The sequence below is a fragment of the Rosa rugosa genome, chromosome 3, assembly GCF_958449725.1.
Source record: "Rosa rugosa chromosome 3, drRosRugo1.1, whole genome shotgun sequence".
Lineage (NCBI taxonomy): Eukaryota > Viridiplantae > Streptophyta > Magnoliopsida > Rosales > Rosaceae > Rosa > Rosa rugosa.
The window spans coordinates 7312907-7419139 of NC_084822.1; the positions used below are offsets into that span (position 1 = coordinate 7312907).

A 106233-nucleotide genomic window follows, 5' to 3' on the forward strand; every position below is an offset into this window, starting at 1 on the left:
CGTAACCACCGGCCCGGCGCGAGAGCGTGGTTCACGATTTAATACTATTAGTAACCACCGACTCGGTACAAGAGCGTGATTCACTAATAGATGTCATGGTCACTCCTGTGACCTATTAATCTCCACAGATCAATACATCTCCACAGATCAACAGCTTATTGTTTCTCAACAATTAAACTCAACACCTCATATATTTTAACAACAATAAAATATTTATATAGGCATTCGCACTGGAATTATTAATATCAGCTATCAGCTAAAAGTATCAAAAATTAAATATAAATATTTAGAACTTTGGTTCGTGAATGAACCATGTGCGGTTTACTCACCTCTAATCCCGCTGCGTCTTCTTACAACTCGAATAAGAATCACAATCCGTCCGCCAAATCAAACCGTCAAACACCTAATCATAAGTGACTTGAATTTAGCCAACAACTTATAAAATAAAATAAAATAAATGACGATCTGACGGTCAGATCGAATTTATACGACGATCCAACGGTCAGATCGAATTTATGCGATGATCCAACGGTCAGATCGACTTTATACGATGATCCAACGGTCGGATCCTCACGGATCGCCCTTTGGATTATCCTCCCGAAATTATCACAAAGATCCAACGGCTGGATCTTCCTGAATCGCCTTTATTAACATCTCCTCAGATTTATATGAAAATCCGACGGTTGGATTCTCACGAATCGCCTTCCAAAACACTAATTCACAATTATACAAAGATCCAACGATCGGATCTTCGCCCATGACAACACAAAGTCATCGGGACAGTCATACGATCAACATATAAAAACTACAAGTCCATCGGACGGTCCGATCTTCACAGATCATGAATCGAACGATCGAAATCGATCGAAACGTAAAAATTCATAACTTAATCATACGATATCCAAAAATTGCGTATAATATACCAGAATGATCGTATTGAAATATGGAATCTAAAAATGTACAGAACCCATATTATTGACCCCCGGAGGTGGCCGGAAAGGGCCGCCGGAGTTAGTGGCAGAGCCGCCGCCGACCACCGCCAATGGTGTCGGGGCCGGGCTGCCCTTCTTCATCTCATCAAGCTTAACAACTTTTCTAACTATCATGTAAGCTGGAAATGACCGGAAGGGGTCGAAATTACCTAGAACAGTCGAGGTGGCTGGAATTTTTCCAGAATCCGGCAGGTGCTCCGATCGACGTAAAAACCTCCACCACTCGCTTCGATCCTTTCTGGAGACTTCTTCAGAAACTCAAGGCGAGTTCACGGGTTCAAGAATCAATCAAAACAAAGCTCTACAGATCGAGATATCCTGATCGAAAGTTTCGGTGGCCGGAAAAATTCCAGAATCCGGCGAGCTTGAGTTTCAACGTAAAAACTTCAACCTCAGGCCTCGATCCCTTCTGGAAAGTTGTTCAGCTCCTCACTCTGAGTTCACCAGTCCAAGAAACACTCAAAACGACGTCCTGTAGCTCGAGATATTTGGATCCTTTGCTCCGTTTCGATCCGATCGGGGTTGAGCTCCAGCCGCCTATAGAGACAGCGCCGCCGTGCAAGGGTGCTTCTGGGAGTTTCAGATGGTTGAAGCGAACCTGTGGATGGAGTTTAAGAAGGTTTCGTGATCGGTTGCTCGAGCTACCATGCTTGGAACCAAATCGGGGTTAAACGAAACTGGGCTCTTCGCCGCCGCTTCCGGCCGTGCCGCGACCCAAGACTGCCACAGACAGCTGCGCAAGGCCGAGACGAAGCCAATGGAAGTTGTCCGGTGTCGATTGGTGGCCGGTGGAGGAAGGGAAAGAACGGAGAGCGTTTGCTCTGTTTTTGTGTTTTCGGACGAGAGAGAGAGCCTTTGCTCTGTTTTTGTTTCTAGTGTCGGTCGATCGAGGGTGTCGGCCGATGATTAAACAATCTCAAGCAGCCCTACTAATTAAACATAATCATGAAAGGTAAAGCAGTGCAATCATGAAAAGTAAAGCAATGCCATAATTATGTTTTTGCTTTGATTAAGGAAAACAACCGGGTATTACATAATAAGATATATGCAACGCTTAAGACATTCCTGTATGCAGAAAGCCAACGGAATTATGGTTTTCAATGTCAATTACAGTTACACAAACGAAACTGAAAAATTTGCAGCATTGTCATCTATATATCCAGAAAAAGAAAAAGAAAAAAAAAACTCACGAGTCATTCTTTATTGCTCTGCGTCCCTCATGCGTCGGGGTTCATTGATACTTCGACACCTCCACCACCGTCGATTACGATGACTACTCCTACGACTGCTGTTGATGGGCTCGCCTCTTGTGTTCATCGTCAGATCTAAATGAAACCCCAATCGACCCAGAATGGGATTTGATTCCCCGAATCGAAACACACTCCAACTGAAGTCCCACTAAAGCTAAGAACAATCAAGATTGATCAAAATAAAACCTCAAATATAGGTACATACGGTCAAACAAGAAGTCAAACCAACAAACTAGGCAAACCAAGCAGACAAGAAACCTTCCCACAATTGAAAAACCCTAAATAGATCAAGCAGAAGATGAAAACTGAAACAATAAGTGAAAAAATTGTACCTTGATTTGGCCAGAGAAAAAAACCAATGAGCAAGACAAGGCCAAAGTTCTCAACTTTCTCCAAAAGGGTTTCAGAAACTTCAAGACCTTGAAACCGGTGGCCCCAATCTCCGAGAGCGGCAACCACTTCAATGTTCTTTAATTCGTTGCTCAATCGATCCACGACATCTCGATGAGAAGAGCAGAGAACGTGGTGGTGGTGGGAGATACGCGGCCGGCGACTCGGCGGTAGAGCAAATCCAGTGAACGGCGACTTGGCGGTGGGAAGAGACGTGGAAGGAAGAGATGGCAAAAATTAAGATCTGTGTCAGGGAGAGAGAAAAGTTTTTGTGTTATGAAATGAAAAAAAAAAAATGAAATGTGTAGAGGGAAAAGATGGAGGGAAATAAAACTTTTGGTGAAAACTTTTGCGCCTTTTACTTTTACGGCACACATCAATGCATGCCATAAAAGACCAAATGAAAAATGACATTAACGGCGTGCATCGCATTAGATGCACGCCGTAAAAGACTATATCAGAAAGGGTATTAATGGCATGCATGAAAATGCGCCGTAAATGTGTGCCTATTACGGCACGCATTAGATGCACGCCGTAAAAGACCATATCAGAAAGGGTATTAACGGCCTGCGTGAAAATGCGCCGTAAATGTGTGCCTATTACGGCACGCATTAATGCACGCCGTAAAATGTGCGCGGTAAAAGAGTCATTTTCTTGTAGTGATCGACCATCTTGTAAAAACAAAAGAGTAGTTTGGTACAAACTAAAGTTCCTCAAGCACTAAACCAGCTTATTTAAGTAAAAAGAATTTACGCTAAGGTTTTGGGGTATTACATTTACATCACAAGTTTCCATCATGGTGCAGCAGTACAGTTTTTATACGCTCTAAAAGTGGTTCAATGTTCGATTCTCTCTACCGTCAATATTTATTTTTGTTTTAATTGTTTAAGGTTAGTGACTTAGTTAGTTGGTCTATAGTTTTTGGTGTATGTTGTATTTTTGAAATTATCAATGAATTAATTAGTTAATTATAAAAGATCTTCTTTATTTAATACATATAACAAAAAAATAAAATCTTGTTGCGAGTTGATACTTCTTGGTGTTTGATTTCATCTATTGAGAAAGATATTTTACTAGTATAAATAAGGAGACTGTTTTGAAACGATTTTAAAATATGAAATCTTGTAGAGAACAATCCCTAAATGGAAATTTCATTTACAGTTTTTTATAGATTTTGATATTATCTATTTATGCCCCAGTAAGTTTAGAATTCTGGCTGCAAGACTTGCTAGAACATTGGGAGCATGAATTGAAGATAAGGTATCTGACGAGCAGTTACCTCTACTGCTTTCCAAGCTATGACATATACGGACAGAACCAAAATTTGGTGATAGGAGTTGAAGAGGGTGTACAAGAGCAGGTCACAATTCAACTTGTTCTACATGAACTGCTAGCATGATGTGAAATTCAAGATTGCAACTGTAGGAAATACAGATGTACGTACTGTATCCTATATGGTTATAGAGATCACTCAGCATAAAATAAACATATTCTTTGGTCGAAAGATTAGAACCTCTACAAGCATTATCTGAAATATGGTTTTGTTTTAAACTTTTAATGAAAGTTATGTTACAGAAGCCTTTACTTTGTTTTACCTTCTCTATTTTCTGGTTTTTGCGCTTTTTCCAAGTTGCCTGAATTGGTCTTTCAGTTATATAATTTTGCCTGAATCTAAATTGACAGCCGCACTTGACAGTAACAGTGCAATTCTTGAACTTCCTCATTTCCTCTGTATACAATTATTTATACCGATACTTGAGTTGAAAACTGGTTTAGCTATGAATCTATGATTCATATTGTTCCTGAAGCACATGGCGTCAGGTGCATCTGATAAGATCTTTTTGGAAGCTAGCTAGGGCTAAATAATTATGATCATCCTTTTACTGTGTCATATAGCACATGTTTTACTGTGTCATATAGCCATGTAAAAAGAAGGAAGCTGATAGAGAGTGAAAAACTAAAGCTCTGTGTGTGTGTCCCCTAAAAGGAAGATCCTTTGACGTGGATCAAAAAACGCTTCAGCAATCTTTCACAGTTTCACAACACTAGGTTCCACACAAAACAAAACCAATTCCATTCAAATCCTCAACAGCAAGGTCTGTAATTACTACGACAGTACTACAAGCAAACAATTACAACAGCAGCAACAGCAAAACCAGAGAAACAAGCAAAATGAAGGACAAAAAACTTGGTCGCAACCACATCAAGGAACAATTCTAAAAGACTTCATCTTGTCAATCCAAGAAACAAAGGAAGTTTTCGAGTTCCTAAAGCCAACAAAACCATGCTCTTTGCTCTTGTTCATACTGTCCACAGTTGAATCAACCTGAAACATAATGTCCAGAAACCACCAGTTCCCTACCTCTTCCAATTTGGTAGGCACCAAACCATGCTCTCTTACAATTTCATCCCACACTGGCCCTTTATCTTTCATCATCTCCTCAAAACTCAACTCCTCCTGAAGTCCAGCAGGCACTAGCTCGAACTGCTCGGCCAGAATCCCCCACAAATGCTTCCACTTGAACACATCCCCGTTGCTACAATTAAAAGCTTCATTCTTGGCATAAGGCTCCACAGCTGCCCATATCTGATGTTCAGCAATCATATCCGCATCAGACACGTCCCAGAACCCTTCCCAAGTTCCTTTACTCCCCGGAAACCTCAACGGCTGCCCTTCATGCTTACAAATCGCAGCGTAAACACACAAACTCCCAATCATATTCATCAAGCTATACGGTGAGAACCCGAATATGAGTCCCGGCCTGTGCACAGACCATGTCAGCCCCTCCTTCTTCTTCACCTCCTCAAACAGAATATCCTCCATCACATAGTAAAAATTGGGGGCATTAAGCCTCGGCAGGTCTTCGTGATATGGAGGTTCATGGGGTTGGACTTTCCCCAACATGTCAAACGAACCTAAGTAGTGCTTCCGACCCGTCTGCATACATATATGCTGCAAATTCGGCGCGTTTGGGATCACTGCATTCAACACATTGCTTAACATCTTGCCATTAGCCTCACAGTTCTCAGCTTCAGTTGGCTTGCTCGCCCATGTGACATAAAAAATGTGAGTGACATCAGTGAGCTGGGAGAGCTCTGCCTCTGTCTGTTTGGAGTCTAAGAGGTCACACTGGATGTACTGAATCGGGTGGTCAGCGTTCCACTGTGGCCGGGGCCGCCGGGCCACTCCGTAGACCTTCCACGGCCCGCCGGGAGTGTCGGGCAGTGGAAGAATCTCGGCGAGGCTGTTTCCGACGAGTCCGGTGACCCCAAGTACGAGGGCCACGCTCTGGTACTTGGCAGGTGCATCGTCTGGATCAAACTTTTTCTGATAATGGATGCGAGTCAAATATCAAAAATATGAATGAATCGAAGAAATAAACGATGGGTTTGTGGAGGATGACTTACCTTTGCAGCTCCTATGGCTCCTGCCCACCACCAACTCATTCTGCGCTGTCTGAAATTCCTGGTTCTCTTTTCTTTTCTTTTCTTTTCTGAAGAGGTCTATACGTGTTTATGTTGAAGTTTTATAGACTAAATTTTTCCTTTTCTTTGGTATTAATAATTGTTCTAGGTTATTCAAAAAAAAATAATTGTTCTAGATTTTATGTATGCGGGTCCTATCCAGAAATTTTGGTGAATGATAACTGCATGCAATTCATGCTTGGGTGGTTTCGTTTTGCTTCGCTGGCGTTTGGACTTAGTGGACAATTGGCACGTTTTGCATGCGTTGACGTTGGGTTGTCCAGACTTGTGGTTGATGAGGTAAGAACGTGATGAGTCATGACTTGCGGTTAAGGAGAACAAGGGGAACAATTTTATGTGACAAGACTTCAAAATTGGCATAGTATGATTGCTCTGTGTGACAGGAGAGCAATTTTATCTGGTATTATTAAAATAAAATTGTGCTGATAGATAAGGATGCCGATATCTTACACAATCCGAACCCGAAATGATACGAATCTGATACGACGGATAATGGAGTTGTTACATAAAGTCATAAACGTTGCAAGAATGTGTCGTACACTAGTTGAGAAAGGTTTTGACAGGCATTGTATTTGGATTAGTAATTTATCCCGCAAAGACAACTCAAATTATGCCTTACATTTGATCTGGTGAAGAAGACATTTCTTTACCAGCAAAATTCAAAGTTAGAATTCTCCCTCCCCTTGATATTAAAAAAATAAATAAATAAATAGTGATTGAATATTGATTCATTTCATGGTTCTTCCTTTCATAATATGAAGTCGACTCTTATCAAAAACTACATGCATCAGCATTTCACCAGGTGAAGCAAGTTTGCTTTGTATTGCGTGTGTGTATTCTCTTTGTTACGTGACCAAGATATGCATAAGTTTTAGTTACGTGGCCAAGATATGCATAAGTTTTTCTCCAATAGCAATATGCCAAATTACTTGCAATTATGCAAATGACGGAGATGAATGCATATGATTATCTATTTAAGCCACCATATATAGTTCTTCTCACAACCATCGGTCTAACTCATCAGACAAAAGAGCAAATAGATTTGTTAAAAAACTTCTCTTATATAAGGGTCATGCAATGATTTCATTGATTTGTTACATTGATCAGATACTGCAGCACAATATAACTATCAAATATCAATATAAACAAGCTACATCCTACAGCAACCACAGGTAAACTGCAGAAATTGGCAATCTAAGATTGATGAAGAGTCAATTGTACATACCTTGAAGTAGTTATTCAGCATCCCACTACTTCTTCTCAGCTGATCTATACAGCAGCTGCAGCAGACCGTATATATTGAACAAAATCGTATACAACAACATATTCACAATATCCTTTGACGTGGAAAGAGACATGCAAGGAACAATATAATGCTGCAAATTAACAACAGTAAAATCTCTAGTTGCTCTTAAAAAATTTGAAATTATTTTTACACCAAACTTATAGCCTATAATGTAAAAGGCTCATGAAGTATTGTAGTTGCTCTGCTTCATCCTGATCAAAACTTGTTGAAAGATGTAGTAGGATTTTGAGAAAGTCAGGGTTAATAAGATGCACTTTCAAAAAATGCTTCAGCAATCTTTCACAGTTTCACAACACTAGGTTCCACACAAAACAAAACCAATTCCATTCAAATGCTCAACAGCAAGGTCTAATTACTACGACAGTACTACAAGCAAACAATTACAAAAGCAGCAACAGCAAAACCAGAGAAACAAGCAAAATGAAGGACAAAAACTTGGTCGCAACCACATCAAGGAACAATTCTAAAAGACTTCATCTTGTCAATCCAAGAAACAAAGGAAGTTTTCGAGTTCCTAAAGCCAACAAAACCATGCTCTTTGCTCTTGTTCATACTGTCCACAGTTGAATCATCCTGAAATATAATGTCCAGAAACAACCAGTTCCCTACGTCTTCCAATTTGGTAGGCACCAAACCATGCTCTCTTACAATTTCATTCCACACTGGCCCTTTATCTTTCATCATCTCCTCAAAACTCAACTCCTCGTGAACTCCAGCAGGCACTACCTCAAACTGCTCAGCCAAAAGCCCCCACAGATGCTTCCACTTGAATACATCCCCATTGCTGCAATTAAAAGCTTCTTTCTTGGCATAAGGCTCCACAGCTGCCCATATCTGATGTTCAGCAATCATATCCGCATCAGACACGTCCCAGAACCCTTCCCAAGTTCCTTTACTCCCCGGAAACCTCAACGGCTGCCCTTCATGCTTACAAATCGCAGCGTAAACACACAAACTCCCAATCGCATTCATCAAGCTATAAGGTGAGAACCCGAATATGACTCCCGGCCTGTGTACAGACCATGTCAGCCCCTCCTTCTTCTTCACCTCATCAAACAGAATATCCTCCATCACATAGTAAAAATTGGGGGCATTAAGCCTCGGCAGGTCTTCGTGATATGGAGGTTCATGGGGTTGGACTTTCCCCAACATCTCAACCGAACCTAAGTAGTGCTTCCGACCCGTCTGCATACATATGTGCTGCAAATTCGGCGCGTTTGGGATCACAGCATTCAACACATTGCTTAACATCTTGCCATTAGCCTCACAGTTCTCACTTCTCAGCTTCAGTTGCCTTGCTCGCCCATGTGACATAAAAAATGTGAGTGACATCAGTGAGCTGGGAGAGCTCTGCCTCTGTCTGTTTGGAGTCTAAGAGGTCACACTAGATGTACTGAATCGGGTGGTCAGCGTTCCACTGCGGCCGGGGCCGCCGGGCCACTCCGTAGACCTTCCACGGCCCGCCAGGAGTGTCGGATAGTGGAAGAATCTCAGCAAGGCTGTTTCCGACGATTCCTGTGACCCCAAGTACCAGGGCCACGCTCTGGTACTTGGCAGGTGCATCGTCTGGATCAATCTTTTTCTGATAATGGATGCGAGTCAAATATCAAAAATATGAATGAATCGAAGAAATAAACGATGGGTTTGTGGAGGATGACTTACCTTTGCAGCTCCTATGGAGATTTTGGTGAATGATTATCTTTTTTCTGCGTGCAATTCATGCTTGGGTGGTTCCGTTTTGCTTCGCTGGCGTTTGGATTTGGATTTAGTGGACGTTGGGTTGTCCAGACTGGTGGTTGATGAGGTAAGAACGTGATGAGTCATGACTTGCAGTTAAGGAAATGTGATCCGTAATACGGAGAACAAGGGGAGAAAATATCAAAGAGTTCAAACTCAATTTAGATGTGACTTCAGAATTGGCGTAGTATGATTTCTCTGTGTGACAAGAGAGCAATTTTATATGGTATTATTGAAAGAAAATTGTGCTGATAGATGAGGATGCCGATATCTTACACAATCCCCAGCAAAATTCAAAGTAAGAATCCCCCTCCCCTTGATGTTAAGAAACTTGATATTAAAAAATAAATAAATAAATAGTGATTGAATATTGATTCATTTCATGGTTCTTCTTTCCATAATATAATATGAAGTCGACTCTTATCAGAAACTACATACATCAGCATTCACCTGGTCAAGCAAGTTTGCTTTGAATTGCGTGTTTGTATTCTCTTTGTTACGTGACCAAGATATGCATAAGTTTTAGTTTTTTTTTGATGAAATGCATAAGTTTTAGTTACGTGGCCAAGATATGCATAAGTTTTTCATCGATAGCAATATGCCAAATTACTTGCAATTATGCAAATGATGGAGATGAATGCTTATGATTATCTAGTTAAGCCACCATACTTCTTCTCACAACCATCGGTCAAACTCATCAGACAAGAGCAAATAGAAATGTTAAAAAACTTCTCTTATATAAGGGTCATGCAATGATTTCATTGATTTGTTACATTGATCAGATACTGCAGCACAATATAACTATCAGATACCAATATAAACAAGCTACATCCTACAGCAACCACAGGTAAACTGCAGATATTGGCAATCTAAGATTGATGAAGAGAATTGTACATACCTTGAAGTAGTTATTCAGCATCCCACTACTTCATCTCAGCTGATCTATACAGCATCTGCCGCAGACTTTATATATTGAACAAAATCGTATACAACAACATATTCACAATATCCTGCAGCTACTGCCTTCCAGAGAACAATAACATTTCACATGACCTATTCTCGTCTCCATGCCCAAACAGGATACAACATGAGCATAAAAGGAGGTGCGGAAGGACTTGATGTATGGAAGTATCTATGGCTAAAAACATGCCAACCCATTCATGGAGGAAACTTAACTATGACCATTTATTTCTAATACGGTCTAATAATCTGCATTCCTCCCCCTTAGCAATATGTGGATCAAGATTGCGAAGGTTGTCAACAAACTTCTTTCCCTCGTCTTGTCGATTGTGCTTGCAGTACCAATCTACAATGGAGTTGTATGTGTTCTGGTTGGGTTTACATCCATGCTTGATCATGTACCGGACCACATCAATGGCTTCGACAAACAATGAATCGGCTGCATAACTTGCCACAAAGGTGTTGTAAGTGATTACATCTGGAGCAATCCCGGAAGCACTCATCTCTGAGAATATCCGGGAAGCGTCTCTCATACGACCATTTCTACAATAAGCATAGATAACAGTATTGTAGGAAATTATATCCGGCTTTATTCCCTTCTCCATAATCTCCCTTAGAAAAGTTTCCGATTTCTCAAAATCTTCAGAGCGACTGTACATGTACATCACACTATTGTAAGTTGTCAAGCTAGGAGTGTAGCCCATCTCATTCATGAATCTCAAGATCTCACTTGCTTTTGAAACCATCTGCCTCCGACCATATATTGATAACATGGCATTCAGCGTAGTTATGTCAGGTGAAAACCCTTTCTTTCTCAGTTCCAAGAAGGCATGTTCTGTTTCCAACAAGAGGTCGCTTTTACTAAAAACTAGAACAAGTGTCTTTAAGACCACAGCATGGGGTTCAATTACAGCAGAGTATATTTCTTCAGCCAGAATATGCATGCGTTCCATTTCTTTCCCATTGGCATAAGCATGGAGAAGAGAACTATACGTAAGCTCATTGGGTTTGCAACGACCATTCTTCATTTCAGCAAGTATTTTCTCAGACTGTTCCCAAAGCCCACCTCGAGCCAATGCTGCTAAAACAGCATTATATGAGGAAAGGTCTGGAGTAATTCCCGCTTCTTGCATACTCTTATACACCTCCACAGCTTGGTCAAAAGAACCACATCGGCTGTATGCACTGATTAGAGTGTTAAAAGTATCCCTCTCAGGAACAAATCCTGCCCTCTTCATCTCTCTGAACACTCCCGACACTTCTGAGTCCATCCCGTTTTGGCCAAACACTGCCAAAAGTGTATTCCAAGTAACAATATCCGGGCTGCACTTACATGTGTTGATCTCTTCAAGAACATTCATCATTTCTGTGAACTTTCCCCTGTTACCGTGCATCTTAATAAGGGCATTAAAGGTACAAATGTTTGGCTTGCAGCCAGAACCTTTCATCTCGTCAAAAACCCTCATTGCAGCCTCATCCTTCCCAGCCTTCTCATATCCCGAGAAAAGGGTGGTGTAGGTAAAAACATCAGGTTTAATCCCCCTTTCCACCATCTGGGTTTTCAGGGCCATTGCTTCCTCCAATAAACCATCTCTTGCATAAGCTGATATCAACGAATTGTAAGACACAATGCTTGGAGAAAACCCATTAAGCTCCATATCTTTCAACACCTCCATTGCTTCCTTAGTCCGCCGAGACTTCCCATAAACATCCAACAACGCATTATACGTAACCTTATCAGGTGCAAACCCCGCTGCTTTCATCTCCTCAAAAACCTCAGCCGCCTCTACATACAAAGACCCCCGCCGACAACAAGTTATCAGCGTGTTATAAGTATAAGAATCCGGGGCAATCCCGGCACTCTTCATACCCTCAACAATAGCTTTAATCTTATGCCAAGGAGTGCCCATTTTCCCATACACATTCAAAACCACATTGTAAGTTATCAAAGTGGGCTTGCAACCCTCTTCCTCCATTTTCTTAAAAACCGAAACAGCCTCCCTATACCTCCCATTACTAGCACAAGCAGTAATCAAAGAAGTGTAAGCATAAACATCAAGAGCAAACCCATCCTTATGTAAACTTCTAAACAAAGAAGCAGCACTCGAAACCCGGCCCATCTTACCAAGAATGCTAATAACCACAGAAACAACAGAACCACTCAAAATGGACTCACAGTCATCACGTTTCTTAAACCACTCAAACACACTCACAGCCAACTCAAATTTCTTGTGAAAGGCTAAGCCTTTGACAATACCCAGAACATCCAAAGACAAAGAGTCCGTGTTAGACCCAAACTCAACTCTATGCAACTCAACTAGACTGTGAAGCTGTTCATCTAGCTTAGAGGAGTCAAAGGGTGAGTTGATTAAGGAGTCTAGGATGTGCTGACCTTGGGAGGAGAGGCGGTGGTGGGACCAGGGCTTGCCGCGGTTGGAGTCACGCGAGCGGCCGATGCGCGTGCGGGTTCTGCGACAAGAAGGGTGTTGGGATTGAGGGGTTGAGGGGTTTGGGTGGAGGAGGAGCTCTTGGAGAATTGGGGTGATGGGTGGTGGTGGAGGTGGTGGTAATGGTGGTGGCTGAGAGGGGTTTTGGGTTTGGTGGTGGTTGGGGAAGAAGGGTTTAGAGGAGGAGGGAGGTGGGTTAGGGAGGAGAAGAGGGAGAGCCATTTTATCAGCCATTAAAATGGAACTGCGAAGGTTTTGGGTTTAGTGGCTGGGGGTAAAGATAAATGGAAGGTTTTTTTTGTTTTTTGGTTTTGAGTTGTGAAAATATCTCCTCTTGTGGGAGGTACAGAGGTCCTAGTTGGAGGAGATGCTGCACAACTGAGCGTAACCTTTGTGAAGACTTTTTTTTTTTTTTTCTGTCGTCAATTGTGAAGCAAAATCTATCCATATTCAAATCAAACAAATACAACGAAATTACGAACATAGTGAAATATTGAATTTTTTTTTTTAAGTAAAATAGTCAAATTACCGCGACTTTTTTCATACATGCTGATTTACTTCCTGATACTTTAATTTTGATTATTTACACCATCACTTTTTTTATTGTTTTCGATTTACACTCTACCGTTAACTTTTAGATTTTTCATCAAATTTTTCCATTAACTTGATTAGCACATGAAGGGCATTTTTATCTTTTTAATTATTAGCAAAAAAAAAAATAAACAAACCAACACTTCAAAAATTAGAACAAAAGTGGAGCTAATTAAGATATAAATATAAATAGGATGCGGTTATTACTATCATATTAACTACTTTTTTTTTTAGGGGAAATTATCAACTCTTTATTCAAGACTTGAGCGAAATTACAATCAGAGAAAAGTACATTAAGAATAAAATTTGGGGGAATGTTTTCCCAAACTAAAAAAGATCTAGACATAGAAGCAAAAGAAGCTAAACTGTGAGCCACACAATTAGCTTGACGATAAGCATGCTTCAACATAGAACCTGGAATGAAATTCAACCCTTCTATGATCTCATCATACACACGGCCTAATGGGGAAGTATGGGGAATGACAGCCTGCTTAGTAGCATTAGTAAGAGTTAAAGAATTTGTCTCAAATACTACCGGAAAGAACCTTTTATCTCGTACAAACTTCACAGCTGCTCTACTAGCAAGAGCCTCCACATGTTCTGCAGAATAAACATTGATAGGAGCATTTTATGCGACGTTTTAATAATTATTTCCTCATATTTTTCTTAGTTATTTCCTTTACTTAATCATTTTTAATTTAGTTTCTATTTTATAGGTACATTGGAATAAATGACAAGGAAATGAGCTTAAAGACACATGAAGGATGTGAGACATTGGAGATGACAAAGGCAAGGCACAAGGGATGCAGAAATGAGCTGAAATGAAGAGTCCTGGAGGTACTAGGAGACCACATGGCTTGCAGATGACACATGGAGGCCCAATAATCTTCTGGATTAATTTGGATTTTCGGCAAATGGGAAAGAGCCCAATTGATTTAGGGTTTTTGGACGTAAAAGAGATATTTTTGGGGAGAATATATATTTTGCCTTGAAAAATGGATGGAAATCATGGAGTTAATGTCAAAAATCAAGAGAGGATCAAGGATAATGACACTATGGAGAGATTTAAGGGAGAAAAGGTCCAAAACAAGTCTAGATTCATTCCTAATTTCACTCAAGAGTATTTTGGCCGAAAATTAAGAGAAAAATCAGATAAAATCTTGGGAAAATCAGCAACAATATATTAGGGACTTATTTTGGAGCTTTTTGATTGGTTGGATGACACAGTAGAGCTGACGTGGCGCTACGTGATTGGTCGAAGCTGTGTGGCATTATCAGATTAATTCCTTGGGAAATTAAAAGAAGGATCATGTCACTACTAGAAAAACACCATTTAAGGACACTGAAACTGTGTCCTTAAATACATACAAGGACTCTTTAAAAAAGAGTCCTCTATCCAGCAGTCATTATAAGTCTCAAACAAGGACACTGAAAGCGTGTCCTCTTTTCTATACGAGGACACAGTTTGTGTGTCCTTAAAGCTCTAGATGCAGTGTCCTTAAATCCATAAGAGGACACCTAAATTACATCCTTATATCTTCTAATAGGTGTCCTCTATTCTATACTAGGACACACAAATTGTGTCCTAAAAGCTCTGAAAATGGAGTCCTTAAATCCATAAGAGGACACAAAAAATACACTCATATGTGTCCTTAAAACTAAAACAGGACACTTAAAAGAGTCATAGAGGACGTTCAAAACGTGTCCTTAAAACTTGTAAAAAACCCAAAAAAAAAATTTAATTAATAATAAAAGGAAGCTTTCTCCAATTGTACACCCCTCAAAATACACCACCAAATGCAATATTAACTAAATCAAAATACACCATATGCATACAAATTTATAAAGTATAACAAATTACAGTTCAACAATTCTAGTCAAGTAAATCAATGTCCTGCACCTTGTAGGTTTATAGTTGCTTAATCTGCTTCCCAATATCTTCAATCATAACCTGATAAATATAGCACAAACCAAAATCAAGCACATATTAACACTCCTAGAGCGTACTTGTGAAGACAGATATATTGTGAAGACAGATACAACACAATGAGGTTATGAACATTAAGGATGAAACTGGAGCGTACTTGCCATTCAGTCTGTCCCTCCGCATTTTTTGTCTACAGGCTTTAGAATGAAACACATTGCACCATCTGGACCTCAGACTGTGATGGAAACAGTACAGATAATTCAAAATTGCATCATCAAGAAGAGAGATCGATGGAAAAACTACATGGGACATGATGAATACAACTTTTATAAAAACTCAAAAACTGTACATGGGTAGTAATATATAAATTTCTGTTTCACAGGTCAGTAAGAAATAAGAATAGAACTGAAAATATAGGTACCATTTGTTCAACCCAGTTTTCTTGAGAATCTCGAAATTTCTAAATAAGCCATCAATGCCCACTGAGATGATAACAACAACAAAAAATGAGTTCTTTCTTTAAACAAAGATACTTATATACAAAGATTCCCAGTTTCCCACAGGAAAATGGACCTATTTGAAAATGCGCAAAACAGAAATGAGATGCCTTTATATACAAACATCACAGCAATGTCATTCTCTTAGTCACACACACATGAAAACAATACTTCAAAACTGAACTGAAAATGGAGAACACAGAAAAATACTCACAGGCGCACCGAAACAGAAACGAATACTTGACAACTGGAATTCAACGATTTCCCATATCTGATTGCACAAAGCTGAGCTTAAATCCATTAAAACTTACTTAAATGATTACTAGATAGTAAGAATAAGAATAACCTGAAATCATGGCCCAGATAACTCATCTTTGACTTGCCGTAGTCCTTTCCTCTAAGTGCTAGAACTGTAAAGCAGTTCAAACATTTACAATGCAGTAAATACAAAAAATTTGACAAAAACCAGCAACTCAAATTTGGCAGTAAGAAACCTCAGAACACCAAAAAAAAAGAAAACAGTTCAACATATATATGTTCAGAAACTATATAGATGAAGAGGTGGGTTAGATAGTTTGAGATCAGAAACTACACTGAGGATCAAAAACTACATGTACATAGGCGCAGAGCACAGTTCAACAACGATTTCCATATAATTAATGTTGTAGATAATGCTACTGAATTTCGATGACATGCATGCACACCCATAAAAATAAAATAAAAAATAAAACAGTTTGCTAGATATAACATCAACAGTAAGCTAGATAGAAGGAATAACAAGTAAATCCATTCATTGAAATAGTATTACTAACCTTATTTATAATAAATTGAAATAGTAAGTCTGGAGTTTCAATACTTTCTTGAGCTGTCCATCCATCTATTGAATTCATGCAAGCTTACTAACTTCTTGTAGATAAGAAAAAGAAAGAAGAAAAAACATGATACCCTCCCCCATTCTTCATCACGACAATAAGCATTAATAGGCCAAAATAAATAAATTATGAAAATCACAAAATCATGCAACATACTACGTGGGGAAAAAGAAGAGGAATGATAGATCATAGGTACAAAATGAGAATAGAGTTTATAAGCTAAAAAGGAGCAACATTAGAAGAACTCCAAACTCTGAAATGCATTCAGTGGAAAAATAAATTGACCCTAGGACAAGATTATCCTGTACCAGGAAAAAGTGAAAGTATAGTTTTAGCATTTTGGGATACCCCAGGCTATATCAGTATTAAGAATGTACCAGCTTTATATAACAACAAGGTAGCTGTTGACTGATTCTGTTTCAAATTAAAATAGTGAAGCTATTCTTTGAACATTGTAAGGTAAACAAGCAAAAAAATAAAATAAAGAAAAAGAGCTTGCATGGTATTGTAACATACAGAAAGAACAAACCCAGCAAGATGCTCAGCCTGCAAAACAACAAAGCGTAAAGGAATTAGCTCAATCAAAGAAACAAACAAAATCGGAGGAAATCCATATCCAACTAATCCAGCAACATACATAACTACATATTATAAATTAATGATAAACAGAAACCTTGATGAATTCAGCATAATCAACGCAGCCAAAAGGTAGAGTTTGTGTCGGGGGAACAACGAAAACCGAAAACAAAAACCAGTTATCTTTTCTACTTCTAACTACATTGGAGAGCTTAAAATTAAATTTTATCTTTTCTAAATGGCCTATAGCATCTCACATAAGCTCCAGCTAGTTATCTCACATATTAAGCTTCAAGAACTAAATCACAAACACCCACACAGAGCAATTACCTGCAGTGTCCGACAATCCAAGTTTAACTGTGCATCCGCCACCAAATTAGCACTGATGTTGTCAAACACTGTAGGCACATAATCCTATAACAAAATTTGGAGAAAGAAAACAGAATAAATATGTCATAAATTAATGAAAGTAAACAGCATCACCCAGATTAGAATCAAAGTAAACAGCATCACCCAGATTAGAATCAAAGTAAACAGCATCACCCAGATTAGAATCAAAACCAAATTCAATTGAAGAGCGGACCTTTTTGGAGTGGTGGATGATATGAGATGTGTAAGACATATTTGGAGCCAAACTGATGAACTAACCAAAACCCAACAAAACCTTATAATAATTATTACCAAAAGTTCGATTTGGTGAGGACGGTGGATGATATGGGTGAAGAACGACATCGCGGAGGCGTCTAGGGTAGGCGGTGAGGTCGGTGGTTTGCGGAGAGATGACGGCGACATCATTGCAAAGAGGATGAGAGGGTTTAGGCTTGGCATCTGCGGAAGAGTAGATGAAAACAAAATTAAACCTCCAAGATCTCATCCACATAATTAAGCAATATAAATCGAGCCACTGACATACCCATCTAATTCTGATTTGGATGAGAAGAAAGCCACCGCCAGTCAAGACTCTTAGATCGGATCCTCGTTAATGGCAACGGAGAAAGCTCGTAGATCCTGGTGAAAGAAAACCAACGGGGAATCATGAAGAAACAATTGTTACCCAGCACCAAAGCACACAGATCTGGCGAGAAGAAAACGGTATAGACAGATCGAGAAGGAGAGAGAATACTCGTCTGTGGTGATTGAATTCGATGAGGAAGAGATGCAGAGAGAGAGAGGTAGGTCAATGAAAAAATAGAGGCCAGAGTGGGAATTTGTGTGCAAAAAAACAAGTGGGAAGTTTAACTTTTGGCAAAGAAAAATCGGCGGGAGTGCAAGTCGGGGAGGGGGAAGTGAAATTTCGGGAGGAAATCGAAAACGCCAAGTACTGCAGCTCCGCCTTTTTTATTTCAATTGGATTTCAGTTTTGGAGCCCAATCTTAGGACACAACAAAAATGGTTTACGTGTCGTTAAAAACTGTCCACCCACTAAAAAAATTTCAATTTGAAGTTGTGTGTCCTTAAAAACCTTCAAGGACTCCACATAAATTATGTGTCCTTGTTTGGTGTCCTTGTATGTGTTTTTTGTAGTAGTGTGTAGCTTGGCCGTCCCCCTATATAAACCCCCCTATGCTACACAACTTAAAACACATTCTCATTCAGAAATTCTCCATAACGTCATAAGCTCTCCCTCTCTCTCCATTCTCTAGTCTTCAGAAGCTCTGCGTCTCAAGCAAGGAGGAGAAGAAGTCATGCAATACATCAAGATCATAGCCGCCATCCACCCTTGTGTCGTCCCTAGAAGATTGCTTGCTTTCAAGGATCTTCAAGTTCTTCGCCTCAAGGCATTGTCATCCATCTTTCACGGTGTATTTCATACTTTCTTTTGTTTTCCTTTGTTTGATTCGTAGAGTTATGAATTCTAGTTAACATGACGTTAAGGGCAAAGTTTAAAGCCCGTTTATATGTTTTGAAATGAAGTTGTGATTTCTATATGTTGATTTATATGTTGCTTATGTGAGATTGCTTGATTGATTTTGGATTACAGAAAACTTTTGCATGTTTATGTTCTTTGGTGGCCAACTTAGGATATATGCATGTAATTGGAGCTAGATTTAGGTAAACAATTCACCTAATATTTTTGTGAACCTAAATCATAAGTAGTAAAGGCTTTGGACAAAAGTCGAAATCAATTAAGGAGGATTGCAAATAGATGAACTTTTTCATACTAGGTTGTGCACTTTGGTTGACATCCTTTCTTTGTTCTTCATGCATTGAATGTGTTCTTGAGTAGCTAGCTTTCTAGACTATGATTGCATGTTCAATAGGATTAATTTAGGTGCTTTCACTTAGATTAATTATTGAAGGAAAGTAAAATATGGGAAATCGTTTGCTTTCTAACGTTTCACATGGTCAACTTCTTTCTCATGACATAGAAAATCAACTATAGGATTTGTGATTGGATTTCACGCATATGAATGTGGTTTTGATCTTTGTTCCTTGCGTTCCACCCTTGTATATGTGTTTTTATGTTTTCTTTATTTTATTTATTTAATTTTTGATTTAATAATCCTAAAATCCCCCCTCTTTACGTTAACTTGTATATATTTTCATTCTTTGTTTTATTTTTGTAAATAATACTTTATACTTTTATTAATTATTTATTTATTTTTGCAATTACAGGTGTACCCTCAATCCCCGGCTTGAACGATCCCTACTTATTAGCAGTTACCTCATAACAAACTCGCCTGAGCTCCTCCTCTGATTCCAATAAAGTCTTCGTAAAATGACATAAACGACACAAATGATCAGAGGACTCATTCCCCATCCCACACAGCACACACAAATAGGACTCAATTTGTACTCCCTTTGACACCAATCTGTCAACCGTAGGCAATATGTTCTGAAGCACCTTCCATATGCAAATTCGAGCATTTCTAGGAAAACAAGCTTGCCATACACCTTTCCAAACCTTTGAAATAACTGCTGCACCCCCACCATTAGTTGCATGTCGTAGTCCCAAGAAGAGTTTACAAGCACTTTTGAATTTCGTTTTGGGAGTACAAGAGACTTCACAAGTGGCACATCTTGAGGAACAAAGAGCTGCTGCACCTTATTCATATCCCACCTCTCTAGAGCTAAAAGAAGATCTTCCACAAGCAAAGTGACATCCACACCAATTGCCCGAGGCACCAGAACAAAAGCATAGGCATTGGGAAGCCACGGATCCATCCAAACTCGAACCCCAACACCATTATCGATCTGCCACCTCATACCTTGCTTTAGCAGATCCCTAGTACCCACAATGCTCCGCCAAGAAAAAGAAGGAGAACTATGATCGAGTGCATCAAAAAAATCACAATCCGGAAAATACCTGGCTCTGTACATTTTGGCAATAAGAGAATCCGGATTCTGCAAAACCATCTATCCCTGCTTTACTAACATTGATTTATTGAAAGCATGAAGATCACGGAAACCAAGGCCCCCTTCCTCCTTAGGTAAAGAAAGAGCATCCCAAGAGCACCAGTGAATTTTTCTTTTATCCTCCGTACTCCCCCACAAAAATTTAGCACACATCTACTGCAAATCATCACAAAAATTCTTTGTGAATTCAAACAAACTCATAGCATACGTAGGGAGTGATTAAGTAACCACTCTAATGAGAATATCTTTTCCAGCCCCAGTCAAGCATTTCCCTTGCCAACCATCCAGCTTCTTCCCAAGGCGAAAATTATGATGCTCAAAGAAAATACTTACATAAACTTGAAATCGACTAAGCTAGCAAGCCTCTTGATTCAAAATTGTCTTCTTTTGCCGTGTTTTGGTCTTCTGGTCTTCACTCTTCAACCATGAGCCACCGACTTCTCTTCTTGGGTTTTTGAATTCAGTGCTTTGAATTCTTGGGTCTTTGATTTTTGATTTTGGGTAGTCAGATTTTGTTGAGATTTTGAAGTGTCTGGGGTTGAATAGAATTATAGAAGGTAAGGAGGAGGAGAAAGATGAAGAGGGAGCAGCAGGCATCGCGCGAAGTTCTTCTTCTTTTCATGTATTCTTTTTATTTATTTTTTTGGGTTGGGCAACATAAAATCTGAGGCCCTAGGTCTGGGCCAAGTTCGCATAGGCTTAGGGCCGGCCCTGACATGATACCATAGTGAACTCTCTTTAATGCAGCTAAAAGTCATAAACCTGGAAACTATTGTCAAGACCCGCCCCAAAATTTCACCATGAAATCCGAGATGGCCCTGCGGGGCCCACTTATAAAGAAGATTTTACCGAAAATTCAGCATAACCTCCCCTAAAAGTGGGCAACCCAAAACCTGTAAAAACGCATTTACACATCTAACAATCCAACCTTATTCTCCTGGAGCTACCCTACTTCCCAAATTCAAACAACTCTACAACCAAACAAAACAAAACCACAACTCAAGTACCAATATTCCAACAAAAGATCCACAAATTAGATTATATCAATTCCTCATAGTTGGGTCATAAGCCCTAAATAAAATGCTACGAATTTTGGTAACATCCCTAAGGTGATCAGAGCAATCTAAAATAATAAAACTGAAATGATAACTGGTAGGTCAAACATATAACCTACAAATAAGATGACAGCAGTGGATGCAGATACAATGCCTCAACTCCTACTAATGCTTAACAGCAACACTGCAAACTGGGCATTTGAAACCAAAGGGCCCAAGAGAAAGTATATGAAAACGTTAGAGCGAGTGGACAAAAATAAATACTGTAATATAAAAAATTAAAGAGTGGTTTATACTTTCCCACAATTTGAATTAGTATAAATCTTGATACATGCAAGTGGTTAAGAATGAAATTCAAAGAATAAAGCTGTCTAACCCCGCTAGTCAAAAATAATAAAATATAAGTAGGGGAAGACGATAGCCATACGAGTGAGCCTCCCAGGCTAAAGTACTCTCATACTCATGTATATACCCTTATGCCACTAAGGCGAATAGGATATTGGACTTCAGAGTTACTGCCACAAAGGCGGACAGGCTTCCTTGATCCCATCACGTCACCACAAAGGCGGACAATATGCTAGCATAACAAATAATCACCAAAGGTATGGCATAGGAAAGCTTCCCCAACTCTCAAAATAAAGGCACGAGCACGGTTCCCAATCGACTCGAAAAATCTCATGATAAGAAATCAATAAATTAACGGCATGTCCCACTGACAAAAATATTCTCAAGTGAATAGACAATTAAGCAAAACAAAAAATTCCAAATAAAGTCCCATTTTGAAGATTCATCGGAAAGCTCAACTTAACTTTAAAACCAACAAGCAAATCTCAATCATTTTCAAAAATAATAACCACAAACCAAAGTCAATAAACCAAAATTTATAATTCATACTCCGAAACCAAAATATAACATCCAACAAATAGAATCATCATTTACGAAAAGAATTATTGCATGCATATAATTTAGAAGAAACTGTCCACTCACAATATACGACTAATCCTGTCGTCGGTCAGAATCCTCGTCTCCTCACGTCCTGTACAAAGTGGTAATTATAAACAACAACTCAAGGTTCGGAATTTGGAATATAAAGGACAATAATCTAAACTTAATCTCCGACCCTGAAAACCCAAATGCTTCAACTTCTCGGATTCAATCCAAACTTCACCACTAACATCAATTCGTTAATTTAAAGGTTCTAGGGCAAAACCGATAACTGTAACTTCAAACTTTGAAAACCGACGATTGATATCAAAACAACTCCAATTTTCACCAAAATTATATCTACAAGTCCAATACGTTAAATACAACTCAACCATTCAAAATGGAAAGCCAGAACCAACCCCCCCTCCCCCCCCCCCCCCACGCGCCTCCAACATTATCCACGCGCCACGGCCAACCCCTGAATTGGGTTGCAATACATACGCCAAATTCTTCCTCTCATCATCCCAAACAACATTCACAACTACCACAAAGTCCAATTTGAAGCACAAAGACCGGAACTTACCTCGAAAGAAAAGGGGTGATTTGAAACCCTAGATCTTCAATCCTTCGATTTGGCCTCCACACTTCAAATTGGCACAAGAAGCTTGGAGGGATTGATGTGTGTTCCAAGAGCTCCAAGACCTAACAAGTATTGTCGCCGGAAACTCGACTTCCGACCAAAACAAGAAAACGATGGCGTTGACTTCTTCTCCTCCTTGCTACACCTTCCACAGCTCAAACTAAGCCACCAAACCACCCTAGACTTGAAGAGGACGGTGAGAGCTTTCCAACGGTACCAGTGGTGTCAAAATCAGTCGCCGGACGGAGGAGAAATCGCCGGCGAAAAGTGACGGGGTCGGGGAGAGAGAGAGAGTGATCAGGATAAAAAGGGTAGGTTTTCGAAAATAGTAAGTTTCCAAAGTAAAATTTTTCATTTATAGTAAAATTTTCCAAAATAGTAACTTTAGTTTTCTGATCATAACTTTCACATACGAACTCCGATTTAAGCATGCCACGTGTCCACGGACTCAGTTTAACGTCCTCTGCAACTTTTGTGAAGAAAATTTTCTCAAATTATTATCCAATAAAAAGTCAACTCCTAGGACCCTTAATCAGTAAAATGAAAATCAAGGAAAGTAAAACTTAAAGTAATTAACTTATATACAGTAAAAGAGGTAAATCAGATATGGGACGTATCAACTATAGACGAGCAACATTTGAATCACAGAGGAGAGCTTGTGAGAGTTGGAAACACTTCTAGGATGTGAGCTTGTAGCCTTGGGAATCCTTGGAATATTGGAACACCCAAATCATCATCAAGGAATGAACCCTCACTGATGCCAAAAATCCACCTTAGAATACTTTTCTTCGAATCACATATCTACCCAGAAAAAGAAAAGATTTAAACTTGTTGACTACTTGGCTTGAGTTGCAAGCACACTCATTCATGAACTTCATTAGAGCTTTCAAGCCTTGAGGACTACCCTACATAAAAAGCATTGTGTCATCTGCAAACAGAACATGAGATGGATGAGAAAGTTTCTTTGGCATTGCAATACATGAAATCTTGTCTCGTGACACAAGTTGACCCATACCCATGCTTAACTTATATATATATAGAGGATTAGGCGATATCAGCCCCTTGTTAGCGGTCATTGCGCAAGGCGCCTACCCTCCTCATAAGAGGAGAGGACCACTACACCCGGGAACCCACCGCCCATCCCTCCATTTAATATTATTAAAAAGAAAAAGAAAATACAATAAAGGGAGAGGGGGACCAGACCAAAACCTCTCCTGAAAAAAGAAAAATACAATGACCCAAGATTTGAGGTGAAGAAACTCAATTCAAAACTATAAAGGCCTCCCAAAAAGAAAAACCCAAAAGCAACTGATCTTCTCCAGCCAAAAATATAGCAGCAAAAAGAGGTTGGGAATGGAAGCATATATGGCTAGAGGTAGATTCTTCTCTTGTCCTTGATTTCCTACGCTCTCCCCATTTGGTTTCGTGGCAATTAAGGGTTTAGTGGAAAAATTGTTTGCACCGTATTTCGATGATGCATTTTCGCTCGTCTCACATTTTTCGAGAAGGAAATAAAGTTGCAGACTTGTTGGCAAACTATGGTACTACTTCCACAGCCTTGGTTTGGTGGGATTTGACTCCTCCATTCATACTATCATCATGTAATATTAACCGTTTAGGTCTTCCACAATATCACATTCGCTAGTTTGTTTCTTGTGCGTTTGATATTTACTAGAGAGGTTTTGGCTTAGTCCCCTCTCCTTGTATCTCTTTTAACTTCTTTAAATAAATTTTGAGGCGTTAAGGAGGTTCATTGCCTCTCTTAATCATCTATTCAGCCAATATATATATATATATATATATATATATATATATATATATATATATATATATATATAGCAACAAAAGAGTAACGTAACTAGAGCACCAATTTCCATACAAGCACCAACTACATGGGTGTAGAAAGAAAATCCAACAGTAGCCAACATTGATGACCCAATTGCACGAAATGAACTTATCATTACTTGTAGCCCCTTCATGACATGCTTAAAAAAACCATCAACTCCATGAAATACAATCCCGTTAACCGCGTTGATAGGGATAACCCAATGAATCATAATGCAAAGGTAGCCAGATCACAGGAGGTGGGGAAGCAAACCACTGCAATGAAGAATAATTCAAACCCAAATTTGCCATTGAATCTGCAACCATGTTACCCTCACGATAAATATGAGAACATCTAATCTCCATACCACGCATTTGGGTCAAGCAATTAAGCCAACGAGTCTGCAAAGACCATGGAGGCTCAAAAACCCGAGAATAAATACATTGAAGAACACCCATTGAATCACTTTCCAGCCAGAGATGATACCATCCACTTCTAAAAGCAATATCAATTCCAATGATTATCGCAAGAAGCTCTGCAAAAAAAGAATTTTGAACCCCAAAGCTTGACAGAAGCCACCCTGAAAAAGACCATTAGCACTTCTAAACACTCCACCACAAGCAGCAAGGCCCGGATTTCCCTTAGACAGACCGTATGTATTTAATTTTAGCCACGGAGAAAGAGGAGGATGCCAGATAATCATACGAGGCACATGACATTTACGAGATAAAGGGGCAACTCCTAAAGCAGAAAGCAATTGCCTATCAACAACACCAATAGCATAACCTGGAATATAAGGACCTACATGCATAATAATCCAAGTTTTAACAGAACAAGAAACTTGTCGAAGGGAGGGAGCCTTATTATCAAACAAGAGTCTGTTCCGAGCCTTCCAAATAGCCATCAAAGCAAAAAGAATAGCAGCCACCCAAACATTAAATAACTGAGGGGAGAAAGACTTGCCCACTATCACACCCCAGAAAAATTGGATTGTACCTTGAGTTGGGAGAACAGTACCAAAAACGCTTGCAAGCCATTGCCAAACACTTTGAGCAAAAGGACAATTAAAGAATAAATGCTATGAAGATTCAAAAGCACAAAGACATAAATGACAAACTGGCACCATTGGAATACCACGGTGTTGCAATTGAACTGCTGTAGGAAGACGATCATACAAGAGCAAAAAATATCCCATACCCATACTTAACACTTCCTCGATCAGCTAGACAAAATAATAGTGGAGAAAGCGGGTTTATCTCCCTGTCTAACTCCTCGAGAGCAGTCAAAGAAACCACGCGACTGGCTGTTTACTACCACAGAGAGCTTGGCTAAATTAAGGATTTCATAACCCAAAAGTTAAGTGAAAGCCGAAAGCTCGAAATACTCTCAGTAAGAAGCTCTAATCTAAATGTCGTGTTGACGTCAAGATTTATGGCAATATTTCCCCAACGGCATTTCGAAGTTAAAAGTATTGGATACACAATATATTTCCTTTTACAAAGCCGCTTTGATTCAAAGAAATAATCTTTGCTACTATCAGACTTAACCTATCTGCTAGTAATTTGGTGATCGATCACTTTGAAAACAAAATTTGCTAGGGCAATTGGTCTAAAATCTGAGATTACATCAGCCTCCTCTTTCTTGGGAATGAGAATCATAGTGCTTGAGTTGAAGTTAGGGAGGATGAAACCATTTTCAAAGAAGCTAACCATTTTTGAAGATAATGCATCAATTCGGAAAACACTCATTCTCATCGATCTGTTGGAAAGTACAGAAAGCTGTCAAAATTGAGTATGTTTTGAGCTTTTGACGTTGTTGACTAGGGGAATTATTATGTGGTCTTGGAGTACCACGTGGCACTGCCATGTGGTGGTTTCAACCAATAATATCACTCGAATATGGTGGAGACCATGCAGGGGGTTAAAAAAGAAAATAAAAATTAATTTAAGAGACCAATCAGAAATGTCACATGGGCCAATAATATCACCCGGGACCACCACATGTATTATGGTCCAAGACCATGTAATAATTCTCCGACTGACTATATTTGAAATTTCTTCTCTTTTTCCCTTTTCTTCGTTAGTGAATTAATTACCTACTTGCAACTTAGTATTTAATTATCTGTGGAACTAATGTACGTTTGCTTCAAGATCGAGTAGGGTTACCGGTGGAGCCAATTCAGTATTGAAAGCAGAAGCAAGGCTTGACTAAATACAAGCTTGTATGTAATATATATTCAGAGAAACACACCGAGTCTTGGATAGATCCTAAAACAACTGGACGGATGAATTCCGTGTATAAATCAAAACCAGGTACCAAGTAGCATGTATACTGTTGTGAGTTGTAACTGGGAATAATCAACGCCTCCTCCTTAATTGTATGGATTCCACAAATTTGTTTGAACTAGACTTGGAATGATCAACGCCTTCTTCTTATATGCATGGATTCCAAGACTTCGACTGATCAATGAACCCGCTGCTTTTGACATGTACACCTCAACTTGAAGACAATAAGAAAACGCTAGCTTGACCCTTTCCTCTGATCTCTGCTTCTAAGAGGGCGTGCTACCGTATCTCCCCTTCAATTTGTACTAGCATCTCGGCACTTGCCCCAACAATCTCATACCTCTCTCTTTAGGCCCACGTCAGTATCACTAGATTAAAAATCTATTTTGAATGTCTATCTTCAATTGTAGTCCTAGGACACGTGCTAACCATCTGTAATGGCAAAGGACAATTCCACCAGTCTATATGTTTGTATTTCTCAGCCATTTGAGCTGGATATGAATGAATGATGTTTTAACTATTTCCTTTCAGCATTTCAATTTCCTTTCTTTTTTCATTGTGTGCTCCATCAAAATGTAAATACATATATATCTCTATCATTCTCAAACTCTCAAGACCTCAAGTGATCTCTCACCATTTGCTTGCTTCTCGATCTTGTTCGTTCTCTTTCCTCTAGATCGAGCTCCTTATTTCTTTTTTTCTTTTCTTTCTTGGGACCAAATGGAAGTAACAGATTTTCTCTTCATTATTGTTCATATATATTCGCATATCTGAAGACTGAAACCCAACTTCAAATTGCCACAAAACCCCAGGTTAGCTCCAATCACACATATATCCCCAATTTTGTTTACTTCTGCAAATCGCTTACATTTTTTTTCTTTGTTTTACTCGTCTCAACATTATATACTTAATTTTTTTCTTTCTAATTATTATGTGTTAGTTCTGCTTTGATTAACTGGAAAGGCACTAACGAACATTAATGTCATAACTGTCTCAATGAACCAAACACCCATCATGTTCTCAAGTTTCTTTTTACTTTACAGGTCACATATTTCATGAGCTAGTGTTTTGCTACCTTTGACCGAACAGCAAAACATGTAACTGCATTGATCTATCCTCCTCAGGTCAAGTTGATCTCATCCATTCTCTCAAGTCTCAATCCCGCTTTGCTTCTCGATCTTGTTATTGCAATGAATGAAATGCATGCATTTCATGTTCATTTATTGATCAACTGCTGCAAAGATGCTATATGATTCACACATTTTTTAAGACTGAACCCTGCCAACCTCAAGTTCACACGAATCCCAGGTTAATTAAGCTCCAACCAATTAAAGTCCATTTTTGTCTACTTTTACGATTGTGATTACATATGTTGCTAATAGTTTACTGTTATTGATAGGTTATTTGTATCCACCTAAATAGATGTACAAAAATGGCAACTTAACCCTACAACAATATCAAAAGTAGTCTGGCCTGGGCAAGTAGGGATCAATTCCAGCAATAGTTTGTGGTCTAATCACTAATCTAACACTCAAAACAAGATAAAACATAAACTGTCCAGCAAGAAAAATCTGATTGGCAGATGACTCCAAACTATTCTAAATGTCATGAAAATTTATAGACAGACTCTAAACACAACAAACTAACTATTGACAAAGTTTGATGATTTTTGAAGATGTATTGGTTGGTGAAATAATTAAAAAACAAAATAGTGAATGACTGAAATTAAGAAAAAAGAATTTGATTTAGGATTTTGAAAATCAAAGAGGAACAATTAAGTTAGAGGATTTGCATCCACCACCAATCAATCATGAAAACTAGTCATTGAATATTTATCTATGAATAAAGGTGCTCAAGTTACTTCAATGATAGAAGTACCTATTGTCTTTCCCTAGTTTGTATGCTAGGTGAGAGATGCTCTACACCTAAATTATTCTCTAACATGCAACCTAGGATGACGCATGCATCTCTAGATTTAATAAGAATAGATAATTACGTACATTTTAGAAACACTAGTCACCACAAGGAATTATGAGTACGACGCGTCTCACTCTTGAACTCTCAAAGGAACCTTATTTAATAAGGAGCAGGCAATGCTTATTCGTAGTAATTAAACCCTAAATATGTGTTTGAGCCCAGAATAACAAGCTCATTACTAATGGTGTTATTTGGCATTACCAGGCTAAGACATGTGACCCATTTTATTAGTTTGTATGAGTCAAAGCCCAGCGAGGAAAATTCTAGGGTTTTGCGGACCTAAGGTTCCTCATTTAGGAAGGAATTCAAGGCTGCTTAGGAGAGCATTAAAGATAAAGGTCTAAGCAGAAGACTATGATGGATTTCCCACTAAGAAGCAGAATCCTAATGAAACTCTTGGAAGCAGAATCTGGGCAAAATAAGAAGGTTATTTGCTTAGAGGTCAAGGAATCAATTAGCCTTTAGATAAAGAGGGCTAGGGCGAACAAGAACACACACAATAAACATACAAACTTGTGCTTGCAAACCTTAGCACACTGCTAAACCCAAATCTCCCTCAGAGTACTCTGTAGAGTTTAAACCTCGCCCAAAACTCACGACAGTAGTTCTCTCCTGGATAACTAGGAGCAACGAGCCGTCAGTCTTCACCACTCGAATCAAAGAGTCACACCCTCCTGGGCAGTCAGAGTAAAGAGCCACCAACCCCACCTTGGACACTCGGGTCAACAAGTCACCTCGCCCTACGTTGTAAGCTCTGCTATATCTCCTGGATATAGTATCTATTAGGTCTGCCAGCATGTGTTGACGAGAAGGAAGAACTGAACAGTCACTCCCCACGCCCATCATCGAGAGCATAAAGTCATTTCTCAAGACAACTGACTGACTTTGCCTAGAGTTAATTCCACTCCGAGTACGCAGTCGCTTGGAGAAGAAGTTAGGAAAGAGCCAGAAATAACACTACTAGGCGAGATTGCACCAACAGGTGTTGGCACGCCCACAACCATGCTAGTCAATGCAGCCAAAAGGGACATTTGACCATCTGTTAAAGGCGGCTCAAACAATATGCATACTAAGTTGCGCACAAAAGTAATCATAAATAGAAGTCATCAATATAGAAATAGTAATTAAGTTCTCATCCAATAGATAAATAAAACTAACTGAAAGTCATAATAATTTTACAATCATGATTTGGGGCTTCAACAACCCCTAACTACTAAAGAGTTAGTGGCTCATAGAAAGAAAAACAAAACAAAATAAAGTAGAAGAAGAAAAAGAAGAGGTCACAACAACTACTAGGGGGCGGAAGAGAGAGAGCTTTTTCAGATTTTGCACAGCCCTTTTATATTGCTCATTGAGTCATCTTTCATTCCTTTTTGGTTTGAGACTCCTTGAAGTAGAAGAGAAGTCATCTTCTTGATTTTCTAATTGATTTAGGATTTCTCCACGTCACTTGTCCAATGAGAATGTACCACGTCATCGTTGATATCTTTGAGTAATTCTCTTTTATTTGCCGCGTCATAATCATAGATTGGACTCCTCGATCCATCAAGTTCTCCTACTTGGGCCAAAACTTCAAGTTTTTTTTATTTGTGCATATTTTCTCCATAGGGTGGTGCTATTCACACACCCCCTCTATTTTTCTATTGCTTTAATTTAATTTTCTTTTACAAATTACCCTAACTACCCTCCCTTGCAATTATGTTTCTTTTTTCTATTTGGCAAGTCAATCATGAATCAACCATCAAAATATAATAAATCAATTTTTTTTGCTGCTAAGATATTATGATACGAAGATCTTCCAAATAACACTAATTTTTAGCAGTAAATATGGTTTTACTCTCCACACTCTGATTGTTAAGTTAAAATGTACTGGACCTAATTCAACATTGTGAAGAGAATGCCAATACAGTAACTAGTTGGTTATTTAGAGTAGTAGTTATAGTTACTGAACTTAAATGTATAGATGGTAAAAAGTTGGTACGTACGTATATAAAAATGAAATGCAAAAACCATAGTTGGGAATGCAAAACCAGAGAGTAAAAAGTTGCACATGAACTTACAGTAGCAAAGAGCAAGCTATCCTTATCTCAACACGTTTAATTCCTTTCAACTAGAAGCAATGATAAAATTGTCAACACAAATACTTCAATAATGTATATTGGAGCATGAATTACCCAAATAATTTGGTAGAAAATAACAAAAACCAATGTACCAGTCCACAACATTGCTTCATAAAAATACAAGCTAATAAACAGGAGTAACTAGAAGCATCAAAACCAATCAACCCTCAATAAAAAACACAAACCCTTGCTGAAACCCACCCCCACAAACAATCACTCCTTATCTCTGAAACCCCTCTCAACTATATTTGTATAATTTTCTTATGGCAAAATCTTTCATATTCTAGCATAATATAGTAGAACAAATCATGTCTATAATCATAAGGCTATCATTATTAGACTGTTGTAAAGTTCTATAGTTGCTCAATGGATTCAAATACACCAAATAATTTCAGTTAGAATTTTACCGGGAATGATGGATTCAATGGGACTCGAATGATCACTGAACTCATATTTTTCTTACATGTCTCCATTGCAAATCAAGAGTAAAATTTTCTTCAAAGATGGGTCTAAAGTTGCTTGTTCTGCTTTGATTGAACTTCAAAGCATCACATTAGAAAGATATAATGACTATGCTAGAGAAGTTTTTGATGGAAAAAAAAAAAAAAAAAAGGGAATCGAAAAGAGTTTTGAAGTTCTCTGTGCCTGCGGAAAAATAAGGGTTTTTTTTTTTTTTTTATGGAAATAGGTCAGCCATTTCATTAAAATTCAGCAAGCAATACAAAAACGAAACACCCCTATAGGGTCGACAGAAAGAATCGTTCCTTAGAACCTCATAGAACCCTATTCTAGTAGAATAACATCCCAAAAAATCCCGAGTACACCCACCTTTTAGGAAATCCACGCACCATTATTCTAACAAAACCCAAGAAACCTCGAAGTAGACATAAAATGATTCAACTAAGGCACTGGTTTTTGCGACCCAAACTAAAATTAAACAAGAACCAATAGTCTAGTCAGACCCCCCTCATAAAAAAGAGGAATAATGACTAATAATAAAATATAAAATAAAACCATAATTTTCAGGTGGGCCAAAAACAACCAAGTCCACCATATTCCAATCCAAGCCATTAAGAACCCTAGCCCAACAAAGCTAGGGTTCCACAAAGCTTGCAAAAAGCTCCAGCCAGCCGCCGCCGTAAAAGTCCATCCGGCCACCACCGTCAGCCAAATCACCCTGACCACTGCCGCCAAGTTATCCCCACCACCCCCGTCGAATGGGAATCCCAACAAGAACCTCCGACCCTGAACCAAGCCAGCCAAAGTCCATGCCCAAGCCGAGACCCACAACCACCGACAAACCTCAGTTGCCACAACCCAAAGCATCGTCAAGCAACAATCACCGCCATCCACTTCAACCACGCACCCACTTCTACAGATCCATTTCTGGTTAGGCACCAGATCATCCCCATGGCCACCATCTGGGGCTTGAGAGAGGAAATTAGGTAGATGTCGTCGGACTACCCCGCCTTCATCACCACAACTTGGATCAGACAAGGAGGAGAACCCATCCTACCAGATCGTAGATATCCCACCGCCGCCAGCCAAGAAGAGAGACGGAGGAGAAAACTCTCTTACGAGAGGCAGAAGCATAATGAAAAAATATGGAAAATAAGGGTTTTGGATTTGGGGATGATTGAATTGCCAAATAGAAAAAGAAAAAAAAAATTGCAAGAGAGGGTAGTTACGGTAATTTTTTTTAAAAAAGTTTGATTTAAAGTAATAGAAAAATAGATGGGGTGTGTGAATAGTATCACTCTTTCTCCATATTATCTCATTTTCTCATATTTGGTCCAAAATACCTAATAAACACAAAAGTAAATAAATAAATAAATTAATGAAAATTAATATAGAGATTACCAATACAAACGTCGCATAAAATGCTCAGATCAGTTATTTTTCCGTAGATCAATTGTTTTTTTTTTCTCTTTTTAATTTGTTACTATGTTACTATCTCCTATCAATAGGAAATGTAGGTTCCATTGGAAATGAGCACACAAATACCCTCTACATCTCTTATCCGTTCAACTCCACCATGGAAATATGATGTCTTTCTGAGTTTTAGAGGAGATGACACTCGGAAGGCTTTCACAGACCACTTATACGCTGCATTGGAACATCAAGGAATAATAACTTTCAGGGATGATCCTGAACTTCAAAAAGGGAAAGCTATATCTCCAGAACTTTCTGCGGCAATTGAAGAATCAAGATTTGCACTCATTGTTCTCTCACAAAATTATGCTTCATCGACGTGGTGCCTAGATGAACTTCTAAAAATTCTTGAATGCATGAAAGCAAGAGAAACAGTGCTGCCAATTTTCTATGATGTTCATCCCTCTGATGTAAGAAAGCAAACGGGGAGTTTCAGTGAAGCGTTCAGTAAACATGAAGAAAGGTTTATGGATGACAATGGGAAAGTGCGAAAGTGGAAATCTGCTTTAACTGAAGTGGCAAGTTTTTCTGGCTGGATTTTGAAGGAATGGTATGCATATAACTTTTTGTTTTTTGTGGCATTAATTTACTATAGTTGATCGATTTTCTTGCTCTTGGTTATGTTAAAATTCACAAAGATATAGGAAGATGACCAATCTGATCGAGCCTCTGTTGCTATTTAAATGTTATTACAAGAATATAAAAGAAATTGAGTACAATGCAAACATGGTTTCTTTTCTCAGATTAATTATAATAACCATGCGAATAACATGAGTAATTTCGTCCATTCAAAATTTGTTGTAGGTATGAAGCAAAGCTCATCAGAAATATTGTTGAAGTGATATGGACGAAATTGCGCCCTACATCATTTACCTTTGTGGAGAATCTAGTTGGAATAAATTCAAGATTGCAGCCAATAAATGTGCTTTTAGGTGCAGGGGTGGAGGACATTCGCTTTATTGGATTATGGGGGATGGGTGGAATTGGTAAGACAACAATTTCCAGAGTTGTTTATGAGAGAATCTCTTGTGAATTTGAATTTAGTTTCCTTCTCACCAATATTAGAAATGCCGCTGAGAAATATGGTATACTTCATCTACAAAAGCAACTTCTTTCTGGGATATGGATGAAAAAGGATGACATCTTAGACCTACATCAAGGAACCACCATAATAAAGAGATTGTTAGGTAACAGAAAGGTTCTTCTCATTCTTGATGACGTGAACCATTCAAGCCATTTACAATATTTGGCTGGAAACCGCAAGTGGTTTGGTTTAGGAAGTAGAGTTCTAATCACAACTAGAAATGAGCATTTGTTAATCGAACATGGAGTAAAGAGAAGATTAAAGGTTGAGGAATTAAATAATGAGGATTCTCTTCAACTTTTCTGCTGGAAAGCGTTTAAGAAACATAACCCTAAAAAAGATTTTCTTGGTGTGTCTGATTTTGTTGTGAATTATGCGAAGGGTCTCCCTTTAGCTCTTGAAGTCTTAGGTTCTTTTTTGCATGGAAGAGATCTAAGTGAATGGAACAGTGCACTGAGCAAACTAGGAAGAGTTTGTAATTTGGAAATTTTTGACATACTTAAAATAAGTTATGATGGTCTAGATGATGAGGAGAAGAAAATATTCCTAGACATTGCATGTTACTTTTGTGGAGAGGAGAAAGATCGAGTAACAAAAGTACTAACCAGTTTCGACGTTTCTGCAACCATTGGAATAACTGTCCTGGCAGAGAGATCTCTTCTGACTATTTCGTGTGGAAGATTATGGATGCATGGTTTGCTCCAAGAAATGGGGCGGGAAATTGTCCGTCGGGAATCTTCTGATGAGCCAGGCAGGCGCAGTAGGTTGTGGCTTCTTGAAGACATCAAACATGTCTTAACCAAAAATACAGTAAGTGATCTACTACAAGAATAATATTAGTTATTATATGCCAATAGATTATTTCATATAATTCATCAGAAAAGGTAGTCTACTAAATGTTTTTCTTAAGTTCAGAGCCTTTATTATCTTGTATTGGTATTGTTTAATAGGGAACAGAATCAATAGAAAGCATTGTTCTGGACTCAACTAAGCAAGGAGTAAACGTGGACGTGAATGCTAGATCCTTTTTAATGATGAACAAATTGAGATACCTCGTGATTAAGAATGTGAAGCTATCTAATGGCCTTGAATATCTTCCCGATAGTCTTCGGATTCTTGAATGGACCGGGTATCCGTCAAAATCTCTCCCATCGCATTTCAACCCTGAGAAGCTACTAGAACTTAATATGTGCCATAGTTGCATTAGAAATTTTCCCCTGGGAATAGAGGTATATCAAGTCGTTACTTATTTAATATTTCATTACTTATAGGAATCGCTGCATTATAGAAGCTAAATTTCTTGTGCTTTTACTTGACAGCCTTTATACAATTTAAAAACCATTAAACTCAGTGGATCTCTGAATCTTGTCTGCACCCCAAACTTCAAAGCTATGCCATATCTTGAGCTTCTGTTTCTGGAAGGTTGTACACAACTGTATAGGGTTGACTCATCAATTGAAGTGCTTGAAAGACTTGCTCTGCTGAACTTGAAGGATTGCAAGAATCTTGTGCATTTTGCTAGTGTGCATGGCTTAAAATCTCTCAAAGTTTTCAATCTTTCTGGGTGCTCAAAACTTAACAAACTACCAAATAACATGGATCACTTAGAGAGTTTGGAGGAGCTTTATGTCAATGGCACTGGCATAAGAGAACTACCTTCCTCTATTGGAAAGATTGATAGACTTCAGCTGCTGAACTTGAAAGATTGTAGAGATCTCATGTTTCTTCCAAGCAGTGTGTGTGACTTAAAATCTCTCAAAGCTGTTAATTTTTCTGGTTGCTCAAAGCTTGAAAAATTGCCGGATGAGTTGGGTCATGTAGAATGTTTAGAGAAGCTTGATGTGAGTGGAACTGGCCTAAGAGAACTGCCCTCCTCAATTGCTCTTTTGAAAAATCTCAAAGAATTATCTCTTGCTGGATGTAAAGGACAATCATCTAAATCCTGGAATATCATCTTCCACCCTCTTCAGTTATTGCTAAGAAGAAGTCACATTCCAGCAGGAATGTCGCTGCCTTGTTTATCTGGTTTGCATTCGTTAACCAAACTTAATCTAAGTGACTGCAATCTTTCTGAAGGAGAGATCCCCGGTGATCTTGGATGCTTGTCTTTATTAACGAAATTAAATCTCAGCAGAAATCAGTTCGTTAAACTACCCTTGAGCATCTGCCAACTCTCTAGACTTGAATATCTTAACTTGGAGTACTGCCAAAAACTTCAGACATTATCAGAGCTTCCTTCTCATGTACGGGTGAAAGTTAGCAACTGCATTTCATTGGATACATTTTCCAACCCAATAGAACAATGCAATGCGCTATCCGCAGAATGCTACAACTGTTTCAAGATGGTGGAGAAGCAAAGATTTAAGAGTGTAGCACTTTCATTGCTTTTACGATACTTTGAGGTGCTCTCCCTCTCTCTGTCAGTCTGTCTCTCTTCTCTCAAGTTTATCCATGTTTTAACATCGTGTTTCTTTGGTATAGGAACCTACACCCAAGGCAGATCGTCGCTATTATTGTCGATTCAACTTTGTTTCTCCTGGAAATCAAATTCCAAAGTGGTTTAATCACCAAAGTGTGGGGTCATCTATATTTGTAGAGCTTCGTCAAGGTTGGTTCAGTTCTAAGTGGATGGGGTTTGCCTTGTGTGCTGTTTTTAGACTCCAAAAACCACTTCAGCCGTTGTTGAGGATGGCGATTGGTTGCTCACTGAGACTCAATGGACAAAGGTTGTCGACTAGCCCTATTCAGAGGTTTGGGGAAAAGTGGGGTCAACCAGTGTCGGATCACATTTGGTTGTTCTATGTGCACCGTGATAGATACTTTATAAATAAGTGGCAGGATATCTACTCTCAGCTTGAATTTTCATTTCTATCTCGGTACTTGAAGGCAGGAATCGATGAGGAAATTCTGCAAGTGAAGAAGTGTGGAGTCCGGTTGATATATGAGAAAGATGTGGAGGAGCTTCGGCAAACATTATGGAAGCAGAGCAATGTTGGCATTAAAAATACCAAGCGAGGCTTTCAACAATCCAATGCATCATCTAGTAGTACTACAGGTACTGTGAGTGATTGTATTCATCAGGAAGGGGAAGAGGAACCTCATACAAAAAGATTGAAACAACTCGGTGCAGGACCTAGCAGAAGCACTTGTATTGATGACCTAGAAGATCAATCCTTGACCCCAAACCATACCGAAACTGAAAATGGTTTGGTTTTACTTTGATTATTCAGTGAAGGTGTTGAAGAGTAATGCACATTGTGATTCTAAAGTATTCTACATCAAGATATGAACTATAATGATCATGTTAGTGCAACACATTTCTAGAATGATCACGTAAATAACCTAGTGTCGTGACTCGTGGGTTCTAAGAGTTGTCTACTAACAATTAACCACATAAGATAGGTTGGTGGAGTTAGTCCATCAAGGTCGGTTAGTAACTTGTATAAATATGTAATGTCTAATCAAGCAAGAAGTTAAGCAGTTACTAATACAACTCCTCTGTTTCTAAAGCATAAAAAGCCTCTGTTTTTTCATCTCCTTTATTTTTAAATCCTAGCTTTTCCTACACACCTTCTCCAATATTATTTAGGATTTTTTTTATTAAACACAATATTTTAAATGGGCATTTTCGTCAAACTACTCTTTAATATAGATCATGTGCAATGCACATGTAAGTTTTTAACCGAAGATTAACAGAAGTTGGTGATTTTCACATAATTATTATTGATAAACTTTTCTTTTGTTGGTTCATGTAACAAAAAAGAAAAATAGAAAAAACACCATATATGTGTATGTAAAATTGATCCAAAGCAATGTGATTTTTGGCTCCATTTTCATCCTAACGCAGTTCCACGTATTCGGATTATACATATAACTTACTTCACTACAACAGACACTCTCAAACTGTGGATACATACAGAAACCCCACATCTTATTCATCATAGTACGTAATCTATTTTAGCTATAAGCAGAATTATTGTACATGCTTAGTTAGTTCCTGAATTTGGCTTTGTAGTCCTTCCACAGCTGATCAACTGTCTTCCCAAGCAACTGGCTAAAGAAATTGTCACTATAACCATTTCTCATCTTCTTGTTAAGCTCTGCCACAAACCCTTTCTTGAGGCCATTGCAATAGTCTAGGAATCGTGCAGTTACCGAATACCCCTCATCCCAACGCTGACCCTCGCCCGGTTTCACCCACCCATTAGGAACATAATCGGCCTTCAGTCTCACAAAATCTGCAATTCCTTCTATTAATCCGCCGGGAGCTTGACCCTTACCGTTCCACTGCCACACGTGTGTCATCTCGTGGAATAACACCCCATTGAAGTCCGTTTTGATATCGCCTTTTATACCCTGGATGCAAGAAATTTTAAGTAACATATGAGAGGTTAGAAATTGGGTTAGGAGTAGGTTAGGTTAATGATTCAATTTTAAGTGAAAACTAGGACAAAAAAGAATTTAAAAAAAAAAGCTGGGAATGTTCTAGGATGTTATCTAAATTTTAGACTATATGTACCTGTATCTATTTAGCCCCGACGTGAATCTCATCGTTGATAGTATAGGCGATGCCATCCATGTCATCCACGAACAAGCTTACTCGTGACACGTTCTTTCTTTCCGCAGTTGTGGTTTCTTTAAAGAGGTTCCAGATGAAATTTGTGGCGAGTCTCATCCTTTGCTCAGTTGCTGGGTGTAGTTCCTCCCTATAGCTGGTTTCTGAAGCGGACTCCGCCAGAGGTGTTGAGAGCCCGGTTAAAGACTACGAACTCGACTGCATGGGTTCCATGCAGAGTAGCTAGGGCTAGGAGAGAGGCAAGGATGAAATACAAGGGAAAACGAGCCATCGTGCTTAATTTTAACAACACTTGCTAATTAACTGGCTTTAATTGCAGATGGAAATGTCTTTGATCTCTGTTGTTTATATAGAGTTCGTTTTATGAGACATTGGAATGATCAAGGTGTTTGCTGTCCAATCGTTAGGAGCCATGTGCGTAGCGATCGAGTTAATCAATCAGAACATGCATGGAAGATTGGAAGAGACAGTAAAACGCCTTGATTTTACAGGCAGCTTCATAAGACTTGATCTATTCACAATGCACTTATTCAAAATGATGGACGACGCACGAAATATAATAAATTGTTTAGCCTACATTCTTTTACTGTCTCAACAGTAGTCTCTTAATCAGCAATTTTGTATAGGAGATAACATAATCATCATACGTGCTCTGCTTGGCTAGTTGGCTTTGACTTCTCTTTTTGCCGTGTGGTTTGGGCAAATGTGACCAACCCATGCACCCAAATCTAGAAAGACTCTGCCATTTTAGAGCATTAATTGAAACAGTCTGCAGTTTTAGGGTAAGGCCAAGACCGAGTGATGAAACTGAAAATTCTTCATGAGACTGTTTAATGCTCAAAGTGATTGAACGGGATAATACTTATTTTCTATATAATCAGAAACTTCTTGATGAATTAAGGTTTCATCTATCAAAGAAAGCCAAATATGTACACCTCCGATCACGATGGTACATATATAAAGCTAGCATATTTTCCATCTTCCAGAAGTAAAGCAGTCTAGCTATTTGCTAGCTTAGTCTAAACTCAAGATTCATGATATAATGATCTGTTTGATCATGACATGTGTATCGAACTATCGATCGTGGACAACACTGCATGGTCTACGCGGAAATTCGTACATATTTGTTAACAATGTTGAATATTCAAGGAGCGTAAAAGCTTCTCAATATTCTAGAAGATGGCATTGCATGCAATGTGGCTGAGACTTGGGTCGGTAGCGATCGATTTCCTGTTTTCGGTTTGTTCATCTCATCAGCTGATCATCTATTGATTAGGTAGGATTTTTTTTTTTTCCTTAATTGTATCTTAGGTTTGGATCACTATACAGTATACACTAACCTCACATATCTAAACATCTTAAGATTGTCCACTTATCTAATAAATTATATATTTTTTACCCTAATATTCAATTAAGTATTTTTTTTTTATTTACAATCTCTCTCTCTCTCTCTCTCAGAGAGAGGTCATTGGAGACTACGCCGGAATCCGCTCATCGGCTGCCGAAATTCGGTCAATGAGCTCCGGCCGCTGGACTTCTCCGAAAACCTAGCTAGAGGTCCCCAAAGAGGTGTCAGATATTTCATAGGTCACTGGAGACTTTTATTGCCCCCCAATAAAAAATCTATTGAGTTTTATTGGGGATAATAAAAGTTTCCGACGATATCTTTAGGGACCTCCTACAACCTCCGATAACTAGTGGTAATCAGAGTCTGGCGACCGATTTTATTGCCCTCCTATAATGCCAACAAAATTTCATTGCCCCACAATAAAAATTTATTGGGTTCTATTGGAAAGTAATAAAAGTCTCCGGCGACCTCTCCGGTGACCTATAAGATCTCCGACGACTTCTTTGGGGACCTCCGGCAACCTCCAGCGTCATGTTTTATTGCCCCTAATAATACCAATAAACTTTTATTGCCCCCTAAAAAAAATTTATTGAGTTTTATTATGGGGTAATAAAAGTCTCCAGCAACCTCTCCATTGACCTATAAGATCTCCTCTTTGGGGACCTTCGGCAACCCCCGGTGAGTCAGCTGGCATCTGGTTTTATTTCCCCCCCTAATAATACCCAATATACTTTTATTGCCCCCCAATAAAAATTTATTGGGTTTTATTGGGGGGTAATAAAAGTCTCTGGCGACCTCTCAATTGACCTATAAGATCTCCGACGACCTTTTTGGGAAACCTCCGGTGACCAGTGATTGGAGTCCGGCGTCTGTTTTTATTGCCCCCCCCCCCCCCCCCCCCCCAATAATACACAATCAAATTTTATTGCCCCTAATAAAAATTTATTGGGTTTTATTGTGTGGGGTAATAAAAGTCTCCGACAACCGCCCCGCGACTAGTGACGGGAATCTAGCAACCTCCAGTGACGTTTTCTGGTGAAGTCTCCAATGACTTTTTAATTATTCGGAGGTCACTTGACTTTTTACCATTAAATGAAGTAAGTGGGCATTTGTTGAGCCAAATTTGGGCATTTGGTCAAGAGCCCCTTTCAGTTCTATAGATACAGCAACCAACATATGTCATCTCTAGCCCTCTAGGACCCTTTTCATGCTACCTTGGTTGAAGTGGTTTAAGCCACAAAATTTTCTGCCCAGCCTTACCATGGAACTCATGAAGAAGTGATGAGTTTTGGCTCTTGGTTAGAATGAGAGGTGATTGTTTAAAACATCATTTGTATATAGCACTGCCCTCTATTGGGTTGTGTCCTAATTTTGACCTATGATATTCATAAAATGTGATGCCGGATTTGTTGAAGTTGAGATGACTAACGAACTTTTTTCGACAAAATATTCCTCGACACATGGGGAGTCTCTTACCAACGAATGTTTCATTGGTAATTTAATTTTCCGCCTAAGGTCGGTTGTGAAACATTAAATTTCAAAGAATTCCTACGCTTGTAAAAACACATTTACCATATAAAACTAAAATTCAAATCCTCAAAATCAGCTAATTATCTAAAGTTAGAAAAGATGTGTTGCGTATGAAGTAAAGGGAGAGAACAATTACTTTTCGCTGGCCTGAGATAAGTAAAACTTATATGGAAGACAAAAGTTTCAAGGAAATTTGGGGCTTCAAATGTGAATAGACCACATTTTGATCCGACTAACTACGGACAATCATGAGAATCCTGAGAATGTTCAATCAAGTTGCATGCACAAAACGAAAGATATATAGGCACCGCTAAAATTCTTAGATAATGATTCCAGAAAACTTGAAACTTAATCCAATGCAGAACCAACAGCACCTCATAATTGCATTTAGCTACAACACCTACATCCATGATAAGGAATCCAAGTAAAAACTCTAACTATAGCTAGTTCCTTAGATATAAAACACTTAAATGCCTACTGCTGCAGCATTGTTTTTACTACATCATCAACCAAAACAGAACCCCCAGGATTCAAAATATTTGCTGCATCAACAGTCCGTGGCTCCAAGTTTGTTCTCCTACATAGGTTGGATCAAAGGAAATGCGGGGTAATCAGTCCAGCAACCTCAAGAAAGCCAACACGGTCCTTCCCTGCAAAAATCTTCTTCAGCTTATCATCACAAACGATGATCCTCTTGTTTTCAGGGTCCTAAAAAGAATGATGCCGCAAAACCAAGTCAGTAAAATAAAAATTAAAGGTAGTTAACACAGAAATGCAAAGTAATAATAATGAGGGAAAGGGAAAACAATAGCTACATAAATTATTAGAATACAATCACAATCTCTATATGAAACTCAGCCACAACCAAGTATCCTACTTTAGGATCGTAGAAATATTCTCTGATAAAAGTAGGATGACAAATATTATTAGAATCCCAACCATAAGATGCACTTAAGAATGAACAAGCTTTGTAGACAAGGAGAGATGCAAGCAAAGCCAATAGCTCAAAATGAAAAGTGAAAAAAGCAGCAACTAAAGCAATTTATCACCCACATGGAGCTTGTTGAATGCATAAGCAAAGATCATGTGCTCAATCAATTTAAAATGCTTCATTTTTTGTGCCACACTTTGAACTTATCACAGGTGAGAGATAAGTTAGCAAGTGCTATAAGCAGTAACTCAACACTACCAACAAGAGAAGCTGTGAATTAAAGTGTTACAGTAAATGCAACATAATGTAGAAGTTCATCAAGCTTCCTATGCTCTCACCAAAATTTCATCCATTTGTATACAATGTCACAAACTACAACAGCTAAGGCCAAGGCTTCAGCTAATTGGCATTTTTCATTCCATAAATAACCACCAGCATCATTGCATCAAACACGAGTTTTTGAGGAATTGTTTGGCCACAAATAACAAAATGATACCAGCTCTTGGCCATAAAATCACAAATTTTCAACTAGACTTGGTGGATCTGCATTTTTTATCAAGTGACTGCCAGTAAAGACTAACAAACAACAACATTAGAAAGTCAAAACCTTAGAAAGTTTTAGATCTCTTTTTCCTACTCTTTGTTTTCTTTTGAAGCTTTGAACTTAGATAATCAAATGACCAACATGATAGTTTAAACTTTAAACTAAAAACAAATATCAGTAAAATATTTTCATCTTTCGTGTCCCTTATAGGAGTTCATGTAACCCATATACAATAGCATTACAAGAGATTCCAGTCGATTTGAAAACTGATCCTCATTCACAATAAATTTCCAAATTTTACACCCTAGTCCTACTTGGTGAACTGGAGCAGTAAAGTCTAAATCATCTTACTAGTAGTAAGGACGATAAGGTTTTTTGTAACTCTTAACTATACTATGCAAAAGTATAATGTTATTTGTAACTCAAAGTATGCAACATGCAAAAGTATTAAGATTATTTGCACCACACTTATAAACAGCTTAGAAAAGCTAAAAACCCTTATGCTGCAAATTAGGTTTTGTAGGCCACGCATGAAAATTAGGACTTTGGAAAGTCCAACTATTCAACTACCAGTCTATAGCAGACATCACTGCATAGTTAGAGGACTAACTGAAAAGTTAAAAAAATCAATACTAGTTAGATAAATAATCACTTTTCAAAACTATGCAGCTATAATCATAAACCACTCGATAACTGCATAATTAGATGTCAGTTTTCAAAACTCTAATCATGAACCTATGTGAAGATTTTGCTTTGAAAATAAAGAACCCATTATCCGTCCATAACACCATGCTTTGAAAATGTTTTACTGATTGAGCAAAAAGAAATGTTCAAAAGTACAGAGTGATACCATAGCAGGGTTAAATAAATCTACATAGATCTAAACACATACAGATTCAACAGTTACAGAGGTACCCAAAAGCAATAAAAACAATTTTGAAACCAAAATAAAGGAAAAGTATCTCTGTTAATTGGAGAATACTCATTTTCACTCACATACAGACAGCCTTATTCCAGTCCAATCTAATGAGAATAACAACTAACGAGCAAACCCAACTACCAAAAACCCTGGGTAACAAACCCAGGTTGTTCACTAAACCATGTAATGTAATCCATCTGAAAACAGCATAATCTCCAATCTTTAAACGCATTAGAAACGAACTCCCAAACATAGAATCAACAAAACCCGATCTCATACACATCAAATAGCACACACTACAATATATACATAGAACAACCATCCAAACATTCCATGTTAAACCAGATAAGTAACGCATCACAAGTAACACCGAAAACCCACATTTCATCGTATGGCTTCACAACCTTATCCAAACATAAAGGCGCCAGATTCAAATACCAAACCCTACTAAAACCTCATTACACAAATTAAACTAAAAACCACATTTCATCTATGCCACCACAACCTTATCCAAGCAGAATATAAAACATAGCCACACAGCAACCAATTTCAGTAACAAAAAGCGTGACACTTCATACACACTGACACAACCTTATCCACAATTTCTTTTTCAGACAAAACCCTAAATCACCAAAAGGGTATTCAAAAATTTGATAAAGATTGAAACTTTATAAAGAAACCAGGGTAGACCTGAAGATTGTTGCCCTTAATGTGGGCCCAGATCAGCTTCAGAGCTTGGGTGCGAGAAATCTCAGGGACCCCGACAAGGGCCTGCATCTCCGGCGACACCTTGCGCGGCTTCATGATGCCACGTGGCTCCCGTGGAGTGGTGGTGGCCTGCTTGGACACGGCGGCGAGTGGGGTTGGGGTGCGAGCCATGCGGAGGTTAGCAGGGAAATTGGGGTAGGCGAACCTGAGAGCGGAGGAGGAGGAAGCGAGAGAAGGCTTGGCCAGCGACGACGTCTCGCCGGAGAGGAAGGTGGTGGAGGTGATGAGGCCTGTTGACAACGCCATGTCGTTTTGTGTGTGGAAAAGGATAGAGTGAGAGAGAAGAGAGAGCGTGTTGGAAATTTGAGCGAGTGAGGAGGATGAGAGAGTACTCTGAGCCCGCCTTAATCCTATTTTTCTAGGGTAAAATTGTAAGTTTACAGTAGTTTTGGCATTTTCGGGCGAGTATCTTATTTACTTGTATTTACACTTTTACGGTACGTTTATTTACATGAAATGAAAAAACTTATATTCAAAGATAAATTTATTCTGAAAATGAAGTAAATTTTTTATTTTTGTTAAAAAAAAAATATTAAATCAATTAACGATTACAATTCGTTGACATTTCTTATAAATTCCGGAACAGTTACAAATCAAATTTGGCTATCACTTTTTCTTTACTTCTCTTGGTACATATTGTATCCTATGCTTTGGATGCTGTTGCAGCACTACTTTCATTTCATCAATCAACACTCTCATAGTGGACAAATCTGGTTCATTTTTTGGTAGAGCTTGAACCAATAAAGAACAATCAGTCTCAAAAAACACCATGTTCACACTATAAGGCCACTGCCATATGCACTCCTTCTCTTAGAGCCACCACCTTCGCATAAAAAAGGGGAAGGTTACCGATGGGAATGGCCTAGTTGCACCAACCCGGAAAGTTACCTCAGAATTTCTAATCACGAAACCAGCACATCCCTTCCTCATTGCCGGCTGAAAGGCACCATCACGATTAACTTTCACGGTTTTACCCAACCCTCTTCTGGCCTATTCCACCCCACACGCCGTCTCCTAGGCTCCTTGGATTACACATTAGTTTTTTTAAACTCCTCATACCAACCCATAGTAAGCAAAACTTATTTTAGTTCATTTCAATACCAAGGCAAAATGCTCAAGATTATTCAATTTTCATTTCGAGTTCCATCTCACATATTTAGGGTGACAATTTTGAGGCCATTTTTCTTCAAACCAAACATAAACAAACTATGTTTTCTGTTCTCCTTTTTTCTTTTTCTTTTTCCCGACTTAAACCTCACAGGCACGAGACTATGTTTTCGATCTTTTTTTTTTCCTTCGGAGTGTTTGGAGTTGCATCTAACATAAGATGACGACTTTTGAGGCCATTCTCAATTCAGGATTATCATGGTTTCTAAAGAGAACGTTTGGGGGTCCATGAGTTGTGTGGTATGCATGTATATACATTTTCTTTTCCAGAAAAACGATATATAGATAGAAGTAGAGTGTCCTCCTATCAATCCATGAAATTCTAAGTAAATGAGGATTCAAGAAAAGGAGAACAAATCAAGACCTTTCAACCATAAATAATGAATAACGAGAAGAAAAAAAAAAAAAAAGAAGGAAGATATAACCGATCAATATTCATATAATTTATAATAAAGAATAAAAATAGTGAATCCCACCAAACCATTTCAAAACCAAAAAAAAGGCACCAAATTTTGTCAAAACATCAGCAAGACAGCAACTCTGTTCTCTTCCCAAATATGTATAAGAGTAAAATGTCATCTCATAAATCATATACGAACAGTTATTCCGATAGATTTGATCATTTGAAGGTTCCAAGACACAAGAGATCGAAGGAACTAATATTATCAAGCACTATAGAACTATAGCAGACCCAAAAATATGGCACTATAGCAGCACTGGTCTCACAAGACTAAAAATAAGTTCTTTATCGGAAAAGTTAATAAACAAATCGAAGTCGATCAAGTTGTTGGCTTTTTTTTTTTTTTTTTCCTAAGCAGCAGCAAGAATGGTTAATTTTGAATCAACATGTAACATGAAGATGGAAACCACCAGAGTTTATTAAAAAGATAAATTGATCAAAATTAACATAATGACTAGTAAATTTAGATCTATATAAGTTCATCGAGGAGTTGGGAACCTAATGATCTATAGATATAAATAACAAGAAACCTAACTTGCTCATTCCAACTCACCTCATAGGCAAAACTTCCCCACCCTGATCAGCATCGGCATCATCACACATCCGACACCTGGTTGTACACTACTACAAAAATTGAATCAGACGACGCCTCTCACACGACGTATCATACTTTTCTGTCGTCTAATTAATTTTTATTTTTTCGGACGTCGTTTTTACAAAATCTGTCGTCTGATATGGACTTATGAATTAATTCAGAAGGCGTTTAAGGACAAAACCGTTGTGTGACGCTTAAAAGATTGAGCGGCAAGTTTCCCACCATGTAAGTGGTGCCAAACGCCGTCTCAAACCCAAAATTTTCCCCCCAACATGTATTAATCATACGACGAAAAATAATAAAACTGTGGTCTGATCAATATGTTTGGCTGAAGGAGGGAGATTTCCCACCACCATTTTTCTCTACCTCCCTAAAGAGGGAAGTCAAATTGATTGGAGACAGATCCCAAATTTAAAATGGGTGCATTCAGACCACATTTTTATAAAATTCTGTTGTGTGAATCTCTGTCCAAATTGATATAGCCAGTCTTGAAGCCCTAACACTCGAGCAAAACAATAACAAAAATACCCGCAGCTCCTCAATCTCTCGACAGCGCCTCACTCTCTCTATCGAGACACAGACACAGACACAGACCCATAACCAAAACCCACAACTATGAACTATCAGTGCCTCCTCACTTCAACCATATCTCTCTGTTCTACACGGTGTCGAAATCCATCAGATCTAAAACCTAGACCTCTCTCCTCTCTCTCTTTCCCTCTATCTCCTAACCCTAGACCCCAAATCCATCATTTTGAAACCTTGGACCTCTCTCCTCTCCCCGACAACTAAACCAGTTTCCGCCTCATCCCATCCCTATCGCTTCAAAACAGAAGACCGGAGAGAGCCTAGATTGGAAACCCTTTCTTCTCCAATTCTTCGATTCCTCTTTCTCTTACATAATCCAAGGCGGCCTCTCTCTATATATGAGCGGAAGAACAAGAAGCTCGAGCTCCTTCGACCCAGATCGAGTCGGTGACAGGTGACGAAGAATCCCATCGCAGCGGTACTGGTGAAAGTTGATTGCCTCCCGAAAGGTAGGCCCTCGCCTCATATCCAAATCCTCACTCTTTCGGTCTTTCCCGACTGCCTCCACACCTTTCCTCTCTCCCAAACCCCCATTTTCCCTGGGTTCTCTTCCAAGGTTCGAGATTCTAGGGTTTCGGTGACGGTCGTTCGAGCCAGCCTCGACGCAGTCACCGGGATTAGGCCTAGCGGAGCTATCGAGAACGATAAGCTACCGTCCGATGTGAGGAAGCGCACCATGGACGTTGTCGACGCCTGCGGAGGGAGAGTGACGATTGGTGACGTCTCCAGCAGAGCTGGGCTCAAGCTCAATGAGGCTCAAAACGCTTTGCAGGCTCTCGCTGCCGACACTGAGGGCTTCTTGGAGGTAGTTATTTTCTAAAAATTGATATCTATAGTTCTTTCCATGCTGTTAGGAAAGAAAGAATGAATGGAATTTGTGGTTGTAGCTTTGTTTAGTGAGTTGAAATTCTATTTTTCAAGATGGTCTCAACAGGTCTCGGATGAAGGCGATGTGCTTTATGTTTTCCCCAAAGATTATCGAGCAAAGCTTCTTGCCAAATCGTTTCGATTGAGAATTGAGCCTCTGCTGGAGAAAGCAAAGGTAGTTTTTCTTTCTGGAATTTGGTTATGTCGTCGTTGCTGTGTAGTTTGTGCTTGGGAATTGACACTGAGATTATGCTTTTTGATAGGCCGGGACCAAGTATGTAGTGAGGATTTCATTTGGAACTGCCCTCATTGCCTCCATTGTTCTTGTTTATACTACAATCATTGTTGCCCTTTCTTCCAGTAGGAGGTAAGTTTTAGGATAAGGCTAGTGTTTTTATTGTTAAACTCTTTTGTGGTACCGGCAGGAAGATTGATTATAATGCTTTGGTTACAGCGAGGATGACAATCGTGGACGACGTGGAAGATCATATGATTCGTGGTTCACTTTTTACATGAGTCCCTGTGACCTCTTTTGGTAACACATTTTACACTTATTTCTTGAGTAAGCTTTTCATAATACTTTGGAGGTGTTTCAGGTTGAGTTATTGTATTGTTGGAATAAGTCTTTACTAATACAAACCCAATTTAATTTCAACATCTGGGTGGATACTTGTTTGCTGTTTTATTGCTTAGTTTTCTGGGCATTGGTTCTTTATAATTGCATAATGTTATTTTCCAAAGTCGAATTCTAGTGTTCGATTCAAAGGGTCCATTTTGGACAAGCTGAAGCTCAATTCTTTGATCAAAAGATCTCGACTTTAAGTTGAGCATTGTGTTATTCTGAATTTGGTGTGCAGGAGAAGTAGCAGACTGTAAATGGCGGTTATGAAGCCTGGAGTGATTTCCTTGTTTGATGTTGATGGGACTCTCACTGCTCCCAAAAAGGTACGATATCTCTGGTTTTAGTTTCCTCTAAGTCTCTTTTGTTTTTAAGTAGGGATCTTAAACAATAATTTACTGATTCAATATGGATGTACTCATATATATGTACACGCTCTTTAAAACATATCTAATTCATACATTTCATTGGAATGCTAGGATGTTACTCCGCAAATGTTAGGATTCATGCGAGAACTCAAGAAGGTACATAACTTATTCGTCTAGAAGTTTACATATATGCAAGGGCTCTTTTTTTTTTTATGAGGGGTTGGGTGGTGAGTGTCTCAGTGGATGATTATATCCTTGTTGGATTTCAGGTTGTTACAGTGGGCATTGTGGGAGGATCCAACCTTTCTAACAAAGCAGCTTGGAAAGACAGGTATATATTTCTTCATTTTTAATGTAATCAACAACTTTAGATGTATTATAATCTAATTTCATGTAATGGAGAACTGACTTTAAACTATAGTAGCAGCCAAGTATAGATATATAGAACTTGTTCATTGTTTGAATTCTGATCTTTGTTTTTACTGGACCTTGATGATCAAAAAGTTTCAATGGTTATAGCTTTCCTCCCCATACCTAAGGATCTATGCAAAACTTATATCTCTGTGTGTTTAAGTACAATTGCAATTGTTTTGTTCCATCTATGATTAGCGTTTAAAATGTCTTACAACAAAATTTGCTATAGGTTGCTATAACTCAAGAAGGTACATCTCTTAACTCGTTGAGTTTACTGCTTTTGTACTCATGCCTTAATAATTGTGTATGTAGTTTCCCTTGGGCTGCAATAGGAGGTATGGATAACAAGCTTATCATCTGGGATTTGCAACATTCGTTGCCCCGTTCTACATGTGACCATGAGCTCTGTGAGAGTTTCATCTCTACATTATTTCAAATGATTATCACCATCTGGTTCTCTTTTTCTTTATCTAATTTATTATAGTCACCAGCTTGTTTGCTTCCATTAAATGTCAATTGTTGGATGTCATACTTCAGATTTTAAATCTCTGCAATTGGTCTAATGGAAGAAATGTTCCTTGTATGGCAGGATGGAGTGACATGCTTGACCTGGCTTGGGGTATCTAGGTACCTAGCAACAGGTTGTGCGGATGGGAAGGTCCGATTATGGGATAGTCTCTTTGGTGATTGTGTAAGAACCTTCAAGAACCCATTCAGTCTCTCTCTGTATCTGCCAACAAGGACTTCCTTGTTTCAGTATCTACTGATGGAACCGCTCGAGTTGTTGAGATTGAAGAATATAAGCAAGCAATATACCCTTCATAGTTGGTAACAAGGATGGCCTTGGAGTTATATAGTACTTTTTTGTATAAACAATATGAATTACATGCTTTTCTTATGGTATTTGAGCATTCTTATGGTACTCCTTTTGTAGATGAAAGATTACCTTTGCACAATCTATTTTGGTGCATGATGTGGATTATAACAATTTCTTCTATATATTGATCAGCTACTGTTAATTTGATCATTTTTTATTTCAGTTTCAGCATATACAATGCATTGAATCATTCTATTAGGACAACAATAACCACAAAAAAACTGTCGTATGTGCACAATAGTCACAATGACTCAGAAATAAAAACTGTCGTCTGAATTGAAAATAGATAATGGATATTTTGAAAAACTGTCGTCTGAATGAAAGTCACACAATGGGCATAAAATAAAGCGACATCTGAATTGCAATCACACAACAGTTTCTAAAGTCGCCCGTCGTCTGAAGAGTAGTCACGCAACAGCTAATGCTGTCGACAGGCTGTTGGCATGCTGCCAACATGCTGCCGCCATGCTGCCGAGCCCTTCACACGACGGTTCCCTACAATCGACCTTCATCAGACGGCGCCTCGATAGACGACGCTTTACCTCCATATCAGACGACGGTTTTTAACCGTCGTCTGATTCAATTTTTGTAGTAGTGGTAGTCACCGGATTGAAAATCGTACAGCGGTCACAAGACCAGTAACCTTGCGGATTTTGCTCAAAACATGCTGCACAGGTAACGGCAGACCCTACATTGATATAGGTACATTGGTCACATGTCCAATCAGTCTCCTCATAAGCAGCCCCAGCTCCATATCGGCTCGTCTCCGGAAGCCTCTCCTCCAATGCAGTAACCAACCTTTTGAAATAAGTTCCGGTCACCTTTGTCAGGCCCACGAGTTTTGTTTTAAACTCTTTGAAAGTGTCAGAAGCTGCTGATGGTGATAAGACCAGAAACTGTTGCAGTTCGCTCTCAGCGCAATTGTGAAGCCTTTCCAGGCTAAACTCAGCATGGCCTTGCAAGCACTCGAATAGGTGCTTCTTAGCATAAGCATCCTCAGGCATGTAGTAGCCATATGCATAAGTCCATCGCAATACTTGCCTGCACTCAATAATCTGTTGCCAGGCCTCTATGATAAAATCGTATTCATGCTCTTTTGTGTTTCCATGTATCTCTCCAAGTTGCTTAATGTGCTCGGTCTTCACCTTATCAAACTCCTCAATAGCTTTTCCCTTTGATCTTCCATTGTTTTCCCAGCGTTCATAGTAATGAATATATCTCTCTAAATACTTCTTTGCCCTCTTCCTTGCCGTCTCATTCATATTCCTAGATGTCTCGGGATTATTATCAACTGACCCCGGCCTATAACTATTGCAATAGCAACCTCTGTAATTTTTATGTGGCCCGAGGCATAACCAGCAAAACTGGTACCCACAGGGAGCACTGCACGTCATGTGATTACAGCCTTGGTTCTTCTCAATTGGTCTTTTGCACTGGGGGCAAGGCTTGGAATTAACCAGTATCCACTGCGCATTTTGAGAATCATCCTTATTCTTCAAAATCCACTTCCCCACAGTTTCGCAATCCACAGGACGATGATTCTCCTCAGTACAATTCCAGCAATAGCTATGCGAGCAAAGACATGAAACATCATATGACACCATTCCACCCAAAGTATCAAACTGAATTGCGCAGTTACAATCCGGGGCAGGACACCACTTGATCTTCCTCTGATCTTCGACGTAAGATCTTAACAGATAGGTCTTGTACTTGCCATGCTCAGCTTCTCGGTTTGAGTTCAACAATACCTTTTGGATCAAATCAGGACCAACTGCTGCACTACATGATGGTTCAGGACACCTTAGCCTCAAACACGCCGGACCACCGTCACATATTGTTTTGCTAATATAACCTGCCCAGCAATCTCGACAAAAAGGATGGCCACAAGAGGCTGACAAAATACAACGATCAAAGTTGTACTCTTCAAAACAAATTCCGCAAGGAATTCTTAGATTTGCCCTAGCATTATGTTCAACTATAGGTTTCTTCAACAAACCTACCTTTTCTCTAACTTTATCTTCATTGGCAAACCATTCATCCTTTAGTTCATCAACCCTCCAATGGAAGTGAGGGAGCAGTAAGCATGCATCGGATTTGGATATGGAGAGAACGGTAGAGACTTCTGCAATATAATTATCCTGAAGTTTTGCAATTTCTTCTTCTTCCAAAACAATATAATTTTCCTGTGGAGACCTACTCTGACCAAAGTCATCGACTTTATCATCTACTAGAAGATCGTCATCGTAGTTCATTGCTTCTTCATCGCCACTCTCTGCGGATTCATAACCGTCATCACTCTCATGGTTCATATCGTCCATAGCCTAAGCTAGCTCCTTGATTAGCGTCCGGTCAACGTACAGAAGGAAACACAGAAGCCTTCAGCTTATAGATGATGACATACCTAACTCTAATAATCAATGCATTCGATCCTATTCTTATATATCCAAACAAGAATATGAAACTCCAAGAGGCAAGAGCCCTAGTCCAACATGGACACTGTATTGCATAACTTAAATGTAGTTTATTGGAACTAAACCTCCAATAGTAAACGTTTCCTTGACTGCAAATGTATTATGTACTGTAAAATTTATTTAGAAATTCGTGTGTCAATTACGTTGTAACTAGAGAAGTCAATCTAATCACGATGTATGTCTTGGGCTTTTTTCCCACAACACTTTATAATAACCACACAAAAATATAGCAGTAGTAAAAACGGCTTTTTTGATTTAGAAGATCGTATACCAATCGATACCTGAACTTACAAAGTTATCAACGGTGTCTGGACACTTAGGGGACTTTCAGAATGATACCTGAACTTACAAAGTTATCAATGTGATACCTGAACTCATTTTTTCGTATCAACGTAGTACCTACGACCAATTTCCGTCACGGCTCTGTTAAATTTTGCACGTGTGACGCACGTGAGGCCGAAAATAAGGGCAAAAAGACTTATTTACCCTCAAAAGTTTTTTTTTACTGTCTTTCTTTATTTCTTTCTTTCTTTCTTCTTTTTTATTTCTTTCTTTCTTCTTCTTCTTCGGAGTTCTTCCCCGACGGCGCGAGTACGCCTTATTGTTGGACTGGTGTTGTGCTTGAGGTTGTTTCGTTGTGGGAGATGAAGGTAAGTGGGTTGAAGGGCTGAGAGGAGTATGGGACCAGATCGGATCGCCATGGCTGCCGGAGTGGGATCTGGTTGCCGGTTCGATCGGGTTTGGAGACGGTAACGCACCGGGGGTGACGTTTGGTAGGGGTGGCTCCAGATTGGGTTCGGTGGGAGTTCGATTACGGCGGCGGCGACTTGCAGTGACGGCGACATCATTACCAATGGTTTGGACAGGTTGCTGTTTCGATCTTCCATGGCCGCTGCTGTTGTGTCTGGCTACTGTTTCGATCTGATACAACACCTGAAAAAGCTGCATCAATAAATTCAGTTGGTGGGTTTGTGCAGCTACTGAGATGTGAGAGAGATAAGCGAATGAAGCTTCGCAACGGCAGAGGTCTGATCAGGTGGGCATTTCGAAAGCGAAACATTCAATGACAGAAGAGCCTCATCGAGCTTCCCAGCAGCCAAGGCAGCACAGCTTGCCTTGTAAGCCTGATCCGCTTTCTGGGCATCAAACTGAGGTTGAGCAGAGCTCTCATTCTTTGAGATTGAAGAAGAGGAAGAAGAAGGGGACGTAGATTCGAGAAGAACAGAGGCGCGTGCGTATTCAAGATTGCAAATTGCAGTGTTGATCTCGGCCATTAGAGCTTCTGGCATTGATGGGATGGTCTTGAGTTTCACGTCGTCGAAGACGCTCCTCCATTGGGAGCTTTTCTGGGAAGAACCCATTTCCCGGAGTTGGGATAAGAACCTGTTTCCAATTCAGGATTTTGAGCAAACACAATCTTTAATAAAAAAAATTGAAAGAAAGAAAGAAAAGAAAAGAAAAAGAAAGAAAGAAAACGGAAAAAAAAAAACTTTTGAGGGTAAATAAGTCTTTTTGCCCTCATTTTCGACCTCACGTGCGTTACACGTGCAAAATTTAACAGAGCCGTGACGGAAATTGGTCGTAGGTACTACGTTGATACGAAAAAATGAGTTCAGGTATCACATTGATAACTTTGTAAGTTCAGGTATCATTCTAAAAGTCCCCTAAGTGTCCAGACACCGTTGGTGAATTTTTCCCTTTTAGTTATTACTTGAGAAAAGTTGAGCTTTTTACACACAAGGTTTTTAAGGAAAAAGTTAAAGAAAGGGTAATGATAGAAGAAGCGATGAAGCGGAAAAAGATCTTACCTACATTTATTTGTAGATATATATGTCCTAGGATATGTTTTCAGACAGCGCGTGTTTAGTTAGATAGCGCTTTTGTTTCCTGCATTCCACATTAGGATCATGGATAGACCTTATTGGCTATCCAATGTACTTATATTTGTTGTACCTATCTAAATTGCTTAACAATATGCAATTTCTTCTTCTCAAAAAAAAAAAAGGGAAAAAAAGAAGAAGAAAAGGTAATGATAGAGGGCCTTGAATGAAGCCTAAGATTTTTAGTCTCAATCATGCCATGTAAGAAAATACAAATTTTATTTTCAATTTCACATAATATATCTAGCAACATCATAATCTTGCAACACCAACTTTACCCTTTTATATTTCCTTTAAAATTTTATAGGGTGGATCAATGACATTATTGACTTTAATTAGATGACAGAGAGAAAATGTTACCTACTTTAATAGATCATAGATTGTTGTATTCTAAAAGATAGTTGCCCACCGAACTGCAAGCACAAGGGAGAGGCGAAATATGTCTTTAGTCCATTGCATTTTGCAAGCCTCAATCAAATGATCAAGTCAATGATTTCCTTTTTTTTTTTTTTTAAGGATCGAACCATTGTTGTATTGTACAACTGTTTTTTGAGGATCTAACCATTACTTGCGATCCTTGTCTTAGATATATATAGTTGTTTAAGAACAATTTTTATTTATTAAAGATTGATCCGTCTCTTACAATCTTTATTGAAATTTCTGTTATGATTAAATATCGTACATATGATCCTCCAACACAAACAACTTGCCTCTTTAAAACTTGTAGAACAAATAATGTGGAAATCGTTTATCGAAATTTGGGTAGCTGCCTATGCTCACTCTTTATATATGTTCATGATCGGGTATAAATTAAGATTAAACATGCTTATATGACCAACACTAATAGCACTAATAAGTCACATATAACATTACGAGATCAATCCCACAAATATGTTACAATTAGATTTATTTATTAATTTTTAGTAAAATTTCCATGGCTCCACTAAGTGTTCTCTTACTAGTGGTGAAGGACATATCAGCACTCCAAGAATCGAAATCGTGGTCAGTCGCCCAAAATCCAGACCAATTTCCTCCAATTAGGTAAACTAGCCCAGAGGGCAACAGTGCATGCTTTGTTCCTTTGGTTGAACATGCACTTAGAGATCGATAACTTGGATAGAAGCTAACTTCAACTTATGCCTCCACAAAAGTAACTTGATCCTTTCAAGTGCATGTGACATTATGTTGTAGCTCTGAGATTGTTACCCATGCATTCCAAAGATATTCCTGGAACAGGATAAAATACCAATTTAGAAACAAGGCACTGTACATAAACTTAAACATCTTAGGCATTAGACAACCAGAGATGCCATAATGAACTAACTTATTGTGACCCTATTGACAAACATAAATTGTCAACAAAGACCTTTTTCATATGTGGATGAACCATGAAATAAACTTTAAGACTAACTATTGGTTACTACCCTCTGGTTTGGGAGACTAACTACTGGTTACTACCCTCTGATTTGGGTCTGTGGTTTGGTAAGTACACATATAGCAAAGCAACTTAAACAAAAACACAAATCAAATTAAAATTTTAATCAAATCTTCAGTTCACTGTGAGCCCCGAAAAAATTCAGCAAGTTTAGTGAGATCATTCGAGGAATTAAATTTTCAATCTCGACAATTGTTTGAATGTTCGGGAATAATTTTTAAAATTTTTCACAAAGTAATATCTTCAAAATTTGGACTCATAATAAGTTAAGCAGCGCGACGAGTCCGTGGAAATTTTAGGGGAATTTTTCGGACACCAGAACTATTTATTATTTATTTCTGAAGTTTGGGAATTATGGAAATTCATTTTAAATAAAAAGAAATTATTGCAAGTGCGATCTTGGCCGTTAGAAATACCACTGATTGATTTGAGCTGTTGGATTAAATTTGAAATTAGGCTATAAATAAAGGCGGATCGCTTACCGGTGCCGATCCGTTAGAAATACCTTCGGATGGCATACCGGTGCCGATCGCTTTGTCTCTTCATCGCTGACTTCTATCTTGTCATAAATCATCCATACGTGGAGCGAGGAGAGAGAATGGAACGCCAAAAGTTTTCAGGTTTTCGGCGGTGTTTCTGCATTTTCCAGCGACTCCGGCCAAAATCGGTGGTGCATGAGGTGAGAAAATTCATCTACTCTTCATGCTTTAGATAATGATGTGCTTGGTTTTGTTTATGGTTGAGATTTGACTAAATTGATGTTTTAAGAGGTTTCGGTTACCGTCGCTGGAGTTTGTGTTCATGGCTGCAGTTGAGACCAATGTCGCTCACTTCCTCCTCTCAAAGCCTATTTCAACCTGATGTTGTCACTTCTGCCGTCATTTAGCGAAGTCGAGTAGAAAGAGAAGGGTTTGACGTTTCCCCGCTACTATGGCCGAAGTCGAAATCGTTAGAGAAGTTGCAATTGGACTTGTGATTGATTGTGGTAAAGATATACTATGAATTTTGAATTATAATTTGAAAGGCTGGTTGTGATCTTTAAATTTGGGTGCTGACGGGATTACTGATATAATCGAGATTGTTGTTGTAATCTTTGGAGAGAGTATATTCACCGGAATTATGGGATTAATTTGAATTTGATTAATTCCTGTTTGGGATTATACAAAGAAAAACGTGGTTGGGTGCCCTTAGTAATTTTGGGGGTGCACTTATGGTAAAAGTGAAATTGTTTCGATTTTGGGAGTTGTCCTGATTTGGTCATATTTTGTCAAAAATGTTGTGTGTGGTTGATAAATTACAACAAATGAAATTAACGATACCTAAAGTGTATTGTGTTGAAAAAAAAGGTTGTTAGTCATGGTTGGTCAAATCCTGGTCAAACAACTAAATCGATGAAATTTGCGTTTTTATTTTCTTAAGGAAAGTTATTAATATTACTTATGTCAAAATCTATGACTCCAGTTACTTGAGAAACGGAAGTTCGTGAATCTCGAACAACATGAGGTAAACGACTTCGAAATCCAAGTAAGGGATTCGGGACTCTCCTCGATTAGTGGTTTTTTTTTTTATATTTTGTTTATAAAATGATGCAAATTAAGTTGCGTGGCTTGGTTATGTTAAAATACAATGCATATTAACCAAACCGTGGGAAATATTATTGATGGCTTAAGAGCGAAGGGTGACACTGACTTCCTTGGATTCGATCCCCAAAGCCTCTAGAGGGTTAGTTATTCTGGTCGCCCGAGTATTTCGATAGTAATGACAGACTCGGTACGTGGGGCTAACTAGGTAGTGGACGCTCTCGCTACGCTTACCTGATAATAAGTTGATTTGAGGTAAGGTTGTGTAGTGGGTCTATGGGACCGGCCATCAGGTATTACTTGGCACCGTACTTATTCAAATTTCATGCATCAAGGAGAGAATCGAAAAAATATTTTAATTTTGTCGTTGTTTAAATGAAATTGTTTAAGTATGCTTTATACTGTAGCAACAAAACAATTCTCAAATGTTTTCAAACCTAGTTGAGTTGATTTCCTAATGAGCAACGAGGACGAAAGCTCATCCCTGGAACAGTGTGGATGCAGGTATTGTGCACTGGTGACGAGACTGTAGCGAACGGAGCTGGGTGTGCGGATTTTAACGAACAATCATAACGGAAATCAAGTTTTGTATCTAGTCTTGAACTTTATCTTTTGAAATTCATTATTCTGGAAATGGAATAGTCCTTAATTCGTCTTATATCAAAAATATGCCAAGTCTTGTTTTCCCTACTGGTGAATCAGAATCACTTTAGATGGACAAGTTCAATAAATGATTTTAAAAGTTTTTACCTCAAAAGTATTTCGACGTTTCCGCTATGCGTTTTACGAAAAGTTATTTAATAAAGATGCTTTGTAGATTTCTAGGATGGAAGACAAACAATCGGTTTATGTTTTACAGACACGCGACACTATGGCGTGCTCAAGCTGGTGAGGTGCAGTTTGGCACGTTGCACTTACGCTGAGGACAATTAATAAAATTACTAAACCAGTAAACCTAGATTGGACACGTTCACAAATTGAATGAAGCACCGTTGATGGGGTGAGGGAGAAAATGGAGCTTACCTTCTTGCAATTACTTACTGCGATTGTGCATGGATGGGTTCTGATGCGGCAACTTTGTAAATCCATAGAAACGGCTCTACGAGGTCATCCAGCGCGGCGGTTTTGTTGATAGAAAGAGAGAGAGAGTTAGAGATAGAGATTGAGGGAAAGAAAATAAAGAGATCGAATACTAAACATAAATTTCATATAATTTGTTATCCAAATTGATTACAGACGACAAGCATGTCAAACCCTAGAACCTGACCCATTACAGAAATTAAGAGATATAGGGGATAAAGAAAACTGACCTAACCCAACTACAGACTCCACTTGAAAACTAAATGAACTTGACCCGAACCGACTACTGACTCGAATGGAGGGGGTATATTCAATCTAGATTTTAAATGATTCTGTCTAATTCTTTATAATTTGTGGGTTCTGTATAATTCACGAATTGTTTTAATTCCATATGGATTTAAACAGATTCTAATGTATTGTTCACAACTTTTGGATGATCGTGTTATCAATTCAGAACCATCGAATTTGTAATACACAATTAGATTTCCAATCCAACATCTCAATCATATAGTTCTTGGACAACCTGTAGCAAAGAGGTCACCCAAGTTTATGATCTAGAGTGCCTCTATCAAACTGCACGTTCATATACATTTCATATTTGACATCTAGTAGTTGCCAACCAGGATGACAATTGCAAAGTTTATTTTGGTCAGTGAGATGTAAACCATAAGCTCAAATCAGAATTTTTTTTCTTCTTCTCAACAAGTTTCTATTAAATAAATGTAGATGTTATATTGACAAAAGAAGCAACAGCTCTCCGATGATAGTCAGTTCGTCTCCTACTATTTAAGATCTTATAGATTATCAAAGTTTATGCCAACCAGGATGACAATCTCAAAGTTTATTTTCGTGCAGTGAGATGCAAACCATAAGCTCAAATCATATTTTTCTTCCTCTAAACAATTTTCATTAAACAAATGTAGATATTATATTGACAAAAGAAGCAACAACCCTTCGATGATAGTTTGTTTCTTACTGTTTGAGGTCTATTCATCTTCAGAATGAGAGAAAAAAAAAGGTCAAAATATCACGTCTAGAGAGCGGATTTCTAATAGGGTGTAGTATTTATACCAAGCACCATAGAATCTATTGAGTCACAAATTACTTATGCATTTGTGCCCCAAAACTATACAAATTGATTTGGCTTCTATGCTATTTTACCCTCTTTAATCCATTTCCTTTTCTTTGTAGGAAATCATGTATTGAAAAGAAAATGATCAAATAGGCCTTGAAATGTTAAGAATTGGAGCAGGGAGAAGAAGCCATGGAATTTGGGTGAAAAATGCAAATTAGATTTTCCGACGACTTTTCCGGTGACTTTTCCGGCGAGCAGCCACTCATGGAGGATCCTTTCTCCAGCAAAGGAGGACCATGGTTGTGAGAATCTCTCATCACTTGAAATTCAAATATATCCCTACACCTGGTCTTTTTGTCACCTTGCAAATTTGGGACCATTTGGGGGACAATGGTGTAAGAGCACCTCTTGCACTTTTGGGACCAAAGGGCCATACATAGCTGATCAAAAGAGGCCAAAGACCTAATCTTTTGATGATTCTTGACTCCATTCATCATCTTCATCTCACCAAGACATCCCATTTTCTCTCTACAACACCACACCACCATTTCCACCTCCATAACCACCATTTTCCACCACCACACTCATCTTCTCACCACTTCCATAACCCTCCATCACCACAAATCATCACTAGCTACTCTTACTTTCACCATTTCCACCTCCATAACCACCATTTTCCACCACCACACTCATCTTCTCACCACTTCCATAACCCTCCATCACCACAAATCATCACTAGCTACTCTTACTTTCACCATTCCCACATCATCAAGAGCTTGGAGCAAGGAGAATGAATCATCCACCACCTCATGGGCTTGGAGACCCATCTCCACCACCACTTTTGGCATCACCAGTAGTCACTCTTTACTCCCTAACTCTTTATTCTTGATGTATCTTAGAATGTTGAAGTTTGTTTATCTAGTTATGAGTGAGTAGTGAATTTGTTGGGGTTAGGGTTGAAAGCCCTAGCCAATCTTGTATGATATTAATGTGAATCCTATATTTGATGCAATTTTCCATTACCATCTTCACATGCTAAATCAAAAAGTGAATGCTTGTATTTGAATTTGACTAGTTTAAGTATAATGCATTTGTCATCTCATGAATAGTGTTTTGAGATTAGTCACCTCTAGACATTAAGAGCATGAAAACACACCATGTGTGCATGTGAGGGTAGTGAGTTAAAATCACCTAGACCTAGGATTGGTTTGCTTGCTTGGTTATCTAAACTCTATTCTTTATGCATCTAGGAATAATGAATTGAAAATTACCCGGTAATAGGATTTGTTCTTAGATAGTTAATTCTACACTTACTCGGTTGGAATTGATAAAATCAAAGGAGTTTAGGCCTTAGTACTCTTACCCGGATGCTAAGAGGGTGATTGGGTATTTGGGATTGCATCACTTGTTGTTTGAGCAACAATGATGCATGCAAGCGAGGCTATGGTGGACAACCTAAGCTCTAACTCCCATCCATTTGATAACATCTTGTTTAGCTTAGCTTAGTTTACTTTACTTGCTCTTGTTATTTCAATTTGAATCGAAACTATTCCCAACATCAAATCAAATCTCTACACACCATCTTGCACATACTCACCGTGAACTTGGGTTCACTTGTGAGCCTTTGTTTGTGATTGTACATTTGCATATTCTTTCTAGTTTTCCTCTTGGTTTTCCCTAGCTAGGTAAGGATTTGTCAATTCTCGTGGGTTCGACATCCTTACTTAATCCACCTATTCTATAACTTGTACCTCTTGCACTTAAGGGTGGCTTAAATGCTAAAGAATCCTACACAATTAAGCATCTAATAAAATCCTTGAAAATCACTGGGGTTTTGAATACCATCATATTTGAGACGATTTTTTAAAATCTTAAGTGAATACCACAAGATTTTAGTCCTGTAAAATCTTAATTGAATAAAGGACTTTTAAATTACAAAATAATCCAATAGACTCCCAATTGAATACACCCAACTGAATAGAATGAAGCAAACAGTAGCACGTACTCTCCACGCCTTTACGTCTCCTTCGACTCTCATCTGTGGCTATTTTGTCCAATCGCAGTCACAAGCATGGAAGGTTTGCAAGGAGATAAAATGCCCCCATACATTATCAGTGACAAGGACAGGTAGTAAAGGGAGGAGTAGTTGAGGGGTTTTAGGTTTTAAAAAACAGAAAACTAAAGAAGAAGAAATTGTTGCTTTTAGAAGATGATATGAATTAGATAAGACAGTTAAGAGCATGTTTATTCACCACCAATTATATACAAAAATGTGTGATCTCATGCTAAGTATATGTGGGAGAGATAATATATAAGATAAATAAATAGCTCACATATATAAAGAATGAAACACTCTTTTCTGAAAATATTATTTTTTTCATATATGATCTCCTGAAAGATATCAAATACTTGCACAAATGAACCGAACCATATACTCACTCCCACGCACAAATCTCCACAGATCGATTGTTGTCTCTAATGATAAGATAGGTCTTCATTGAAAGTTGTAATGAAGCCAAGGGTTAAGGTTGATAGAAAGAAAGGGATAGGAAATCACAAAGATTCCAAAAACCTAGTGGAATCACGAATAGATTACTAGGCCAATGTTTCTGGGCTTACCAAGAGTAGATTACTATCGGGGTCTGGAATCACGAATTTGTCTTGTCTCCTTTCCTGCTGCTCTTCTCACAATCTGTCTAATATAACAAAAGTCAGAGAGAGACCGGGTTTGTCAGCCTAAAACTCTTTGATCCTTAAGTTAGTAATGATTAACAATATCGAGAAAAGAATTAGATTAGAGAACTTACCTATCATAGAAGGTTTTTGGACTTATATAGGCGGAAATGGACGTCAAGCCTTGTCCATTTCTGATGTGGGAAGAGAGTGCTTTCCTTGAACATATGCACATTGGGGTCAGACCAATTTGGCTGGGCTTGCCGTGGTGGTCTAGGCAGGTCTCACTGATGATTACTTGGCAATAAGTCTTGTTTTGCTGATATTATTTGTGTATTATGCAAATGGTATGAACAAGCATTAAAATGAAGTAAGAGACGAAAAATCTTAAAAACCATCAAGCATAACGTCAAATACTAGTGGAGCAAGATAAATGTTGCATGTTGGGCTTTCACTTCTAAACAATCTTCTTTTTCACTTAGAGAATCACATCCAAACTTTGTATTTCTATTTTTTTTTTTTACAATGTCGTAGTTGCTCTATATTTTTTCAATTTCAACATATATATATATATATGTTTTCTTTCACGTCAATACAATTTTTTTTCTGTTGATCATGAATCTGATTCCCCCGCACTTGCTTTTTACAACAATCACCTTGAATATGAGCATCTCATGAATATAGCTACACCGGTCTTGACAAAATATAACATAATTATTTGGGTCTGGGTTTGTGTTCTTGAACAAACTACGCCTTGGAGAAGAAAACAACGGCATCAACCAATTAACGGTGCTTGGATCTAGTTAAGACTGAGGTGTAATCTAATTAAAAAAAAAAATTTGACATGTGACAATTTTGTTTAGCATGTATGCTAATATGGCTTGACCCTAATATTGAACAATTTATCCATTCATCCTACCTGACCAATTTTTTTTTTTTTTTTTGGTGCGAGGGTTTGAAACAATTCAAGCCTCTAGTAATTGATTGGTGGATTTTGGATGAAAGCATTAGCTACTACAAGTCAGATACGTATAAAGAAAACACACATAGTTATAATGTTTTTTTTTTTTTTTAGGGAACATAGTTATAATGTTTGAGTAATTATTATGTGGTTAAGATTGTCACATCCACATGATAGTCCCATCAAATATAGCGGTGACACATGCATGCAGTGGGCAAAGTAAAAAGATGTAAAATGGATAAATCACTATCTTATTATGACCACTTGGACCAATTAAGTGGACTACACAATAATTTTTCCTAATGTTAAACATTCGAGGATAAATTACTATTTCAATTTAAGCTAGTTTAGGCTAATTATGATCATGAGCCTGAGTCTAAGTCTATTGGACAAAACAAAGTAGCCCAACCCAGAAAGGATGTGAAGGGAGACTCTGAGAGTGAGTGTACTGGTTCAAGTTTTTGAATTTGAAACGATTGGGATCATCATTCTAAAACCTTCATCCTGTTTATTGAAACCACTTTCCCTCTCTGTTTCTCTCTCATCCTGATTCACACAAAACGATAACCCCATGACTCTTACTCCCTCAAATCTCAAAAACCCTAACCCATTACTGCCCCAGCAAGCTAATCTTGCGATGACAACTGTTCCTCCACCGTCCTCTGACCGAGAGCTCTCCACGGTTGTCATTCACGGTTCCAATTTCTCTTTGATGGATGGTCGTCCATGGTGAGGATCTCTAAGAATCATGATGTGGTACAAAGATCTTAGTTTCCATAGTCTTGGTTAAGGATGAGGGGGATGATCTTTGGTTTCTTGAAGATTTGGGGTCTATCTCTTCTCTTTCTGATGTTGGTCGAAAGGCTGCAAGAGAGAAATGGTTTCAGAGTAAGGCTTTCAAATTGATGCAGCCGGTGAAAATTTGGTGAAATTGAAGGTCTTCATCATGAATAAATGCCGGCGAATGACAGTGCTGCTGGGGTGTTATGGTATCTTAGTGAACTTGGGCCCTCTGGCTCTGTTGTCTCGAATTAGGCTAGGATTTGGATCTTTATGGCTTTAGCCTTATCCTAATTTAATCGGCTCTTTTAGTTTATTTTCATATAGAGACTGACATTGTCATCTGTTATATGATTTATTAATTTTCCAATTATAGTTCTCTAAACAGTTGAATTTTCTATTTGTGAGTTAGGTTACCTGGTGTATGTCATCTTTTGTAGGCTCATCTGAATAAAGCGAGTGACAGATCTGAATGAGCTATGTTTGTCATTTTGTAGTTTGCTTGGCCCTTAGAAATATGGGTCTAAGTTTAAGAAAATGGTATATGTGTAGTTTTAGCTTTGATAAGCTATTGATATTATCTTCTTCTTTTTTTAAGTATTTATTTAACAAGGGTGGACAACATATATTCATAGTATTGAACTCGATCCTAAACATGCTCACTATGTGTGTCACGAAAATAAACACATCAAATATTCAACAATGTATTAGCAAGGTTCGAAAAATCGCTAGGCGCTAGTCGGGCGGTGTCCAAGGGACTAGCGCCTAGGCGGTTTTTATTTTCTTAATTTTTATTTTATTTTTATATCATATAATTATATATAAAATATATATAAAGACTTAAAAAGAGTTTAAAAACTACTTAGAAGAGTTTATATTTACTAGAATTTCTATTTCATTTAATCATATTCGTGGGTCAATTTGCTAAGTCACCTTAGCACTTTAGCAGAACAGTGGGTTAAGAATATTCTATATTCTAAGGAAAAAAAAAAAACAGTGGGTTAAGAAGACTAAAAAACCCATAACCATCTTTCTTTTTCTTTTTTTAAAAGACAAAGTTCAATTCGTCTATCTTCTCTTTCATTTTTTCTACCTTCCCAGAATCCCAGATCGATAATTCTTCCTCCTCATCGTCCTAAGTATTGATCATTGAGATCTTTTGATCAATTAAACATGAGGTCATTAAGTGTTTCAGAATTTAGAGTTTCAATGAGATCTCAAATGTAGATGTAAAGATGAATTCCATTTGCTTCGAAAATCATTGAGATCTCATATCCAAATCATTTGATGAATTTCAACCCCTAAAACCGCCTAGCCGCTTCGGCCGCCTAGCCGCTTCGGCCGCCCAGCCCGCCTAGGCGCCCGCCCAACCCACCTAGCGCCTAGCCGCCCAACCCGCCTAGGCGCCCGCCTAAATCCTGACTGCCCAATACCTCCGATTACCCATTACTCGAGTCGGCCTGCTGCCGCCCAGCACCTAGGCGGCCGTTTTTTAGAACATTGTGTATTAGTAGTAAATCAATTTTCATCCATAGACTAAAGAAATCTAAACCACACATGGTTGGAATACTAAAATTAGCTACTAGAAATCATGGTTAAAACCTAAAGAATACATAAGAAAAGAATACCAGAAACTTGAAAGAATAGAGAAATCATGTGGTGATCGGTCATCTAGTGTGATATCCCGTACCCAATTTTAAAGATTTTTGGCTATTTTTGGGTTCACAAGTTTATTAAAAAAAAAAAAAACACAAACAAACAAACAAAAAGGTCTTAGTATATTTAAGTTGTTTTATTTATTACTTTTGGGGTGTTATGGTTCATTTGTTTGTTTTCAGTTGTGTGTGTGTACATATTTATATATTATATTTGCACTAATGTTATTCTAGTTTTATTTGGTTGTTAACTTGTTATTGGTTTTGGGTTTCTAAATCAAGGGATAAGGAAAAAGAAGAAGGGAAGGGGACAGCATTAATCAAAAAAAAAAGAAAAAGAGAAGGGGACGGCAAACAGAGGAGGAGAAAGGGGGAGAGAAAAGAACAGGAAGGGAAGATAGATAGCAAAGAAGACGGGAGAAAAACAGAGACAAGGGAGGAGAAAAGAAACAGAAGAAAAAGGGAGTCGAAGAGAAGATTAGCTGTGAGAAGGAAATGAGAGTTTTGACTTCGGAGAATTAGTCTTGCGGACTCGTTTTTGCGAGTGTTTAAAAGAATCAGGCCTAGGAGCTTTTTTACTGCAAGTTCTGAGGAAGATGTGAGATTGAGATTTATGATTTCATGGTCTTGGGTTTCACCTTCGAGATTTCCAGAGTTGGGTGTTCTGCGAGTTTTAGCAGCGTTTGAGGTTTATTTCAGACTTTTGTTCTGGTGAACTCTTTTGGGTTTTGGTTCTGTTTAAGATTTGGTGTCAGTGGCTGTTACGAAAATGGATTTCTTAGTTCATCTGGGAGAAGCCAGCAGCGTGCTCATGCTTGACACGTGATCAATTAGCTGATTTAGTTAATTATCGCATTAGTCTAATTAAGTCCAATTAAGCATGTTAGGGTGTAATTAAGGGTGCTCACTCCATGTGCGACACGTGTCCACATGATAAGGGCTATATAAGCCTCACTCTGTAAACTCGAAAGCTATCAATGAAAACCTGTTAATTTCCTTCTATCTTTTTTTATTTTCTCTTCTGCATTTTCTCCAGTTAGGGTTCTTACCCTAACAATTGGTATCTAGAGCCACTCGATCATGGTTAAGCTCAAGGGGGTGGGAAACCTTCCTCTCCGCCACACGTCTCCGACGAGCTTGTCCACCTCGAGTATGAGCTGCAAGCACATCGGGAGGCGACCAGCTCAAGACTCGATGAGATGCAGCCACTTCGTTGACCAATTTCAAGTCCATGCTGATGGATGAGTTCAAGCAACAGCTCACAACCATCGTCAAGGAGCATATACCTACTCCTTCGCCGGAGCTCGTCAATCAGAGGAGTATGGCGATTTCTCAGCCGGATGGAACAGTGAGATTTGGATCTCTACCTTCGCCGGTCGCCCCATCTCCATCAGTGACCGCTTCGTGTTCATCTCCAGTGGCTCGATCTGAGGGTAACGTTTCACGACTTAACAACTCTCAATTGAGGTGCTTTTGTCTTGCTTTATTGGAGGTTTGAAAGAAGAGATAAGGGTGGATGTGCAAGCTCAGAAACCTCGAACCTTATATGAAGCATGTGAGCTTGCGAGAGTCTATGAAACAAGAAGTGAAGGCCATCGAAACATCTCAAGAACTGCTTACATACCAAAACAGCCCTGTCACAAAGTTGCAACTGATGTTAGGGCTAATGCTAAGCCAAGTGGAATTTCTTTCACTCCTCGGATCACTCATAGCAACTCAGGGTCCTCACATGGAAACAATAGTGTCAGAGTTAAACTTTCTGATGCTGAGTTTGAAGCAAGAAGAGCTAGGAATCAGTGCTACTTCTGCAATGAGCCTTACAAACCGGGGCACAACTGCAGAAAAAAAGGCCAATTAATGAGTATGGAAATTATTCCCAATGAAGATGAAAGGGCAGAAGAATCTGATAAGACACAGCTAATGGAGGTACCTCCAATTGTTGATATTGACGAACCATTGATAAGATTACAGATTATGGGAGGAGGCAATGCACAACCAGCCACCATGCAGTTGAAGGGAATTTTTAACAAGAAAGTAGTACACATCCTCATTGATTCGGGTGCTACACACAATTTCATTCATCCCCAACTACTCAAGGGTTCCAAGGCTCAAATACACCAGTTCTCTCCTTTAAATGTGCATTTGGCCAGTGGAGCAACAATGCAACTAGAGGAGAAGTACGCGCACAACTTAAGCTACAACAATTTGAATTCATGGATGATTTTTATATACTGCCAGTGATTGGATGTGAGGTGGTATTAGGAGCTTGTTGGTAGGGCTGGCCTGAGTCGGTTCTACGGTTTTAAATCCAGAACCCGGAACCGGAACCAAAAAGAGATAATTGGTTCGGGTATGTTGATTTTTGAATCAAGAACACCGAACCGACCATTCTCGAGTCGGTTCCTCGGTTTTTCGGTTCCAATCTCAGTTCGGTTTCACACTCGGTTTTTCGGTTCCAAGATCAGTTCGGTTCCACTATCGGTTCTAGGTATAGGCTTCTCCTTGTTGAAGCCATGGCGGAAGAATGAAAGCAGTGATGAAACACAACCAGCTGACTCCAATAGAGAGAAAATCAGAAAACTACCTTTAAAAAACAGATGGGTTTACTGCTCTAGGTATAGGCTTCTCCTTGTTGAAGCCATGGCAGAAGAATGAAAGTCAAGTGTCTCAGAGTTTTGGCTGCACATAATCTAAAAAAAAAAATATTAGGTTCTTCTATAACAACCCTATATAACAGAGACCTAATAGAAAGAGAGGTAAAAGAAAACAAAGGGATGACTAACCATATATCAGCCTCTCGATCAATTGCTTTGCACATGCATATGACCATCTCTGCTTCTCAATAGACCCAAAGATGCAAGGGTAATCATCTTCTTTAAGCAGATAATATGCAGGATCCTAAGAAAAATGGCAAGGAAGAAGTTAAATTTTTCAGTTAAAGAAATAATTACTTGTATATGCTTACATGTTGTTAAAACTGGCATTTCTCTTATTTACTTTATGAAATAAAAAGGAAGACAAGTAATGAAAAACTGAAGTCAAATGGAACTAATGCGTTCATATATAACCTATTCTTCCCTCCTTTTGACGTTTTATATTTTCCAATGATGTGTCTCTATGTCATCCATATGTAATGCACATTCTCAGACCAATTAACCCCAAAGTTGCTTTACATTAATTTGAAGATATATCAATGCATGTTAACCTAGCCATACTAACATGAAAGGAAAACTGGACAGGTAAAAGGAAGAAAAAGGTTATATAATCTACAGATCGACTAACTTTATTTTGTTACAGGGTGTTGCGTTTCCTTGTTTTTCTTTTTGCATCATAACGCAAGGACAAAATAGATCACAGGGTGCAATAGATCAATATATTTCAGCAGAACAGCGTATGAGGTTATTCTTAACAATGCTTTGGATCTACAAGTTTCAGCATATACTTAAGCATTACAGTACCGAAACAAAAATGTTGGATCTCCAAAACTGAATTTTGCAATCAATCAGTTGAAATTAAGCAACCAAATCGCAGATGGCTAACCAAATCACAGAAAGCTTACATTGACGGAGGTTGAAGACGGGGCTGCATCAACCAAATCGCAGATGGCTAACAGCCCAACACAAATCGAAGATGCGATGTTTCTGGGTTCCAAATTTTGAGAGTGATCGTCTTGCTCGTCTGGGTTTTGATCATAAGAATTGGGGTTGGAGAATGGAGGCACAGAGAGTGAGCGTTTCTGCGTTAGAGAGAACTGGAGAAGAGTCAGAAGACTAACACGATGTTTTTAGGGTTTTGATCGAATGGATAGGAGTTATTCTGATCGGATTTGGCGTCTGATCACATGGGAATGGGTCTATTTTACAGAAATAAGCTCGGCCCTAATATCCACTTATACACTGACATCTGTATTTCGGTTCCAAGGGAGTTTTAAAAACAAGAACCGGAACCAAACCGAAAATACTTCATCTAGGACCGAACCGTAAAAACTGTAAATACATATGCTACAAAACCGAACCGAACCGGGTTTTTCGGTGCGGTTCCTTCGGTTTTACGGTTCTCCAGGCCAGCCCTACTTGTTGGCTTAAGTCATTAGGAGACATTGTGTGGAACTTTGAAACCATGAAAATGAAGTTTACAGTTGGGGGCAGCAATTATCAACTACAAGGAGAGACTTCTGCTGAGGCTTCAGTCATTAGCTGCAAGGCAATGACTAGATTACTCAAGAAAGAAAAAGAGGCTATGCTGATTCAGGTTCAGGCCGCCTTGCCTAATATGGCAAACAAGAATGTGGATTCACCTCATCCACGGATACAAGCTCTCATCACCAAATATGCAGAGATTTTTACCACTCCAACATCACTACCTCCAACCAGGACACAGGATCATAAGATTGAACTACTGCCAAATACACCTCCTGTGAGTGTTAGGCCATACAGATATCCACATTTTTAGAAGACTAAGATAGAAAAGATTGTGCAGGAACTGCTTGATAATGGAGTCATCAAGCCAAGTGTAGTGAGTCCCTTCTCCTCACTAGTATTGCTAGTCAAAAAGAAAGATGGAACATGGAGAATGTGTGTCGATTACAGATCATTAAATGCATCCACAGTCAAAGATAAGTATCTGATCCCTGTGGTGGATGAGTTGCTAGATGAAATCCATGGCTCTTCCATCTTCACTAAATTAGACTTGCGGTCTGGTTATCACCAAATAAGAATGAGTCCTGCATATGTGAGTAAAACTGCATTCAGAACACATAATGGCCACTATGAGTTCCTAGTTATGCCATTTGGCTTAACAAATGCACCTTCTACATTCCAATCTGTCATGAATGATGTGTTGCGAGATCATTTAAGGAAGTTTGCTTTAGTCTTCTTTGATGATATTTTGGTCTACAGTTCATCCTTGGAAGCACATGTGGAACATTTAGAAAAAATCTTCATAACTCTGCAACAACACTCACTCAAGGTCAAACAAAGTAAATGTAGCTTTGGAGTGGCGACAGTGGAGTATTTGGGGCATGTCATCACTGCCCAGGGAGTTGCAGTGGATCCTGTAAAGATTGAGTGCATAAAAAATTGGGGTCGACCACACACACTCAAAGGGCTGAGAGGTTTTTTGGGACTGACAGGTTACTGCAGGAAGTATGTAAAAATTTTTGGTACTATAGCTAGGCCACTCACTGATATGCTCAAAATTGGAGGATTTCAGTGGACACCAGAATCTATTGCAGCATTTGATAATTTGAAACAGGCCCTCATGACCACCCCAGTTTTGGCATTACCTGATTTTTCTAAAGAGTTTGTGATTGAGTGTGATGCTTAAGGAGTTGGCATTGGAGCAATACTCTCTCAGGAAGGGTACCCCATTGCTTTCTTAAGCAAGGCTTTAGCCCCAAGGCACACTGCTTTGTCAGTTTATGACAAGGAAATGTTAGTTGTAGTCTTTGCAGTTCAGCATTGGAGGCCTTATTTGTTGGGAAACCATTTTAAGATATATACTGATCATAGAACGATTCAGTACTTCTTGGAACAGAAGATCTCTACTCCAACTCAACAGAAATGGCTGTTGAAGTTCGCTGGATATGATTACTCGATTCACTATAAGTCTGGTAAGAATAATGCTACTCCAGATGCTTTGTCAAGAAAGGAGGAATTAAGCAACATCAATACTGAGGTCATCACCAAATATGGGACACTAAATGCAATAACTGGGATCTCTTCACCTGTGCATAATTACTTGCAAGATATTCAAGCAGCCACTGCACTTGATCCTGAAGCAAAGGATATTATCCAACAACTGGAGCAAGGATCATCCCCCACTCCACAATATTCTTTGGTCAACTCTCAACTGCTATACAGAAGCAAAATATATGTACCCTTGATAGGAGATTGGAGGAAGAAGATCATTCAGGAGTTTCATGATGGTTATATTGGGGGGCATGTTGGAGTCCACAGAACAAAAAAAAGAATTACTAGATCTTTTTCTTGGCCTGGATTGCATAAAGATGTGAAGACTTATGTAGCTGCTTGCCACAACTGCCAACAAAACCACTATGAGACTATTCATCCACCAGGTCTCTTGCAACCTAATGTGATCCCAGAGAATTGGCTTGGACTATGATCTCCATGGATTTCATTGAGGGTCTTCCAACTTCTTCAGGTAATACTGTTATAATGGTAGTTGTGGATAGACTAACCAAATATGGTCACTTCATACCCCTAGCTCACCCATATACTGCTGCAACCATTGCCCAACATTTCATCAACCATATTTTAAAACTTCATGGTATGCCTGAGTCCATCATATCGGATATAGATCCTGTGTTTTTAAGCAACTTTTGGGAAGCTTTCTTCAAGGCTCAAGGGACATCTCTGAACAAGAGCTCGACCTACCATCCTCAAACAGATGGTCAAACTGAGAATCTCAACAGGACCCTTGAGCAGTATCTTAGATGTGTTGTGGGAGAGAAGCCCCATTCATGGGTCGAGGCCTTACATTGGGCTGAGTATTGGTATAACTCGGCTTACCATTCTGCAATTGGCATGACACCATTTCAAGCTTTATATGGATATGAGCCACCCATTATTCGAGTCTACACACCAGGTTCAACTTATGTGGCAGTTGTTGACCATCATCAGCTGCAAACTAGAGATGCACTCTTGGCAATTATCAAAAGAAACTTGCAGATAGCTCAAGCAAGAATGAAGCAGTTCTATGACAGAAATCATTCTGAGAGGACTTTTGTTGAAGGGGATTGGGTGTACTTGAAACTTCAGCCTCACAGACAACAGTCAGTAAAGAAAAGACTCATCCACAAGCTTGCTCCGCGATTTTATGGTCCATACCAAATTGAGAAAAAAATCAGTAAGGTTGCCTACAAACTGAAGCTTCCCAGTTCAGCAAGAGTACATCCAGTCTTCCATGTGTCCTTATTAAAGAAGAGAATTGGGGTTGCAGTTGTAGTCTCTGCTCACTTACCTCCAAACATTGATCCTTACAATCCCAGATGGTACCCTGCTAAGATTTTGGGCAGGCAGCTTGTTAAAAAGGGAAATGAACCAGTAACCAAATGGTTAATCCAATGGCTTGGAACAGTTGAGGAGGAGGCTACCTGGGAGGAAGCTGAAGAAATAATGCAGCGTTTTCCTGACTTCCAAGCTTGAGGACAAGCTTATCTTAAGGGGGTTGGATTGTTACGAAAATAGCTTAAATGGATTTCTTAGTTCATCTGGGAGAAGCCAGCAGCGTGCTCATGCTTGGCACGTGATCAATTAGCTAGTTAATTATCGCATTAGTCTAATTAAGTCCAATTAAGCATGTTAGGGTGTAATTAAGGGTGCTCACTCCATGTGCAACATGTGTCCACATGATAAGGGCCATATAAGCCTCACTCTGTAAACTCGAAAGCTATCAATGAAAACCTGTTAATTTCCTTCTATCTTTTTTTATTTTCTCTTCTGCATTTTCTCCAGTTAGGGTTCTTACCCTAACAGTGGCGGTTCTTTCTTGCAATATGTTTTCTTAATGACTTTCCTTGGTTGATTTCTACCTTGTTAAATTGAAATGTTGGTGTAGTTCAATTGTGAGTGACTTATTTGTATCTGAAAATATTATATATGTTTTATCTTTTATCATTGTTGATTTTACTCTGGGATTTTTGGGTTTTGGAAAAGCTTTTGAGTTGTTAACTAATTGATTAAGTTGGGTGTTTGATATCATGAGTTTGGAATTAGTTTGTTTTCCGATACCTCTCTTTCTGAGCTTTTGCTTTGTTAGACTGATTATAGAATTGTATTTTAGATGCTTTGTTTTCTATTCGGTGTTAAGGACAATTACTTGAGCCGCAATTGTGTATTGGTCTGTTGCTTGTGATTAATAAGAAACTCGATGTTGTTTGTACAATGTGTACCAGATTTTCGTATTACTTTTGTGTTGTTTACAGACTGGATTTTGTGTCTTCTAGCCAACAAGAGAGTGGTAGTGTTGGCAATGTGCACATTACTTATGACGTGGCCATATTAGTGGCACAATCATTGAGCTCAGGTAGCTCGGGCTAAGATAGCCAAGACATAGCTAACGGGCGTGTGGAGTAGCCCAATATTAAAATGGAATATCCAATGGCAACTCAGACATAGCTAATGGGTGTGCTTTGTAGCCCAACATTATTACGTGAGTGGGTTGCAGTGGCATCCTAATTTTGACTTATGGTTTACGATGACAACTTGTTACTTTTCGGTAAAATTTTATGATACTGTGTTGATTGTACTTTAAGTGGGTGCATGCTGGTTCTTGGTTATTGAATCCTTGATATCTCAGTGACTTGTTATGAGACAACTTTTGATAAAAATTTGTACCTAGAAAGTGTTTAATTAACAGCTTTCGCCTCCGACATTCGAGAATGATTTTTTTTTTTTTTTTGTGACTGAGTTAATACTTGAGTCACTCACTGAGTTTGCGTTTTCCTCATTCCTCATTTAATTGTGTTTGCAGGTCACTTTAGATAACATTCCAACTCTAGTCAGCCATCCTTGAACATTAGAGGACTTCACTATGTGGAGGATCGATCGAGGACCTAATCATTTCCTGTGCGACAAAGTGGTTAGATCCAAAACGTGGAAACGGATCATATCATCAAGATTATACATACTAGCCAGTAGCTTGTAATTCAAGTTTGAGGAGGTAGCTAGCATTATCATGGAGAATGAATGTGTGCACCTATATATCTATGATCAAGCACTATAATTTCTTTGGCATGCAAGAAATAACCTTATGTATACTTTTATTAATGGGCAAACTAAGGAGGTTATAATGGCATATTCTTGATGACAGAGGCATAATATATATTTCTTAACGACCTTAAACCATGCACGACGTTTATACACTTGTCAGATCCTTCTGTGTCGATTTTAAGACTTTCTATAAGTCAGCTCAATCCACAGGAAGTAGACAGCGCGCAGTTGAGATCTTTCCAGTTGTGACAGGAAAGAAATGGGCCAACCAGAGGAGGCTAGCAAGTTAACATCATACAAATCACCAACTGCGTGTCATAATTAAGCAAACCTAAGCTAGGTTTTACAGATTAATTATGTGACATTTTATATTCATTAGCATTATTAGATTTGAACATCGAGATTTAATTGGCTTCTAATGAATGAAGTTTAAATCAAAATTTTCATACTTCAAGCTTTGAACAGAAAACAAATTAACTACTTAATTTAATTATTCCAATTTCCAATCGAGATTTCCATCACCATTCCAAACTCAAAATTCTGAAATGTACTGTACTACTATATGTGACATATCATAATTATTCGTTCCCAACAACCTAGCTGATCTCATGCGCTTGAATGCTTACCTATCAAGATAGAGTGTAATTATTATTTTTTCTTGTCATTTCTTGGATCTTGGGAGTTCAAGTTTTACATAAACTTTGGATAGTTTCTAAGCAACGTCTTGCTTTTTTATTTCACTAAACTTTCTTTCTTTTTTTTAAGAAAAAGAATTATAGATGAAGAAAAGACTAGATACTTTGCCGTCCTATTTTACTTTTTCTATTTTCCTTTTGATAGTTTGCTAAAGTGGACCCAATTAATCATGTTATATTATGGAGATCGATCGAGTACTATAATGGCTGGAATTCAAGGAAAATTGATTACCACGTTGGCACATATGTTCCTTTCTATCTTCAAATTTCCCTTTCAAAACTTTGACATGACCTTCTTAAATCTTAATAATTAATCCGCTAGCTGTAGTGTAACATTTTGGTTCAAGGCACTGATCACGGCATGACAGGCAGTCAGGCACCTAGAAGTGGACCCAAACTTTGGTGGAGCTCCAAGATACAAGTAATATTTCTCTTATTTTCTTCTTGGTTCGCAAAATTCTTGTTCAACCCAAACTTTGGTTCCATATGTCTTAACATTTCTTGATTCTTTATTATTAGTCTAATGATTCGATACGTACATTTATTGTTTATATACACCTAAAGAATATTTTTGTAAACATACAATTAAATTAGAATCTGAAATAGCACTAAGTTGATTGTCTACTCAATTGTGTAGAATTGTCATTTGACTCCAATGAGAGAGAATATGAGATAAATAATCTCGTTTAATTGTTTTTTATTTTTCACCCTTAAATTTAAATTAAAAAAAAAATTTGGGTATAACTGAGTAAACAATCAATCAAATATGTAAAAACGACTCTCACTGCTAACCTAGATTATATCAACAGTTCTGATCATCGAAAGAGACCTACACACCCCTGCACAAGAACCTTTCTAGAAATATTGACAAAATACTTAGCTTAGAAATCACAACTGCCGTGGTCCCAATGAAGTGCTTAAGGTCCACCAGAAATGAATTAAGCCTAGCCTCATCATAATCACTTATGATTGATCTCTAAACGGTAAATTAAAGGATAGTAATGCTTAACCCTAACCACCTAATGAAGGTGTACAGTTGCACATCAATTGATTCAATCCATGCACAACAACATCAATGATTTAGAGCACATGGTGATCACTTCCATGGTTCGACTAAGAGTGGCATGCATGTTATGGTAGGGCACCAAGCAACTGTAACGATTATTATTTTTTTTTTTTAACATGCAACTGTAACGAAATTACACAATTGTATTTAAGTTATCTAAATGAGTATGTTTTATCGGATTGTCCACTATATATGCGTGCATGCCATGCACACATTGATCCAACAGTGTGTGAGCATTGCAAGATCGGACTTTTTATTGTTCATTGCAGGGATTGAGGCACCTTTTGATCAATGTGTACTTGACATGCACGCATGTATAATAAAAATTCTATTGTTTTATTCGTTAGATCAATGAGTTTTGAAATTTTTTTGTTACAATGTTTTTATTCAAAAAATTACAACTATGTAGAACAGTTACTAAATCGATCAAATCTTATACATACCGTAAAATTCATATAACAAAGGTGCAATTCACTTATGCGAGTACGTCTACTTGTCGTGCAAGTATAATGAGGATGGTTCAACCAATTGTACAATAATCATTCTGTTGTGCAAGAGCAGTACTTATTTTTTTTGTTCTTAATGAAAAATAAGTAATAAGGTGCTATATAATAAGAAAGTGTGGAAATTGGTATATAGTAGTTGTGCTATCACAGTTGTGATTTCACATCCCACCCACCATATCTTCAATGTTATTCCCTACCAAAGCAAGAAGAGAAGAAAGTGCTGTCTCATGCATACGACCAAATTAATTGTGTATAATACACATATTAATTAGTTCCATAAGTATGTATGAATTATACCATGTGATTACATGTGAAATTGTTGCACAGAAGCACCGGTGTATAGAAAATTAGAAATATCTGAAAATTTTACAAAAAACAGATTTTATCCTCTCCAAATGATTATACAAATGCAACTCAAATGTAAATGAAGAGGAAATTGTGTATACAATATTGATTGAGCTTCAACCAGTAAGTCAAGTGTAAACTTAACTCAAACTCTATCATTCTTACATACAACCGGTTAACTACTATTATCATTCTATACAGTAAAGTTCGGATATGCATGACTTTTTTTTATTGTATTTTTGAGAAAAATCAAATGTGTTGGAGTTGTGTTTCTTTTCTTTTTTATTTATTAACTAGAAATTAATTAATACGAATAAACGATACAATTAGAAGCTAAAAACTTACCTATTTATACCAAAAAGTCGAACAAACATGATCATAACTTCCTAAATTTGGAGTTGAGTTAAGTTAGTTTACCCCTCTAAACTTGCATAGCGCAGGATCAACGTTCTATATTAACATAATGTAGAGTATTTAAGCAGACATCAAGGGGTCCCCGGGATGAGTTGGTCTGTTTTTCACATGCACCAAACACCAGAATGTAAACCCCAAAACACCCTAAAATAATTAACCCTAATTCCCAAACACAACGTACCAAACAAAGCGTCAATAATCCTCATCTTCCTTGAAGCCAATGACATGGCAACAGCGGGACCCAACGGCGCGAATCGGACGCTACAGATCGATCTGTTTGGTACCTCCTGGCTCTGCTTAAGCTTAGCCAGCTCCAATCGCCATGTGAAATTATATATAAACCCGAACCTGCTTCAGTGCTTCTTCGCATTGCTCTTATAACGAGAACCCTATTTAAAACTTCTCTCTCCCTCAAACTCACTCACTCTCTCTCCTTTTCTCTCTGTTAATCCCACACAGAGAGATCAGAGACAACATGAGTCGCAATGCCTTGTTCTTCCTAGGCTTCCTTTGCATTGCGGTCGCCGGAGTCGGAGGCCAATCTCCCGCTACCTCACCCACTGCCACACCAGCTCCTCCAACCCCCACTACTCCACCACCGGTCACCTCATCCCCACCCCCAGCTGCCGCCTCACCTCCCCCAGCTGCTGCCTCACCACCACCAGTGACCGCATCACCACCACCAGCCACTCCTCCTCCAGTCAGCGCACCCCCGCCGGCCACTCCACCTCCGGCCACCCCACCACCAGTCAGCGCTCCCCCTCCGGCCACTCCACCACCCGCAACTCCTCCTCCGGCTACTCCACCACCGGCCACTCCTCCCCCGGCAACTCCACCACCGGCCACCCCACCTCCGGCAACTCCTCCTCCGGCCACTCCACCTCCAGCTCCTCTTGCATCGCCCCCAGCTCTTGTCCCAGCTCCATCTCCCAAGGTGAAATCTCCGGCTTTGGCTCCAACTCCTGCAGCTCTTTCGCCGGGCCCACCAGCGCCTCCTGTCGGAGCTCCTGGTCCCAGCAGCATCGAGGCATCCTCTCCGGGCCCTTCTCAGTCGTCTGATCAGGTACTTCCTCTATCCCATCTCCTCATTAATGGCGATTGTCTCTAACTTACGCCGCCTATATATATGCAAGCACATAGAGTCCAGACTATCCGTACGGTACAGATCTGACATCTGAGTATATATTCATTTCATCAGTCTCAGTGCTTCAATCTGTGTTTTTAGAGACTAAGGAAGAAGACCATTAGAGCGTAATGTAGATAGTATCCACTAAGCTTTTCTAACGTGAGCCGAGATGAGACTTGGAGATCTAATTTGTATGCTGCTATCAGAAATATTACTTTGACTTTGACTCTTGTTCTGATTATGGACAGATCTTAGTCAATTTTAACAAGAGGCCTATGGATCACTGCCATCTGGCAAACCAAGTAGTCAAAGTCAATTTCAAGTACTGTACATGTCATAGAGGTTTAGTCACATTAGGGTCAGAGGTGTTTTCCCAAGATGGTTGGGGTTAAGGTTGAATCTTTTGGTAGTATCAATCTCGACTTTGGTTATAGGACTATGATGTGGTTCGTGGCCACTGGATGCACGATGTACGTCTGATTTACTAATTATATTTCAAATACTAAATATATACTGTTTTTGTTATACAAAAATATCGATCTACCATCACAGTAATCACACACCATTTGAAATTTATAATATGACACTTATATAGTGCAGTCGTACAAGCCTATTTCTTAGGAATTCTGATTGATAGAGTCCGTCCATCAAGTTTCACATTTGGGATATGACTGCAAAGCTGTATATTTATAGTCGATCTACTATGTTAACTTAACTTTGAGATGACCATTGTGTAATGCTTGAAAAACTTGATTTGTGCAGAGTGGAGTAGAGAAGATGTGGACAATGCAGAAGATGGTTGGGAGCTTGTTGTTCGGATGGGCTCTTCTCAGCTTGATGCTTTAGATCGATCATGGAGATATCTCTTTGCATCTCCAAGAGTTTTCTTTTTGGATTCATTCTCTCTCTGTCGGTTTTTACATTTAATTATATGATATGTTAATTTCCACTTGCCACTTTAGCCCATTTGTATCTAAATGGGATTTGATCGCCATCACTTGTATTTGAACTATATACATTCTGTTGAATTCTTTGGGAGGTTTTTGAGGGGGAGCTTTGTATTGTGACCATGGAGGGAGGGAAAGTTGTTTTGTACTGGATTATCCATCGGTAGTTACCTATTACTATATATTTCTCTTAGTAATTCCTTGCTTTCACTTTTTGTCTACTAGCAAATGTTTCATTTTTACTATAAATTCTGCAGTTGAACTTAATTATATGAACTAAAAACGATCAATCTGCCAGGTTAATCTTAGAAGTTATAATCAATGGGCCATTAAAACGATCAAATCTACTCTTGTTACTGCATATGTTCATCAACTACCCTACTCAATTGATGAACAAACGCAGTAACAAGAGTAGTCTCTGCAACTGTACGTTAAAACGAAATGGCTTTTACTGCACAATCTAAACAATCAAAATTGACATTACATGCATGATAATATTAAGGGGCAGGGCAGGGTAAGATTCTGAAATATTTGTATATTCTAAATACGGATCTTGTACTATACATGATCTGACAATGTGTGACCATTGCAAGAGCTTTCTAATGTTTCGGTGCTTCTTCCCAATGAGTAAAATCTTATTGATATGGATAGACTTTGAACATAATCTATGGACTCCAGTATGCAAAAACTATGCCAATATATCTAAGAATAAAGAATGAAAACATCTCACTTCAATTCTCAGAGTTGCATATGTGGATTCAGAGCGGCCAGCACCTGGACTTCATCCTTTAGTTGGTCCTATAGACTGTATGGATCATTGAATGAATGGAATTGTGTTCTAATGATATAGAGGTTTATTCAATAAATTTTGTGTTTCAGCGTTGTCTATAGTTCTTCTGAATTTTTTTTTTTTTTTTTTCTTTTTCACACGTACTGTCAATGACAGAGCTTTCCAATACTTGAAACGGGTTCGTGACATTTCATATATACTAGTAATATAGTATACTAGTGAACTTTTCTTTTCTTCTTTCTTTTTCTCAATCTATCAAGAATGGGCCTTTAGGCATTTGCTCTACTTAAATAGAACTGAACTGAACTTACACATGCAAGTTTTTTTTGTGACAAATTAGAGCATCGTCGTTTGATACCTTTCAATTGTGGGTTCTATACTAATTCTCTCTTCCCTTATGAACAGTACCCATCCTTATGAATAGTGTAGTGTCGCTTTTACCCCTGCCTGTCCAGAGTTTTACTGAATTGGGCAAAGTTGTGTCTCTGTTGCGCCATCTAGCCATTTGTTTGGTTGCCACCACATCGATCTGCCGCCCAGTTTTCACAGTTGATCGATAGACACGGAGAGAGAGAGAGGGTTTAATTGATCCATAGAATTAAAGAGAGGGTGCGGAGTTTGCATGTGGATTGGAGATTTGAGCATTTTTGGCGCAGAGATTTTGGTTGTTTCTTGCGAAGTTGGGTTTTGATCAAGCAGCACAGATAATCAGTTCGGGGGTAAATTCAGGTTTTCTTTCGTCTTCATTGGTTTCAATTTGTCTGATTTCTGTTTGTTGTGGTTGTTTTGCATTTGGTTGGTTGGAGCATCAATAATGTTTGTGTTGATCCATTGGTCTGATTTGGTACCTCTTTCTCCATGCTCATGCTTGAAGGTTCATATCTATTCTCAGGCTTGCAGGACTATGAGTCTTTTTAGCTATAATTCATTACACTGACTAATAGTCAGAGGCAATTTTAAGGCTTGCAATAGTTCTGTGGTTTTTTTTCTTTATTTATACTCATTTAAGATTCTTAAAGAGAACTAAATTTCAGTTTGTAATTTTGCAGCTGTTATTGCCGTTCGAGTTTGGCATATCTGCATATGGTAACAACTCTCTCTTTGGAATTTTCTTTTATGTTTTTGGATTGTTCGTCTTACACTCTAGCCTGTGGTGTTCCTCTGTTTGATTTGTGTGAAATATATATGTAGTGGTTGATTTCTATCACTCTAGCATTTTTGTATGTGCCTTTGTTCTATGTCATGCCCTTCTCTAGCTTATTTCTTGATGTATATAAAAGAATATTTTATTTATTAAGGGAATGATTGAACACTGGAAACCCAAAACTTAGTCTTTGAAATTATAACCATGTGGTGGCCTGATTACGGCACTGTAAATTGCTGAGTTTCCGTACAACTAACAACATCATCTTTTTGCAGGCTTACTCAACCGGTCTGATAGATGTAGAAAGGGTCGGGATTATCTTCCAATGGATAAACGATATCCTAGGCTCTTTATACCCTCAGAATTCTGCAAGGTTTGTCTCTATTTTCCTTTTTTCACTTCTTAGATGGTTGGGTACATAATATTTAAGTGCGACATTTTGGTGTCTTAGGTTGTGGTAACTGGGAGTGTAGCTGCAGATGGGATATGCAAGTTACCCTCAAAAGAGTAAGAATTCTGTTAATTATGTACTGTAAAGTTTCTTCTGAATACTAGATTTTGTATGATTGAATGCGTTGAGCTTTTGGTGCATTATGGACCTAACTATCAAGATTTGTCTAATACTAAATGGACTTCATAATTTGGGCTCCATCAAAATGGAAATGTTTCTGACAAGATTGATATAAAGTGGTGGTTTCGAGTGGTTTAATGTTTCTAAGTAAATGGAATATAATTACTCTTAAAGTTCATTGCGGTAATAGTGAGTAACTTTGTAATCTGTGTCCTATACCACAAAGTTCACAGACATTTTCTAATGGAAGCATTGTTTCCATTCAGTATATAATTTGTTAAATTTTTTATTGTGAGTTACTGAAATGAATTGGTTAGACTAAATTGGTCAGTTTGTCTTAATTACAATTATGTACCGAACAAATGTTTATGTGTTTTTTTAACATCACTTGAGTTTGAGGTTTATTGAATTTGTCTTCTTCATTTTCAGGCACTGGTGGTATAAGCATTCACAGTGAGGAAGAGGAAAGGTGTAAATGTAGGATTGACTTGGTCATCAATGGCAACGATGGCATCAAAGTTGCGTCAGTTGCAGTCTAAGACTTGCCAAGCAACTCAATTTGTGTCCCGAGCGGCCTAGCATGGAACTACCTACTACAAGCAGTTGTTAGAGCAGAACAAGCAATACATTCAAGAGCCAGAAATTGTGGAGAAACGCATCGAGCTGAGCGATTGTTTTATACTCAACTTGATAGGTTATACTTCTAACATTTCTTTGTCCCAAGTGTTGAATTTTGTTTTAACTTAGCTACCTCTGGTAGGAAGGCCATGAAGAAAGTTTCAAATTTCAACCAAGTTTTCTCAAGGTCATAGCTGTGCTCTTAATTTGTGCCTTTCATTTATGCAAAATGGCTCAATATAGGTCACAACATGCACAGTAGGTGTTTAAACGTTTGCTCATCTTCTTATCCCCAAGAGAGATTAAATCGATTAGTGCATGGTAACTTGATGGACTACCTGATTTCAGAACTACTATTTTCTATCATTAGGATAAACTTTTTTAATCCTATGAAAATATATTCTACACTTGGTATATCTAGAAATTTCCATTTTCTCTAAACAGTAAGAATAGAGAATGTCAGATACCTCATCTTGCTTTAGAGCTTGAATTTTTTGTTGATGTCGTTGTTGCAGTGAAAGTAGATTCTCTGACTTTGTATTGCCTCTTTTTACTGTGTGTTTTATATAAGTTAGTGCTATCATTTTTACGATGGATCTTTATTCCATATAGGAAAGTTGTTGGCTCTTATAACTAAAGTTAGTAATAATGTCCTTGAAGGTGTTTCTTATATCTTGACCTACAATCAATGCACTATCTTAGATGGTTTGGGTCTTCATTGTTTATATCTGACTTACATTAGCACACTTACTTTTCCTTCGTTTTTGGATAACCTTTGTGTGACAAGATAAGTTTTGTATCTTTGTTGCAGTGAAACTATCACCTAGCAGAATAGTTCAATCATATTCAATTCGATGGAATTGTTTGATTAAGGTGTGAATTGTCTCTGATTTTGTTTTTTGGTGATGTGGGATTAGTATGGTTTTCTGTACCTGCTTTTCTTCTTGCATTTTCATTTTACTATGCGGCTTAAAAATAAAATATAAAGCCGGTTCTTGACAATAAATGCATATATAAATTTTCATATATTAGTAATGAATGAATGCTTGCAATTCAAGAAAAAAAAAAGGTTAAGAGGTTAACTGGGTAAATGAAAAAGTGATTGCAGTTCACTTTCAATTTGATGACCAAACACATCATGAGCTTGGATCCTAGAGCACCATAGACGACTGAAGGGTGTGGTCCATTGAATTTACCAGGAACAACTTATAGAAAAGCCTTACAGGTAATTTACTATTTTCACATTGGATTTTCACCTCCCAAAAATGCTTTAATATATTTTTTTTCAATAACTATACTGTTTGTTCATTAGTCTCGATCAACCATTCTGAAGTTCATTGGGCGCAAAATGGAAGAGAGGGTGAAGGATGGAACTGAAAACATCTTGGAGTGGTTTTGAAGCATTCAAATCTTTCAAAGGAGCAAATTCTTGACTTGATATTGACCTTGCTCTTTGCCGGTCGTCAAACTAATTCAGTATCCATAGCTTAGACATATATTTCTTGCCTGGCTGTCCTAATGCAATTGAAGACTTGAGGGTAAGAATATATTTCATTACTCATGGTTGGACAAAGAAACAAGTTCTGGGTTTCTATTCAATTTGGCTTTTATTTAATGGTTTTTCTTTTATTCTGCAGGAAGAGCACATTGAAATTGCCAAAGCCACAAGAAAGTAGGAGAGACAGAGTTGTGCTCATCTGAGGAAGAGCTTGATGCTCGAGTATGTTTTCTTACTAAGCTTTTTTATCTCCAAATTCACCTGCTAATCATTCTCCTGTGATTACTTGCCTTATATATTACTCTCAAATTTTAGACTGTTGGAACAGATCAAAGGCTTGCAGTATGTCATACAAAATGAGACGATGAGAGCATTCCGTTTAGAAAATCCTTAGAGATCAAACTTATAAACACACGTGGAGAAGTCATTGCAAATGCAGCTGTACAAGCCAAGATTCAGGAATCAGTGGTTCATATAGACAAAGAGGCCCTTAATTACTCTTTATCTTTTTGTTGTACTTTTTTTTTTCAATAAGTTTTTAAGCTAACGGCAAAAACAACCAAGTCCTTACCGTAAATCCAGAGGTTGGATACTCAATGAAAAAAAAAAAAAAAAAAAAAAAAAAACCTGCAGCATCGCGCGGGCAACATTACTAGTTACTTCAAAACGCCTACAAATGCTTTTTCTTTTTGTTAGGTCCATTTAAGCCATGCAATTTTGACTATAGTTCCATGCACGCCATGTGACATCCACATACATCTATATGACTATTGAAACAGAACCACTGGTAGTGCTTATGCAATGAATGCCTAATTTCAACACTATTTATACCACATTAGATTTTGTTCTAATGCAAACACATCATCTGCTATTGTTCGATTTCTAGCTATTTAGCTGCGACAGAGTACAAAAATGGTCTTCAGAAGTCAGAACTCTGCTCTTCCTCTTCTTTGCCAGTCTCTTAGTTACTACAAAGGTAACTTATTCATTAGTACATTATTTTCGTGTGTGTACACAAATGGACACGTAGGTGCACTTTCTCTTTAGTACTTTCACTTTAATACTTGTCTTTGTAGGTTTCAGGATAAGTTTGAGAACGAAAAGGCCAAGAAGCTGAAGGTACATTTTCATGTATATGATCGTATATAACTTTAAATTAGGGTTGGTGATACTACATGAGTTACTCGGAGGCGAGGCTTGGGGATTCCTAGTATCATGTGTTCTCTGATTTTGAAGGGCGGCAGTCCGAGGCGGTGGTTCAGAGTGGTTGATTGGGTGGTTATTGAGCGGTCACTGTGATTCACCTGTGCTGGTGTAATAGGTGCAGGTTTGTGGTCTCGGTGGGTTTGGCAGAATGGCAAGGACAAAATTGGATTACTGTTGTTGATTTGGATCTGGCCTAAATTTCCGGTGCTCGCTGTTCATGGTCTAATGTCGACTCTTTCATGAAGAGAGGTGGTTCGCGACCGCTTCTCTTTTTATGGTTTAATTTTGGTTTTTAAGTTTTGTTTAGGGTTCATAAGTCCCTACTCTTTAGAGCTAGGGTTATTTGGTTAATTAGGTCTAGTGGTTGTGCCATTGTTATGGTGTCATCTCCAGGGACTAGTTGTTTTTCTAATTTCGATGTTTTCTTGTTGTCAATGTAATGGGGAGATGCCTCTACAAGTATACTGGTGGTTTTAGTATATGGTGTCGGACGGAGCTACTTTCTTCTTGAGGTTGGCTGTAAGGATGTATCAACACTTCTAGGGTAGGTTGTTTGTCTGTAGGTTACAGTTGAGCCTTTATCGGTTCATGGTGTCTATAATCGATGGTTCTATATTCGGGGTATGAGTGAGTCCTCTCCTTTACTTGGAGTAGTTGGGATTTACAGTGTCATTCCCATTTTTGTAATTTGTTGGATTAATAAATTGTCTATTTTACTCAAAAAAAAAAAATGTACACAATAGGAGGGTACGTAATATAAGATAAGCTCAAACCTATCCTAAGAAAATGAATGAGAAGCAGGTAAAATATTTGGTGTTTTTTGGGGGCTGATTGCATTCCATTGACAAGAAGTGCATGTTGCATTCGAGAAAGACGAGGTCCATGAGGGCCTGCACGACATGCTGTGGCCGATGCAAATGTACGCCTCCGCAGACTTCTAGTAACTGAGAAAGATGTGGCAAGTGCTACACTGACATGACCACCCACAGCAACAAATTTGAGTGCCCTTAATTAGAGTAGTCCAATTTCTCTCTCTTATTGTTAGGATCCTATAATGTGTAGTAATAATAGTACTGCTAAGCAATTAAGGATATATGTAATTAACAAGTATGTGAGAGAGATATGTACGTAATGGTTTTGCAGCTAGTCGGGTCGTTCTCCTAGTCGTGTCTCTCTTCAATCCCCCATTATAGAAGATTGCGATGCTTCTCTGCTCTTTCACACAGTTTAGAGCAAATGGAGTGGTGGTAGTGTATAATAACCTAATGAAATTGAGGAATATTGCGTGGTCAATAGCAGGTTCATAAAATGAATTTTCGTCCCTAGCTCTCTTGTTTTTCGAGGGAGTAATGTTTTGATAGACTCGCAAATTATGGTGGAACTTCTTTAGATCAATCATGGTGGTTGATTGTTCTTTTCTTATCTCACAATAGGGGAATGATCAAGCTTTTACACCTATTTACTTGATTAGTGACTTACATAATAATGGTTTTTGTCGTCCTAGGAGGTTGGTCTTCCGGTGTGTAACGTGTGTTGACGATTGAAATTTCCGAAGAGTAAAGCTACTATACTCCCTTATTGTTGGTTATTCTTTCTTACAAGTTCTACCACACACACAACGTGATACTTTTCTAGTACTAACTAATCAGGGGTCTGCTTCCCTGTTGTTGGTTATGCTTCAATGGAGTTCTAACCGATCATTGTTAATTAGGTTAAGGCTTATGATTGTCAAGCAAGTACTGAATCAGCTACTATATTTTTGGTCTGACGTATAGATAAAACCATACGTAAACCATGAGGATTAGATGATTGCAGTCAGATTAGGAAATGAAAGAATCTTGAGGTTATATATATTTAGCATCAGCAGTTTTTGCATGTTGTTATGATATTGTAATCTAAGTGAAACCAATCACGCTTGTTTACAATTTTTACTTAAAATGAGGATTTCATCAAGTTATGTTTAGCTTTTAAGTTGGGACAGAATGTTTAGAGTCAGCAGATCGTGCCAAGCACGTAAGGTTGGAAAAGAGTGTCTCAATTCTTCTACTATAAACAAAGCATAGGTAATGTATAATGTCAATACAGACTATAAAGTAATATAGTACATATACACAATTCGAATGAAAACAACGATCATAAAGATGTCTTTGTTCTTCTAATGTGATCTTCAAATCCTACGAATGGAAAATAATTCTGTTTGCTTGTCAGGTGCTTCTAACAGGGGGACTCTTTACCGGGATGTCAGACTGCTTAAGATCTCTATGTATTGTCTAATAAGGGTGGGCTCGTGAAACCGAAAATATAAAAACACGGCACCGAAACCCAAACCGAAGCCGAACAAAACCGCACCAAACTGCACTGTGTTCGGTTCTGTTTTTGGTTTCGGTCATAATGCACTTTTGCATGGAGGGAAGAATTTGCATGTGAGGTGTGTAGCCCATATTTTAAACTTGATTGTGAATGATGGGTTGGGTGTAATGAGGATGACCATTAAGGCCATTCGTAATGCAGTGAGGTATGTTAGATCCTCCCCACAAAGACTTGATTTTTTCAAAGACTGTGTTGAAAGGGTGAAACTAGAGTGCAAAGAGCTTGTGATTTTGAATGTCCCTCCTAGGTGGAATTCCACATTCTTGATGTTGGAACGGGCTTTGAAACTCCAAAAGGCCTTTGATAGAATGATAGAAGATGATGCTGGTAATTTTTGGGCATGGCTTCAAGATGACATGAATGATAAGCCAAAAGAAGGGCCACCGGCAAGAGTTGATTGGGAGAATGGGGAGCAATTTGTGGATTTCTTGAGACTATTTTATGAAGTCACTTTAAAGTTGTGTTGTTTTAATTCTTCTACTATTCATAACACTTTTGCTGATTTTCTTCATATTTATGGTCTCTTACAAGAACAATCTAACCCGCATTTACTGGAGATTGCATTACTCATGCAAGACAAGTTTAACAAGTATTGGGGTAGCTTTGAAAAGTTGAATCCCTATTTGTTTATTGGTATTGTTCTTGATCCAAGTCATAAGCTTGAAAAAGTTGTTGATTATTTTGAGATTATTGATGAGGAGATGGATGAAAAGGTGGAAACTAACACAAAGAGTGTGAAAGATCTCTTGTATAACCTTTACAAAGTGTATGAGGAAGAGGGAAGTGGAAGTGGTGTTAGTGAGGTTAGTGGTACTCAAGCATCAAGTGAGGGGGTGTCTTCTTCAAGTAAGGGTTGTATGAAGCTAGAAAGGAGGTTGAAAGAGAAGGAGCAAAGGAGAAGAGCAAAGAAAGCTGAGATCATCAACAATGATGTGGATTCTATCTTGGAGATACTATTTAAGGAGATAGTGAAGACTATTTGACTTGTTGGTTTGGTGGAGGGTAAATGGAGTTTGTAAATATCCTATATTGGCCCGCGTTGCAAAGGAGATTTTAGCAATTCCGGCGTCAACCATAGCTTCAGAATCTTTCTTTAGCACGAGCGGGAGGATTATTGATCCATGTCGTAGCTCCCTAAGTCCTAGAATGGTGGAGGCCTTGATATGTACACAAAATTGGCTTAGGAGTGAAATTGTGTATTTACATCATGTGCCTACCACTGAGGAGATGCGGTTGTGTGAAAAAGCGGAAAAAGATAATTGTTTCTATTTTCTTATTTAATGTTTTTTGGGTTAATGAAGTTGTAATTTTTATGTTATATATGATTGTATGTATTTCTTTTCTAAAGTTTTTCTTTTTATTATTCTCTTATGCCAATGTAGAATTGCTTATGATGCCATGTGGAGCTACAATGGGGAGTAGTCGAAGTGGTATGTTACCTCCAAAGTCGAATACTTCATCTTTCCGAGCTTGAGATCATGCCTTCATATATTCAACTTTGTGATGTTTAATCTTTTAGTGAACTTAAACATTTTTAGTTTGTGAGGTTGGAGTGTTGATGACTTGATGGACTTTATAAACTTTGGACTCTATATTTTTTGACCATTTCATATATTGATGGATTGATGGACTTTACAAATTTTGGAGTAAATTCTGTATTTCGAACAAAGACTAAAATATCAAATATCGATAGTCCAAAAAATGGAAATTTCAATCTAAGTAAATTTTTGAAAAAAATTATGGAAATTTAGAAAGTAACATGGAAATCATTAATGAATTTTCATGAAATGTTTACATGATCAGTTACCTATAATATTTCAAAAAAAGTGTTTGATGAAATTAATTGTATAATGATTGTAGTAATTTGGAGTATAATAAGATACACTGACATGACAAATATATGAAATTCTACATGAAAGTTCTCAAAAATGATTTAAATAGGAGATTAAGAGAGTTAATTATTAATTATAATAATATTTTACAATTAAATATATATGTTAAAAAAACGGTCTTCAAATAAACAGAAAAAGAAGTAGAAAATGGTCCATTGAAATATATAGAAAAGTTTTTTTTTTTAATAGAGCCAAATGTTTACTATTGAGCAAATTAGATAATTAGAAGATTTATAAGCATGGAGGGAAAAGACACAGAGTAATACATGACCCTCTAAATTTTTAAAGTTTTCCTCTTTAGATGTTATCAGTTTAGTCGGATTGGATAAGGACAATGGCTAGTTTTCACGAGCCACATATATATCGCGAGAAGTGGCGATAATCTCGGAATTTCGTAAAAATTTTGAATATTTCCGGAAATATCGCGAAAATTTCAAATATTTTCGGAAATATTGCGAAATTTCGAAAATTTCTCCCGATAATTTCTTGGTAAGTCAAAGATATATCGAGACCCTAAAAAAATGGAAATTTCGCAGAAATTTCGAGGATATTATCGATTTTTCAGTCCTTGATTTTGAAGCTTTGAAGTTTGAATTATGAACTATGGATATGGACTATGGAGTATTGATTATTGTCTATTGAAATATAAAGTATGCATTAGTGAACTTGTAAACTCATTGTTATGGATTATTATTATAGGTTTGAAGAAACAAAAAACTCCCTAAGTTAAAATACCGAAGAGGTAGAACTAGAAAGAAATTTGTTTTACTAAAAAAAAAAAAAAAAAAAAAAAAAGAGGAAATGGACTTAACCAAATGGTTCGGTTTTTGGTTTCAAATTCTCAAAAACGCAAAACTGAACCGAAGTCCTAGTTCGGTTCTCGGTTTCGGCCTAAAACCGAACCCACTCCTATTGTCTAAGTTTGTTAATAGGTGGACATGGATGGGACCAACATGATTTTTACTGAGTCCAAGTCAAGACCGAAATATCCAGCTTGGGGCCAAAATTGGGATTTCATTTTGGACCCAAAATTTTGGGCTTTCAAAGCCCACAAAGCCTGTTTTTCTAGATATCACGAAGGAAAACAAATATAGAAAACAAGTAAAACTGAAATATTAATCCAAAACTGAAACCAAATCACCATATTCACTACCAGAAAGCACATGTTTAAAATGACAAATCTGCACACCATTAGGGTTTAGAGACTGAAACGATGGGCCTCAATGTCAAGACTAGCTCAGCTCACGACATCACATTTGGCAGAACTCAAATTTTCAACAAGTTGATGCAATTTAGGAGATCAGGAATGAGTCTGATTAAAAAAAAAAGACCCCTCAAGTTTAAGAGACTAAACTGAATTTAATCGATCCACAACAAAAACATAACTAGTCCATAACAAAAACATAGACCGCAGCTCCTCATCACCTAATCGGCTAATCACCTCTTCTTGAGGCTGCCCACTCCGAGATCCCGATCTTTGAGAGTTTGAGGACGTCATCCAAACTTAATGAATTCTCAACGGCTAGAATAGCCCAAAGATGACCCACAGCTTTCAACAACAAACCCAAAACTGGAGCAAAATCCGCCGGATTAGGATCCTTTGGATGGGCAAACTGACATCGATCCCTGGCAGCCACAATAGAAGCAGCAACCGTCATCTGCCCGGTGTTCATGCACTTGCAAATGTAAGCGGCAAGCGGGCTGTGATCGAAATCGGAAATTTGAACTACATAATTGAAGAAAAAAAAAAACAATAGTCAAATTACATATAATTGCACATTTATGGCAAAATGTCATTTAAAGATAAGAATGAAGATTAATTACCTTGGTTGAGTAATGATCCTGCCAGAAAAAGACCACCTTTTTCAAAGCCATCATTGTCAAAGCACCCAATGATGGATCACCAGCAGCAGTAAGATCCTTCAACCGTTCCCTGCCACAAGTGCATCAACTAGTGGAAGCTGACAAAAACAAGCATTAGTTCATGAAAAGAAAAAAAGTAAGGCCTTATTTCATTCTACAAATCTATTATCAACATGAAGTTAATGTTTAAAAAACTGTAACTCTTACCAAAGTGGTGCGTTCCACCGACAAAGCTTCCTGGTAAGTGCGTTCAGACGGACAAAATATCCTTGTTGTGAACTTTTCAGCAGAAATGCAAAATAGAGATTTGTTGTCTTTCTGTCTTTAGGAACTTGATACTTTTACTTCAAACATATGACTATATGTGTAAAGTTGGAATATTTTCTGTTTTATGAGTCTTTGTACTTCGTACTAGAAAACTCAGCATTGCATGATTTGGGCTCGTACTTGGTTCACATTTTATTCATCAATCCTGTCAAAAGCCAAAACTAACGTTCTTGAGAGAGAAAAAAAAACATTATATTCTGAATAAAGTACAGTTATCCTGAATATAGAGAATACGGAGGTCAGGAAACTTAAAGGACCACAAATCTATTTTAGCATTAAGTTGTTCTAAGAACTATCATACATCCATACTTAATGGACATTGATTTTTTTTTTCTTTTTTTTTTTGGTGTGATGAACAATGGATGGCAACGAGAATCGAAGAACGGTTTGATTTTGAAAAGGGAAATCCGGTTTGCTGCAAATCTGGCGTTCGGTGTCAAAATTGTGATTGCTATACTTTTTCGGAAAGGGAACGACACCAGGAACAAAACTCATTGCTTGGCTATGACATGTGGGTATTTTCTAGCTTTCAGGATCGTTTCGGGCCTCAAAACTGCAATTCACTATTTTTCAGAATTTTCGGTTTTCTAGTTCGATTTGGACTTTTTTTTTAACCCGTGGACTTTAGGATTTCATTGTTAGTCGCCCTAGAGTTTCTTTTCCCATATATAAGCAACCTTAAACGGTTGCAAAACCTATCTTTTATCATATTATCAATCAAATTGAGAGTTTTCTCATCTATCTCGGGTGAACTTTAGAATTCTTGTTTTAGGTTTATTGCTAGACCGCAGCTCCTCATCACCTAATCGGCTAATCACCTCTTCTTGAGGCTGCCCACTCCGAGATCCCGATCTTTGAGAGTTTGAGGACGTCATCCAAACTTAATGAATTCTCAACGGCTAGAATAGCCCAAAGATGACCCACAGCTTTCAACAACAAACCCAAAACTGGAGCAAAATCCGCCGGATTAGGATCCTTTGGATGGGCAAACTGACATCGATCCCTGGCAGCCACAATAGAAGCAGCAACCGTCATCTGCCCGGTGTTCATGCACTTGCAAATGTAAGCGGCAAGCGGGCTGTGATCGAAATCGGAAATTTGAACTACATAATTGAAGAAAAAAAAAAACAATAGTCAAATTACATATAATTGCACATTTATGGCAAAATGTCATTTAAAGATAAGAATGAAGATTAATTACCTTGGTTGAGTAATGATCCTGCCAGAAAAAGACCACCTTTTTCAAAGCCATCATTGTCAAAGCACCCAATGATGGATCACCAGCAGCAGTAAGATCCTTCAACCGTTCCCTGCCACAAGTGCATCAACTAGTGGAAGCTGACAAAAACAAGCATTAGTTCATGAAAAGAAAAAAAGTAAGGCCTTATTTCATTCTACAAATCTATTATCAACATGAAGTTAATGTTTAAAAAACTGTAACTCTTACCAAAGTGGTGCGTTCCACCGACAAAGCTTCCTGGTAAGTGCGTTCAGACGGACAAAATATCCTTGTTGTGAACTTTTCAGCAGAAATGCAAAATAGAGATTTGTTGTCTTTCTGTCTTTAGGAACTTGATACTTTTACTTCAAACAATGACTATATGTGTAAAGTTGGAATATTTTCTGTTTTATGAGTCTTTGTACTTCGTACTAGAAAACTCAGCATTGCATGATTTGGGCTCGTACTTGGTTCACATTTTATTCATCAATCCTGTCAAAAGCCAAAACTAACGTTCTTGAGAGAGAAAAAAAAACATTATATTCTGAATAAAGTACAGTTATCCTGAATATAGAGAATACGGAGGTCAGGAAACTTAAAGGACCACAAATCTATTTTAGCATTAAGTTGTTCTAAGAACTATCATACATCCATACTTAATGGACATTGATTTTTTTTTTTCTTTTTTTTTTTGGTGTGATGAACAATGGATGGCAACGAGAATCGAAGAATGGTTTGATTTTGAAAAGGGAAATCCGGTTTGCTGCAAATCTGGCGTTCGGTGTCAAAATTGTGATTGCTATACTTTTTCGGAAAGGGAACGACACCAGGAACAAAACTCATTGCTTGGCTATGACATGTGGGTATTTTCTAGCTTTCAGGATCGTTTCGGGCCTCAAAACTGCAATTACTATTTTTCAGAATTTTCGGTTTTCTAGTTCGATTTGGACTTGTTTTGTTTTAACCCGTGGACTTTAGGATTTCATTGTTAGTCGCCCTAGAGTTTCTTTTCCCATATATAAGCAACCTTAAACGGTTGCAAAACCTATCTTTTATCATATTGTCAATCAAATTGAGAGTTTTCTCATCTATCTCGGGTGAACTTTAGAATTCTTGTTTTAGGTTTATTGCTCGTAAATCTAGGGTTACTATGTCATGGTGACTTATTTATATATTCTAGTTAGATTTGTTGTTTCACTTTAACTTTTAATTCGTTATTAATTAAGGTTGAATATGCAATACATGATGGAATGCCAATTAAAAGTTTTTCAGTTTTTAGATTGCCACAGTGTACCATTGAAAGCATGATAGCAAAGGTTCTGGAGTTTTTTGGCTTCAGCAATCCTGAGATGAACTTCGTCTCAGCAGGATTGCTCCATATTGTTTGATTCTGTTGGAAAGTCAATCTCTGATGTGAGTTTCAAGGTAACTGTTACACGTATGTACAAATGTGAAGCCTCCATATTAGAAAAATCAATTTCATTTGTAAAATTACTCATTGTTTTCTTTGTACAGAGAGCAATGGGAAGGGTATGATTGAAGTGCTGGGCTTCGAATCCAAATCTAGTGGTGGACTAAACTATCTGCAAAATAATGAATATACTTGCATACTCTCTGCACAATTTGTTGGATTTCCAAAATCAGCTTTCCAGCCTACAGGTTTGACCCTTCCTGTCATAGTTCCCATCTTAGTTTCTACTAAAGTATGCCTTAGCTGGCTTTGGAAACATTTCTTGGAATGACACTTCAGTTTTTACTACGATGCGAAAGAGGTCAACTTAAACGTCTGTATTTACTAATGCATATGTAATTTTCAATTTCGAATTATATAAAGTATTTGCTACCTTGCCTATTCTCATTTCTCAACATGCCATAATCAGTGGTGGTTATTTCATAGCTTCTTCCTCACCTAGAAATCCTTAAAGTAGCCTTCTTTCCGCTTTATTGAAGGCAGCATTTTTGGCTTGAACCTTAAAGTAGTCTTATTCACGAAGTTGCACTTCTGTGTCTAATGTCTGTGACAGTAGCTTGTCAGTTTTGGTACACGAAAATGGTGGAGAACTTTATTAGATTCTATTCCCTCTTGTTATTGAGTCCTTCTGGAAGTTAGTTTTAAAATTACTGATATAAGAAACAATTGGAGCTGATCTGTGTATTAATCTTGTTTGCTAATAAATAGACAGAACAGGGTTGTAGAAACAGTTGTTGTTCTTATTTTAAAGAAGCCAAGCACGCATCTAGCAATAGAAATAGAAAGTTCGGTGAATGCTTTAAAGCACAGCCTGATTTTATCAAGGTATATTTAAGACTGTAAAAACTGCAGTGGTTCTTTTATGTTCTGGTTTCTAACTTCTTTAATTTGCAACTAAAAGGATTCTTGTGGGGTATGGGAGAAGTGGAGACCACAAATTACTATGTGAGGGATTGAAAGATATGAAGCCGATAATTGCTTGCAATTTTGCAAACTGTGACAATCTCTGCAATTCAACTTGCTAATGGATATAGCTGTTCATTTCTCACTTTCTATATGTCAGATCATTAACAGCGGTAATGCCTCATTAGGATATCTCAATATTAGTTATTTTGAGTCCGTGTGAAGTAGATATATATTTATATATAATCTGCATGCTTATTGTCTCCTTGTGATAAATTATTTTTGTCTAGTAGCCGGATTCTGAAGTAGGCAACTAATTTCTTCTTTTAAAATCAGGGTCTCAAAAGATTGCGTAGCCTAACCCAGAAATGCATGCAATTGAAGTCAATGTCTGGTACCCACAGGTTGAATGCTTGGGAATAATACTGAGGTATGGAGAGTGGATTAGACACTGATAGTGCACTGATTGATGCATGTTGCATTGTTTCTCTTCTACTGAACTCCTTCAGTTTTTCGGATATTATACAGATTGTCTCAATGTAATGCTTAAGAGCATTTGTGCATTGGTAAGCTGCTAAATTCTCTTCTTAACTGCATGTACCCCTCCCATAACATCCCAATCCCCTTATCCAATTCCCCATTTTCCCAATCTACAAATGAGCTAGTTGTTTCTTTCAAAAAAAAAAAAAATGAGCTAGTTGTAGATTGTTTAATGAATTTTGTGCCTGAATCGTTGTAGACAATTTAGCATATAGAGTTTAGGAATTTAGCTTGTCATGGAGACAACTTGAACTTGAAGTGGCGTATGGTGACAAATAGGCTATTATTAATTTTTAGTCATGCATGGTATTACTTTGGTATGCCATACTTTTGCATCTATTTGTCATAACACACCACTGTGTTTACTATTTCACCTACAGATAGGGTAAACTGTCTCAAGAAGTATTGTTTATTTTTAAGTTGCAAAAAAGACATGAATTGAAGGATTGTTTACCATCAAAGGTTTTGTTTCTTAAAAATTCAGGTAACATGATTTGACTAGTAATTTGTGAATAGTTGTGTGCCATCAGATGGTTTCGGTTAGTTCAAATCTTCAGTCTTCAGGACCAAATAGAAACTTGTAGCATATAACATTTCTACCATTGCACATTCACAGCACTATCTATTTATTACTGATTTCTTGGTGACTATCAGCTGTAATAGCCATCAATATTCTCTTTCAAGGCTCTTTGTTTTGTTTGATCTAGAGCTCTCTGTTTTCCTTTGGTTATTGGTAAAACTCCAAGTGCATACACTAAATGTGTTGACAGATTAATGCTCTCATGTATGCAGATTGCTGCAATCTATTTGTCATTGTGCATTAAGTAGGGAATGGTGTTAGTGTCTATTTTCTAAGCTGCCTACCAAACATAGTGAGATGCTGCTCAAGGTAATAGGTTATAGGGCCAAATTATATTGTTACTTACCATTGCATATGTTCACTCTTCCTGGAACGAGGTATCTGATTGTATCTGGGTTTTCATTTTTTGTTATAACTTTTACTAGTAGACAATGTTATTGTTATGTAATTTTCATGCAGTTTATAGTGGTTTGTTGTCTTCATGAACTTAATACTGTGAGTCCAAACATTACCAAAAATTTGGATATCTTTTCACATTACATTCAAGAATTGGGATATATGCAAAAGTGGCAGTGCGTAGTTTCTACAACAAAAGATGAAGCAGGACCTACTAAAGCAAAGGCTGTGGAGCAGTAGTATGTTTCAATCCAAGAACTGTCCAGGTCCTTAATATGCTCCATAAGGTCGTCCGCTTAATTACAGATGTCTCAAAGCAAGCACTATGAATAGTCATCTATAACGGACAGCCGCTGTGGAGCGTTATACAGTATATAGGATAAAATAGGGGATTCTTTTTGGCAAAGTAGACTATAGCAATTAAGCAACAGTTTGAAATTTGTTATACTATTCCAAAGTCAATATGATTATGCATAAAATGTCAATAACAAGGTACTTGTTTCTAAAGAGCAAATGTCAATGCAGCTAGTCAAAAACACAAAAAAGAAGAAATGCAGCAGCTAGGATGTCCCGGGGGATTAGAGTGTCGGCAAATGGTCATGCTCACACACGGTCGATCTTTAGCCACCAGAGAATGCGATCTTTGATGATGATAGTGTAAGCAGGGCATGGTGCCTACTGAACATATTGAAATGCGGGTTGAGGTTATAGTGGCAAAGTTCATTATTAAACCATTGCACCAAAAAAAAAAAAAAAAACCATTGCACATGTTCACTCTTCTTGGAACTCATTACCGGTCTTTTTTGAGTTATAATTTTTAGTTTTTTACTAAAATATTATTGTTGTGAACAGATCATTTTGAGTTCAAGCTTTGTAGTCTAAACTGAGCACTTGTCATTTTGAGTTCAAGCTTTGTAGTCTAAACTGAGCACTTGCATGATGTAAGCAGTAGACTGGGTACTTGGTATTATGTTCACCGACGCTGAGGGGCTGAGCATGTCCATCAGGCCTGGAGTACATAGTATCCACAACAAAATTAGCAAAGAACCAGTGCGCAATTTGTACAACAAAAAGACTAAACAAGACCCACAAAAAGCAAAGGTCCATTAGCTCGTGCACTTGCTCAATTACATAGAGATGTCTCATCCATCAAAGATGCTTGCACAAAAGCTGGAGTGGGAAGTATGATATACACCACAGGCTGGTTTACAATGCTCCCATGAATGATCGTGGAAGCAAGAGCTATAACAGCATGAAGAACACGGACAGACTCATTTGTGTCATCATATCTGGATTACATTGAATAGTCTGTCTGTCTGTCGCAGCAGCCGGCAGTGGAGGAAATAGGTATTCTACAACATTGTCAGCCACCGAATGTTTGGCCCTGCAGTAAAACCAAGTAATATGTAACTTGATCACCTGGTTCTTTAGCTGTACATTCTATTTAACTAACATGTGTAAGGATTAAACAGCTAGCATACATGTAATGTAGAACATATAGCAATTAAGCAACACATGACATTGTCTGGATAGATATGGATAGATGTGCGGGGACAGCATCTTTAAGCTCCTCCAATATTTTTTCAATAATAGACTCGTGCTCTTCTTCCGGAGCTCCAATCCTTGAAAGATACCTAACCATCTTCCTCTTAAACTTTCTCTTCTCCCTTGGAGACCTAGCTATGATCCCACTGTACCTAGCCAACCTGTCCATCCTTTTATTTGAATCACAACTCCTCCACTCTCTCGAGATCCGCAACTTAAGTACATGATGAGCTAAGAGCAAGTTCACCCGTTGGGTCACCGGGTAACCTACTATTCACTGCTTTTTAGTGTATATTTTCATTCTCTGGGTCACGAAATACACTGTGCTCGTGACCCAGGGCACGAAATATACTGTGCAGGTCACCATGGTGACCCAGAACACTGTACAGGGTGACCCAGGGCACGAAATACACTGTACTCGTGACCCAGAAGGTGAAATTAACACTAAAAACTAGTGAATAGTGGGTGACCTGGTGACCCAACGGGTGAACTTGCTCTAATAAAACGCCTGGTTCCAACGCAAATTCTTCGAACCTAGTACGGTATTTAATTACCTTGAAGAAGCAGAATCTGATCGCCAGTATGTCCACGCCGGCGCCGCTTCTGTAGCAGCTGTTCGTCACTTTCTGATAGGCTATGGTATCAAATATGCTTGTCTCCACAAATTCAAATTCAAGGTTCTCATCGGTGATGCTGCTCATGCTTCCTCTCCTTCTCGACTGCTTCGATTCTCTCTCTGCTCGTTAGCGGCGGAGGACGAGGTGGTGTTTTGTTTATATAGGAGGAATTAGGGATTCTACCCGAGATTTTTTTTTTTTAGGTACGGATAGGAATCCCTAAACTTACCGAAATGTATTTTCCACACGGAAAAGGAAAATGTCTTTTTTTTTTTCAACTAGGAAAAGGAAAATGTCTTGAGAAATTGTATTCACACGTATTTTTCTACTTAGTACACATTCTATTAATTTTTTTCTGTTCAAATTTTCCCTCAAAACTTCCTTCTATACCCTCATTTTACATTAAAAAGAAAAGGCAAAAAAAAAAAAAATTCTTCTATCTTCTTCTTGCTTCTCTTCAATTAAATGAATTATGTTCTAGACTTGGTTGACCCCATCATCTCCCCTTAAATGAACACTTACTCTGTTAACCCCAGTCTCCCTCCAAAAAGTTCATGATGCAGTGTTTCAATTAAGAGCTCTAAAGGCTCCGGGACCTGACGGCTACTCTGGCATCTTTTATCAATGTTACTGGGAGATTGTCAACAAAGTTATCTTTGAGGCCACAACTGATTTTATGGCCTCTGGCTCCCTCCTCCATTCCATGAATCAAACCAACCTTGTGCTCATCCCCAAAATCCAGGCCCGCACCCTCCCGTCCAACTTTAGACCGATTGGACTGTGTAACTTCTCTTAAAAAATTTTAGCAAAAGTCCTCACCAACCGCCTGCAACCCTTGATGCCAAACATCATTTCAAAAGAGCTATCAGCCTTTGTATCTGGGGGAGACAAATACATGATAACGTCATTGTTGCTCATGAATGTTTTCATCATCTCAAACTTCTCCGAACCGGTACGGACTTTGATTTGGGCGTAAAGATTGACTTGAACAAAGCCTATGACAGGATTGAATGGGACTTCCTCGAAGCGGTCTTACAAAAACTAGAATTCTCTGTTCAATGGGTTAACCTTTCAATGAACTTAGTTCGATCGGTGAATATCTCAGTCCTAGTCAATGGAAAAGCTTCTCCGTCCTTCACACCAACACGTGGAGTTCGCCAAGGTGACCCATTGTCTCCGTTCTTTTTTCTATTTGTCAGTGATGTTTTGTCTGCAATTGTTAAAAAGGCATGTGTCACACGGCAACTCATCCCTATCACTCTCGCAAACAATGGCCTGGAGATTAGCCATCTCCTGTTCACAGATGACACACTGTTTTTTATCAAAGCTTCCCACCACAACTGTGGCTACCTTTCTCACATTCTCAAGGCCTACTGTGATGCTTCTGGATAGCAAATCAACCAAGATAAGTCTTCTCTGTTCTTTAGTCCAAACACCTCTACAGACCTAGTCAATCAGCTCAGCAACACTTTAGGTATGAAACCAGTGTCAAATCCCGGCAAATACCTTGGCCTCCCAACTGTTTGGGGCCTGTCCAAACGTTCTGCTTTGGCTTATATCAGAGACTCCATCTCAAAGAAACTTCAAGGCTGGAAACAAGGCACTCTCACTCAGGCAGGTAAAGAAATCCTCATCAAAGTAGTGGCTTCGGCAATCCCGGCTTATCCGATGGCTTGTTTTCTCTTCCCAAAATCCTTGTGCGATGATATCAACTCAGCTCTTGCTAAATTTTGGTGGGGTAAATCCGGGGAGAGAGGTATCCATTGGAAAGATTGGCATTCTCTTACTGCTTCAAAATGCCAAGGTGGAATGGGTTTCTGAAGTTTCAACCATTTCAATCTCGCCTTGCTGGCCAAATTGTCATGGCGCATTGTCACTGGTCCGAAGTCTCTTTAGGTCTGAAGATACTTTCCTTCATCTACGTTTATGGAAGCCAAAAAGGGAGCCTCCCCCTCTTGGATTTGGAACAGTATATTGGTCGGCAAAGACCTCCTCCACCAAGTTATGTTTTCTCAAATTGGTAATGGTTCGAAAACTTTTGTCTGGTCTCATAATTGGGTTCCCCACATTGCTCATTTGTCTTCCCATCCTCCACCACATCAACAATCTTTAACTGTTGACACCCTCATTGACTGGCACCGTCATGAATGGAACCTCACTCCTATCCTCCCCTACATCATGAAGCCACAGCCATCAAATCAATCCCCCTCATATCCATTGTTCTCCATGACAAATTTGTTTGGCCTTTTGAGAAAAATGGATTATTTTCAGTTCATTCTGCCTATCATCTCCCAAGATCTTTGCAACCCATCACCTCAAACAACCCCCACACTTATCATCAGACGCCAGCCTTTGTGTGAAAATGGATTTGGCATTTACATTCCCTGCCCAAAATAAAGTGTTTTCTCTGGGGAGCTTGTACTAACTCCATAGCCACCAAAGCAAATTCGTTTCGTAGACACCTCTCTACTTCCCTCCTCTGCCCTTTCTGTCAATCAACTACATAAACCATTGAACATATTCTATTCACATGTCCCTGGACTGTGATAAAGTAATCTACGGTTCACATCTAAAACCAATTGATAATAGATGGAGTGGCCCAAACCCTTATAAACCCATAAGCAAAGTTATATTTTTTCAATGTGAAAGTTATATTATATCAAATTCTCAACACGCTCCCGCACGTGTGGCGATTTTTCAAGCTATACGCGTGAACAAGTTATATTGGATGACTGTGAGCACATGTGGTCATTGCTGAAACCAAACATGTGAGTAACCCGCTTTGATACCATAATAAAGTAATCTGGGGTTCACATCCAAAACAAATTGGCAATGGATGGAGTGGCCCAAACCCTTATAAACCCATAAGCAAAGTTATATTTTTCCAGTATGGGAGTTATATTTTATCACATTCTTAACAGACTGCAGTTGTGTGGTTCGGCCACCCACTTGGACTCAGGTTTGTTCCCTTTTCAATTACCACTCTTGATAGATGGTTAGAGAGGATTATTGAAGCATATAGAACCTCGTCTCTCCTGGACTGCAGGTTCATCTTCACTTCCATCAGCTTCTTCTTCTGGGAGATATGGAAGCATAGGTGCACATGTGTCTTCCAACACCAATCTCCATCTCCCTTAGAGGTCATAGATAAAGCCACTCGTTCTTATCATGAGTTCATTGCTGCAACAAAGAAGACTCGGATTAGGCCCTCCATTCTGATTCTCAAACCAACAAGATGGACTCCCCCCTCACCCCTCTGTTTCAAGATCAACACTGACGCCTCATGGCACCATCAGTCACTCCAATGTGGCATTGCAGCGCTAGTCCGCAACTCGGCTGGTCAGCTCATGGACAGTTTATCCATCCACACTACTGCCCCTTCACCTTTGGTGGCCGAAGCGTCAGCTCTCACCTTGGTCTGCACTCTCATCTCCAAGTTCCCACCTTCAGCTCTTACCACAGTGGAATCAGATTCTCTCCCTTTAATCCAAGTGATCTCCTGTCACCGACTCCTAGTGGATTGGCAAGCCCAACCACCTATCTTGGGCATTCGTTTGTTTGCGAAAGCTGCCCTGAATGTTAGCTGGGCCTGGACCAGTAGAGATGCCAACAAAGCTGCATATCATGTTGCTTCGCTGGCTTGTCGGAGGATGTGTCCGGCTACTTGGTTACAGTAGCCACCTCCCTCCCTTTTTCATATTTTGTTGTTTGATCCCCCCCCCCCTGAGGCTCTCTCTCCTTTGTTGTTCTAGATACCTTTCGCCAAAAAACAAATTAAATGAATTATCATTTGAGCAATCTTCTCTCTCTCTCTCTCTCTCTCTCTCTCTCTCTCTCTCTCTCTCTCTCTCTCTCTCTCTCTCTCTCTCTCTCTCTCTCTCTCTCTCTCTCTCTCTCTCTCTCTCTCTCTCTAACCATCCAAAATGGCGAAATATGAATATATGACGACCTGTTTCCTTTTATTTTTGTCTTGTTCATTTATATCATTTTTTTTCCTTTTTTAGATTCATGACTTTTCATTTATTTTTTGGCAAAATTTTCCTATCTATTATATATTCAATCTTGATTATTACAAAATCTTCTCTCTTTTTTCTCATTCTTATACCTTTTTTTTTTGTTCCTTTTTTTTTTTCATATTTCATTTTAACATCTTCTTCTCCTTCATATTTTGCTTTTCTTTCTCTTTTTTATCAACTTTGCAAAAAAAATTATTTAAAAGAGTTAGATATTTTCTTTATTATATCAATTTGACCAAGTTTTTTAATATATTCTTTTAAATCTTGCAATTAGTAAGGCATCATTTAAATTTTCGCTCTAAATCTCTGAAAATTGAGGATCGGCCATGTTCATGAATCATGATTGTCAGGCTATTAAGTGTATAATGAACGTTGTTTTGTATAAAGATGGACTGGTACAGTACTCGGAATAAACTCCAAATATTTGGGTACACTAAACATCTTGAATTAATTAAGACTAGCGGTTGTCCAAAGACCTAGACATGATTTTTATATTTCTTTAGTATTTTTGTTTAACTCTTTGCATTATGAATGAAGTTTTATTTCTGGCTTTACATTGATAGTTCTATTATTTGTTATCAATAGAGACCTACACATTACAGGGATTAGGGATTAGGATTTAGGGTTTAGATAACGAATAACGGGTGACAATCAATGGGTAACGGTTGACGATTAATGAGTAACAGGTATAGGGTATTAAGTAAAGATGCTGCCGTTTTTTTTTTTTTATTGTTTTTTACTGGTTATTGTCTTCTATCTATAAGTGGAGAATTTGTGCCTGGATGAGCTTAATTGCGTACAGTAAACAAACAAGTATAAAACTTCTAGATAAACTATAGTTACTATACACTATCTTGTAAGGCAAGATATATTGAATAAGCAAGGCTTATCAGTTGAACAAGTTTTGATGTAGTCAACTAGTCAAGTGTCCTTGTTCCAGCAATTAGTGACATGGAATTAACAGAGAGAGGGAGCTGACATTTGAAAGTCTCCCCTTGTACTTTTACTGTTTTTTTTTTAGTTGTACTTTTTGCTTTGGTTTTTTTTTTTTTTTTTTTTTGAATCAAACCAGACAACTTTCATTTAATTCAAACCAGAATGGCACGGATACATACCTTCCCTTGTCATCTATGGGCAAGTCTAGGACGTGGCATGCTAGCACCACTCATTAGACAATCAGTGCTCACAAATGAAAGCAAGCTTATAACTATGAAAAAACTAGAACATAGTACATAGGCATAGTTCAACAAGAAACTAAAATCTCTCCACGCCATCCAAGTTAGGACTAAGAGGTTTAGTTGGGTCCAGCCTCCTGGATCCCAAATTCGAAACCCCCTAGAAATAGATCCCAAAACTTTGATCTTCAAAACCGGAGTAAGTTTTGGCACCCAATTTTGTTTGGGCACCCAAAAGAAATTGGACACCCAAAGCGATTTGGGCCACCAAAGCGATTTGGACCATACAACTGATCTGGGCACCCAACCAGATTTGGGCACCCCTCCACCGGCCGCACCACCAATCTCGGCCTTCGACCTCGCCGGCTTCGGGTACGATCGAGACACAGAAGGTCTCGTCACTGCGCGATCCAAACGATGTATACATTCACCCTCTGCCGCAGCCATTGAATGGGAGTTCGTCGCCGTCCCCTTTGCATATCAGACACCATTTGCCCCGCCAGCCTGCACCACTCTGATCTGCCCAGCAACCGCACCGGTCACGCTTACAGGTTGGAGTGCACCAATGCCCCTCACTCTGGTATGGGGATCGAAAACTTGTCTCCACCAGTCACCTATGGTTTTCAGACCACCTTGATCAGCACCCCGGTTCCCCGCAGCCGCCATAATTGGGTCGGATAAGAGACTAGCCATCGCTGCTCCAGTATATGCTCCTCCAACCCAGATCAGGTCCGATTTGAGCCGTGCCCTACCCGGGCGAATCGAAAAATCTCATTCTCGCACCCATCCAGTCTTGGGTCTCATCGGATTAGACCCCCAAGCAATCTCCACATCATCTATTGTACTCCGACGCGAAGCAAACATTGTGATGAAACTCTGCAGGCTCGATTTGGTGGTCGCCGCATAAGATCGGCGTTGGAGGGCCATCAATAAATGGCTTAGGAGGGAGGCCGACGCCGGCCGCCATTGATGAAGCGCAGAGCTCCAGAGCTTAGGGTTTGGGGAGAGTCGAGGCATTTTTTTCCTTGGTCTTTTGTTGCAAAGTTGGTAATACTGAAAACTTATAATGTATTTTTTGCTTTGGTTTCCTCCAATATCTCACTCTTTTATTGTGTGAAATAAAAGTGTCATTAGTTTTGTAAGGTGTAAGGTATTTTTTATTTTTTTTTTTAGCAGTTGTATGTTTTGCTTTGACTTCCTCCAATATCTCACTCTTTTATTCTGTGAAATAAAAGTGTCATTAGTGTTCTAAGGTGTAAGGTGTTCTATC

The 106233-nt window shown here is 38.4% G+C and overlaps 8 protein-coding genes, 2 long non-coding RNA genes and 2 pseudogenes across 36 annotated transcripts; 6 read left to right on the plus strand and 6 right to left on the minus strand.

Annotated features, from left to right (window-relative positions):
- Positions 1-4682: 4682 nt before the first annotated feature.
- Positions 4683-6196, minus strand: LOC133739661 ((S)-8-oxocitronellyl enol synthase ISY1-like). The gene is made up of 2 exons (XM_062167441.1): positions 6041-6196; positions 4683-5960 (listed from the first exon to the last, which is right to left on the minus strand). The coding sequence occupies exons 1-2, from the start codon at positions 6077-6079 to the stop codon at positions 4836-4838; spliced, it is 1164 nt and encodes a 387-aa protein (XP_062023425.1). The 5' UTR covers positions 6080-6196; the 3' UTR covers positions 4683-4835.
- Positions 6197-7724: 1528 nt separating this feature from the next.
- Positions 7725-10080, minus strand: LOC133737123 ((S)-8-oxocitronellyl enol synthase ISY1-like; annotated as a pseudogene).
- Positions 9087-12871, minus strand: LOC133739660 (pentatricopeptide repeat-containing protein At5g02860). Of its 3 annotated transcripts, none has more exons than XR_009860746.1 (2): positions 10060-12871; positions 9087-9213 (listed from the first exon to the last, which is right to left on the minus strand). XR_009860746.1 is itself a non-coding variant. In XM_062167439.1 (1 exon), exon 1 carries the CDS (start codon positions 12800-12802, stop codon positions 10337-10339), a length of 2466 nt encoding a protein of 821 aa, XP_062023423.1. In that variant the 5' UTR covers positions 12803-12871; the 3' UTR covers positions 9087-10336. The 3 variants fall into 3 exon arrangements, 1 of the variants encoding a protein (XP_062023423.1); XR_009860745.1 differs by having other exon boundaries at positions 9087-9359; XM_062167439.1 differs by having other exon boundaries at positions 9087-12871.
- Positions 12872-14880: 2009 nt separating this feature from the next.
- On the minus strand, positions 14881-18411 carry LOC133740016 (uncharacterized). 10 transcript variants are annotated; one of them, XR_009860983.1, is made up of 8 exons: positions 17945-18409; positions 17713-17859; positions 17362-17445; positions 16396-17001; positions 15798-15993; positions 15508-15568; positions 15244-15321; positions 14881-15110 (listed from the first exon to the last, which is right to left on the minus strand). It is a non-coding gene; the product is annotated as an uncharacterized LOC133740016 (long non-coding RNA). The 10 variants fall into 10 exon arrangements; XR_009860981.1 differs by having other exon boundaries at positions 17615-17859; XR_009860975.1 differs by having other exon boundaries at positions 15798-15868; positions 15930-15993; positions 17362-17859; positions 17945-18407.
- A 15448-nt stretch (positions 18412-33859) lies between these two features.
- LOC133737126 (TMV resistance protein N-like) lies at positions 33860-37452 on the plus strand. The gene is made up of 4 exons (XM_062164745.1): positions 33860-35040; positions 35181-35459; positions 35550-36632; positions 36712-37452. Exons 1-4 carry the CDS (start codon positions 34120-34122, stop codon positions 37450-37452), a joined length of 3024 nt encoding a protein of 1007 aa, XP_062020729.1. The 5' UTR covers positions 33860-34119.
- A 4531-nt stretch (positions 37453-41983) lies between these two features.
- On the minus strand, positions 41984-45176 carry LOC133740958 (uncharacterized). Its single transcript, XM_062168893.1, has 2 exons — positions 44769-45176; positions 41984-42392 (listed from the first exon to the last, which is right to left on the minus strand). Exons 1-2 carry the CDS (start codon positions 45090-45092, stop codon positions 42276-42278), a joined length of 441 nt encoding a protein of 146 aa, XP_062024877.1. The 5' UTR covers positions 45093-45176; the 3' UTR covers positions 41984-42275.
- Positions 45177-47113: 1937 nt separating this feature from the next.
- Positions 47114-50948, plus strand: LOC133739169 (uncharacterized protein At5g03900, chloroplastic-like). 4 transcript variants are annotated; one of them, XM_062166899.1, is made up of 8 exons: positions 47114-48461; positions 48591-48698; positions 48787-48890; positions 48978-49058; positions 49381-49468; positions 49622-49666; positions 49780-50331; positions 50514-50948. In XM_062166899.1, exons 1-5 carry the CDS (start codon positions 48333-48335, stop codon positions 49397-49399), a joined length of 441 nt encoding a protein of 146 aa, XP_062022883.1. In that variant the 5' UTR covers positions 47114-48332; the 3' UTR covers positions 49400-49468; positions 49622-49666; positions 49780-50331; positions 50514-50948. The 4 variants fall into 4 exon arrangements, with proteins under 4 accessions (XP_062022883.1, XP_062022884.1, XP_062022882.1 ...); XM_062166900.1 differs by having other exon boundaries at positions 49780-50259; XM_062166898.1 differs by having other exon boundaries at positions 49780-49841; positions 50237-50948.
- A 416-nt stretch (positions 50949-51364) lies between these two features.
- On the minus strand, positions 51365-53123 carry LOC133737127 (probable E3 ubiquitin-protein ligase ARI10). The gene has a single exon (XM_062164746.1). It carries the CDS (start codon positions 53117-53119, stop codon positions 51365-51367), a length of 1755 nt encoding a protein of 584 aa, XP_062020730.1. The 5' UTR covers positions 53120-53123.
- A 25378-nt stretch (positions 53124-78501) lies between these two features.
- On the plus strand, positions 78502-80432 carry LOC133740667 (classical arabinogalactan protein 9). Its single transcript, XM_062168600.1, has 2 exons — positions 78502-79212; positions 80038-80432. The coding sequence occupies exons 1-2, from the start codon at positions 78625-78627 to the stop codon at positions 80119-80121; spliced, it is 672 nt and encodes a 223-aa protein (XP_062024584.1). The 5' UTR covers positions 78502-78624; the 3' UTR covers positions 80122-80432.
- A 1011-nt stretch (positions 80433-81443) lies between these two features.
- LOC133741387 (uncharacterized) lies at positions 81444-86758 on the plus strand. Of its 12 annotated transcripts, XR_009861867.1 has the most exons (12): positions 81742-81886; positions 82062-82098; positions 82432-82529; positions 82608-82663; positions 83157-83421; positions 84157-84218; positions 84454-84570; positions 84658-84883; positions 84983-85065; positions 85172-85819; positions 85920-85962; positions 86080-86758. XR_009861867.1 is itself a non-coding variant. In XM_062169298.1 (5 exons), the coding sequence occupies exons 1-5, from the start codon at positions 81827-81829 to the stop codon at positions 83264-83266; spliced, it is 339 nt and encodes a 112-aa protein (XP_062025282.1). In that variant the 5' UTR covers positions 81748-81826; the 3' UTR covers positions 83267-84148. The 12 variants fall into 12 exon arrangements, 1 of the variants encoding a protein (XP_062025282.1); XR_009861869.1 differs by lacking the exon at positions 81742-81886 and adding an exon at positions 81444-81741 and having other exon boundaries at positions 85920-86758; XR_009861870.1 differs by lacking the exon at positions 81742-81886 and adding an exon at positions 81444-81731 and having other exon boundaries at positions 85920-86758.
- An 8264-nt stretch (positions 86759-95022) lies between these two features.
- LOC133741354 (uncharacterized) lies at positions 95023-98344 on the plus strand. 2 transcript variants are annotated; one of them, XR_009861835.1, is made up of 5 exons: positions 95071-96016; positions 96093-96267; positions 96431-96524; positions 96623-96660; positions 97427-98344. It is a non-coding gene; the product is annotated as an uncharacterized LOC133741354 (long non-coding RNA). The 2 variants fall into 2 exon arrangements; XR_009861836.1 differs by lacking the exons at positions 96431-96524; positions 96623-96660; positions 97427-98344 and having other exon boundaries at positions 95023-95145; positions 95236-96016; positions 96093-96406.
- Positions 98345-101248: 2904 nt separating this feature from the next.
- LOC133737128 (protein DWD HYPERSENSITIVE TO UV-B 1-like) overlaps positions 101249-106233 on the plus strand; it is a 14959-nt pseudogene continuing 9974 nt past the window's right edge.

What these genes read in the sequence shown, in the direction of transcription:
- LOC133739661 (XM_062167441.1), bottom strand. Translation starts at nt 6,079, where the DNA reads ATGAGTTGGTGGTGGGCAGGAGCCATAGGAGCTGCAAAG. An exon ending in GAGCCATAGGAGCTGCAAAG is followed by an intron (nt 5,961 to 6,040) that starts GTAAGTCATCCT and finishes ATCCATTATCAG; the next exon opens with AAAAAGTTTGATCCAGACGA.
- LOC133739660 (XM_062167439.1), bottom strand. Translation starts at nt 12,802, where the DNA reads ATGGCTGATAAAATGGCTCTCCCTCTTCTCCTCCCTAACCCACCTCCC.
- LOC133737126 (XM_062164745.1), top strand. Translation starts at nt 34,120, where the DNA reads ATGGGTGGAATTGGTAAGACAACAATTTCCAGAGTTGTTTATGAGAGA. An exon ending in ATGTCTTAACCAAAAATACA is followed by an intron (nt 35,041 to 35,180) that starts GTAAGTGATCTA and finishes ATTGTTTAATAG; the next exon opens with GGAACAGAATCAATAGAAAG. An exon ending in TGCTTTTACGATACTTTGAG is followed by an intron (nt 36,633 to 36,711) that starts GTGCTCTCCCTC and finishes TCTTTGGTATAG; the next exon opens with GAACCTACACCCAAGGCAGA.
- LOC133740958 (XM_062168893.1), bottom strand. Translation starts at nt 45,092, where the DNA reads ATGGCGTTGTCAACAGGCCTCATCACCTCCACCACCTTCCTCTCCGGC. An exon ending in TTAAGGGCAACAATCTTCAG is followed by an intron (nt 42,393 to 44,768) that starts GTCTACCCTGGT and finishes CATTCTTTTTAG; the next exon opens with GACCCTGAAAACAAGAGGAT.
- LOC133739169 (XM_062166899.1), top strand. Translation starts at nt 48,333, where the DNA reads ATGGACGTTGTCGACGCCTGCGGAGGGAGAGTGACGATTGGTGACGTC. An exon ending in CTCTGCTGGAGAAAGCAAAG is followed by an intron (nt 48,699 to 48,786) that starts GTAGTTTTTCTT and finishes GCTTTTTGATAG; the next exon opens with GCCGGGACCAAGTATGTAGT. An exon ending in GCCCTTTCTTCCAGTAGGAG is followed by an intron (nt 48,891 to 48,977) that starts GTAAGTTTTAGG and finishes CTTTGGTTACAG; the next exon opens with CGAGGATGACAATCGTGGAC.
- LOC133737127 (XM_062164746.1), bottom strand. Translation starts at nt 53,119, where the DNA reads ATGGACGATATGAACCATGAGAGTGATGACGGTTATGAATCCGCAGAG.
- LOC133740667 (XM_062168600.1), top strand. Translation starts at nt 78,625, where the DNA reads ATGAGTCGCAATGCCTTGTTCTTCCTAGGCTTCCTTTGCATTGCGGTC. An exon ending in CTTCTCAGTCGTCTGATCAG is followed by an intron (nt 79,213 to 80,037) that starts GTACTTCCTCTA and finishes TGATTTGTGCAG; the next exon opens with AGTGGAGTAGAGAAGATGTG.
- LOC133741387 (XM_062169298.1), top strand. Translation starts at nt 81,827, where the DNA reads ATGTTTGTGTTGATCCATTGGTCTGATTTGGTACCTCTTTCTCCATGC. An exon ending in GTTTGGCATATCTGCATATG is followed by an intron (nt 82,099 to 82,431) that starts GTAACAACTCTC and finishes ATCTTTTTGCAG; the next exon opens with GCTTACTCAACCGGTCTGAT. An exon ending in TACCCTCAGAATTCTGCAAG is followed by an intron (nt 82,530 to 82,629) that starts GTTTGTCTCTAT and finishes CTGGGAGTGTAG; the next exon opens with CTGCAGATGGGATATGCAAG.